This window comes from Heterodontus francisci, chromosome 9, assembly GCF_036365525.1.
Source record: "Heterodontus francisci isolate sHetFra1 chromosome 9, sHetFra1.hap1, whole genome shotgun sequence".
In the NCBI taxonomy this organism is placed as follows: Eukaryota; Metazoa; Chordata; class Chondrichthyes; order Heterodontiformes; family Heterodontidae; genus Heterodontus; species Heterodontus francisci.
In genome coordinates, this window is record NC_090379.1 from 85,996,036 (window position 1) to 86,140,214 (window position 144,179).

Here is a 144,179-nt window from a genome sequence, read left to right on the forward strand (position 1 = left end):
CAGCAAGTACAAACATGAAATAAACAGTGGGTAAGCAAACTGAGCAAACTAAGATGAAATGAAATAAACTTTTAAAAAAAATTACAGAAGTGACTGGTCTTTCAGGCTCACATTCTACATCAGATCAGCTTTTAAATTGTCAAGCTGGAACTGAGCCTAAGGAATCTCCAATAATAAAGTAATACTGAAGGACAGCTTTTGAAGGCTTTTATTTTGTAATGAAAGTACGCTACTGCTTTTCACAGCCCCCTGTAACTCAGGAGGAAAGGAAAGATTTCTAAATGTTAATGGAAATTTTGTAATGCTGCTCTGTTCTTTGTCTCATGCAGATTTCAATTCAATTCTTCGAAGATTACTTACAGGAATGAGATGAAGTAAAAGAAGCTTCTATTCTAATTTCTTGCCAAAGTATTCCAAGTATTGCTTCTTTTTTTACTGCCAAAAGATGCCAGTTCAAGCACAAGCTTAATTTGGAAGCTATTTTGAAGACTCTTAGCCAAACATTTCCTAATCACTGTCCTGGGTGGAGCATAGTCTTCATACTAATTCAATAATAATGTAAATTATTACCAGATTATCTCAGTTTCCTCCTAAATTAATAGCACTGGGAAATGTTTCCCCTCTTGTTTTTCTTTCATATTCATCAAGGTGAGGGAGGTCAACATTGTGGGGATTATTCTCAGTTATGGCACCCACTGTCAGCTCTTTCCACCCTATGGTGTATCCATGGCTCAGAAGTAGGCCCGCTACTCATCAATGTTTCAGTTGTATTTCCCACAGCAGTCATTCCTGTGGTCTACGTGAGACTGTTTTGTGCTAATTAGCACTGGATTATGGGCAAGTCTGCCCGCGGGTCCGGAAGGATAAGAACTGCAATAATGTCATTCTTCACAGATTGAGGGAGGCCCAGCAAGCTGTGTTTTGGAGGCATTTCCTGTCTTTTTCTTTTACTCCAGACGCAGGGTGCCCTCCAGTACTTCAAGCACTCAGCACAGATCGAAGACTGTATCTGGGCCCATATACTTCATCTGTTCACTGAGCCACGGTAAGCAGTTAAAAACAATTTAAGAACAGTTTCACCTGCAGGGATAAAGATTGACAGTGTTCGCCTTAAAATGATTCTTGGCAGTGCATGAGACATATAAATCACTTAACGGTGAACTAAGTTTTCATGTCATCAGTGAACGTTGAAATTAAAATGCAAATAAATATGTACACAATCAATCTTTCAAACTTTGTCAAATTTTTAATATCAAATTTCTATGTAATCACATCCTAAATTTTCAGTAAACATTATCTGAGCAACTCAACACCTAAAGGAAGAGAAGCAACCTTTAAACTTCTCGTTATATGTACTAGGCTGTCCTGCAAGTTCCTAACCAAGCTGTGAGACCAGCACTTGCAAATAAAGCTCTCCTCCAAGTTCTCCTATTGTGAAAGGATATTATGCAGAAGGGCTAGAGCGTAGTGGGAGAGGATAAGGGATCAGAGTAAAATGCCTTGCAGTGCTCAGGCATTAAAGTGTTATTCTCAATAGCTCTCTAATACTTTCTTGGTTATCACTGGCCGCAGGGTTTCTGCTCAGCTTTGGTACACAGCTTAATGGCTATTTCACACTTGGTTTTACTATTTTCTTAGCAACAAAAGGACCATAAGTTCCCTTTTCCTAAATAGTAGTTTCATCACTTCTCTAATAATCTGAAATGGTCAATATTTTACAATCTTAAATAGTGGCTTTGTTAAAGCTATTACACACATGTTATGAGTTGGTTTCATAGGAAACGCTTATCGAATGACTGCATGAAACGATATGCATTAAAGCACAGCCAGCTTCTTCTGCAATGAGTTTGTTTATAACTAAAGGAGCAATTTCCAAAAGGAAAACAGTTACAGACTTTTTTTTAATTAATTCATGCTGTAAAATACAAGTGCCTGAAATTACTTCATCAGCCATTTATTAATAGAGTAAAAAGCAATATTCAGCATGCTAAATGCAGTAACACTGGACAGATGTAGGGCCCTCAATATTCAAAAGCACAATACATTAAGAACAAAACTGACAATTTTTTTAACCATTTGTGAATTTTTGTTGTAATAATGCCACAAGCTAGGGCAAAAGTACAATTTGATGCGATTTATATCACTGCATCATGTTGCAAACAAGACATAGGAACATAGGAACAGAAGTAGCTCATTCAGCCCCTCCTGTTACCTGAAGTAAAGATTTCCTAAGTAATTTCCCATGGAGAGTACCCCTTTAACCAGCCTTATTTCAGGATAAAATAAACTGGAATCAATTATAACCATTAGTCGATGTGTTGCTGCTCAACCCTATTCTGACAATGTAGCCGTGGCATTGTCCATATAAGGACTTGTACATGCTGGCACCATTTTTGGTCTGCTACGTATGTTCTAGGAATTGTTCCATTAAAGAGATGATTTGCACTAATCTATCTGCTAGTAATCTATATTTATTACCTCTAGGCTCGATTATCCCAATGCTATCCTGGCTTCTCTCCCATCTCCCATCGTCCATAAACTTGGAATTCATCCAAAACCCTGCTTCCTATATCCCAGCTCTGACTAAGACCCACTAAAATTCTCATTCTTGTTTTCAAATCCCTCTATGGCCTCACCCTTCCGTATCCCTGTAATCTCCTCCAGCCCGACAACTCTTTGAGATCTCTGCATTCCTCCAATTCTGGACTTTTGCACAGCATCGATTTTAATTGCTCCATCACTGGCGGTCATGCCTTTCGGTGCCTGGGCCCTAAGCTCTGGAATTCCTTACCTATAACTCTCCACCTCTTTACCCCTCTCTTCATTAAAGTTGCTCCTTAAGACCGACTTCTTTGATATTTTCCCAAATATCTCCTTAATGTGACACAGTGTCAAATTTTGTTTAATTACACTCCTCCGAAGCATCTTGGGTTAAAGGTTATATGTAAAAGCAAGTTGCTGTTGCTAATGCACCACAGATAGAGGCTGTGCTTGGACAGCTTTGATAAACATCTCCTCAAGCAAGGCCGACTGGATAATTCATATATCAAAGTCACAGTTATTTCAGAGCTATCCCAGTTACTACATATCCTACTTCTATCAATTATAAGCAAGTTTTTAATGGAAACAGAATGATTTTACTGGCTATTTTTGAACTTAAGAGATCAGCTTGAAACCATTTTCCGATGCCACACCTAGGAAAATATGAAATTAAGTTCAAGGAATTTCCTCACAGAAATATTACAAAATAGAAAGTGCATCGCCCAAGCTGACAAAAGGGGTTGAGTTTCCAAATTTTCATGATACTATTACATGTTCACAAATTAGGATTTATGTGCCAAAGTCATTTTGTGCAGGCCACATTGTGAGCATTGTTTCAAATCTTCTTGTCAATAAAGAAACAATTTTACTTCTTTAGTTAGAAAATTGCATCTTTGATCATGAGGCACATTCATGAAAATGCCCTTGAATTTTGTGTGAAACACTTGCTGAATGCAAAAAGGTAATTTTAACCAATCATAGTGACTATCTCCAATAAGCTTTTTATGACATTGACCTTTGACCCATGCTTTGAACTTTTTAAACTAACTACAGTTACACAGGAAAACTAATACCTCAAATCCTTTCTAAATCGTATATCACCCTTTCAAGTGACTGTAATTTCAACAATAGAAAATTAGAAACACATGGTTCACCATTACAATACTGAAGGATAATGCTTATGTTTTTAATGGATCCCCAACATTAACTCTACTCCTTACAAAAACAAATAGTTATGTCAGAGAGTGCTTTTGCTATCAGCTTAATGTCGAATAAAATACTGCCCAATTTCCTTTTGCTTCAAATTTTAAACACAAATTGTAGACAGTCCTGCAGCAAAAACGCATTTAACTTAAAGTAAACGGACATTAAAGGATCAAGGGGCTGTACTGGGAAAGCAGTTTGTAAGTTGACAATCGCCAGAAATGGGCCAAGTTTTAGATCTCAGGAACCAACAAGACCTTTAACATTTTTTTTTCCAAAAATACACTTCATTCACAAAAATCTGTTTAAAAAATACATTACAAAACAGTTCAAAACAGCACCAAGTTGACATTTCAGAAAGTGCAAAGGAAATCAGTTTTATTCAATACAGGAATGAGTTGCCTCACAACCCTTCCATTCCATTTTACATGCCATATACATTTTACAGCAAACCCAAATTTGGTGTATACAGCCCAAAGGGTTTCCCATGGGTCCAACCCCTCGGTTCACTATGGTGGGAGGACCTTACACAGTGGTCTTTCCCCATTGAGCCTTTTGCGGCAGCTGCCTCAGGCTTTAGTGCGTCCCTCAGCACGTAATCCTGGATCTTGGAATGTGCCAGTCTGCAACACTCGATCGTGGACAACTCTTTGCGTTGGAAGACCAGCAAGTTTTGGACAGACCAAAGAGCATCATTCACTGAATTGATGATCCTCCAGCAGCAGTTGATGTTTATCTCAGTGTGCGTCTCTGGGAACAGCCCTTAGAGCAAAGACTCCTGTGATACAGAGCTGCTCAGGATGAACCTTGACAAAAACCACTGCAATGCTTTCCACACCTGCTTTGCAAAGACACATTCCAGAAGAAGGTGGGCAACAGTCTCTTCACCACAGCCACCTCGAGGGCTGCGTGCGGAGGTGGTGAGATACGGGGAGTACAGGAAAGATCTGACAGGGAGAGCCCTTCTCACCACCAGCCAAGCTACGTCTTGGTGCTTGTTTGAAAGTTTTGGTGATGAGGCATTCTGCCAAATGACTTTGGGAGTCTGCTCGGGGTACCATCCGAGAGGATCCACCATCTCCTTTTCCCGTAGGGCCTTGAGGACATTCTGTGCAGACCACTGCCTGATGGATTGGTGGTCAAAGGTGTTTTTCTGCACAAACTTTTCCACGAAGGATAGGTGGTACGGCATAGTCCGACTGGACAGAGTGTTCCGCGGCAATGTGACCAGACCCATCCTTCGCAACACTGGGGACAGATAGAACCTCAGCACGTAGTGACACTTGGTGTTTGCGTACTGGGGATCTACTCACAGCTTGATGCAGCCACACACGAGGGTGGTCATCAGGATGAGGGCAACACTGGGTACGTTTTTCCTGCCTTTATCCAGAGGTTTGAACATCGTGTCCCTCTGGACCCGGTCCATTTTGCATCTCCAGATAAAGCGGAAATTGACTCGGGTGACTGCCACGGCACATGAGTGGGGTATGGGCCAGACCTGCGCCACATACAGTAACAATGTGATCACCTCGCACCTGATGACCAGGTTCTTACCCACAATGGAGAGGGAATGCTGCTTCCGCATGCTCAGTTTATGGTGTACCCCGGCTACTCGCTCCTCCCAGGTTTTGGCGCACGACCCAGCCCTTCCGAACCATATCCCCAGCACCTTCAGGTAATCTGACTTGACGGTGAAGGGGACAAAGGATCGGTCAGCCCAGTTCCCACAGAACATGGCCTCGATCTTGCCGCAATTTACTTTGGCTCCTGATCAGTTCGATCTGGTTGCAGATGCTCATCAGTCTGCAAACAGACAGCGGATCCGAGCAGAAAACGCGACATCGTCCATGTACAGGGAGGCTTTGACCTGAGTGCCTCCGCTGCCTGGGATTGTCACCCCTCTTATGCCCGTATCCTTCCTAATGGACACAGCAAAGGATTCGATACAGCAAACAAACAAGACAGGGAAGAGAGGACAGCTCTGCTTGACTCCAGATTTGATTGGGAAACTTTCTGATTCCCACCCAATGATTGAGACTGTGCTACTGATGTTTGTGTAGAGCCGTTTGATCCAATTGCGGATTCCCTCCCCAAACCCCATTTTGGAAAGCACGTCCATCATGCATGTGTGTAATATCCTGTCAAAAGCCTTCTCCTGGTCGTAGCTTATGGGGCAGGTGTCCACACCTGGTCCCATACATAGGCGATCGTATCCCTGAGTAGCGCAAGGCGATCAGAGATCTTCCTGCCAGGTACAGTACCGGTCTGGTCAGTGTGACTTAACCAACTCCCGAGCAGACTTGACCCGACTGGCGATGACTTTGGACAGAATCTTGTAGTCTACATTAAGCAGTGAGATGGGGTGCCAATTTCTGATTACTGCCTTCTCCCCTTCCGCTTGTAGATGAGGGTGATGATGTCTTTCCTCATGGATTCTGACATGCTGCCAGCCAGAAGCTGTATACTTCCAGCAGGTCTGGGCCAGTCCAGTCCCACAGAGCCGAACACAACTCAACCGGTAAGCTGTCGCATCCGGGAGTTTACTCGTCTCGATGGACCTGACAGCCTTTGTCAGTTCATCCAGTGTTAGTGGTTTGTCCGTACTCTCCCTCATGCTATCATCTAAGACTTCCGTGATAGATGACAGGAAGGACTGGGAGGCCGTGCTGTCCAGGGGTTCACGTCGTACAGCCCAACATAAAAGGATTTGCTAATCCTTAGTATGTCAGACTGCGATGAGTGAATGAGCCATCCTCTTCCTTCAGGTTGCTGATCACAGAGCTCTCTCTCTGTACCTTTTGGAAGAAGAAATGTGAGCACATCTCATCCTGCTCAATGAAGCAGACTCTGGGCCGAAAGATGATCTTGGAGGCCTCTGTGGCAAAGAGCGAGGCCTGCTGGCTCTTCATCTCTTAGAGATCTTCCTTGACCTCGACCCCCATCGACTGCAGACGGAGCAGATTTTGCATTCTTTTCTGGAGTCGGGACATTTCCCTCTGTCTCTCTCTTGCCTTCTGAATACCTTTTAGGATAAGGAACCTCTTGATATTTGCCTTGATCGCTTCCCACCACTGCACCGGACTAAAAAAGGGGTTTCACGGTTCTCTAACCTTTGTAATCGCTTTTGAGTTCCTCAATGTTCTCTGGGGTTAGCAGTGTAACATTCAGCTTCCATGTCCCCCTGCCCACCTGCTGGTCGTCCTGTAAGTGACTGTCAGCCAGTAAGAGGTCAGAGAAGAACACCAGCTTAACATTGGTGGATCTAACCGTGACAGCATGGGACACAAACAGGAAGTCAATTCTGGAACGGGCAGACCTGTCCTGTCTTGACCACGTATATCTATGCTGCGCTCCATCTGCAGGTTTGCTGAACACATCGTGCAACTTGGCATCTTTTACTGTTTCCATTAGGAATCTGGATGTAGCGTCCAGTTTGCTGTCATCACTGCTGATCGTCCATCTGCATCAATGATGCAGTTGAAGTTACCACCTAGAATGACCGGCCTAGATGTTGCCAGCAGCAGAGGGAGAGGGGCGTACATGTTGGATTAACCGGAGCAGAACATTATTATACATTACATCTGCTACGAGGAGGCGACCGCCCAACACCTCCCCGCAGCAAAATACCCAGGCCGGAGGAACGGGAATCATTTCCCCCTGACCAGATCGATGGCCCGTGGGACCACCATTGCGACCATTGCCAAAAAGTGCTGAGGTGCGGGATTCCACACCCCTGCAGAAACAGCAGGTCAGCTTTGACCTTGGCGAGGTAGTCCAAGATTGAAACACACAGTGTAGTGGATTTAATGCTACGCACATTAATCGAAGCAATCTTTATACCCGTTTTAAAGTTGGGTGTCCTGGCTAGTCCCAGTTCTCGGGTATGTTCCTGCATTCCCATAGTGTACACAAGTTGTTTCAGATTTGTTGGGCTCAGAAACCCCTCCTGGTTACTCATTGGAGTGTCTTGGGGGGGATTTGTAGGCAGCAAGGCTTGGGCTGTCCTCTGCTGGTGGTGTCTTTCGCCTCTGGCCTCCTCGAAGACATCACTACTCCCAGCTTCCCGGAGCTGGAGTGCGCCAGACGCTTCGCTGCTCTCAGTCTCCTGGAGCTGGGGTGCGCTGGGCATCTCACTGGGTTTGGCGCTTTGGGGTTGGGGTGCACTGGGCCCATCACAGCATCCAGTGCCCTGGAGCTGGGGGGCTTGCTCTTCCAGCTCCTTTGAGTTCTGCCGTTTCTTTTCCAGGTGCCGTCTTTTCGGCCCTTCCTTGTCCACGAGGAGGAGCTGCTGTAGTCTGTCTCAAACAGTAGCCTCCTCTTGCCACTGGTTTGGGTGGTGACCAGTTCTTTTTTGGAGGGTTCATCTTTGTGGTTTTCCTTTTTACCACTTGCCACTGTCCAGTTTGTCCATCTGCTGCCTCCTCCTCCATTGATTCTGCCTGTAGAGGAGGAGTTTGCTGGCACAGGGTAGGTGTTGGGTCGCTGGTTGCAGCTGCCTCCTCTTTCTTCTCATTCTCAGATAGACTTTCCTCGCTGCGGAAACGGTTGCTTGTCTCCTTCCTAGCACCAGACACGTTTACCTTTCCTTCTCTGGCCTTTCCTTGGACCTTGCTGCCTGAGCATAACTGAGGCAGCATTTGGGGCAGGTTTTGTAGAGGTACCCTGCCCCACCGCACAGGCTGCAGCATTTACTCTGTTTGCAGTCCTTGGTCTGATGGCCTTCCTTCTTGTAGTTCTTGTAGACGACTGTGTTACAGTTGGCCGCCATATGACCACCTTTGCTGCAGGTGTGACAAACTCGGGGCTGCCCCACATAGACCAAGAAGCCTCGACTTCCCCTGATAGCAAAGCTGGAGGGGGGATAGATGATGGCTCCGTTAGCATCGACCTTCAAGGTCACCTTGACCTGCCGCTTGCTGGTCCAAATCCCAAACGGATGCTTGACATCATTGCTGCCGCCAGCCACCTCGACGTACCTGGCGAGGAAGATGAGTACATCCACGACAGGAACATGGGGGTTGTAGTGGTGGATTGTCACCACCCGGTCGCGTTGCAACGGCAGTGTGAAGAGTAGCTCCACTGAGAGGATCGACAGCAGAGCCTGGTTTTCCCTCTCCTTGAACACCTTCAGGAACTTGATGCAACCCGCCACATTCTTAAACGTCACGTCAAAATAGCCACTGCTGGGGAAGACCTGCAGGCAGAAGCTTGGAATCCACAGCAATCAATAAGGATTTTCTTAATGAAGAAGATGTGGTCAACCGGTGCACCTCCTTCATTATCCTTCACCATCACCCGAATGGTGTTAAGCAATCCCTGGCCTGAAGCTCTAGAATTGATTACAGCCATTTTACTCAAAACCTACCTAAAGGCCACTGATCATGGTCTCTCCCCTGCCTTTTAAAACAGGCTGGGAATTGAAATGAAACAACACACAATCGAGCGACTTCATGAATATACTAGTCAAGAGATAGCTGATGCAACAATCAGACAACACAATGGTTATGTGTCTATCCAGGTTTAAGTGAGTTATCTCAACCACTGAACTCATAGAGCCTGACTGTAAATAGCACTTACAAGCTAATGAGTTGTGGGTTCCAGTGTACCTGGTTGGACACTCACATCCTTTGGAAATGCTAATCCCAAAGGGCGAAATCATTCACCAACCTGATGATGCTGATAAGCTAGAATCTTTCCCATCGAAACTATTCATGAACACAAGATGTAGAATTGTTGCAAGATTTAAGAAGTGGTGCACAGTGGCGCAGTGGTTAGCACCGCAGCCTCACAGCTCCAGGGACCCGGGTTCGATTCCGGGTACTGCCTGTGTGGAGTTTGCAAGTTCTCCCTGTGTCTGCGTGGGTTTTCTCCGGGTGCTCCGGTTTCCTCCCACAAGCCAAAAGACTTGCAGGTTGGTAGGTAAATTGGCCATTATAAATTGTCACTAGTATAGGTAGGTGGTAGGGAAATATAGGGACAGGTGGGGATGTTTGGTAGGAATATGGGATTAGTGTAGGATTAGTATAAATGGGTGGTTGATGGTCGGCACAGACTCGGTGGGCCGAAGGGCCTGTTTCAGTGCTGTATCTCTAATCTAATCTAATCTAATCAAAAGTGGAAGGCAGAGGGATTTGCATCAATCATTATCACAGATGCGATTTTTGTATGATAAGAAATGTGTGTTCAGGAGCAAGAGCAGTGATTTGCGAGGTAACCGTGGGCAGGATTGATGATCCGCACAGATTGGAATGTACTCCTCTGAGTGATCGACTGAGTGCAGTTCGGAAATTATGGGACAGTGTTTGTATTGATGTAACTTGAAGGGAGCAGGGTACTGATGTTTGTAAGTTATCGGTGGTACAATAAACTATTAAAAGAATACCAAGTGTACTGAGTTGTGAACCTTGACCATTTTCCCCACCTGGACGAGTTCAGGTTGGACTTTAGGATTAAGAGTATAAGAGGGGAGGTGTGGGTTCACTTACCTACAGGATTTAATAGCATCTTGATCTGTATTTCATTGACTGAGCAGTGTTAGCAACTGAAGATGGTTGACACACAGCAGTCACTTGTCAGTGCGAGCTTTATTATTCATTATTATTCTACCAATTCTGTTTAAATTAAGAAATAAAAACAAAAAAAATGCTGGAAATACTCAGCAGGTCTGGCAGCATCTATGGAGAGAGAAGCAAGTTTAAATTAAGGTTGACTAATGAGTTACCAACTCATGACTGAAAAATATTTGTGTTTTTACTGTTTATTTCCTTTCAAATGAGTGACAGAGTTAAGTTGATATTTGCTAAGGACTTTCAGAAGCCTTTATTGGTACAAGAGTGTCCGAATGAATGATAGAAACTGCAAGCATGACAGGAGGTGTATGTTTTGAACACTGACGTAGAGCATTCGGGGTGTATTGGGTAAGGATGGCATGTTTTCAATTAATGGGATGTAATCTTCAAAAGTCAAATATCAGTTTCAATCACTGCATTGCCTTGCCCCTCTCTATCTCTGTAATCTCCTCCAGCCACAAAACCCTCCAAGAATTCTATGTTTTTTTTCTACTCAGCCCTTTGTGCATCCCCAATTTCTTTCACCCCACTATAGCATTAATTTCACTGAACTTATTTCACTCAGTATTCTGCATGGATAGTACAATCTCTGTAGTACAGATCAAAATGCACCTGACACTCTTCTTTAGAATGGGGATGGGCAGCATTACTCATGCTGAACTCCTGGTTTGAATTCAAAATTGAAAAAAATGATAAATACCTTTGTGATGAATAATAGATGGACAAAGCAGATGGGGAAATGCTGGTGAAACTTTATGGTTGTGACACAATCTCTGCTTGGTCAACAGGAAATTCCAAGTCACGGCCATTAAAAAATGGAATCTTCTGAGACCTTTGCAATTTTGATTCCATACATTCCATTCCTGTTTGAATTGATATGGAAAAACAATGACATGCGTGAAACAGTAGCAGCCACCATATATGGCAACCTCAGCTGCTGGCCAGCATCACCTCGGCCCCTCATCTGAAATAACATAGGCCAGAGGAGATGACATCATCTGTCTGGACATGGCTGAAAACGTTCAAGGCAGGTAGCCGTCAACAGCAACTTGTGTTAGCATTCGTTGGAATGCAGAGAATTTACGGGCATTTATTCAGGGAGGTAACGGAGCTACAAAGAAATGTTTGTTCCACTTGAGAGATCAAATGACTATTCTTGTATAATCCCCAGACCTAACTTCCTTCAGTGGCTGAAAAAAAACTGATCTAATCCAACTTTATTTTTCAGTAAGATGCTCACTGCCTGCTTTGTTGTACTACAAATATAGTGTGCCCTGAAGCAAAATCATAGAATACACAAGGTGTACCCCAGGACAAAAATGGTGCTCAAAATATGACAGTAAGAGGGAAAAAAGATTAACTTTTTGGAAAAATCAGAATTTTCCTCACCTTAATCACTGAAAAAGGCCAGAAATCAAACTGCAGAGACTGTACTTGTTAGATTTCAGTGTCGCCTTAAATTATGACATTGCGCAAAGTAACAGCCCTCATAAACCTCACTTAGATATGTTGCCAATGTTGTAATTGTTTACAGCAAGTTGACTTTTCATTGATTGCACAAGTACTTCAGGAATGCATAAAGCAAAATTTGTATTAGATTGAACTGTTGATTAAGAATAAGTTGGGATCACCATTTTCACAGTGCATGTCTTAACAACCCCTTGCCATTACAGTAACATGGAAGTGAAAAAAAACAATCATTTTCTTCTAATCATTAAATGAAGTTGTGTACATAATGCTACTAATTTAAGTCATTCAAGACTTGGCCATGACAATAGTAGGTAATAATAATAAGTAGATAGTATAATGTCCGTTACTTACTTACGATTTATTCTTCTATATGCTTATGAAGTATCAAAATATAAACTAGTATAAGAATGCTATTTATATGCATATTTAAACCTACTTACATTCAAAGAGTCGTCTGAAATGCTACATGATGCTGTGTACTGTAAAAGAACACATCAGGGGCAGGATTTTCACTATGGAGGTGGGAAATGGAAGTCGGGGCCGTTTTCGTGTCCCGAACCCACCCTCGGGGTAAAACAGTCATTGGCCCCGAGTTTCATGGGGGCCCCTTTAATAGGTATGGAGGTTTGGCAATTAGCGGCCGCAGGGCAGGGACGGAGATGGAACTGCTCAAGTCTGGGCCTGATTTAAACAGACCTTGGCAGCCTTTACTGTGGCTGTGATTTGAGTGCTTTAACTTCAGCTTGGAAGAAACTGCATTGTATGGAACTTGGAATGTCTCAGGAGAGCCAGAGTCCTGGTTGCCTTTCTTATGCTCAGGTTGTCCCCAATTGTGTAGGGCAGCCGTGCCCCCTCTTATACCCCTGCGATGCCGGGAGGGTGCCAACCACCTGCACTGCCCGAGCACTTACTGCCCACTCTCCCTGCCACCTGCATTGAGCTAATGGCACCAGTTCCCAATGGCCGGAGTCCCCCTCTGCGCCATTCACCCTTTCATGGGCAAAGCTGATGCCCTAGGGCGGCCATGACTGGCTCCCTACTGTGTATCCACCTCCATTTAGCTAGTCTGCTCCAGACAGCGCATGCAGCTCATGCGCTCCTGTGAAAATCACAAAATGCCCCTTAATGAGCTCTCAATGAGCTCTTTAACAAGGTTAATTAGTCTTCTAAATGGACTGGGCAGGATCTTGGGGCTGCCCTACCCCATCTGCAGCCCCCCACCTCCACCCCAGTGAAATTCACTGGCACTGGGAACTGTTGGGAAACTGGCATGTTGGCCAGCACTGCTATTTTTCATCCCCCTGTCCACCTCCGTTCCCCAAAAATTCAGCCCCAGGTCTTTACTGGTGCTCTATTGTTTTATGCTTTAGAGTAGCTGGGAACAGATATTGAAATCCCGAGCAATAATACCCAATGCAATGCTGGGACAGAGAGGCTATTTTGCTGTCGACAGCTCCCTGTCCTCTCAATGAAATTCACTCCTCATTCAGGGCATCTTTCAAGGGAAATGTCATGACTCCACTGCAGTGGGTCACACATGAAGGTCCATTTTAGACTTCTAGTGCCTGGTGTTAACAGGACAGTAAGGCCTCAATATAATGTCAGTAGCATGACCACTCCATTAACACCCACGAAAAGCCCAGCAACATTGTGAAGGGGTCCTAGCATTGGACGGCCAAAACACCTGCCTGAAACAAGTGGTAGGCCACTCTCCCCTGCAAATTGGGGTCTGAATGACATGATTTTTCATAGAGCTGGGAGAAGCCACTGTCAGCCTGGCCTTGCCCTGCCTCAGTATTGTGTCTCCCACATCCTCCTGACCCCCCAGCACTCGCCTGGGCCAGCTTCTACTGGCATTCCTGAGTCCAAAGTGTCGCGAGCTGCATCAGACCTCTGTCTGGTGTCCGCAGCCCACCTGGCAAATTCAAATGAGGCTGGTGCAGCAAAATTGTAGCCACCTCATCGGCTCCAGAACAAGCAATGGGTCAGCACCCAAAAATCAAAATTGATCTCAAGATGCTTGTCCCAGACTGCATCTGACGGCACTGTTAAAACAAGAAAAACATGCATGAGGGAGAACTCGAGAGATGCCAGAAGGTGATAAGTATCTTTATACCATTTAGAGTTCTGTGGCAATTCAGAGACTACGCATCCCCTTTACGTGTAAATACTTTTCTATTTGTTATTATTATCTGCAGACCTTCAGATCTTTGAAAGCCATAAACTATAAATAAGGCAAGTTCTTTGGTGTATCCTTTAAAGTGATTCTCTGGGCTGGATTTTGCCACAGAAATGGAGGTGGGTTAGAAGGCGGGAGAACTGGCAAATTTGTTCAGCAGCACAGCATGCCAGTTACCCAACCTGTTGCCGCCTCCATGTGATTTTTCCAGAAGTGGCTTCCTGGGGAGGACAGCCACCCATGTGGTAGTGGTGGTCAGGCAATTAGCCCAATTAATGGCCCACTTGGGGCAGGTTGAGAACGCCGCTGAGATTTTCCTGGCATCGCACCAGCCGCCTCTGCATCAGGAGCTGGCAGCAGTTTGCAGGCAGCTTCCCAGCAGCAAGCTTTAGGGCCATTGGGGCATTATCTCACTGGCCTCATGAAGGTGCCGCAAAAGTGCAAAGGCCGCAACCTCGGTTTCCCCTCCACACTTATGGCCGTAAGAGCTCTGGGCCCTCCATATTTCAACATATTAATAAGGCTTCCAAGGGTGCCTCCATTTTGGATGCCTCCCCTACCTGCTTCATGAGTGCCCAGCTCTGCTATTGGGGCTGTCACTGGAACGGTGTGGCGGGCCCTCCTATTGGGCCTACTGCCTCGGGAATCCATCCACCATCCTTAATTGGATGGCAAACGTAGAGGCAGCCTGATAATTGGCCACCTGCCAGGAGGCTCCCCCTGTCAGTGTACCTCTGACCTTTGCGGTTCAACATCCAGAACCGGTCCTGATGTTGACGTACTGACAATATCAGGAAAATTTAGCTCTCTGAATCCAGTGATGCAGTATAACTACCAAGTTTATGGCGTGAGGCATCATACAGATTAATAAAAAAGCCAACCTTATCCAAAATAAACATACTAGAGTTCTGAGACATCTTTAACCATGTGTCAAGTTTGTTTACTTTTTTAGGATTTATCAATATATAAATACAAGTGTATTAAGCAGTTTATTTTATTGTACTAGTACACTACCTTGCAACTGTCCTGTATGTTAGAGACAAAGAAGGATTAGGTTTCTTGGACAAAATACAACGATAGTTTCATTGAACAAATATTTTGCTATCAAATCCAAACCATCAAGGTCCCAATCCTCCTTTGTGCAGCTTTGGAAATCTGGACAAGTTTTTTTATTATACCACACAGAAGCTAAGCATCCCAGAGGGACCTGAGCACGAGATCCAAGAACTTTCAGATATGTACCAACCAGCTGTCATTTTAAGTACACAGGCTTGTCATCAGCTCTGAATTTTAAAGACCCTATGATGTGCATTTGAAACTCATCTCCTTTTCACTGGTGAGTTTCCTGAGCCCCGGGAAACCCGTGCTTGAGGTGTTAACTCAAAGAAATGTTAAAATGAATTGAAAACCACCTCAGTTTCATGCGTTTAATCAATTTAAATGCTGTGTTAATTGGTGACCCACCTGTGCTAATTATCACGTCGACTGTAGCGAGCAGTTTACTTCCACGCAGCCAAACATGCCTCAATTAAAACCCAGAAGTGGAGGTTTTAGAGTCGGTTTGCGGTTATGCTTCCATTTTCTCCAACTTTTACGACAGTCCCAAACCCAACCCACCCGTTTTTAGCTGGTAAAAGTCCCTCCTGAGCTGTCCCAGTGACTGAACAAATGTATCCAGTTAGTAGCTGAACCATAACCAGGAAGACACTTGGTTTGTTCCTCAGTCTGTACCAAAGTAATGAATCACATTTGGTGGAACATGATATATTTGTTTCTGGATGAGAATTCAAGATGTCCCCTTACTAGTGAGTGCTGCATTCATGTTGTAATTGGACAATAGGTTAGATTCAGACTGGACAGGTCAGTGGACCTACTATACCCAGTTTATATGCTAGCAAGAGCAACTGAATGCCACAATATGAAAAGTTGTTTAGAAGTTCAGTAAACCTTGTTTCCTTCTAATATTTGATTCTGAATTATGAAGAACTTATAAAATCTAAGAACATAATTGGTCTCTACATGCTTAGGTTTGGGAAGAGGAGAGCCAGGCTTTGTGCTCCTGATAACCCATGCGCGCATGTAACAGAAAAAAACATTAAGTGAGGCCTTCTAGAGTATTATGCCAGTATGTAATTTTATTCAGCAGCCCACATGTGCCTGAAGACATATTTCAAAATTTTTCCATTGCTATGTAAACACATAGTTTAATTTGCAATGTAAGCACGTAGTCCATTCTTGCTTTCTTCTTCCAGTGCTCTAACACTCCTAGCAACGTACAGAAATAGGTCGGCTTATATCTAATTGCTGAATGAGAAGTTTTCATTCAAGTGGAACGTTTGTCAATTTTTCCCTAAGGTGGAGCCATGACCACATTAAATGTTGCTGACCTAACAATGACTCCGGTCTAAGTCATGGCTTGCTATAGAAATCTTCCAGTCACATAAGCCTGCAGTGCTATACCATGATCACTTTGCTGTAACTGGCAATTAGTTTTCTTTTTAACTGCCAAAAACACATTCTGAAGCTTCACAAGTCCAAAGATTATTCCTCTCCCAATCCACACATCAAATTGATAAATGGACTTGCATATTAATTACATGCCATATTACAATACTATACCCCACTTATAGTGAATGGCTTTGCTAGGAGGTAAACAAAAATCTTTTCAGTGACATGAAAAAACATCAGTGAAGTAATTATATAAATATATTTACTTTTCACAACAGTCCCCGTCATGATTCTGAATTTTTTTGCATATTTAAGGAGGATTGAAAGTTTGAAAGATCTGATAACTCTTCTGTGATTTCCTCCAACTGCTTAGGGCCCATAGTCTGGTGAGTTATCACCTTGACTTCTGCTAATTCATTTATATATCAATTCCTTTTCTACTGCTATTTCAAACAATTGTTCCACATCCTGCTCTAGTACCCCTATATTCTCAATACCAACATCTTTTGCAAAAATGAACACTAAATATTTATTTAATGTCTCTGAATTATCTTCATCCTCCACAATTATATTCCCCTTTCATCATTGAGCTGTGCTATCCTCTCTTTAGCTATTCATACACGCATAAATGCTTATAAAAGCCCGAACTATTACTCTTTAAATTATCTGCTGGCCTTTGTTCAGATTTCCTTTAAGGCCAATGAATTTCCTTTTCATCTTCTCATTATGATTTCCATATTCCTCATGATTTTTTTTTGTAATGTTAGCCCCAATTTTAGCATCTGTCTCCCTTTTAAGTTTAGTATTTATTTCTCTATCGATGGAACTCCAGACTTTGATTCTATTCTTTTCTCCTGATAAAAATATATTTATTTTGTACCCTATCCATCTCATATTTGAAGATTTCCAACTGCTGCTCTGTTGCCCATTTGCCAACTTTTTTGCCCAGTTAATTTAGGCAAGATTCCTTCTTATCCTCTTGGCTTTGCTTTTTTCCAGTCTTGCACCCGTACCTTTGACTATATATTTTTTATCTTTACACTGAATCTAATTACAGAGCAGTTACTATTTCCCTCTTGTTCTCCTTTTCTCACATCACTTGGAGTACTGTTTAGCAGGTCTCTGGGCCTCACTCTTGCTCACAGCACCTTCCTTTCTGGGAGGGCCCCCTGTGTCGCCTGCTTTCCTTTCTCTCCCAGAACTGCTTAGCCTCCAATCACCTTCCCACCCTTTGTCCTTTTCGGATTTGTGGGGGTGACTAGGAAGCGTTCTCCCCTGGGAAATGGACTAATAATTAAGGTAAACTCATTGGTCAGGAAGGCTGCTTGCTGGGCTCTCTGGACCCGCTGCTCCCCTACATGGGTCTTTATGGAGAGTGGGAGAGAGTGTTTAAATTCCTCTAACAGAATTATGTCTCTGAGAGTCTCATAGCTGAGCTGTACTTTAAGAGCCCTCAGCCACTGGTCAAAAGCCAGCTGCTTACTTCTTTCAACTCCAGATAATGTTTGATTAGCTTGCTTCTTGAGGGTTCTAAACTTTTGGCGATAGGCTTCGGGTACCAATTCATATGCCCCGAGGATAGCATTTTCGGTCAGTTCATAATTTGATGAACTTTCATCTGGCAACAGGGAATAAACCTCATGGGCTTTTCCTGTTAGCTTGCTTTGTAGTAAACGAGACCAGGTTTCAGCTGGCCATTTCAACTACCTTGCCAGTTTCTCAAAGGACACTAAATATTTCTACATCCTTCCTCATTGAATTTTGGAATTATTGGAGCTAGTTTTAACAATTTTGTACTTAGCCCCGAATTATGCTCCTCCATATTGGCCAGGCTTTCACTGGGGTTACTGTCACCCCCTATTTAACTCAAACCGCTTCAGCTCTCTTTCTTCGTATTCTTTCTGGAATGTTCTTTCTCTTTCTCTCTTGTTCCTTCTCCTGTTGTTCTCTCTCTCTGTCCTCGCTTTCTTTCTCTTCCCATTCCTTCTGAAAGGCTCTCTCTTCCTCCCTCTCTCTTTCCTCAAATTCAAGTTTCCTGTGTTCCAATTGTATCTTTTCTAACATTACCCTGTCTGGGTCTGCTTCTAACCCTGTTTCTGCTTCTTCAGATTCAAGGGAAGGACAGTTGGCACTAGTCTTAGGAGTTCAGACTTCCTAGCCTTTCCACAAACAGTGATCCCACACTGCTCAGCCATTTTCCTCAACTCCACCATCGACAGTGCTTTTAACTTATCCCAAGTTACTTCACCCTGGCTTGGAGAGCTACTAGCTTCAGTTGCAGACATGTTAGTATTCAAGCACACACAACCACAAGAAAACCTGTATTGAAATCTTGCTCTTTTTTGATTGGGAACAATTTGGCTTCCCACTTCCAATTTCTCATTTGTCTGTGGGTCAATTCTGGACGCTAGCACCTAAATTTCTGTTACGAGCTGGTGAGAAAGGGAACTAGGGTTCCCTTTCAACCTTCACCTGGTCTTACGATAACAGGGTTAAATTTTAAACACACTGTGTTTTAAGCTCCCCCTTGGTGAATCCTTGTTCACCACTTTCCAATTATAAGGCAAAGAAATGAGCACAAACAGGCTTTCTTAGGTTTAAAGAAGAAAAGTTGAAATTTATTAAACTTAAGCTCGAGTTCAGTTAATGCCTACAGATACATGCCGCATGCTCATGCTAGCATGCATCCGCGATACACACATACAAATAGAGACAGAAAAGAGCACAAGAAAAATAAAGTGGAAAGGTTTGAGGCAATATCTGAAGAGGAGTTGTTATGGTTCTTCGAACTCACTGTATGCTTTTGGCCTCCTTATCTCGAGAGACAATGGGTAAGCGCCTGGAGGTGGTCAGTGGTTTGTGCAGCAGCGCCTGGAGTGGCTATAAAGGCCAATTCTAGAGTGACAGGCTCTTCCACAGGTGCTGCAGAAAGATTTGTTTGTCGGGGCTGTTACACAGTTGGCTCTCCCCTTGCGCCTCTGTCTTTTTTCCTGCCAATTACTAAGTCCCTTCGACTCGCCACACTTTAGCCCCGCCTTTATGGCTGCCCGCCAGCTCTGGCGAACGCCAGCAACTGACTCCCACGACTTATGATCAATGTCACAGGATTTCATGTCGCGTTTGCAGACACCTTTAAAGCGGAGACATGGACGGCCGGTGGGTCTGATACCAGTGGCGAGCTCACTGTACAATGTGTCTTTGGGGATCCTGCCATCTTCCATGCGGCTCACATGGCCAAGCCATCTCAAGCGCCGCTGACTCAGTAGTGTGTATAAGCTGGGGATGTTGGCCGCCTCGAGGACTTCTGTGTTGGAGATACGGTCCTGCCACCTGATGCCAAGTATTCTCCGGAGGCAGCGAAGATGGAATGAATTGAGACGTCGCTCTTGGCTGACATACGTTGTCCAGGCCTCGCTGCCATAGAGCAAGGTACTGAGGACACAGGCTTGATACACGCGGACCTTTGTGAGGCAATATCTGAAGAGGAGTTGTTATGGTCCTTGATTATAAGTAGATCTTGCTTTTCGTTGGGGCCCAGTATTCTTCCTAAACCTTGTTTGCTGTAGGAGACTTTTCCCTCTTGGGGTTCATGTGTCTTCAGTGCATTCAGAAGCTTGTGAGAAAGAGATGGGAGCAGACAGGAGAGAGATCTTCTCAGTCCAGGAACAAACAGACTTTCTGACCAAACTGTCCAAATTCAAAAAACTCAGGTTGCCCGGCAGATTAGTCATGTGACTAGCTGTTTTGACCATGTCCATTTGTGTATTCGGCCAACTAAGCAGTCAACCTGGAATGCGAGCTCCCCACTTTCAATGTCTGGTGATCAAAAGTCCATTGTGGGTTGAATGTGTCAGGGAATAGCTGCTTTGCCCTTCCAAACACTGCCTGTTAATATGCAAATGTATTTTCCAGCCACGGCTGATCTGTTTAACAAGTCCTTTCTTCACTCCAACAACGGCTAAAAATCAATGTTCATGACAAAATTTACGTGCCTCATTCTTGGCAGGTGGGGGCCTAGCATGACAGGAATACAAGGATTTGGGGGCAGGAAGGGAAGATATAATTAGAGTAGGAGGAGACCCATGTAAACTGAAAATACCAGCATCGACCAGTTGCGATGAAGAGACAGTTTCTGTACAGTGGATTCTATGTAATTACTTGTCCTACTTCATTTCCTAGAACTCAAGCAATGTTCCTTTCCTTGTTAGATTAGAAACATATGATCGAGGAAGGAATCTAAATACATAATAAAAATAATTCCCCAGTCTGACCATGTCCATTTGCTTTATTTTAGTCTAGTGCTGGATAGTTTCAGCACTGCTGTTCTTACCTATCTCCTTGAACTGTTTGCAGATCTTCCCCTCTCGTATTGGTAATATAATGCAATCTTACAAAATATAGAAATGTTTTAAAACTATGTTTTATGTATGTGAATAATGAACTTTTCCATGTAAACAGAATTCATAATGGGTTATTAAGGAACAGGGAATTTATTCTGTGAACAAGACCTCAATATTACATATAGTAATTTCATCGCTCCTGAGATATCAATCAGGATGTCCAAACTTTCGGAGTAAGATCTGTATTTGTTTTGTACTTAATGTCCACATGTTTATATAGTGTGGCTCCTGTTATCTACAAATACTGTACATTATCATTGTATGCATGTGTGTGTGTATTTTTAATGAAAACCCCTTAGTTTTAGGGTGCATACAAGCTTGTATCAGTTTGCATACCAGTGAATTCTATCATGGTGGCCAATATTCGATAATATCCATTCCTAAGTCCAACAGATAAGACAAATCAAATCCAGCTGCTGATTCAGAAATGTGAAACAGCACAAGGTCAGAGAGCGGAACCACAGCAACATTCTCATGCGAATAGGAGCAATCGTGATCTGGTCGTATTATGCCAAACAACGTTAAACATTTACTCAAGAATGGGTGGCAATAGTTGGCAGAAGAAAATGAAGGAATGGAGAATTAATATTCCTGTAAGCTGACAAAAATGATAACCCATTCACCATCTTGTAGGAAAGGAAAAACTAAGAGAGAGAGATGAGGACTGACTGGTTATTTTCTTCATTTATAAGTTGATTAAGTAAGTGCAATACCAGTTTAATCAAATATATAACACCATTTAGACGGAAGAAATTCAATATCGTGAGTCGTGAAAATTGTTTCTCAAACCTGGCCAGTCTTGTTCTTCTTCTTAGGCAGTCCGTCGGGATCGAGAATGATTTGCTTCCATTGCAGTTCAATGGGTTCTGAGATGGCTGGTAAGTGCAATGCATGATCTGCAGACTGCCACGAGGGGTAGGTGGTGCTTGAAGGGTCAGGTAGATGAGTAGTTTGGAGGTTTGTGCACTGCCTCCGCACCTCAACTTTGCCTTCGCATGTTCCTGATAAAGTCCCTCGAGGCATACGAAGCCTTCCCGAATGAGCTTTCTCAATCTAGGATGGTCATGAGCCAGGGACTCCCACGAGTCGACGGGGATGTTAGATCTCTTCAGGGATGCTTTCAGGACATCTCTAGATCATTTCTGCTGTCCTGCTGGGAGTCTCCTGATGCGATCAAATTCTGAGTAGAACAGCTGATTCAGGAATCTGGTGTCAGGTATATGAGCGACATGTCAAAGAACAAAGAAAATTACAGCACAGGAACAGGCCCTTCGGCCCTCCAAGCCTGCGCTGATCCAGATCCTAAATCTAAACCTGTCGCCTATTTTCTAAGGGTCTGTATCTCTTTGCTTCATGCCCATTCATGTATCTGTCTAGATACATCTTAAAAGACGCTATCGTGTTTGCATCTACCACCTCTGCTGGCAACGCGTTCCAGGCACCCACCACCCTCTGCGTAAAGAACTTTCCACGCATATCCCCCCTAAATTTTTCCCCTCTCACTTTGAACTCGTGACCCCTAGTAATTGAATCCCCCACTCTGGGAAAAAGCTTCTTGCTATCCACCCTGTCTAAACCCCTCATGATTTTATACACCTCAATCAGGTCCCCCCTCAACCTCCGTCTTTCTAATGAAAATAATCCTAATCTACTCAACCTCTCTTCATAGCTAGCACCCTCCATACCAGGCAACATCCTGGTGAACCTCCTCTGCACCCTCTCCAAAGCATCCACATCCTTTTGGTAATGTGGCGACCAGAACTGCACGCAGTATTCCAAATGTGGCCGAACCAAAGTCTTATACAACTGTAACATGACCTGCCAACTCTTGAACTCAATACCCCGTCCGATGAAGGAAAGCATGCCGTATGCCTTCTTGACCACTCTATTGACCTGCGTTGCCACCTTCAGGGAACAATGGACCTGAACACCCAAATCTCTCTGTACATCAATTTTCCCCAGGACTTTTCCATTTAATGAATAGTTCACTCTTGAATTGGATCTTCCAAAATGCATCACCTCGCATTTGCCCTGATTGAACTCCATCTGCCATTTCTCTGCCCAACTCTCCAATCTCTCTATATTCTGCTGTATTCTCTGACAGTCCCCTTCACTATCTGCTACTCCACCAATCTTAGTGTCGTCTGCAAACTTGCTAATCAGACCACCTATATTTTCCTCCAAATCATTTATGTATATCACAAACAACAGTGGTCCCAGCACGGATCCCTGTGGAACACTACTGGTCACACGTCTCCATTTTGAGAAACTACCTTCCACTGCTACTCTCTGTCTCCTGTTGCCCAGCCAGTTCTTTATCCATCTAGCTAGTACACCCTGGACCCCTTGCGACTTCACTTTCTCCATCAGACTACCATGGGGAACCTTATCAAATGCCTTACTGAAGTCCATGTATATGACATCTGCAGCCCTTCCCTCATCAATCAACTTCGTCACTTCCTCAAAGAATTCTATTAAATTGGTAAGACATGACCTTCCCTGTCCCACCAAGCGAAGCTGGTTTTGGGTGATTAATGCTCTGATACCGGGTTTGCTTTGGGAGAGTACACTGCTGTTGAACCACCTGTCTTGCAACCGGATTTGGAGGATCTTGTGTAGTCACCTCTGGTGGTACTTCTCCAGTGCTTTGAGGTGCCTGCTGTAGGTTGTCCAAGTCTCTGAAGCCTATAGGAGCACAGGGATCAGTGCTGCCCGGTAAACCATGATGTTAGTCTCGGGTTTGAGATCCTGATCCTCAAATGCTCTCTTCCTCAATCGGCCGAAGGCTGAGCTGACACATTGGAGGCAATGAGGAACCTCATCGTCTATGTCTGCCTTCGCCGAGAGGAGGCTCCCAAGATATCTAAAATGGTCCACATTTTCCAGGATCTCACCATTGATCTTGATTGACAGGGGAAGGTGTTGTGCTGTGGGAACTGGTTGAAAGAGGACCTTCATTTTCCAAGTGTTTAGTGAAAGATCCATTTTCTCATCTGCTTCTGAGCAGGAGTTGATCTGGATGATTTGGAGCTCAGTTTCAGAGTGAGCGCACACACAAACATTATCTGTATACTGAAGCTCGATGACTGAGGTTGTAGTGATTTTGGTTTTGGATTGAAGATGGCGTAAGTTGTAGATGTTCTCATCTGTTCTGTTGATTATTTCCACATCTTCCTGTAGCTGGAGGTGAGGTGTAGCATTTGTTATGACCAGGTGAGGAGGGGGTCTAGGGCTCCCCTCTCGGCCTTTTCCTGGCTTGGCCCTAACAGGGTTTAACTTTTAAAACACTGTTTTTGGTAGCTTCCCCTCAGTGAATCCTTGCTCACTGCCCTCTAATTGGAATTGTAAAGGAATCAAACAGGCTTTCTCAGATTTAAACAAGAAAGGTGTAAGTTTATTAACCTTAAAACTCTAACTCAGTTAAAACTACGAAAAATATGTGACACGACCACACTAGCATGCATACGTGATAAACACACACACACAAATAGATACAGAAGAGAAGAAAGAAGTAAAGGGGGAAGTTTTGAAGTAGTAGATGGAATTCAGTTACTGCTTTTGGGTTGGATGTAAAGTCTTTGATTGAAGTTAAGTCTTGCAGTTCTTGTTGGGGCCCAGGGCACACTCTCAAACATGTTTAGCTGGGACCAGAAGGCCACAGGGGGAGGTGTTGGTGGAATGCTGGCTCTTGCACAAATAATTACTCTCAATGTCTTTTGATCATCACTATTGACAAAATCCATCTGGCTAATTAAATCAGGGAGTACTTCCATTGTCTCTCTGTGCAACTGTCTCTCAGAATGCAAATGTGCAGCCATGCTTTCAGCCACTGCTCTGTGGTCTTTCTAAACAAGTTATTTTCAATGCTCCAGTAACAGTTCAAAATAGTGTTCCATATGATGAAATTAATATATTTCCATTTGCCAGGTGTGGTTTCCGTCACACATTGCAGTGCGGAAAATGGAGAAGAAGGTTGGTGCAATGACATAGCCTTGCTTGACCCTGGTCATGACGGAGATAGGGTCTGTGATGATTCTGTTGGTGAGGATCACTGTTTGCATGTCATCGTGAAGTAGATAGGGGATGGTGACAAACTTCTGAAGGCAGCCAAATTTGAGTAGGATGCTCCATAAGCCTTTGTGGTTCAAGGCTTTTGTGAGGTCGGCAAAGGCCATGCACAGCAGTTGGCATTGTTCCCTGCATTTTTCTTGGATTTGTCACGCAGTGAAGATCATGTCTGTGGTACTTCTCAATGGGCAAAAATTGCACTGCGACTCCGGATGGAGCTCTTCAGCCACTGGGGAGAGAGGATTGAGGAGGATCCTTGCAATGATCTTCCCTGTAGCAGCCAGCAGGGAAGATTCCTCTGTGGTTGCTGCAATCGGTCTTGTCTCCCTTTTTGAATCCAATCACGATCACAGCGTCCCTGAAGATCCCCGGGAAGCACTCCTCATCCCAGATGAGGGATATGAGGTTGTGTAGTTGTTCCAGGAGTTTATCTCCGCCATGCTTCAGGATTTCAACAGGGATTCCATGTGCTCCAGAGACCTTGTTGTTCCTCAGCTGTTGAATGGATTTTTTGACCTTGCTCCAGACTGGGGTAGCACTGAGACTGAGCCAGACAGGGATTTGAGGAATGGACTCGAGGACATTCAAGTTGAAGACAGAGTCTTGGTTGAGGAGTTCTTCGAAAAGTTCTCTCCGACAAGCACTGACTGCCACCCTGTCTTTGATGAGTTCTCCTCCATGCTTAGTCTCAGCTGGATGGGCCCTTGATTGATTGGACCACAGTTTGCCTTGACAGTGCATAGGAAATTGTGAATGCTGTTGGTACTGGATCTCTCATGCTCTTTCTACCCACTATTTGTTTTTTACGTCCGGATTTTATGCTGTACCACTACCTTTAGGAGCCTGTAGGATTGCTGCTTTACCTCAGACGTGTGGTGAAGTTTCCAGTCTGCGGTTACGCTCGATTAGGTCCTGTATTTCTTCGTCGTTCTCATCAAACCAGTCACGATGCTTCCTGGTGGAGAAGCCAAGGACCTCTTTGCAAGTGATTGTTATGGTGACCTTTAGGGTCAACCTGGCACTAATGGCACACAGTGGCTCCTGGTGATTGGGGGTTGAGAGGTTGGTGGTAAGGTGTAAGGCAGTGATGAAGGCACAAATCCCCCTGTCACGCGCCTTGATTGTGACCAGAAAAATTATGATTTGAAAAGTTTCAAATCAAAATTCCAGACCTCAGCAAACAACTCATGTCAACTATTAAAATCAGACTTAAAGACAAGAAATGCTGGAACCGCTGAGCGGGTCTGGCAGCATCTGTGGAAAGAGAAGCAGAGTTAACGTTTCGGGTCAGTGACCCTTCTTCGGAACTAGCAAATATTAGAAATGTCAAAGGTTATAAGCAAGTGAGCCGGGGGTGGGGCAAGAGATAACAAAGGAGAAGGTGTAGATTGGTCAAGGCCACGTAACTGACCAAGAGGTCATGGATCAAAGGCAAACAATATGTTAATGGTGTGTTGAAAGACAAAGCATTAGTACAGATAGGGTGTTAACGAACTGAAGATTGAACAGCAGCAAGTGCAAACATGAAAAAAAAACAGTGGGTAAGCAAACTGAACAAACTACAATTAAATGAAATAAACAAAAGAAAAAAATTGTAAAAAATGCAAAAAAATAAAAAATAAAAAATAACTAAAAATAAAAGTAAAATAGGGGGCCCGTCAGGCTCTGAAATTATTGAACTCAATGTTCAGTCCGGCAGGCTGTAGTGTGCCTAATCGGAAAATGAGATGCTGTTCCTCGAGCTTGCGTTGATGTTCACTGGAACACTGCAGCAATCCCAGGATAGAGATGTGAGCATGAGAGCAGGGGGGAGTGTTGAAATCGCAAGCAACCGGAAGCTCAGGGTCCTGCTTGCGGACTGAGCGGAGTTCTCCATTCAGAGATCCGGAGGCATAATACTGGTGGGGAGGGGGGAGAAGTGAAGTTTTCAGGGTGGGGGGGGGGGGGCAGCGGGGAAAACTGTTCCTATTGGTTGTGGGCATGGTGGGAAGGCGTTGAGGGTCAAAGTTTATGAAGTTTGGGGGGGGATGTTCGGGGATCACAAAAAATGTGTTTTTAGGGGCGAGAGGGCAATTTACATATTGATTACTCATTGGGGGGTTGAGAGAGGGGATTCAAAGTGCAACTGAATGTTTAATTTTGTTTTTTGGACAGCAGGACCTTTAAAAATGTAAATCTCAATGAAGGGCTTGAATCCCTTTAAAAATGGCGCCAGCGGCTGCACGGTGGCATCAGACACCATTGCCGGGGACGGTGCGCCCGCATCCTCTACGTCATCGGGGGCAGTTGTTCAATCCCCTCCATGTTAACGAGTCGGCGTGTGAAATATCAAGGAGGTTCCGTGGCGCACATCTTGCGCGTACGCCGTACCATTCTTGAAGCTCACCGCCGAGATCGGCTGTGAGCTTGAAAAATCCAGCCCAACCTCCAGTGCATTCCCTTCAGCAACCTTCTCTGTTACTCTATCAAAAATTTCAATTAGATTTGTCAAGCATGATCTGCCTTTTAAAAATCCCTGCTGGCTATCCTTAATTAACTCAAACTTCTCCAAGTGCCTGTTCATTCTTCCCTGATTATTGTTTAAAAATCTTCCCCACCACTGATATTAAACTAAGCTGGACTGTAGTTACTAGGAACGTCCTTATAACCTTTCTTGAATAATGGTGTCACATTTGCCACTCTCCAAACTTCTGGCACCTCCCCCATATCCAGGGAAGATTGGAAGATTATGGCAAGCCCTTCCGTTATCTCCACCCCGACTTCCTTTAGCAACCTGGGATGCAAGCCATCCGGACCAGGTGACTTATCTACCCTAAGAATCGCCAGCTTTTCCAGTACCTCCTCCCTCTCAATTTTTTACCCTATCCATTGCCTCTACTTTCTTCACTTCTACTGATATTTTGCCAGATTCCTCTTCCTTAATTATCACCGATACTAAGTACTCATTTAGTATTCTAGCCTTGGCCTCTGCCTCTAAGCAAATATGGATAACTCCATATTTATACTTGTGCACACAAGGAATAGAGATTAGGGTGGTGAGGTTATCTAGAAGAGAGTTCCATGAATATAAGAAAGAAAGGACTAGATTTTGTGCTGGAGGCGGGGCTTCCAGCGCCAGGCCGAAATTGTGGGGGGATCCCCGCCTCTGCCTTTTCGTTTCCCCCAGGAACGATCCTCTAGTCTTTTTGTTTCAAAGTTTAAGAGGCGGGATCCCCGTCACTTTCAAGACTTTAAAGAGATAGGGATCCCTTCTCCAAGAGCTGCCAGGCCAATCAGAGGGCTGGCAGCTCAGCAGTATCGGCAGCGCAACTGTGAGCAGTGGCCACTGCTGGTATTGCAAAAGCCTCAGACCCAGGCCCAGCAGTGGAACCCTGGAACAGAGGTAGGTGAGGCGGGGTCACCAAGGTCAGTCCAGAAGGCTCCAATGGGGGGTCATCGTTCAGTCCAGGGGGAGGGGACGCCCGGGGATAAAGTTGTTCCTAGTGGGGGGCCTCTGTGGGCCACAAATTGCCCACGGAGGAAGGACTCCCCCTCCCCACTCCCAAAGCCCACAGGGAGGGTGCTTTGTTTTACAAAGCATCCTCTCCGCATGGCAGAGGACCCTAATCGCTGGTAAGATCCCAGCGGTGGTGGGAAGAGGCCCTTAATTGGCCATTAATTGTCCTATCCTTCTCCCAGGAAGATCGCTGGGCGACAGGGAGGTGATAGGCCCTTCATCCCATTGTGCTCCCGCCATACGTCGTGATACTCCGTGCCCCCTTGCCTCCAATCCTGCATGGGGGGACCCCTAAAAGAAATTTCACCTCTAGCATTGCGCATGTATTTTGGACTGAGACAGAATACAGAGAAACAGTTACAAGACCTGAACAGTGAGTATCAGCAATGCTTGTGGTGCAGCTCCAATCACAATCTTGTAGAGGACTAACTATCCAGTAAAGTTTGTTCTGTGCCAGAAACTGTGAACTCTGTCAGCTAAAGTAAGTTAAATGTATGATCTTATAGACTCTAACCAAACCCGTTCAATTTCCCGAGGGAGATCACTGACTAGGAAGATAGGAAAAGGAGGAGGTCAGTCAGCCCCTCAAGCCTGTTTCACCATTCAATTAGATCATGGCTGATCTGTATCTTAATTCCATTTATCCATTTTGGTTCCATATCCTTTACCAGTCTTGCCGAACAGAAATCGATAAATTTTGAAACTTACAATTGACCCCCAGTCTCAACAGGTTTTTTTTAGGGAAAAAGTTACAGATTTCCACTACCCTTTGAGTGAAGGAATGCTTCCTGACATCACCCATGAATAGCTTAGCTCTAATTTTACAATTATGTCTCCTTGTTCTGGACTGTCTCACTAAAGGAAATAGTTTCGATCCTGTCAAATCCTTAAATCATGTCAATTAGATTGCCTGTTAATATTTTATATTCATGGAAATACCAGGCTAGTCTACGCAACCTGTCCTCATAACATAACTCATGTAGCCCTGGTATCATTCTGGTGAATCTGCACTGCACCACTTCGAAAGCGAATATATGCTTCCTGAGATGCGGTGCCCAGAGCTGAATGCAGTCCTCCAGATGTGATCTAACCGGACCTTCAAACAACTGCAGCATAACTTCCACCCCTTGTACTCCAACTCCCTTGGGATTAGCCTTTTCATTTATTTTTTGGATTCATCCACTTGTTTTTAGTTATGGGCCCCTAAACCTCTCTGCTCTTCCACAGTTTCTAGCTGCTCACCATACAGAAAGAATCTTTAGTATGTCCAAAGTGGATGACCTCACAATCCTCCACACTGAATGCCAACTGCCACATTTTCGCCCACTCACTACTTATTGTGCCACCCAACTTAGTGTCATCAGCAAACTTGGATATTCAGCTCTCGATTCCTTCATCTAAGTCATTGATAAATACAGTGAAAATCTGAGCCCCAGTAGCAATCTCTGCAGGACAACACTAATCACAATCTTCAACTGGAGTGCATACTGATTATCCCTACTCTCTGTCGCCTAACTCCTAACCAGCTCCTTATACATGACAAAATGTTGCCACCAATGCCATGCAGTTTCATTTTTGCTCATTCTCTTGTGGGTAACCTTATTAAATGTTTTCTGAAAAGCCATATAAATAATATCCATAGACACTCTCTTATCTATCACTTTGGTGACCTCAAAAAATCCAACTAGATAGCTAGACATGACTCACCCTTCAAAATTCATGCTGACACATTCTGCTCAGTTCACATTTGTCCAAGTGCTCTGTCACTCTGTTCCTAATGACAGATTCTAGCAACTTGCCCATGACAGACCAATAGGTCTTCAGTTTCTCTCCCATCCTTCCAAACCAAAGATTTACAGAAATAAGTGAGTTTTTGAGTATTATGACTAAAGCATCTGCAATTTCCACAACTACTTGTTGTAGAGGTTGAGTAGATTAGGATTATTTTCATTAGAAAGACGGAGGTTGAGGGGGGACCTGATTGAGGTGTACAAAATCATGAGAGCTATAGACAGGGTGGATAGCAAGAAGCTTTTTCCCAGCGTGGGGGATTAAATTACAAGGGGACATGAGTTCAAAGTGAAAGGGGAAAAGTTTAGGGGGGATATGCGTGGAAAGTTCTTTACGCAGAGGGTGGTGGGTGCATGGAACGCATTGCCAGTGGAGGTGGTAGACGCGGACACGATAGCGTCTTTTAAGATGTATCTAGACAGATACATGAATGGGCAGGAAGTAAAGAGATACAGACCCTCAGAAAATAGGCGACAGGTTTAGATAGAGGATTTGGATCGGCGCAGGCTTGGAGGGCCGAAGGGCCTGTTCCTGTGCTGTAATTTTCTTTGTTCTTTGTTCTTACTTCCTTTAATATCCTGGGGTGGAAACCAAAGTTATAAACTCCAAGATGAAAGTCCATGTATATTTTTCTGATGTTTGAAAATAATCCTGAAAGAGTCTCGCTTTATAATCCTCACCACCTTATTCAGACCATTTAATTCTACAGATGAATTCTTCAAGATCCCTTCAAGATAATAAGAAAGACAGTGGGCTGGATTTTGTGCTGGAGATGGGGCTCCCAGCACTGGGCCGAAAAGGCAGCGGGAGCCCCGCCTCTGCATTTTTGCAACACCCCGGAGCGATCCTCCAGTGTTTTTCAATTAAAGATTCACAAGCCAGAATCCCCATCCCTCTAAAGACGGGGATCCCACCTCCATGAGCTGCCAGCCAATCAGAGGGCCAGCAGCTCAGCAGTATCAACTGTACCACTGGGAGTGGTGGCCACTGCCGGTACTGCAGAAGCCTCAGACCCAGGCCCAGCACCAGAACCTCAGACAAGAGGTAGGTGAGGCAGGGTTGTTGGGGCCAGTTCGGAAGGCCCTGGCAAGGGGGGCATAGAGGGGTTGCCGTGGTCCAGGTGGAGGGGACTCCAGGGGGGGGGTTAAAGTTATTGCCCACAGTGGAGGGCGGCCCCCCAAATCCACAGGGAGGGACCCTCATGTTGCAAGGTGCTTTCTGTGCATGGTGGAGGCCACCACCCACCACCCCACCCCCCCCCTCCAACCACTGCTGGTAAGATCCCAACAGTGGCGGGACCAGGCCATTAATTGGATATTAATCGGGCTCTGGGAGGGAAGGCCGTCATTGGCCTATCCCGCTCACGGGAGGATCGCTTGGTGACGGGCTGGTGATGGGCGGTGACGGGCCCTCCACCCCGCTGCCCCCCCCAACACCCATCACGATACTCCGTGCTGCCCCTCCTCCTACCCGCACCTGGGGGGCCCATAAAATCAGCCAGTATTCTATATAAAGTGCAGGTATCCAAGGAGCAACCCATGGTACGAATCTGGCCCATGAGCTCCTTTCTTCTTTGCACACATGTGCAAAACACTGACTTTCAGTTGTAGCTCCTTCATTGTGCCTGGAGAACTGGAAAACTTTACTTACTGATTTGTGGATTTAGATCACTGCGGGAGTGTTTTTATTGTTCCAGTCAGTAATCACCCTTTACCAGTCCTCCCGGCCCCAGAAGCTTAAAGAGCTGAGACTGAACCTGCAAAGTTTTCAAATTTCAGGTGGCAGCAGACATAGGGACAGTGGTGGAGATAGGATGGGGAAAGGACTTGCAGTTTTGCGTAATCCCACACAGCCCAGTCACTGATCGTGGCACACATATCTGGTCCTGGTACCAAAAAGTTGTACATCCTGCCGTAAAGTACTTTCTTTAAAGTACTCTCTTTAGAACTCCAATAACATTATTAAATAAATATTAATGCAACTATTGTTAAGTGATTACTACTTAGGCTAGGAGTCTATTCTATATGTTCATTGTTCTGCAGGCTAGGGTGATTTTCTAACCTTTAACCTACCCTTCAAGATACACATCACCCTGGCTTGGAAATATATCCCCGTTCCTTCACTGTCCTTGGTTCAAAATCCTGAAGCTCCCTACCTAACAGCACTGTTGGTGTACCTACACCACATGGACTGCAGCAGTTCAAGAAGTCAATTGAGATAAGCAATTAAATCCTGGCCTTGCCAGTGATGCCTACATCCCATGAAAGAATAATACAGAAGTACAGCTCCAGAACCTATGAAGCTTCTAAAAATATAAACTAAAGCCTATCCCATTTCATTCACAATTCTAAAATGAATCTCACCCGGTTGAGGTTTGCTGTTTCTTCCCAACATGTGATTTATAAACCTCTACAAATTATTACGACCAGGTGATAAAGGTGTCTAGGGGTCTTTCTGAGCCTTCACTTGGTCTTACTGTAACAGGGTTTTATAAGGTCATAAGAACTAGGAGCAGGAGTAGGCAATTGAGCCCCTCGAGCCTGATATGATCATGGCTGATCTCATCTCAGCCTCAACTCCACTTTCCTGCCCGTCTCCATAATCCTTCAACCCATTACGAATTAAAAATCTGTCTGTCTCCTCCTTAAATTTACGGCATCCACCGCAGTCTGGGGTAGTGAATTCCACAGACTCACGGCTCTTTGAGAGAAGTAATTTCTCCTCATCTCTGTTTTAAATCTGCTACCCCTTATCCTAAAACTGTGACCTCTCGTTCTAGATTGCCCCACAAGAGGAAACATCCTCTCTACATCTACTTTGTCAATCCCCTTAATCATCTTATATACCTCAATTAGATCTCCTCTCATTCTTCTAAACTCGAGAGAGTAAAGGCCTAAACTGCTCAATCTCTCTTCATAAGACAAACCCCTTATCCCTGGAATCAATCTAATGAACCTCCTCTGAACTGCCTCCAATGCAACTACATCCCTCCTCAAGTAAGGGGACCAAAACTGTACGCAATACTCCAGGTGCGGTCTCACTAATGCCTTGTACAGTTGCAGCAACACTTCCCTACTTTTATACTCTATTCCTTTAGCAATAAATGCCAAAATTCTATTTGCCTTCCTTATTACCTGCTGTACCTGCATACTAGGTTTCTGCGATTCATGCACGAGGACACCCAGATCCCTCTGCATCGAAGCACTCTGAGGTTTCTCTCCATTTAGATAATAATTTGCCTTTCTATTCTTCCCACCAAAGTGGATAACCTCACACTTATCTGCCATCTGCCAAATTTTGGCCCATTCACCTAACCTATCCATATCCATTTGTAAATTTCTTATTTCTTTATTGTAACTTACTATCCCACCTATTTTAGTGTCATCTGCAAATTTGGCTATAGTACCTTCTAACCCTGCATCCAAGTCATTAATATATTTTTATTTTTTTATATTTAGAGATACAGCACTGAAACAGGCCCTTCGGCCCACCGAGTCTGAGCCGACCATCAACCACCCATTTATACTAATCCTACACTAATTCCATATTCCTACCACATCCCCACCTGTCCCTATATTTCCCTACCACTTACCTATACTAGGGGCAATTTATAATGGCCAATTTATCTATTAATCTGCAAGTCTTTGGCATGTGGGAGGAAACTGGAGCACCCGGAGGAAACCCACGCAGACACAGGGAGAACTTGCAAACTCCACACAGGCAGTACCCAAAATTGAACCCGGGTCGCTGGAGCTATGTGGCTGTGGTGCTAACCACTGCGCCACTGTGCCGCCCCAGTGTAAATAGCTGGGGCCCAAGGACCGAACCCTATGGCACCCCACTATTTACATCTTGCCAACCAGAAAAAGACCCATTTATCCCAACTCTCTGTTTTCTGTTGGTTAGCCAATCCTCTATCCAAGCTAATAAATTGCCCCTAACCCCATGTGATCTTATCTTGTGTATTAACCTTTTGTGCGGCACTTTATCAAAGGCCTTCTGGAAGTCCAGATATACTACATCTACAGGATCCCCATTATCCACTTTGCTTCTTACAGCTTCGATAAACTCTAGCAAGTTAGTCAAACATAATTTACCCTTCATAAAACCATACTGACTCTGATGGATTGTGTTTTGACTTTCTAAATATCCTGTTATTACTTCCTTAATAATAGATTCTAACAATTTCTCAATGACAGATGTTAGACTAACTTGGTCTGTAGTTTCCTACTTTCTGCCTCCCTCCCTTTTTGAATAAGTGCATTATATTAGCTTTTTTCCAATCCACTGGAACCTTTCCCGCACCTAGGGAATTTTGGAATATTATAACCAATGGATCCACCATCTCCGCTGCCACTTCCTTTAAGACCCTAGGAGGTAGGCCATCAGGCCCCGGGGACTTGTCTGCCTTCAGTCCCAATGGTTTGCTCAGTACCTTTTTCCTCGTGATGATGATTTTTCTAAGTGCCTCTCTATAACCTCTGCATTTCCTGTTACTATCGGGATGGTAATAATGTTCTCCACCATGAAAACTGAGGCAAAATACTGATTTAGTGTCTCCGCCATTTCTGTGAACCCCTCTATTAACTCCCCAGTCTCATCCTCCAAAGGACCAACATTCACTTTAGCTACTCTCTTGCCTTTTATATACTTATAGAAGATTTTGCTATCCATTTTTATATTTTGGGCTAGTTTTCTTTCTCTTTTTTCTTTGCTCTTTTTATTACATTTTTAGTAACCCTTTGTTGATCTTTAAAAGTTTCCCAATCTCCCAGCCTGCCACTGGCCTTTGCAATATAGTATGCCTTAGGTTTTGTCTTTATGTTATCCTTAACTTCCTTGCTTAACCATGGATGTTTTTGCCCCCTCTTAGAATCTTTCTTCCTCTCTGGAATATATTTTAGTTGGGAGGAATTGAAGATCTCCTAAAACATCTGCCACTGCTCATCAACTGTCCTACCTTTTAGTCTTCCTGCTCAGTCCACTAGGGCCAAATCTTTCTTCGTTACCCTTGTTTAACTCCAAAACGCTAGTGTGGGACTCCAGTTTCTTGCCCTCAAACTGAATTTGAAATTCTAGCATGCTATGATCACTCTTCCCTAGAGGATCCTTAACAATGAGATCATTAATTAATCCCACCTCATTGCACAATACCAAATCTAGAATAGCCTGCTCCCTGGTTGGTTCCACAACATATTGCTCCAAAAAACAATCTCTAATACCTTCAATGAACTCTTTCTCAAGGCTACCCTTGCCAATTTGATTAATCCAGTCTATATGCATATTAAAATCACCCATGATTATTGCTGTACCTTTCTTACAAGCCCCCAATATTTCCTGGTTTATACTGTGCCCCACTGCAGAACTACTGTTTGGGGACCTATAGATTACTCCCACCAGGGACTTCTTTCCCTTGCTATTTCTTATTTCTACCCAGACTGATTCCACGCCTTGATCTCCAGTGCTTATATCATTTATCATTACAGCACGGATCTCTTACTAATAAAGCTACACCACCTCCTTTTCCTTCCTGCCTATCCTTCTGAAAAACTGAGTACCCTTGGATATTCAATTCCCAAACCTGGTTTCCCTGCAACCACGTCTCAGTAATCGCCACTAAATCATACCCATTCATCTCTATTTGCGCTGTTAACTCCTTTTATTTTATTCCGAATGCTTTGTGCATTCAGATACAAAGCCTTTAAGTTTGCTCTATTATCAAATTTCCCTACCCTTGTACGATTCCTTGGTGCAATATGACGTTCACACGTTCTGTCCCTTCTTTTTATTTTTTGGTAACAATCAGCCTCATCACTAACCTGCACTCCTACCTTCTCCTTTCACTTCGACTTCTTAATTTTCCATGCAACTGAACCCTCCCCCCACCCCCACTCTTTAGTTTAAAGCCCTATCTGCAGCACTAGTTATGCGATTCGCCAGGACTCTGGTCCCAGAATGATTCAGGTGGAGCCCGTCCCATCGGAGCAGCTCTCTCCTTCCCCAGCACCGCTGCCATTGCCCCATGACTTTGAACCCATTTCTTCCACACCAATCTTTGAGCCACGCATTTACCTCTTTAATCTTACTGACCCTGTGCGAATTAGCTCGTGGCTTAGGTAGTAATCTGGAGATTATTACCTTTTTGGTTCTGATTTTTAATTTAGCCCCCAGCTGCTCATATTCCCTCAGCAGAACCTCTATCCTAGTTCTACCTATATCGTTGGTACCTACGTAGACCATGACAACTGGATCTTTCTCCTCCCACTGCAGCCCAGATGCGATATCCTGAACCCTGGCACCAGGTAGGCAACACAGCCTTCGGGACTCCTGCTCCTGGCCACAGAGAATAGCGTCTATGCCCCTAACTATACTATTTTAAAATGAGAGGTGCAAAAGATTACTGAAAATATGGCATTTCTAATACCAGTTTTTTCCAGTGCTAAAAACTGAATGATGATATATGTTTCAGTTCAAAAAATTAAGACTACATTTCTCTTTTTTCTTTTGTTTTAAACACGCTGTGTTTTGAGCTCCCCCTTGGTGAATCCTTATTCACCGCTTTCCAATTTTAAGGCACAGAAATGAGCAAAAACCGGCTTTCTTAGGGTTAAAGAAGAAAAGTGAAATTTATTAAAACTTAAACTTAAACTCTAATTCAGTTAACGCCTACGGATACACGCCGCGCCCAGGCTAGCATGCACATGTGATACGCAAATAGAGACAGAAAAGAGCAGAAGAAAAATAAAGTGGAGGTTTGAGGCAATCTCTGAAGAGGGGCTTTTGTTACTATGCTTCGACCTCACTGCAGTCCTTGTTTGTAGGTAGATCTTCCTTTTCGTTGGGGCCCACTATTCGTCTTAAACCTTGTTCACTGTGGGATACTTTTCTCCCTTGGGGTTCATATTTCTTCAATGGATTCCAAAGCTGGTGAGAGCAAGATGAGAGCAGACAGGAGAGAGATGTTCTCGATCCAGGAGTGAGGAGCTGTCTGAGTTCCAACACTGTTTCTCCAATTTAAAACTCCCGTAGTTGGCCAGCAGGTGACTGACTATTTTGACCAGGTCTCTTTTGTGTATTGGGGAGCAGGGACTGGTTCCTTTGTTCCAACACTGTCTGCTAGTCTGCAAAAAATGTCTTCCCAGCCAGGGGCTTGGCAACTCCTTGTGATATGCCTTCTTTTCTTCCGAGCCACAATTTTAAAATATAATGGCCATGTGGTGAAATATGTGTCCCTCCTTCTTGGCAGGTGGGGGCCTGCGTGACACCTCCACACCCAGGGGAATGAAATGCCATTTGAAAAAAATTTCATTAAAAGGTTTGAGATAAATATAAGATACAGAAAGAAAAACCATACATTCCTCTCATTCATTTCCATTCATTCATAATTCTTAAAGCTTATTAACATTGTCTTTCCTGGGTGCCAGTGCTGCTTTAATTTCCCTTTTTTGGCATCCCAGTAACCATGTGGGTTTTTGGGGAAGCTTTTCTTCAGTTTGCCCATTGCCATGACTACATAGGGTTTCGTTCCTGTTCAGGTCTTTTTTTTTCAGGAGAGTTAATAGTGGGAGGGTCTATCCTGAAATCTCTTTCAGTGCTTTGTTAAGTCATGCAAAGGCTTTTGACCTCAGGGGATGGGAGGTTCCCTTTTTTTTCTCTGACTGTGGGGGAGGATTCTTTGTTAATCTCCCCTTTGTTCTCTGGGACGTTCCTGCCTGCAGGTATGTGTGCAGACCTAACTGCATGCTCCTGTGACACTTTTACTAGGTGAGGCATCACCCTCATGGTTTCTGTGCCCCCTAGAGGTCTCTCTTTGTCTCTGCAGGTTCCTGTAATGCTGTTAGCAACTCTGGTGGGGTGCTTCTGGAGTCTACATTTACATAGGAGGATGTAGTTTCTAACTTTTCACAATTTTCAGGGTTGGCTGACCAGACAGTAGGGGTTTTCACCTGGGATTCCTCCTGGACTTCCCTTAACCTGCCCTCTTGGTCACTTTTTCCCCTTCTTTTTCTAAACTGTTGCCAGCCATGTGCCTGCCTGTCCCCATTTGTTCTCGGCGGGGGTCCATTATAGTTCACCAGCCCTCTGCTGGAGGGTCCTCCTCACACTTGTGCAGGACTTAGGGGTGCAGGTTCCACTGTAGGTTGGGGTTTCCCCTCAACCTGGCATGTGTGGCAACTCCTGCAGTACTCCATCACATCTTTGTGGAGCTTTGGCCAGTCAAACTGCTGTCTTATGTGGGCTTTGGTCTTTCATATGTACAGCCACTGTAGTCTCATGGGCTCTTAATATTTCTCCCCGGTACCTCTGTGGCACTAACTGGTGAACTACTGTTCACTCCTTGCCCTCAGGTCTGTGAGGACTCTCCATTTCCTCATCAGTACCTCATTCTTTAAAGAGTAGTAATCAGGGACTCCCTGTGCTTCACTTTCAGACTGGGCAGCCTGTGCTAACTCTTGCAATACTGGGTCGGCTCGCTGAGCCTCAGCTAGGGAAAATCCATTTAATTAATTCCCCGGGTCTCCTAACTTTCCCAAGAAAGTCTTGGACAGGCAGTTCTCATGGTCATCTGCCTGCAGTGCCAATTCAGTCTCCTCTGGGGGAGTTGGTTTGATCATGGTCTGATTCACTACACATTCAGAGACTCTGCAGTAGTCTCCGGCTACTGCCCTGTCTCTTTGACCTCCTGCAGTCTTTCTTTCACTAATGGGGGGGCCACCACCTTCACTCCCACCAGATCATTACCTAGGAGCAGGTCAACCCGTACACAGGCAAACTAAGGACAATCACTACGGTCACGGGTCCAGAAACTAGGTCGCACTCAGGTGCACCCGGTGTACAGGTATAGACATACACTGCCCTCCAATACCATTCACCACGATTTTGGTGTTCACTGCACTCAGGCCTTTTCCCCGTAAAAGGGATCTAGTGACCCCTGTGTCCCTGCGAATCACTATGGGCTTGCTTGCCCCACTCAAGGGGTATGGGTTTACTTCCCCTTTCAAACACGAAATCCTGATAACCTTCAGAAATCCAATTAACTTTTCCTGCACTGGCTTCCTGGGTTGCACTGTTATTGCAGTTAAAGCCACAGCTTGCTCTGTGCTTTCCATCAGGGTCCTGTCTTCACTGAGCATTTGTGCCCTGATTAACCCTACCAGTTTTCCCTTTAGTTTCCAGCAGTCAGCCTTTAAATGACCTGCCTTATTACAATGGAAGCACACAGGTCTCCGGGTCTTTCTCTTGCTCACAGCACCTTCCTTTTTGGCTGGAGGAGGGCCCCCTGTGTCTCCTGCTTTCCTTTCTCGCCAGGACTGCGTGGGTGGATATCACCTTCCCACCCTTTGTCCTTTTCGGATTTGTGGGGGTGATTAGGAAAGGATGTCCCCTGCGAAACCGACTTATAAATTAAAGCAAACTCATCGGCCAGAACGGCCGCTTGCCAGGCTCTCTGAACCCGCTGTCCCTCTACATGGGTCTTTATTGAGTATGGGAGAGCGTGTTTAAATTCCTCTAACAGAATTACTTCTCTGAGATTCTCATAGCTGAGCTGTATTTTAAGAGCCCTCAGCCACTGGTCAAAAGCCAGCTGCTTACTTCTTTCAAACTCCAGCTAAGTTTGATTAGCTTGCTTTTTGAGGGTTCTAGACTTTTGGCGGTAGGCTTCGGATACTAATTCATATGCCCCGAGGATAGCATTTTTGGTCAGTTCATAATTTGATGAACTCTCATCTGGCAACAGGGAATATACCTCATGGACTTTTCCAGTTAGCTTGCCTTGTATTAAAACAGACCAGGTCTCAGCTAGCCATTTTAGCTGTCTTGCCAATTTCTCAAAAGACACAAAAAACGCTTCCACATCTTCCTCATTGAATTTTGGAATTAGTTGGGTGAGTTTTAGCAATTTCGTACCCAGTCCTGAATTCTGCTCCTCCATATTGGCCATGCTTTCACTGGGGTTACTCTGTCGCCCCCTAGTTAACTCAAGCCACTTCAGCTCTCTTTCTTCAGATTCTTTCTGGAATACTCTTTCTCTCTCTCCTCTCTCTCTCTCTTGTTCCTTCTCCTGTCTTTCTCTCTCTCTCTCCTGCCTTTCATTTTCTTCACACTCCTTCTGTAAGGCTCTTTTTTTCTTCCTCTCTTACCTCAAATTCAAGTTTCCTCTGTTCCAATTGTATCTTTGCTAACACTACCCTGCCAGAGTCTTTTTCTAACCCTGTTTCTGCCTCTTCAGATACAAAGGAAATATGGTTGGCCACTCGCCTTAGGAGTTCAGACTTCCTAGCCTTGCCACATACAGTGATCCCACACTGCTCAGCCATTTCTCTCAACTCCTCCATAGACTGTGCTTTTAACTTACCCCAAGTTACTTCACCCTGGCTTGGAGTGCTATTTGCTTCAATTGCAGACATGTTATTATTCAAGTACACACAACCACAAGAAAACCTGTATTGGTGTTTGTGGGAGAAGTTTGCTGAGCTTTTGCTTCTATAACTGTTATTTGAGTACGTAGATTAATATAATCCTAGTGAATATACGTATACATATATTCTCTCATATATGAGTTGAAAGTATAGCTACATATTGGTACAAAATGGAATATTTGACCGAGGCATTGTGGGACAGATTAGTTAGCTCGCAGTTTGAGCCTGGTACAGCATAGCACAGACAACGAGAGGGGCCCCTCCTATCAGTGTAACTGCAGACTGCACGGCACCCTCAGAAATGCAGGTCCAATTATAAGTGACAGTTGGAAGACTCAAGGATAATTGATGGGGCCTGAGGTCATCAATTGGTGATCAGGGGCTTGCATGAGCTGATCACGTTGCCACATGATGCCTAATCAGTAATCTAATTGGTACTATGTGTAATGTATGTAATCAATAACCCTTCTGATTGGATTGTGTCCAGCCAGGATGGGCTGAGTAACTGTATATCCGTTGTGGATTTTCTTTGTTCTGGGGAGTAGCACTGGACCGCTTTTAGGTAAGGTGTGCACCCCATGATATCATGAATAAAGTGTTTATTCTCAAAGTCTGAGTCTGGAGAATTTGCTGAATAATTGGGCATAATCTGGATTTTTCTCCAACAGTGTTGCTCTTTTTTTTTGATTGGCAACAATCTGGCTTTCCACTTCCAATTTCTCTCGTTTGTCTGTGGGTAAAATTCTGGATGCAAGCACCCACGTTTCTGTTACGAACAGGTGATAAAGGTGTGCAGGGGTCTTTCTCAGCCTTCATCTGGTCTTATTGTAACAGGGGTTTGTTTTAAACACACTGTGTTTTGAGTTCCCCCTTAGTGAATCCTTGTTCACCGCTTTCCAATTATAAGGCAAAGAAATGAGCACAAACAGGCTTTCTTAGGTTTGAAGAAGAAAAGTGAAATTTATTAAAACTTAAACTCTAATTCAGTTAACGTCTACGGATACACGCCGTGCCCACGGTAGCATGCACACACAATACGTACATGCAAATAGAGACAGAAAAGAGCAGAAGAAAAATAAAGTAGAGAGGTTTGAGGCAATCTCTGAAGAGGGGTTTGGTTACTGTGCTTCGAGCTTGCTATAGTCCTTGCTTGTAGGTAGATCTTGCTTTTCATTGGGGCCCAGTATTCTTCTCAAACCTTGTTCAATGTAGGAGACTTTTCTCTCTTGGGGTTCATGTGTCTTCAATGGATTCCAAAGCTGGTGAGAGCGAGATGAAAGCAGATAGGAGAGAGATGTTCTCAATCCAGGAGTGAGGAGCTTTCTGAGTTCCAACACTGTTTTTCCAATTTAAAACTCCCGTAGTTGGCCAGCAGGTGGTCACGTGACCAACTGGTTTGACCAGGTCTCTTTTGTGTATTGGGGAGCAGGGACTGGTTCCTTTGTTCCAACACTGCCTGCTAGTATGCAAAAATGTCTTTCGAGTCAGGGCCTTGGCAACCCCTTGTAATCGACCTTCTTTTCTTCCCAGCCACAATTTTAAATGTCCATGTGGCAAAATATATGTGCCTCATTCTTGGCAGGACAAAATGTTAAATGATTCTTGGGCCGTTCTGACTGGATCTGGAATTTGTTGACTTTTTTTCAGTTAAATCTGACAAAAGTATCCATTTCACACATCTGCCCATTCCTGATCATCACCAATATTTCCACGCATTTACTCCTCAGGAACTATATGTTTTTTAACAAAACATTTACCATTTATATAGTTTTGTGTAGCTGCCATCCTTTTTGTTTTCAGCCATCTTACCTCTTCTTTAACTTATTTTAGTTATCCCTGCAGCTCACTTAATCATCTCAGATATGTTTATAATGTTGACATTTGAGCTCCTAAAATCATTATAATTGGTATATTTTTTGGCCTTAACCTTCATATCAAATCTGAATGTACAGTGATCAATGGAACACAAGTGTACACCTTCTTCAAGATTGCAAATTAATTTTATTGGACTGTCAAATGCTCTTGTACCCTGCATTGTGGAAAGAAGTACTCGATGACTATCAACTTGTTTCTGGTATAACCCGTATTACAATAACAAAAACAACATTATTCAGTTATCTCTGATATGTACACATTCCTCTTCAAGGATTACAATGTTTTGATTCCTTAGAGTTTCCCTTACTTAAACATTTTGTTGTCTCCCCTTTTGCATTTATCTGGCAGTTACTAGTAATTGTGCTTATCAGTTATAATTTCTACCTAATTACCTCTAACCTCTTACCCTTTTGCAGCAGCAAGCGCCAGAATGATAGTGGAACATGACTACAATGACGCACCTTAACTAGAATCACTGCTTATTAAAATTTTGGGATGCCATAGCTAAGGTTACCTTATGCTGCTCTCTAACACTGTAAAGGGCTCCAAACTAATTACACACATTTAATCATATCAGAAATGCATAACTGCAATATAAATATGTGCAGTTGTACAAAGAGGAGGCCCTTGCTGCAAAAATAGTAAAGGAGGAAGAGAAGACAAAGGGCAATGCAAACCTGTAGCCAAGTAGATTGGGGAGGCAATCATTGATTGATAACTTTGTTCAATAAATGCCAGCTCCAGCCACTGCACAAGCATTGCAGGCATTGAAACACTACATAGCATTCCTGTCAGCAACATTCTGCACTGTTCCATCCACTGTACCTTAACTGCCATCTTACACTGGCCCAGCATCAATTGTTACTTTAGCACCAACTCGCGGTAAACAAAGCTCGGCACAGGAAAATTAAAAAGCTCAAAATTTATTTGGTAATATTTACATATTGAAGTGTTTCTGCTGGCTAAATATCTGCCAATTCCTTAGTGAGTGGTGGGCTGGTTCGAATAAACATGCATTCATCCTGAGAGGAAGCAACTTCACTCTCTCCTTCTCCTGCCATACATGAGGTGCTACATCCCCTGCAGGTGGTTTGAATGAAGTGGACATTGGGATGCCAGTGAGCGATATGAAGCCTGTCATGCACCCCCTACCCACAGCTTGTCAAATTCAGCAGTGACCAACTTCTAGAAGTTGGAGGCCAAGGTTTCCAAAGCAACAACTTGTATTTAGACAGCTCCTTTAATGTATAAAATGTCCCAAGGTACTTCACAGAGAAATAACAAAGGGAACATACAGCTTGCCAGAGAAGAGTGATAGGAGAGATGACTGAGACACAAGTTGATAAGGTGAGCTTTAAGAAGGTTAGTATAGGAGACCAGTAAATTAGGGAGATAGAAGGATTTGGGAGTGAGTTCCAGAGAATAAGTTCAAGATGACAAAAGGCCCTATAACCAAGAGGGAGGGGCAAAAGGAGAGGAAAAGCACAGGAGGCCAGAGTGAGATTGTAAACGGTCTAGGAGAGGATCTAAAGCTAGAGGAGGCTACAGAGATGAGGTGGAGCAAGGCTGTAAGGGATGTGAAGCTCTTTCATTTACATATTACCTGTTAATTTGGAATCATTGTGCATTGCAACAAAACTTCATACAAATAAATCACATTTTTAAAAATATATTCTGCTCCTTGATGAATGCTCCTCAGCTGGATACAGCCTGAATTTATCACTTGAAATTTTATAGTTTTCTCAATATTTCAAATAATTTCTATAATGGGCTAGTTTAAATGTAACTTTAACCTTTGCATAGCTCAATGACTTCCTTTTTTCCCTCATGAGTTCATTTTTATGCAATAAGTTCTTTAATAATCCCAACAAAGATTTCTGATAATGCCAAAGCCCTCAAAATGATACAAGGGTTTTATTTTGTTGTGACAAATATTCCAGTATTCTGTTTCCTTCATTTTAGAATACTTCAGTTTTTATATCCTTGTTCACTGTGATGAATGTCCAGTCTGAAAATTTGGATGAAGGAACCTATAGGGTTTCTATAGCTCTAAAATAATCAAATAGGATGAAGCAAAACTTGTACAAGGATCCATTTGTAAATGGGTATTGTGACCTAGTTTAACAAGTATTTTGCTTCAGGTAGTTACTGTAGGTTGGCATTTTTGAGCTTGACTAACAGCTTATAGCCAGGGAGATGTATTCGTGAACTTGAGTATCAGACTTTATATAAAACGTTTTAATGTTTTTTTGAGTGTCACAAACAGCACATACGTACTGAATTCTTTCTTATAGAGTTAGGGGGTGGAATTTTCAGGGTCCCCTGAAGTCGGGAACTTCAGCCATGAACTTATGAATGGCGGAGCAGGCTCGAGGAGGGGTTGAGTGGCTTACTCCTGCTCCTAATTCGTATGTTTGTACGTATGTTCATATGGGAACTGAGGCACGGGGATCCCTGAAAATACCAAAGCTGGACATGCCAATTTCAAGACACGGTTCCCAGCGTCGACTATAGTCACCAGGGCGGGGGGAGCACGGGACAGCAATCCCACTCTCCTCCCAACTGAGTCCCCTTAAAGATGTTTAAAAGCTCATTAAGAGCTTGTCAAGGGTTTAGGTTTAAATTTTTAAAGGAGCGGACAGATTACCCATGTCTTCAGAAACTGACCAGCTGAAGGGAGTCAGGTAAAGATTGGGGAGCCAGCCATGGCTGCTCCAGGGCATCACCCCTGCCCCATAAATGGGTCAACAGGGCAAAGGAGGAATGGACACTTGGTAAAGTGGTGCCCTTGGCGCTGAACATGGACTAGGCTTTGAATGGGGTCGGCATCCCTCTGGCATCATGGCAGCACGGGAGCAGGGGGAAAAGCTGCTAAGGACTATTGGGTGGCCACCTGCCCAGAAGGAAAGCTCCAACTGGCAATTGGGGCATGACTGTCAGATTTTGGCCCTAGTGAAAATGAAAATGGTGGGCAACACCCTCCATAGGAAGAGCAGAATCCCATGCATCAGGTGGGCAAGGGAGAGGAAAGAAGGGCATGAAGGCAATGGAGGCCAAACCTTCAACACAGGATCGACTGCTGAAGACAGAGCTACCTGGAGATGACTGAGAACCAGTGCCACAGGAGCCTGCGACTCTCCAGGCAGATGGTCACAGAGATCAGTGCCCTCATCGCCAAAGATCTCACACCTCGCAGCACTGGTCACTATGCCCTGTCAGTCACTGTGGCCCTGAACTTCTTCACTTCTGGCTTCTTCCAAGGATCAGCTCCAGACCTTCGTGGCATCTCAAAAACAGCTGCACAGCACTACATCTCGCTGGCTACTGATACCCTGTTTGACGGTGCTGGACAGCACATTCATTCAGCGACAGACACGACCTCGAAGGGACAGAGGGCATTGGGTTTTGCCTCCATCACTGGATTCCTCCAGGGACAGGGCATCATTTATTGCACTCATCTGGCCATCAAGGCATCAGGTGACCAGCCAATGAGATCCATCAACAGGAAGGTCTTCCACTCCCTCAACGTCCAATTGGTCTGTGACCGCAACAGGAGCTTCCATCATATGTGTGCTTGCTTTCCTGGCAGCTGCCATGGCTCCTCCTTCATCCTCTGCCAGTCCACGCTGCCTCAGATCATCACTCCAACCCCCAAAGTGCGTGGATTGATCCCGAGGGACAAGGGATATCCCTTGAAGACATGGTTACTCACCCGTCTGCAGGAGCCCCAAACAGAGGCGATACAACTAAAGCCGCCTGCTCACTAGGACAACCATTGAGCAGGCTATCAAACTTCTGAAGATGCGATTCCAGTGTCTGGACTGTCATGTGGTGCCCTCCAATACCCTCCTGCAATGGTCTTGGTCATTGTGGTGTCTGCTGCGCTCTCCATAAGGTGGCCCTCTGGGGAGATGTGGACCTTGAGGATGGTGAGGAAGAAGACAGCTCATCCGGGGAAGAGTGGGAGGTAAGAGAGGAGGAGATAATGGAAGTGGTGGGAGATGATGCTGAACAGACAGGTGCCCCTGCTTCATGAGAAGATGGCCTCCTCCTGCCACCCTCTGGGAAAAGGACCTCCCTCTTCTCTCTCATGACCTCCAGCATTAGATCCAGGTCGGCATTGATGAAGCAAGGGTCTGCCCTTTTCCGGCTGCCAGACTTCCGGTTCCCATGCGAGATCTCGCTTCCCTCTGGTGCAGTGAAAAGTCTTTGGTACAAACTGCAGATCTCTCCCTCAGGACAACCAGCAGCCTTAGTGATGGCTGCCATGCAGTGTCTACATGAGCCCCACACTTGATTGGACTCAGCTCCATTTTCAATCCCACTGGCTCGAAATGGCAAGGATACCTGTCTCCACACCAATTTAGGGCTTCCCCATGTGAAAATTTGAACTTTAATCAGTTTCCCACCAGAGGTGGGTTTCTGACGCAATAACAAACCTGTCTTCTGTTTCCTGCCTCCGTGGCGAAAATTCAGCCAAGGAATTCAGACTACTCAGGTCATAGACTACCTGCAGAATGTGATGCACAACTGGCAGACAGGGTTTTACTGTCAAATGGGCATCATTGTTGCATTGAAATCAGCAAAAAAAAACTCCATAGACCATTCACCTTTACCAAAAAAGAGTACCGGCAAAATACCAGCTTAACCCTAACTTCATTCATACTGTAGCCAGTGCTAGCTCAAACCAGTAAGGTGTTTCTCCTTGAAGGAACTCACATCTCCTGTTTTTAGTGAACTTTGTAGATCAATGTCAGTCTGACGGCTGGATTATACAGCCATCTTCATGTTAATGCAAACTTCAAACCACTTCTCATTAATGCAAAAGTGGCAGCATAATTGTGCCCTACATTTTCTGCAGTGTTATTATATTACAAAAATGAAATGTGCAAGTAGCTGAGGTAAAAATAGAGATACTCTAATTTTCCATCTTCGAATAAGGAATCTCTTGAGTTGAAGTTTTTGGAAATGTGTGTAAAATATGACACGTGCCATAATTATATGTTGTTGCGATTTGCACTTTGCGAGGGGGCCTTTTACAGTCAGTGCCTTGTATGTAGTAAAAGATCCCAAAGTGCTTCATAGGATCAATTAAGAAATGAAATGAAATAAATAACTTGCATTGATATAGCATTTTCCATGTTCTTAGGATATCCCAACACACCTCACAGCTAACAAATTACTTCTTGAAATATAGTCACTGTCATTTTTAGCAAAGAGAACAGCTAATTTGTACACAGTAGGGTCTGACAGATACTGAATGAGATAAACATCCAGTTAATGGGTTTTTTGGTGGTATTGATTGAGGGATAAATATTGGCCACAGACTGGAAGAATTCGTCTGCTCCTCTTTGAATTATGTCATGCGATCTTTTACCTTGGTTTAATATATCTGAAAGACATCACCTCTGATGAAAGAGCATTTGCTCAATGTTGTGTGTAAACTGTGCTCAAGCTTTGGGGTGAGTCTTGAGCCCACAGCCTAATGCAGAGGTGAGAGTAATACCAGAGTGAGCCAAACTGACATTTAATCTCACCAATCGCTACTGGGCAGTTAAAGCTAGCCTGTCTGCTGTAAACAGTTACACTTACAACACTCACAGTGACAACAGAATGTTTTCTAAAGCATGTCTGCAGCTTAACTTAAATACAAAATTTGTAGTGGAATAACAAATTAAATTCTGGAACATTTTACAGAAAAATGGGCAATGCTCTGTTGCTCATGTTACTGTTCAAAGTTTTAAACTCGAATGACCACGCAGAACTGCATTCTTTACAAGTCTCTCATGGGGAAAAAAATCATAATTTTCGAGTGAGGAACCATTACTGTAAAATTCAGGAGACATCCTGAAATAAAACCATTTTTTTGGCTTGAATCCAGTCACTCTGTGCATTTTCTTCCAACATTCATTTCCATTCAGCTTTATTGGATGGGCTGATCACAAAGAACTTGACATGGATTAATGGCTTTGACACAACAGAACAACTGTCTTAGTTAATTGGTCTGATTTACTACAACTATCAGACAAGAAGAAATATTTCATTCTATTAAATGCCAATGATACATAAATAATCACCACCCTCAAAAATGCAGACCATTACTGTTTTGCTTCAATTATATGACTCAAGGATTTAGCACAGATTTTGTAAGAAATATGATTAGTTTTGGACAATTTGTACCAACTAATTGAATGAAACATAGATTTTTTAATATTCACTGTGGCAAAAATTATTTGAAAAATAAATTGTTCACCGATGACTTAATACCACACACTGAAGCTTCGTGAGACTTATTTACAATTATTTTGACCCATTTTGAATTAGTGTTAGCTTGACTCTGTAGTATAACTTTTGTCTCAGTTTGTGGGACTGTGCCCCACTTCAGCACATAATCTAGGTTGATATCGGGACTTAGAGGGTTAAATTATCAGGACAGGTTGCATGAATTTGGTTTGCATTCCTTTGAGTATAGATTACTGAAGGGTGATTTGATTAAGGGGAATCAAAAACGAGAGAAAACAATCTTTAATTAGCCCATTCAGGAACAAAATCAAGAAGCACTTTTTTACACAAAGGACAGTTGAAACTTGGAACTCTCTCCCTAAAAGGTTGTGAATGTTACGTAAATTGGAGCCTTCAACACTGAGATCAATAGCTTTTTGTTAGGCAAGGGTATCAAGGGATGTGAAGCAAAGGCTGGTAAATGGAGTTGAGGTACAGATCAGCCACGATCTAAATCGCTAGTGAACATGGGAACATATGAACAGGAGTAGGCCATTCAGCCCATCGAGCTTGCTCCGCAATTCAATTAGATCATGGCTGGTCATCTACCTCGACGCCACTTTCCTGCATTATCTCCATATCCCTTGATGTCATTTGTCTCCAGAAATCTAAAACCTCGGTTTTGAATATGCTCGCTGATTGAGCTTCCACAGCCCTCTAGGGTAGAGAATTTGAAAGATTCACCACCCTCTTGTAATGAGAAGCTTTTTATATTGTCTGATGCAACATAAATGAGATGTGTGGAGTTCAGGTTGTTGAAGATCTCAAACAGATTTATTAAACAGCGAACAATTATATACAGTACAGAGCTATCTCTTTACAGGACTTGCCTCTTGGTGTTACAGCAGCAGAGTGCATCCTGGTACTCAGCATTTTAGCATACCAAGATCTTAAAGGGGCATCACTCTTACTGGCAATCACACAACATCCCCCTTCTTTCCAAAAATAAGTCTCGTATGGTACAAGCAAAAATACATAAAATTAGATATCAAAATTAATTGCACAGGTATAGAGATTATGAACTTTACAAGGTACAGAATTTCAAAAGTTGTTGTTGTTTCTGAAGTTTCTCCTTCTCTGCATTCAGTTTCTGTTGCTCTGCCTTCACCCTGCTAACATACTCTGTTGCTTCTCTCAAGATGACCACTTTTGAGGCCTTGTCATTCTTGGAAAGCTCCAGCACCTCATCTCAAAGATCCAACAGACTGTGACTCACTCCTCCTGTGCCTTTTCAGGATATTATGCATCCTTCGCCTCTCCTTATCCTCTGCGTCTGAAGGCTTGGGGCTCAAGGTTGAGGACTTGTTGGGGAAGAGTACTTGGTCTCATGGAGGTACCTGTCTGTTCTGGCTCATTGTGATGCTGGCAGTTATCTAGAGAGCAGAAATGAAGGCGTGGGATAGCTGTGCTCTTTTTGGGTTTCCAGACTGCACTGTTTGATGCTGGTCAGAGTCTGCGAGCAGATTCCGGTCCTTGGAGAATTCCCCTTGGCAATGCTCTTGTGGATGATTATGATGTTGAAGTCCTTACACACGGGTAGTCCTGCCACTGCTGGTCTGCTCGTGTCTGCTAGGTAGAATGTTTGTGGTTTCCATGCCGACTTGCCACAGCTGCATAGCATTGTTGATGTGCCACTGCATGGGTTCGATGACCCATTGGATGCAGATAACTTGGCATTTGTCAGTTGTATCATTGATTTCCAATGACTCTGGTACATATCTTTGAGGGTTCGGACTGGTAGAATATTTGCACTAGCGCTGGTGTCAATCTTGACCTTGGGCTGAATTTTAATCGTACACCGCATTCCTTGGTGGCACACTTTCAACTCGGTGGCCTTCCAACATGGAAGGGCTGCCGAGGAGCCCCTACAATATTTTGCGCAGGGGCTCATTTAAATAGTGGGGGTGGAGCAGCCGCCTCGATGATGTGTAGGGGCAGCTGCTGCGTCCCCGGCAATGGCGTCCGGCGCCACCGCGCAGGCGGCGGCGCTATTTTCAAAAGGCTTCAAGCCCTTTAGTCATAATTTAATATTTAAAGGTCTAGGTCTCCAGGAAATAAACATAACATTTTATTTACATTTTAAATCCCGTCTTCCAGCCCGCAATGGGTAAATCATACATTAATTGACCTCTACTGCCATGATAAAATTTTATTTGTATCAAAAAACTTTCCCCCTCCGACATTTATTCTCTTTGACTCTCAACCGCTTCCCACCATCCCCACAGCTAATAATAAATGTTTTTCCCACTCCTCCACCCTTCTCTCCCTGAAAATGTTATTCCTCCCCCCTCCCCACCAGGTTCTCGCCTCGGAACTCCGTGCGGAGGCCAAACAGAGGCTGTTAAATCAGCGTGGGACGTCCACCACCTGCAGGTAAGTTTATTAGCATCTCATTTATGTTCATTTGAATATGCAGATGAAGGGCCCACCACCAGGCGGCGGAGGTGGGGGGGGGGCACTTCTGAAGTCCCCACGCCGCCGGTAATATGCGGTAAAGGCCTGCTCAGGTCAGGGGAAACAAACTCGACCCGAACCCAACAGGACCACATCGGACCATAGCCCAACCCGGCCTGAGTCCCTCCAATTTTTCCTGCGCCTGACCCGACCCTGACCTGATCCGACCACTGGAATGTTCCCTTTACCTACCTTGCAACTCCAAATCTGCAGGAATCTGCAGCATGAGCTTGATGACGTCATAGAGACGCTCACTCGCTCACTGCGCAGACTCAGAGTTTCCCTCCTTGACGAACCGGACTCCCAGCTCAGGTAGGTTTTCTTACTTTTAACACTTACCAGCAGAGCAAAATGAAATTCTTATTTTGTGTGTCTGACCTGGGCCTGGCCCAACCCGGACCCGGCCCAACCCTACCCGAGCCCAAAAACCGGACCCGGAAGTGCGACCCGATCTGAACCCGACACATGTTGTCGGGTCCCGTTGGGTTTGAGTCAGGTAGCAGGCCTTTAATATGTGGTGGGCCCTTCCCGACGTCGTGGGCCGAGGCGGGCCTCTCCCCGCAACATTTTACTGGCCCCCGCGCCACAACCTACGGCGTCGAGGGGCCGGTAAAATTCAGATCCTTGTGTGTATGTTTGCCAGCTTTCTTTGGGCATGTGATGTTGATAGTGGCAAAAGTTTCCAGTTGTTGGACTTCAACAATGTGATATGTTAGGTTCACAATGTGAAACGCCTGTTTGTCTACCGTCTGACGACTGCTTCTCTCTGCGTCTTGTCTCAGGTCTGTTTTGCCTGTGACTTCATGTATTGGCTTGCGTTTATACAGGTCTCTGGTGCTGCTGCAATGTTTTCTGTTTGCATGTGTCCTGTCATGACTTCTGGCACCGTATCTGGAGCTGGATTTTCTGCATAGGCGGGCCCAGTGTCCTTTTGTACCACACGCCTTGCACAGGTCACGAAATGCAGGACAGCTTTGCTGCGAATGGGACCAGCCACATTCACCACACTGCTTGCTTGCACTTTTGACCGGGTTATGCTGCCGATACTATTGGTTGCACTTACTGCTGGTAGGTGCTATTGTCCAGCTACAATGGCCTTCGTATTTCCTGCCATCTTCCTGCAGTGTGTCAATGCTGTGATCTTTTTATCCCCCAAGAGGTCCTTCTCTAATGCTTCAGTGAGTGTTGATACAATCACCAGTTCCACTATTCAGTCTGACAGCTCAACTTCTGAAAAATTGCATTTGTGGCCTTACTATGGCACCTACTGACAAACTGGTCTTTTGATTCCTGTGGCTATTGCCTGTGGGATATCAATTCCAGGTGGTGAACTCTAAAATTCACTCTTATTCTAAGCTGATCTTCTAGCACTTTCCATATTTTGGTGGGATCTTTCTGGTCCTGTTCAAATAATCCAGAGATATTGATTCTGTGCAATCCCTCATTTCCTATTGCTATCATTATTTTTACAGCCTGTTTTTCTGGTTCTGTAATTACTTGGTCTGTAAAGCATAATTGCATTCTCTGTTGGAACGGTTTGAACTCGGATAGAATATCTAAGGCTTTCTAGTTCATGCTGGGAAAATTGGTATCCATGTTCCTGCTTTTTTTTGTTTTAAAACTTGCTTTAATTCCTGGTTCTGTGACTCTGTATTGTTTTCCCTTTAAAAAAATTCTCTGCTCCTTAGACTGGCTGGTTTGATTGACAAAAGCAGCTTGTCTGTTTATCTAGCTTCCAGCACTCTAGACTGTCTGTTTATACAGTTGCGCAATAGGCATTTCAAGTGCTTTCTTTTACTAGGGTTTGTTTATACAGCCGTTCAAGAGGCAATTCTCCATGTTTGAGTGGTTTTCTGAATTGTTTTAAAGTTAGGCTGAGTGAGTGAAAGCTCTTCATGTTTGAGTGGTTTGATGATGTTTCTTTTTATATCTTTTGTTGCGAGCTGCGTAAATGGAGGATTCCTGGGCTTTTCGCTGTTGGGCGTCTTTTGTAATGGCAATGACCTGATCAGCCTGGGGGAGCTTTTGAAAACAATCAATCAGCCTGAGAGAAGGGATTGGGTTTTCCCTGTTTTTTCTTTTACTGAGCCTTTAAAAAATCAACTTTGCAAGCACCTCAAAGCTTTTTGTCAACAGGGATTCCTGTACCGATGGCAGACTGACTCACCCGATCACAGTGATTAATTTCTAGCCTATCTTTCAGCGCTCTGTCTTCTACAGCATGAGGTGAGTATTTTTTCTTCTTCTTTACACTGTTTGGGCCAGATCTCAAACAGATATATTAAACAGCTAACTATTATATACAGTACAGAACTATCTATTTACAGGACTTGTCTCTTGGTGTTATAGTAGCAGAATGAGACTGGCATGTAGTCACATGACTGCATCCTGGTATTCAACTCATTAGCATACTAAAATCTTAAAGGAGAATCACTCTTAAAGGTAGTTACACACCACCTCTGAGTGAAGAAATTCCTCCTTATCTCAGTCTTAAATGGCCTACCCCTTATTCTGAGATTATGTCTTCTGGTTCTAGGCTCACCAGCCAGGGGACACATCCTATCTACATCTACCCTGTCACACCCTGTAAGAATTGTATAAGACCCAGTGGGATCACCTCTCATTCTTTGAAACTCTAGAGCATACAGGCCCTATTTCCTCAATCTCTCCTCATAAGATTATCCTGCCTTCCCAGGGATTAGTCTGGTGAACCTCCGTTGCACACCCTCTATGGCAATAATATCCTTCCTTAAGTAAGGAGACCAAAACTGTACACAATTCTCCAGGTGCGGTCTCACCAAGGCTTTATGCATTTGCAGCATGACTTCTTTACTACTGTACTCAAAACCCCTTACCATGAAGGCCAACATGCCATTTGCCTTCCTAATTGCTTGCTGTACCTGCATGCTAGCTTTTAGTGACTCATGAACAAGGACACCAAAGTCCCTTTGGACACCAACACTTCCCAACCTCTCACCATTTAAGAAATATTCTGCCTTTCTGTTTTTTCTACCAAAGTGGATCACTTCATACTTATGCACATTATATTCCATCTGCCATGTTCTTGCCCATTCTCTTAGCCTGTCCAAGTCCCCTTGAAGCCTCCTTGCATCTTCCACACAACTTACATTCCCACCTAGTTTTGTGTCATCAGCAAATTTGGAAATATTACATTCAGTCCCCATTTCCAAATCATTTATATAGATTGTGAACAGCTGTGGCTCTAGCACTGATCCTTGCGGTATGCCACTAGTAACAGCCTGCTATCCTGAGAATGACCTGTTTATTCCAACTCTCTGTTTTCTGTCTGTTAACCATTCTCAATCGATTGCAGTATATTACCCCCAATCCCATGTGCTCTAATTTGGTTTACTAACCTCCTGTGTGGGACCTTATCAAAAGCCTTCTGAAAATCCAAATACACCACATTCAATGGTTCTCCTTTATCTATGCTATAACTAACATCCTCAAAACATTCTAACACATTTGTCAAACATGATTTCCCTTTCATAAATCCATGCTAACTCTGCCCAGCTTTACCATTATTTTCTAAGTGTCCAGTTATCACATCATTTGTAATAGATTCTAACATTTTCCCTATTACTGACTTCAACTAACTGGTCTGGAGTTCCCTATTCTCCTGCTCCCACCCTTCTTAAATAGTGCTACTTATCAGTCTGCAGGAACCTTTCCAGAATCTACAGAATTTTGAAAGATAACCACCAATGCATTCACTATCTCTATAGCCACCTCCTTCCACATTCTGGGATGTAGTTTATCTGGTCCAGGGGATTTCGCAACCTTCAAGCCACTTAACTTTTGAAGTACTACCTCTTTAGTAATACTAATTTCTTTCAGTTCCTCAGTTTCACAAGTCCCTTGGTTCCCTCGTATTTCTGGGAGATTTTCTGTAGCTTCTACCATGAAGATAAATACAAAGTAATTGTTTAGTTTCTCTGCCAGATCCCTGTTCTCTACTATAAACTCTCCTGTCTCTACCTGTACTGGGTTCACATTTGTCCTAGCTAATCTTTTCATTTTCACATACCTAAAGAAGCTTTTACAGTCCACCTGTATGGTTCTCGCTAGCAGAAACAGCAGGTAAAGCAAGCTCAACAAGCTGTTTGTTCCTATGTCACTTCAGTGCAGTACTGAAGGAGCACTGCATTGTTAGAGGTGCCATATTTCAGAGGAGATGGCAAGCAAAGATCCTGTCTGTCTCTTATGTTGGAAATAAAAACTCCAATGGCACTATTTGAAAAGAGTACGACGTTCTCCTGGCCAATACTCATTCCTCAACAAATAGCGCCAAAACACGTTAACTAGTCTAAAATAAAAGCAAAATACTGCAGATGCTGGAAATCTGAAATAAAAACAAGAAATGCTGGAAATACTCAGCAGGTCTAGCAGCATCTGTGGAGAGAGAAGCAGAGTTAACGTTTCGGGTCAGTGACCATTCTTCAGAACTAGCAAATACTAGAAATGTAAAAGGTTAGAAGCAAGTAAAGCGGGGGTGGGGCAAGAGATAACAAAGGAGAAGGTATAAATAGGGCAAGGTCACAGAATAGCTGACCAGAAGATCATGGAGCAAAGGCAAACAATATGTTAATGGTGTGTTGAAAGACAAAGCATTAGTACAGATAGGGTGTTAACAGACTGAAAATTGAACAGCCGCAAGTACAAACATGAAAAAACAGTGGGTAGCAAACTGAACAAACTAAGATGAAATAAAATAAAATAAACACAAAAAAAAATTTTTTTTAAAGGAAAAAGAAAAAAATAACTGAAAATAAAAGTAAAATGGAGCCCGTCATGCTCTGAAATGATTGAACTCAATGTTCAGTCTAGCAGGCTGTAGTGTGCCTAATCGGTAAATGAGATGCTGTTCCTCGAGCTTGCATTGATGTTCGCTGGAACACTGCAGCAATCCCAGGACAGAGATATGAGCATGAGAGCAGGGGGGAGTGTTGAAATGGCAAGCAACCGGAAGCTCAGGGTCCTGCTTGCAGACTGAGCGGGGGTGTTCCACAAAGAGGTCACCCAGTCTGCGTTTGGTCTCCCCGGTGTAGAGAAGACCACATTGTGAGCAGCGAATACAGTATACTACATTGAAAGAAGTACAAGTAAATCGCTGCTTCACCTGAAAGGAGTATTTGGGGCCAGGGATAGTGAGGAGAGAGGAGGTAAATGGGCAGGTATTACACCTCCTGCGATTGCAGGGGAAGGTGCCATGGGAAGGGGACGAGGTGGTGGGAGTAATGGAGGAGTGGACAAGGGTGTCACGGAGGGAACGATCCCTTGGGAATGCTGACGGGGAAGGGAGGGGAAGATACGTTTGGTAGTGGCATCACGCTGGACGTGGCGGAAATGGCGGAGGATGATCCTTTGGATATGGAGGCTGATGGGGTGGAAAGTGAGGACAAGGGAACCCTGTCACGGTTTTGGGAAGGAGGGGAAGGGGTGAGGCTAGAGGTGCGGGAAATGGGCCAGACACAGTTGAGGGCCCTGTCAACCACAGTGGGGGGGAATCCTCGGTTGAGGAAAAAGGAAGACATATCAGAAGCGCTGTCATGGAAGGTTGCATCATCAGAGCAGATGCGTCGGAGACAGAGAAACTGGGAGAATGGAATGGAGTCCTTACAGGAGGCAGGGTGTGAAGAAGTGTAGTCAAGGTAGCTGTGGGAGTCAGTGTGCTTATAATGGATATTAGTAAACAGCCTATCACCAGAGATTGAGATAGAGAAGTCGAGGAAGGGACCATGTAAAGGTGAGAGAAGGGTGGAAATTAGAAGCAAAATTGATAAACTTTTCCAGTTCGGGGCGGGAGCAGGAAACGGCACGGATACAGTCATCGATGTACCAGAAAATGAGTTGGGGGAGGGGGCCTGAGTAGGACTGGAACAAAGAATGTTCGACATATCCCACAAAAAGACAGGCATAACTAGGACCCACGCGGGTACCCATAGCAACACCTTTTACTTGAAGGAAGTGAGTGGAGTTGAAGGAGAAGTTGTTCAATGTGAGAACAAGTTCAGCCAGGCGGAGGAGGGTGGTGGTGGATGGGGACTGGTTGGGCCTCTGTTCAAGGAAGAAGCGGACAGCCCTCAAACCGTCCTGGTGGGGGATGTTAACTAGTCATTCATTTCATTTTTGGGGCCTTGCAGACTGCAAATTAGCTTCCACATTTACCTACTGAAAAATTTTGACTACAGCTCAAAAATGATTAATTGGATTGTAAAGTGTTTTTGGATATCCTGATGATGTGAAAGGTACTTCATCAATATAAATCCTTACATCAGTGATATTAGCAGATAATGCTTAACTTTTGCATAAGATTCCTCTACAAGTTTAATATGTGGTTCAGGTCTCTGCTAAAATAGTGAATATAGGAATGCTGTACAGATGCATTCAAATTGGTCTGATGCTATCATTGACAGCTTATGGGTTATACCTGTAAATACATTTACTTATATTTAACAGCACATTTGTGCTGCAGCTATAGCACTGTTGCAAAGCAGTTTCACTAAGTCAGTCCTGATCTGACTTGGAAGAGAAACAGAGTGGGATTTCAATTCCAGGGCCGGAACCCCGATGTTGCGATGACCTCTGGATCCCAACCCTGCATCATTGACTGAAAAGCGCTTTGAAACATCCGGTGGTCGTGAAAGGCGCTATACAAATACAAGTCTTTTTTTTTCATTGTTCCAGTGCCAGCCATTTTGGGGGAGGCAGGTTTGGGGCCCTGCAAGGCTGCCCGCCCCCATGAGGCAAGCAGCCAATTAGGCTCGTTACAAGCCTTGTTAATGGTAGGTAATGGAGGCCAGCTGGGATTTTCCAGTCGGATTTCAGTTTCCTCACGCAATGGTGGCAGTTCAACCACCTGGAGGCGAGCAGCCAGCAGCAGGACAGGGTACCAGAACTCCAGGCAGGCCCACTGGCCCTCCTTGCCTGCCTGGGTGCAGGCGCAACCAAAGGCCCCCCTGTAGAGGGATTCCCTTCCACCATAGTGGCCTGGCTGTTTTTTCTATTTTTTAAATTAAATCCTTAAAGTTGCTGAGAGGGCACCTTCATGTTGATGCGTCCTCTCAGTAATTTACCATTTATTGCAGGTGGCGGCTTCTCTGAAGCTGGGAGGACTCTGATTGGTCCTCCAGCTTCGAGAGCCTGCCCACTGCCCTTAATTGAACAAGGAACCTGTCATCCTTGCCAATTAAGGGGGAGCCCGAGTCAAAATCCCAAAGAGTGACTGGTTTCACTCCCAGGAGATGGGTTTGGGACCCGGAAACAGTCCCGACTCCTGTTTCCTGCCCCCAAAGTGAAAATTCAGTCCCTTGTGTTTGACACTGCATGGAATATAGCAAGGGAAATTACTCAATCTATCTGAACATGTAAATGTTAGCCACTGGTATGTAGCTCCAGGATGTGTGTGAAGATGGATACGCAAAACTCTGTCTTGGGCAGCAGAACTGCAGTTGGAGACAGACTGGTAGCAGTGGATTAAATCCACCTTCAGTAAGTAAGCAACTGCAAATCACACTGATGGGTAGCTTTTGGTTGTCTTCTTTAATACTTATCCCAAATAGCAATTAAAGGGGATAATCTGAACTTTGGGTGGTAGTATAAAATGAACAACTACAAATTAGCCACCCATTATACACCACACTCGATTTTTCTCCCTATTGAAGTCAACCTGAAGGGAAAATCAGGCAACGTGCATAATGGATAGCTAATTTGATATCACTCATTTTACACTATTGTCCAAAGTTCAAATTATCCCTAGCATTTTGTCATTCCTCACATATCTTTTGGTCACATGAAACAAAATTTAGCATGTCTGAATGTGCTGTTCTTCTGGTAAAAGCTACAAATATATTTGTTCAGCAACCCATTGTGCCATTGGAACAGGTCGAAAGAATTTCAAACAAAAATAAGCAACTTTAAATTTCGTCACAAAATGATAAATTGTCCCATCATTCCAAGAAATCCAGGTCACAATTTTCCAACCTCAGGCGCCACCTTCAATGATTCAAGAGGCACATAGAATGTATACACAGCCAGAAAACTTTCAATCCACACAGAGTCTTTCCTACATTCTGAGCCAACTTACAAAAACATCATCAAACCACTGACCCTCACACTGATGGTGCACTCTCTTAACTTCTTCCATTAATTCACTAATGCTTTTCAGTTTTGCCGAGCAGGAGGGAGTCTTTAAAAACATCAGTTATCACTAAAAAAAATTCTGCAAATTCCACTTCCATCTATCCAATCCAGAAAGAGTTTTCACATTGCTTTTTAAAATCACAGCAGACTTCTTAATTCTTAAAACAAGGGTTCAATGTTATGTTCATCAAGAGGTCGGATAGGAGTCCTTTAAAGGGAGTGAAACAAATTTCCCAATGTCTTCATCGTTTGTTAGCATGAACTACCTCTATGTCAAATACAACATGGTAAAACATGGAATAAAACTTAATCCAAGTTAAATCAACAATACACTTAAAATTATTGTGTGCAAATATATGAACATATGAACACAATGCATTTCTGTATAATCTTTCTGGCTAGTAGCAGAAAGATAATAATCTAGGTGGATACTTCAGTGCAGTGGTAAGAGAGTGTTGCATTGTTTTTTCAATGAGATGTTAAACCAAGGTCCCATCCTCTCTCTTAGGTGGATGTAAAACATCCCATGGCACAATTCAAAGAAGAGCAAGGAAGTTCTCCTGGTGTCTTGGCCAACATTTATCCCTCAAACAACATCACCAAAAAAATAGATTATTTGGTACTTTTTTTCTTATTTTCTGTTTATGGGACCTTTCGGTGAGCAAATTGGTGCTGTATTTGTTTACATTCCAACAGTAAGATTAGAGATACAGCACTGAAACAGGCCCTTCGGCCCACTGAGTCTGTGCCGAACATCAACCAGCCATTTATACTAATCCTACACTAATCCCATATTCCTACCAAACATCCCCACCTGTCCCTACATTTCCCTACCACCTACCTATACTAGTGACAATTTATAATGGCCAATTTACCTATCAACCTGCAAGTCTTTTGGCTTGTGGGAGGAAATCGGAGCACCCGGAGAAAACCCACGCAGACACAGGGAGAACTTGCAAACTCCACACAGGCAGTACCCAGAATTGAACCCGGGTCCCTGGAGCTGTGAGGCTGCGGTGCTAACCATTGCGCCACTATGCCGCCCCTATGCACATCAAAAGTAATTTATTGACTTGGAAGTGCTTTGGGATATCCTGAAATCATGAAATCTTCTAGATAAATGCAAGTTTTTTTATTTATTAATGGGGGCATTAACTAGTTGAGGTTAACCTTTATTAACTGCTTATTTGATCCATGCCTGCCCTTTGAATGCTGGTCAGCTGAGTGAAATGACTTTCCATGTATTTATTTATTGGGGAACATGCATTTGGATATGTATTTTAAACTCTGAGTGGATACAATTCATTTTCTGATAAATATAACATGAGCCTAGGATAAATCAGAATGCCAAAGGAAAGTTTTGGAGATTTTCAAGTTTTACTAGATAATGTTAGTGTATGCAACCAGCCCAAAGAAGAAAAAAATTGCTATGTATAATTTAACGAAAAATTTTCATACAAATGTAAGCATTGGAAATCAAGTTGTGTGATTGCTAATGTAATTGCATGGCTTGTTATAATTAACAGTCACAAAGAGAATTGGGAAAGTTATTTCAATATATACTGTTCCACATTGAAGTACTAAGAAAATGGATTCAAATGGATAGATGTGTTCCTTGCTTTCCATTGTACTAATGACCTTGAGCTTCATAAGATGTTGGGTGGAATGCTGTTGTAATGTACATTTTGTTGTAGGGGAGTAACACATATGTTTGTGAAACTTTTAAGATTTCTGTGAAAGCACTTCCAATTTTATATCCTTTGCTTGAAAAAAACATTTGTAAAATTTCTGGATTTCCACATACATATGTGCACATCCAATAGCAACTGAAAGACAATTGGAACCAGAGACTCTGATGATTTTCTCAGGCCTGGTTTCATTAGGATGGATTTGTATGCCAGTTCCACTGAACCAGATGTCTGCCTGGAAAACATACATCTTCCAAACTGTTCTGAACACTTAAACTGTGCCAGAACTCTGAACTGACCAAGATAAATCTTATACATATTTGCAATGGTCGAAGGGGATAAATAGGTTTCATTTCCCTCTGGGGCCCTCCTTTTTCTCTGACATCAATCATGCATGCATACCTGGGAACATTTAAGTAGTTTCTCCTGACGGTTCCCCCTACCTCTTGTAGCTGCACGGCAGTTTCCCCCTTCCTGACTATTGCCTATGTAAGGTGAAATAAAAAGAAAAGTACAGCAATTTCATAATCTCAATAAAAACCTAACAGTCATTTTGATACAACCTATGAGGCATCCATGTTCATATTGTTTGATTGATCTGCGATTCACTTTCTTGAGCAATGTAGGAGACTATCCTTCTCTGGCAATGATTTCCCTGGGAAAGCCTACTCAGGGCACAATGGCACTGATAATCTAGATAGATTCTCATTCCAATTTTTTTTATGATGCTGGGTAGTGGGGGGCGGGGCGGGGCGGGGCGGGGTGGTGAGCTTACATCTTCAGTTGTTTCATCAATGATCTTCCTTCCATCATAAGGTCAGAAGTGGTGGTGTTGGTTGACGATTGCACAGTGTTCAGCACCATTCGCGACTCCTCAGAAGCAGTCTGTGTAGAAATGCAGCAAGACCTGGATAATATCCAGGCTTGGGCTGATATGTGGTAAGTAATATTCGCGCCACACAAGTACTAGGCAATGACCATCTCTAACAAGAGCGAATATCTATGGATCTTCTTGATGAGAAAAGCAGAAGAAGCTTGAAAGAAACAGAGCCAAAGACAGTGGGCAGGATTTTCCTTCCTGGGGTGAGCAAAAGTCCTTGGGACCGTTTCTCGGTCCCGAACCTGCCCCAGGGCAAACAGTCACTGGCCCCGATTTTGATAGGGACGCCCCCTTAATTGGCTTGGAGACAAGTTTGGCAGCCAATTAGTGGCTACAGGGGTGGGAACAGGAACGGAGGCAGGACTGTGCAAGAGTGGGATGGTTTAAACAGATCACGGCATCCATTACTGTGGTTGCCATTTCATTGTGTTACCTGCCATTGGAAAGTTGTCTCAGGAGAGACAGAGGACTGGAACCTAGGGCAGGGCAGGATGCGGACTTGGAGGTTGGCCTCGAGGCTGTAAGAGAGAGGAGGGATGTTCTCTTCCCAGAGGGTGGCAGGAGGTGGCCACTCACCCAGACCAAGCAGGTCTGGATGGAGGTAACTGACACAGTCAGCACATGGAGTGTGGTGTACAGAAATTGGTTCCAGTGCAGGAAGAATTTCAATGAGCTGATATGCTCTGGAAAGATGCATGCAATACTAAACCTTCAGGACAGGCCTCTGGGTATTCACCCACCAGCAGACAAAACAACCAAGGAGCCTGAGGGCACATGCTGCTCCTGAACATGGAGGACTCAGGGCACTCACTGGCCCCTCAGAAAGGCTCAGAGCCATAGTGCTGCTGGGGACTTGCCAGCACTGAAACAAGCAGGTTCTAATGAATAGGAGTAGCTGGCATTGACCATAGAGTCCAGCAATGCTTTATCAAGTTCTCTTTTCTCCTTGCCGGAGAAATGGGTTCATAATGCTCGCGCGAGGACCCAGACAGGAGGAGGAGTTCCATACCTGCATGTTATCACCACCATGGAGGAGAGAGCTATGGGCATCACCAGGGTTGCTGATGAAAAGCAAGTCAGGCAAGGTGAAATAAGCATCCATGTGGAGATTGTGATTAAAGAGTGCAAAGTGTTCATTAAGGGAATGCATTGCAAGCAACAGATAGGGCTAGGTGATCCCACAAACAACAGATCATATTTAAGCTTTGCAGTCCTGTCACATCCTGTCGTGAATGGTGATAGACAATTAAACTAACAGGAGGAGGCAGCTCCACAAATATCCCCGTCCTCAACAATGGGTGAGCCCAGCATATCAGTGCAAAAGATAAGGCTGAAGCATTTGCAACAATCTTCAGCCAGAAGTGCCAAGTAGATGATCCATCTCCTCCTCCTCCTCCTGAGGTCCCAGCATCATAGATGCCAATCTTCAGCCAATCTGATTCTCTCCACATGATATCAAGAAATGGCTGAAGGCACTGGATACTACAAAGGCTATGGGCCCTGACAATATTCAGGCAATAGTACTGAAGACTTGTGCTCCAGAACTAGCCATACATCTAGCCAAGTTGTTCCAGTATAGCACAACACTGGCATCCACCTGGCAATGTGCAAAATTGCCCAGGTATGTCCTGTACACAAAAAGCAGGACAAATCCAATCCTGACAATTATCGCCCTATCAGTCTACTCTCAATCATCAGTAAACTGTTGGAAGGTGTCATCTATAATGCTATCAAGTGGCACTTGCTCAGCAATAACCTGCTCACTGATGCTCAGTTTGGGTTCCACCAGGGCCACTCAGCTCCTGACCGCATTACAGTCTTTGTCCAAACATGGACAAAAGTGCTCAACTCCAGAGGTGAGGTGAGAGTGACTGTCCTTGACATCAAGTCATCATTTGACCAAGTATGGCATCAAGAAGCCCTAGCAAAACTGGAGTCAATTGGAATCAGGGGAACAGTCTCCGCTGCTTGGAGTCACACCTAGCACAAAGGAAGATGGCTATAGTTTGTTGCAGGTCAGTCATCTCAGTCCCAGGACATCACTGCAGAATATCAATGTCCTTCCCTCCATCATAAGGTCAGAAGTGGGGAAGTTCGCTGATGATTGTGCAATGTTCAGTACCATTCACAACTCCTCAGATACTGAAGCAGTTCATGTCCAGATGCAACAAGACCTGGACAACATTCAGGCTTGGACTGATAAGTGGTAAGTAACATTCACGCCACACAAGTGCCAGGCAATGACCATCTCAAACAAGAGAGAATCTAACCATCTCCCCTTTTGTTCAATGGCATTACCATCGCTGAATCCCCCACTACAAGCAGAATTTAGGGAGTTAGGAGCCAAGTTAAAAAGTAGGACCTCAGAGGTAGTAATCTCAGGATTGCTACCAGTGCCACGTGCTAGTCAGAGTAGAAATACAAGAATAGTCAGAATGAATGCGTGGCTTGAGAGATGGTGCAGGAGGGAGGGGTTCAGATTTTTGGGACATTGGGACCGGTTCTGGCGGAGGTGGGACTATTAGAAATTGGATGGTCTACACCTGGGCCGGACTGGAACCAATGTCCTTGGGGGTGCTTTTACTAACGGTGTTGGGGAGGGTTTAAACTAATGTGGCAGGGGGATGGGAACCAAATGAGGAGGTCAGTGGACAGTAAGGAGGTAGTAACTAAAGCCTGTAAGGAATTAAATAATGAAGTCAGCGTGACTAAGGGGAAGAGTAGGCAGGGAGCAGATGATGAATGCAAAGGGACTGGTGGTCTGAGTTGCATTTGTTTTAATGCAAGAAGTGTAGTATGTAAGGCAGATGACTTAGGGCTTGGATTAGTACCTGGGAGTATGATGTTATTGCTATTACTGAGACTTGGTTGAGGGAAGGGCATGATTGGCAACTAAATATCCCAGGATATCGATGCTTCAGGCGGGATAGAGAGGGAGGTAAAAGGGGTGGAGGAGTTGCATTACTGGTCAAAGAGGATATCACAGCTGTGCTGAAGGAGGGCACTATGGAGGAATCGAGCAGTGAAGCAATATGGGCAGAACTCAGAAATAGGAAGGGTGCGGTAACAATGTTGGGGCTGTACTACAGGCCTCCCAACAGCGAGCATGAGGTAGAGGTACAAATATGTAAACAGATTATGGAAAGATGTAGGAGCAACAGGGTGGTGGTGATAGGAGATTTTAATTTTCCCAACATTGACTGGGATTCACTTAGTGTTAGAGGTCTAGATGGAGCAGAATTTGTAAGGAGCATCCAGGAGGGTTTTCCAGAGCAGTATGTAAATAGTCCAACTCGGGAAGGGGCCATACTGGACCTGGTTTTGGGGAATGAGCCCAGCCAGGTGGTTGAAGTTTCAGTAGGGGACTACTTTGGGAATAGTGATCACAATTCCGTATGTTTTAGAATACTCATGGACAAAGACGAGAGTCGTCCTAAAGGAAGAGTTCTAAATTGGGGGAAGGCCAACTATACCAAAATTCGGCAGGAGCTGGGGAATGTAGATTGGGAGCCGCTTTTTGAAGATAAATCCACATTTGATATGTGGGAGGCTTTTAAAGAGAGGTTGATTAGCGTGCAGGAGGGACATGTTCCTGTGAAAATGAGGGATAGAAATGGCAAGATTAGGGAACCATGGATGACAGGTGAAATTGTGAAACTAGCTAAGAGGAAAAAGGAAGCATACATAAGGTCTAGGCGGCTGAAGAAAGACGAAGCTTTGGAAGAATATCGGGAATGTAGGACCAATCTGAAACGAGGAATTAAGAGGGCTAAAAGGGGTCATGAAATATCTTTAGCAGACAGGGTTAAGGAAAATCCCAAAGCCTTTTATTCATATATAAGGAGCAAGAGGGTAACTAGAGAAAGGATTGGCCCACTCAAGGACAAAGGAGGAAAATTATGCGTGGAGTCAGAGAAAATGGGTGAGATTCTAAACGAGTACTTTGCATCGGTATTCACCGAGGAGCGGGACATGACGGATGTTGAGGTTAGGGATAGATGTTTGATTACTCTAGGTCAAGTCGGCATAAGGAGGGAGGAAGTGTTGGGTATTCTAAAAGGCATTAAGGCGGACAAGTCCCCAGGTCCGGATGGGATCTATCCCAGGTTACTGAGGGAAGCGAGAGAGGAAATAGCTGGGGCCTTAACAGATATCTTTGCAGCATCCTTAAACACGGGTGAGGTCCCGGAGGACTGGAGAATTGCTAATGTTGTCCCCTTGTTTAAGAAGGGTAGCAGGGATAATCCTGGTAATTATAGACCGGTGAGCCTGACGTCAGTGGTAGGGAAGCTGCTGGACAAGATACTGAGGGATAGGATCTATTCCTATTTGGAAGAAAATGGGCTTATCAGTGATAGGCAACATGGTTTTGTGCAGGGAAAGTCATGTCTTACCAACTTAATAGAATTCTTTGAGGAAGTGACAAAGTTGATTGATGAGGGAAGGGCTGTAGATGTCATATACATGGACTTCAGTAAGGCGTTTGGTAAGGTTCCCCATGGTAGGTTGATGGAGAAAGTGAAGTCGCATGGGGTCCAGGGTGTACTAACTAGATGGATAAAGAACTGGCTGGGCAACAGGAGACAGAGAGTAGCAATGGAAGGGAGTTTCTCAAAATGGAGACGTGTGACCAGTAGTGTTCCACAGGGATCCGTGCTGGGACCACTGTTGTTTGTGATATACATAAATGATTTGGAGGAAAGTATAGGTGGTCTGATTAGCAAGTTTGCAGACGACACTAAGATTGGTGGAGTAGCAGATAGTGAAGGGGACTGTCAGAGAATACAGCAGAATATAGATAGATTGGAGAGTTGGGCAGAGAAATGGCAGATGGAGTTCAATCCGGGCAAACGCGAGGTGATGCATTTTGGAAGATCCAATTCAAGAGTGGACTATACAATAAATGGAAAAGTCCTGGGGAAAATTGATGTACAGAGAGATTTGGGTGTTCAGGTCCATTGTTCCCTGAAGGTGGCAACGCAGGTCAATAGAGTGGTCAAGAAGGCATACGGCATGCTTTCCTTCATCGGACGGGGTATTGAGTACAAGAGTTGGCAGGTCATGTTACAGTTATATAAGACTTTGGTTCGGCCACATTTGGAATACTGCTTGCAGTTCTGGTCACCACATTTCCAAAAGGATGTGGATGCTTTGGAGAGGGTGCAGAGGAGGTTCACCAGGATGTTGCCTGGAATGGAGGGCGCTAGCTATGAAGAGAGGTTGAGTAGATTAGGATTATTTTCATTAGAAAGACGGAGGTTGAGGGGGGACCTGATTGAGGTGTACAAAATCATGAGAGGTATAGACAGGGTGGATAGCAAGAAGCTTTTTCCCAGAGTGGGGGATTCAATTACTAGGGGTCACGAGTTCAAAGTGAGAGGGGAAAAGTTTAGGGGGGATATGCGTGGAAAGTTCTTTACGCAGAGGGTGGTGGGTGCCTGGAACGCGTTGCCAGCGGAGGTGGTAGACGCGGCACGATAGCGTCTTTTAAGATGTATCTAGACAGATACATGAATGGGCAGGAAGCAAAGAGATACAGACCCTTAGAAAATAGGCGACAGGTTTAGATAGAGGGTCTGGATCGGCACAGGCTTGGAGGGCCTGCGCTGTAATTTTCTTTGTTCTTTGTTCTTTGTTCTATCAACATGTTGAGGGTTACCATTGACCAGAAACTGAATTGGACCAGCCACCTAAATACTGTGGCTACAAGAGCAGGTCAGAGGCTAGGAATTCTGCGGTGAGTAACCCACCTCCAGACTCCCCAATGCCTGTCCACCATCTACAAGTCACAAGTCAGGAGTGAGATAGAATACTCTCCACTTGCCTGGCTGAGTGCAGCTCAAACAACACTCAAGAAACTTGACACCATCCAGGAGAAAGCAGTCTGCCAGATCGGCACCCCATCCACCATCTACAACGTTCACTCCCTTTACCACCAACCTACAGTGGCAGCAATGTGTACCATCTACAAGATGCACTGCAGCAACTCACCAAGGCTCCTTTTACAGCACCTTCCAAACCCGTGACCTCTACCATCTAGAAGGACAAGGGCTGTAGATGCATGGGAAAACCACCACCTGCAAGTTCCCCTTCAAGCCTCACACCATCCTGAATTGGAACTACATCACAGTTCCTTCGCTGCCACTGGGCTAATATCCTGGAACTCCCTTCCTAACAGCAACACGTTAGGGTTACATTATTAGTGTACTGCACCCCAAGAACTGCAGCAGTTCAAGAAGGCAGCTCACCATCACCTTCCCAAGGGCAATTAGGGATGGGAAATAAATGCTGGCCTTGCCAGCGATGCTCACATCCCACAAACAAATAAAAAACCTCCAGCCCATTCGAAAGCATACAGAAGACTGAGTTGCATTTGGGAAGCCTCAGCACAGGCACATGCTTCTGCTCTCCAAGGCTAGCCCTTATGATATCATGTGTCTCCCACAGGTGCAGACTTCGAGGCAATAAGACCGACTCTCTCACCATCAGCGAGCCAAGCACAGCCACAGCAGAGCTCAGACCCAGTACTGTCACACCTTACAGGTGCACCCTCCCCCGGCGCCAATACAGGCATCTAGGTGGGTGCTCGTATGCTGATAATGTGGCACTGGGTGAGAGGCATGACACTAGTGTGCAGGAGGAGGTGCCAGATGTTGTTTTTCAAAAAAACAATATGGTGATAGATAGTACTGGAGCCAATCTTTACTCAGTCTAACATTTATTTACAAAATGAGACATTACAAGACTATACTTCCTAACTCAACCACAGTTTCACTAAGTGAAACCCCAATTAATGCCCTCCACCTGCCCATAATTAAACACAACTGATATACAATTAACAGATTTCCTTCTTCCTATTTAAATAAAACTCAAGTTAATCTGTACAAATAAAATTTCAAAACAAATCAAAAAACTTCCATATTCTGTACAGAGCAATTTCTTCATACGAGCATGTCTTTCTGTAAAACAATCAGGCAGTTGATGACTTATACCAACCCATTTAATTTTAGAGAATTCCTTTATCTCCAGAATTTGTTTCAAGCCAGCAAGGCCAATCTTTTTCACTCATACATTTTGTACAGTGTACATTATCCCACAAGGAACGATTATCTACATAAAATTCAATGGGTACACTATCTTCAGTCGGTTCCTTAAATCGAATCTTACTTAAAACTTTTGACGAATAGAATCCCATATGCACTGCTTCAACGAGAGCCAGTGGTTCAGCAGCTAAAGTACTTTTAACAACACGTTTTATTTTCTTGGCTAGCAAAGCTAAAGGACAACATTTTCCATTGCCACCCATCAGAAAAGAAATATTGTGAAACCAGCTGCACTCAAATACTCACCTGGAAGATTAGCATGTGAAGCATCACTAAAAATGACCAGTTGCATGTTCTTTGGGTCACCTAAGGATGGGAACTTAAGTATGCATTTCTCCAGATTTAATTTTTTCAATGTTCCATTTGTTCTTTAAACATTCTGGTCTTTAGGGTAGTTCATCGTAGTACTTAACTTCAACATATCAAACTAACATTCGATCTAATCTGACTGCACAACCAGTTCAACTGACCAATCAAGCTTCACAACTGCTCTGTCTCTTCTTTCGATATAACATCATCTTTCTGTGATGACTGAGCACGATTAACTGGGATAGGATTAACCCTCTCTTTCCACTTATTCCAGATCTACTTTGCTTAATATCTAAACCAATATATTTTAAAGCCCCACAAGCCTGACTCCCAATCTTAAATTCTACTCTAATCTTATTAATAACATATTTCTCCAGTACCATCCCACAAAAAAATCAACATGCATCATGAAGATTCCTGAAAATTTCCCTTTACAATACCAATAAAATATTGCAGGTTCTGCTTTTTAGTTGAACACACCCTATTTTCAGCAAAACAGATCTCACCAAAGCATACCACACCCTAGAAGCATCCATCAGGCCCTGGACATATTTGTTCTGTTTCCATAGCTTCCGTTCTGCCTGTGCTGCCTCTTTGGGCGGTTTCAGAAAGACTTCTCTCTGAAACGCATCATCCTGCAGAATTGTGGCTTTTATGTCAATGGATCTACACTCCCATGATTATATGGTCGAAAGAGCCAAAAAGGTTTTTAAGATTTACTTTTCCAGTTGTGGGAGTGTCCACTCTAACATCTGTATTACCCAGTCGCTCTTCAAAACCCCTCGCAACTAGTCTCGCATTCGCCTTATATGTCCAATCTTCAAGGACTTTTTCAATACAAATCCATCTATGTGACATGGCTGGTTGTCCACTATCTGGTACCTCAGAATAAATGGCAAACTCTCTCAAACTCTCTCACACCTTTCGTTTTGCCTCTTATTAGTTTATCCTCAAGTTTATGGGCAGCCACCAAAACTTCACAGTCCTGAGGACTTCTGCTTCTAGTTCCAAGACTGTTGTGTAATCATTTTATTTTGTTGTGTAATCTATTCAACAACGGTGTCTACTTGATGTCTGTTGAGTTTAGATTAGATTAGATTAGATTAGAGATACAGCACTGAAACAGGCCCTTCGGCCCACCGAGTCTGTGCCGAACATCAACCACCCATTTATACCAATCCTACACTAATCCCATATTCCTACCAAACATCCCCACCTGTCCCTATATTTCCCTACCACCTACCTATACTAGTGACAATTTATACTGGCCAATTTACCTATCAACCTGTAAGTCTTTTTTGGCTTGTGGGAGGAAACCGGAGCACCCGGAGAAAACCCACGCAGACACAGGGAGAACTTGCAAACTCCACACAGGCAGTACCCGGAATCGAACCCGGGTGCCTGGAGCTGTGAGGCTGCGGTGCTAACCACTGCACCACTGTGCCGCCCTATGAGACTGCTCATACTGCTGTGAGATCTCTCTCTTGCACTATTGGAGGCTCTTTCTCTGGTATATGATCATTTTCTGATGCAACAGTCACTTCCGGAGCCACTATTAGAACTTTCATGCACTTTCTTACTCTCCACTCTTTCACCCCATTCTGCCAGTATTTGGATCTCACTTCTTGGTCATCAGTAGATTTTCCTGCACGTCCCACAATTGTTGCATCCCCCCATTCATTAGAACCCTCTGGGATAAATGTCACCCGAGTACCCACTCTGGGCAATTGGCCTTTGGATGCGATAGCTCTGTCCTGTGCATCATGATTACTCATATTACCACTATCCTGCACTTGATCTACCATATTCTGTTCTTCAGGACGTTCATCACAAAACACATGAGCATTTGAGGTACAAGGTGCCTCCTTTACTTCGATCAGCTGCTCAGAGTGTGAGATTTTGTAATTAGTCCTGATTAATCTTGAGGAATGAAACTTAACAGTTTGATTGCTATGTTTGATAACAATATGTCGCATTTCCCGGAGGCAGTGTGCGGTCATGGGCTGAGAGTGGAGGAGTCCATCCTGCTCATGCGTGCTATCATAGGCCAGGGCTTTGAGCACGTGAGCTCCTCCATTGACAGAGTGACCACACTTATAATGAGCCATATGTGGCAGCACTTGGATTGCATGCAGGAACTGTGCACTGATGTTCAAAGGATGCATGCTGCACTATATAGCCTTGAACGGTCAGTGGCACTGATGGCGCATGGATATCTGGAGCGGATGCCAATTGCATCCCAGCTGGTGGCCCCCTCCAGTTACCTGGAGGGCCAGCCAAGGGCTTAGACTGTCACCGAGGAGAATGATGGTACCATCCTCTGACTGAGGGAGGATCTGTGCAGCAGGGCCCCATGACACAGGAGCAGCAGCCTCTAGAGGTGGGCCCAGTGGCATCTCCATGATGAGGACGATCACCATGTACATCTCAGCCAAAAGCTGAGACAAGTAAGGAGGCTGCCTCCACCTCTGCCAAGGCCACAAGGGAAGCACCACATAGAGGTGATCAAGAGCAGAGGCCATCACACAGGCAGAGCATTGCGTGGTCATTGGGGTTTGCCACACTTGTAAATGTGCACCTTGTTACTTTTGGAACACACTGTAAATATTGACATATGAAGCCAGATGTGTGAGCTTCCTTTTATTAATGGTGGTACAAGAAAAGAGGGATGAAGTGATGAAAAGGAGCCAGGGTCTGTGAACATTGGCAGTGAAACCTCTGGGCAAATATGAATCCTTCATTGGTGTTAAGAGTTTAGCTGGTCCAGGCTGCGTCGTCAATGGAAGTGTTCTCACAAGCAGCTCAAAATGAGTTCTTTACTATGTCATTCCTCCTGAATAAGAGGGTTTCAGCTGAAACGTGCCTGGATCAGATGATCCCTGACCTTGATGGCATCCTGACAAGACCCTTGAGCCCCATGTCAGCCCCGGCCAACTCCCTGTGCAGCTGGGTTACCTCTGTGATCTGCATCTTCCTCCTCCTCCTCCTCTTTCATGTCCTGCTCCTCCTCTTCCTCCAATGAGGCTGGATGACTGAAGGACTTCACCTTCAATTTTGCAAGGCAGCATAAGAATTCTACTTAAATGAAGATAGAAGGTACTTCACTTGAGAGAAGTGTTCAAAAAATGGACAGTTTAATGAAAAATGTAAAGAAAATCTACCTTATCCTATTGCAATAGTAACAAAAGAGTTCTAAGGTTTGTAGACTAAAGATAATGAAACTCTGTCTGTTCCCATTTCCTTTCTGTATATTGAGGCCACAAGTGCAGGCTGAGTGTCAGATATATTTGACAGGCAATCACCTCTGACACAGAACTTATTATGTTCCTGAACTTCCCTAATAGAGGACCTCCTGACAACAACAAGACTTCTTCAAACTGTTTAATGTAAAACAGCAACTACCAAAGGCTTTATCCAGAAGATTTGTTGAATTCAAGATGCAGTGGGACACTAATGTCTGTCATTATCAAAGAAAACAATTCTAAAATAGTTACATGTTATATATAAAATGAGTTGAAAGCTCTCAGACATTATACTTGATCATTAAGAGCTTGTGGCTGGACCTAGTCCCAAGAGAAGTGGTAAAGGTCCCCATCACTCTTAATTCTCACAAATGAGCTACATTCTTGGCTTCTTTGTGTCATGTCAGTAAGCTTAAATTCACACCATAAAGAGGCTGGTGCCTGGTACAAAGAAATGTGCTTTTTCAAACATAAAGGTAGGCACATCATTGGGGGCCTGGCAGAGGTACTGCTTGGCACTACTGAGAATATACATTACACCTGGTTCTCTTAGAAAAGTCACCATTAAAAAAAAAGGATAAGTGAAACAGAAGAGACAGTGAATGAGACTTACTACATACTTAATGAATCATCATTTCTTGATAAGTCCTGTACATGTCCTGCCTCTGGAAGAAACACATCATGTTTCATGAAGAAGTAGTTATTATTTTGGGTGTCACGCTCAAAGTGTTTTATGGCTTTCAAAAAGCAAAGTCTTGTAAGATTTTTGCTTATCTTATGAAAGACCACTCCAGCCTGAAAAAATTGCCTTTGTCAAACGCTTCATTATACATGTTATTGATACGCATCGACTCACAGCATCATCACGGTCATCAACATCTATTACTTTATCTCACTTTGCACCTACTGTAGTGGTGATGAGATAAGTTGCATTTGTTCCAAGACCAGGTAGAGAACTAATTATGATCTAGTTGAATACCGAAACAGTTTTGTGTGGACGACTCCTATTCTGATCCCCCTAAGGATAATATCACAGCACAAACACTCCACAATAGGTTAATACTGCCATTAAAATAGAGAATTAAAAAATGGGTTCTGGCATCAAACTGAGTACAAAGATCAAGTGGAACGCCTGTAAAACATACACTTAATCACCTTGAATTTCCACTTAATATAGTCAAATATTCTGAATTGTTCTCCAGTGATGAGCTTTCGTGTTTCACCACAATTTTTCCACTGTGCTAAACCACCAGCATTATGCATGTTCAGTTTTATTTCTGGGTTTGGCATTACAGCTGGAAGAGGGTCTTCAGCAAAAGGGAAAATGGACTATGGGCAGTTTTACTGAGAAATGTCACAAGGGGGTATAAATTCACCGTGGGTAGTGCAAAACAGGTGACAATAAATTGGCAATTCGTTTAACACTCCAACTGATATTCTTTCCCATTGGAGTCATTTTACCAGGTCATTCAACATCTTACTGATTATATTAAACAGCTCCAGCAAAACACAAAAATCTATTGGACGGAATTTTATGTTGGGTGGGAGGCCCCGCCCACAGTCCAAAAGCCAGGGACGAGCCAGCCTCCGCCAGGCCTGGGGAGCTACGCCAGGATTTTACACACTCCAGGCCCTTAATTGGACTTGGGCAGGACTTCCATCTTTCTGAGGCAGGTAATCCCAACTCCGAGAGCTGCTGGCCAATCAGCGGGCCGGCAGCTCTCAGTCCCAGCAGCGCCACCAGGGGCAGTGGCTACGGTTGGGACTGCACCCAGCCAACGGCAGGATCGTGGACGTTGGCCCTGGCAGAGAGTTAGGTTTTGGGGCCTCGCCAGGGACAATTGGCCGGGCCACAGCGAAACAAAGAGGGATCGGTTTGGGGCAGGGGGAGAACTTTATTTCAGTGGTGGCGTTTGGGGCTTTACGCCGTGGGGCACAGGGTGCCCGATCACGTGGGCCCCCCACCAGCCCGCAAGGGGGCCACCAGGTTTACTGTTGGGCCTAAGGCGCTTCCCAGCTGCTGGCAGAATACCAGTGGTGGCGGGAGGCGGCCCTTAAGTGGCAGTTAAATGGCCACTTAAGGGCCTTGATTTGCCTGGAGCGGGTGGGCTGTTTCTCAACGCCACCGCCCACTGCTGGTAAAATTGCATAGCAGACACTTGATGGATCCAGTATGAGGCCTAAACCATTCAGACTTCAACAGAATATAGTTGACAAGCTACCGAGTGCCGAATGAGCAATATTGGGCAGTTTATTGAGTCGGGTAGTAAATCCAGCATTCCTGCTCCTCCAAGTATGTTGCATATTGCTTTTGGTGTGGCCTCCTATAACTTATAATGGCCAATTTACCTACCAACCTGCAAGTCTTTTGCCTTGTGGGAGGAAACCGGAGCACCCGGAGAAAACCCACGCCGACACAGGGAGAACTTGCAAACTCCACACAGGCAGTACCCAGAATTGAACCCGGGTCGCTGGAGCTGTGAGGCTGCGGTGCTAACCACTGCACCACTGTGCCACCCAAAAAATTGTGATTATTCTGCCCATTTGCACTTGTAAATTGCAAATACGGAGCTGAATTTTCCCTGTGGTTTTCTGAACCTCACCATGAGTCTGAAATGTGGGCCAGAAGCCCACACTAAGTGGGCTGGATTTTATGCTCTCCTCTGCAGTGAGTATGATAGCGGGGAGAGCATTTCATCAGGAGGGATGGTGGTGAGTGGTGACCCCGCCACCTTCCCGCCTCCACCACAATTAAGTCGATGGCGGGAAGACCCGTAGATGGCCTTCCTGCCCCGCCGCCAATTGAGGCCCTTAAGTGGGCAATGAATGCTCAATTAAGTATCTCATCCCACCGCTGCCAGTATTAGCCCTGCGGCGGGTGGGCCAGTCACCTCACGAGGAGCATGACAAGCAAATCCATGCAGTTATACCTCATCATACCTCGCACATCACAATACAGGACATCACTGCAGGAGTTCCTCAGGGTAGTGTCCTAGGCTCAACCATTTTCAGCTGCTTCATCAATGACCTTCCTTCAATCATAAGGTCAGAAGTGGGGATGTTCGCTGATTATTGCACAATGTTCAGCACCATTCGTGAGTGCTCAGATACTGAAGCAGCCTGTGTCCATATGCAGCAAGACCTGGACGACATCCAGGCTTGGGCCTGATGAGTGGCAAGTTACATTTGCGCCACACAAGTCCCAGGTAATGACTATCTCCAACAAGAGAGAATCCAACCATTTCCCCTTGTCATTCAATGGCATTACCATCGCTGAATCCCCCATCATCAACATCCTGAGCGGTTACCATTGACTAGGAATTAAACTGGACCAGCCATATAAGTATCATGGCTACAAGAGCAGGTCAGAGGCTGGAATTCTGCAGTGAGTAACTCACCTCCCGATTCCCCAAAGTCTGTCCACCATCCACAAGGCACAAGTCAGGAATGTAATGTAATACTTGCCACTTGCCTGGATGGGTGCAGCTCCAACAGCACTCAAGAAGCTTGACACCATCCAGGACAAAGCAGCCCATTTGATTGGCATCCCATCCACCACCTTAAACATTCACTCCCGCCACCACAAATGCACAGTGGCAGCAGTGTGTACCAGCTACAAGATGCACATCAGAAACTCACCAAGGCTCCTTTTACAGCACCTTCCAAACCTGCGGCCTCTATCACCTAGAATGACAAGGGCAGCAGATGCATGGGACCACCACCACCTGCAAGCTCCCCTCCAACACACACACCATCCTGACTTGGAACTATATTGCCATTCCTTCACTGTTGCTGGGTCAAAATCCTGGAACTCAATTCTTAACAGCACTGTGGGTGCATCTACACCACATGGACTGCAGTGGTTCAAGAAGGCATCTCACCACCACCTTCTCAAGGGCAATTAGGGATGAGTAATAATGCTGACCTAGCCAGCGATGCCCACATCCTGTGAACAAATAAAAAAAACTTTGAGAGTGAGTCGTGGAAGATTTTTGATGGATAGAGATATCCAAAACTTATTCTATGCATCTGCGAACGTGTCCCAAATGAAATTGGCTCTTAGCCATCTTACAGCAGTAAGCACTCACCAACTGCACCTGGTCTTCATTGACTAGTTCAACATTATCTTCAGCTTCCCTGGCATCCAATTGGACATCTACCTCAGTGCATTATTGACTGAAAAGTTACAAAGTGAGTAAAACGCCAGCACAATTCACAAAACAGTGATAAGTACATACTGCAAGGCACCCCAGACCTATCTAGGACCCTGAAACTTCCTTTCAGCATTCCAGCTGAGGAAGGGGACAGAGCAAAGGGGCAACATCATTGCATAAAGGGCTGCATTTAGTTACAGGGATGTACAGACCATTCAGTGAGAATGAGTGAGATTCCTCCCTGAGAGATAATCCACTCAATATCCCCTAGTCTCTCTGAGATGCTGCCCTGCATAGTTTGCAATCCAGTTGATATTGACTTTTCCAGACAGTCCCACAAAATTGCATTCCTTCATTCAGTGTCACCACATTGAATTGACTTTTTTCCTGGCTTGTTCAATTTGTAGCCTTGTCTTCATTATGTGCGTCACTGTCATGTTCCTTTGCATTTCTGGTGGTCCTATTAAGTGGTGTTCTAGACATGGTTGTAGTGGATATCCCTTGTCACTGAGCAGCCATTCTGTCCCTTTCCCTCACTATTGAAATAGTGCTGAGACACTGGACTGGTAGCTCCCAGCATATTGTAAATTCATGTGCAAGAAGCTTTGCCTATTGTCAAAAATGACTTGCATATTTAGGGAATAGAAGTTTTTCTGTTTCACATAAATAAGATGGGTTTATCTCTGGTGCTTGAAATGCCACATGCATGCAATTAATAGGCCCCCACAACCCTGGGGAATCTGGTGATTCTGCCAATATTTAATAGCCCTGTCAGTCAGCTATCTGGGAGCACTGTCAAGATGTATAAACTGAGCTACCCTGACAAAGAGGGCATTGGTAACTTGTCTTATAGAGGAAATGGGCAGACCAGCCAAAAGTGGCTTCCTGGAACGAGCTTGGGGTGTGAAAACAGAGAGCTGTACTTGCTTTCTCTGCCACAGTCAGAGCTGGTCTCACTGTTGGCCTGTTTCTTTTTATTCATTCACAGGGATATGAGTTTTGCTGGCAGGGCCAACATTTGTTGCCCATCCCTAATTGCCCTTGAGAAGCTGGTGATGAGTCGCTTTTGTAAACCGCTGCAAACTTTGTGATGAAGATCCTCCCACAATGCTGTTAGGAAGGGAGTTCCAGGATTTTGACTTCACAACGATGAAGGAGCGGCAATATATTTCCAAGTTAGAATGGTGTGTGACTTGGAGGGGAAACTGGAGGTGATGATATTCCTATGTGCCTGCTGCCTTTGTCCTTCTTGGTGGTAAAGGTCACAGGTTTGGAAGGTGCTGTTGAAGGAGCCTGGTTGAGTTGCTGCAGTGAATCTTGTGTATGGTACACACTGCTGCCACTGTGCGCCTGTGGTGGAGGGAGTGAATATTTAAGGTGGTGGATGGGGTGCCAATCAAGCAGCCTGCTTTGTCCTGGATGACTTCGAGCTTGTTGAATGTATTTGAAGCTACATTCATCCAGGCACGTGGAGAATATTGCATCACACTTCTGACTCATGCTTTGCAAATGATGGGAAAGCTTTAAGGAGTCATGACATGATTCATTTGCCACAAATTGCACAACCTCTGACCTGCTCTTGTAGCCACAGTATTTATATGGCTGGCCAAGTTAAGTTTCTGGCTAATAGTGACCCCCAGGATGTTGATGGTGGGGAATTCAACAAGGTTTAGACTCTCCCTTGTTGGATATGGTCATTGCTTAACACTTGCATTGTGCAAATGTTAATTGTTACTTATCAGTCCAAGTCTGAAAACTATCCACATCTTCCTGCATGCAGGCGTGGACTGCTTCATGATCCGAGGACTTGTGAATGGAACTGAACATTGTGCAATCATCAGCTTACATCTCCACTTCTGATCTTATGATGGAGGGAAGATCATTGATGAAGCAGCTGAAGATGGTTGGGCCTAGGACACTGCCCTGAGGAACTCCTGCAGCGATGTCCTGGGGCTGAGATGATTAGTCTCCGACAACAATAATCAGCTTGCTTAGTGCTAGGTATGACTCCAGCTAGTGGAGAGTTTTGCCCAATTCCCATTGACTTTAACTATACTGGGGCTCCTTGATGTTGCACTCGATCAAATGTTGCCATGATGTCAAGGGCAGTCACTTTCACCTCACCTCTGGAATTCAATTTTTTTGTCCATGTTTGGGCCAAGGCTGCAATGAGGTCTAAAGCTGAGTGGTTCTGGTGGAACCCAAACTCAGCATCGATAAGCAGGTTATGGGTAAGTGCTGCTTGATAGGACTTTTGATAACCCCTTCCATCACTTTGCTGATGATTGTGAGTAGGCTGATGAGGTAGTAATTGGCAGGATTAGATTTGCCCTGCTCTTTGTGGACAGGACATATCTGGGCAATTTTCCATGTTGGTTTGGTTAGAGGTGTGGCTAGTTCTGGAGCACAAGACTTCAGCATAATAGCTGGGATGTTGTCGGCGCATATAGTCTTTTCTTTACATAGTATGCTCAGCCATTTCTGGCTGACAGGTGGAGTGAATCAAATTAGCTGAAGACTGCTTTCTGTGATGCTGGGGACCACAGGAGGAGGTTGAGATGGATCATCCACTCGACGCTTCTGGTTGAAGATGGTTGCAAATGCCTTGTTTTTTACACTTATGTGATAGGCTCTGCCATCATTGAGGATGGGGATGCTCATCGAGTTCCTCCTCCTGTTAGTTGTTTAATTGTCCACCACCATTAACGACTGTGGGCTGAATTTACTCGAGCCAGCGGAGATCCCGGCACCAGGCCGAAAAGGTGAAGGGAACCCCACCTCAGTGCTTCGGAGCTCCCCCCCACAAACCCGTGCGATTCAACAGCGCTCGGGAAATTAACAGCCCGGCACTCCTGCACTGGGATCCCTGTCCCTTTAAAGAAGGGGATGCCACATTCAAAAACTGCTGGCCAATCAGAGAGCCAGAAGCTCAGGAGCTTCTGCAGCTCCACTGGGAGCGGTGGCCATGGCTGGTACTACAGGAGGCCTGGGACCACGTCTAGTTTTGGAGCCGTGGACCAAAGGTAAGTGAGGCGGGGTCGCCAGGCACAGACCAGCAAGCCCTGGCGATGGTGGGCGATGAGGTCAGGGGGTGTGTTACCAGAGGGGCAGCTCCACTACTGACCCTTTCCCTGTCAAAACAGGCACCAAATAGGAGTGCATCATTGCACCAATGCTATTCTCAATCTTTTTTGCAGCAACACTGCAGTTTACTACTGACAGTTTCCCCTCCCCCACTCTCCGGTGTGGTAATAACTTATCGCACTGATGGTAAACTCTTCAACTTCAACCGGTTGAAGGCCAGAACCAAGACAACTACAACAGATATTCAGCGAAGCCTATGAGAGCATGGGACTTGCCCTGAACACCAGAAAGACCAAAGTCCTCTACCAACACACACCAAACGTACCAAATCCAATGCCTTCAATTGAGTTTCATGGTAAATTACATACTTGTGTTTTCAAGAATCGTGATATCAGATCCAACACTGAACATAAAGTCTCGGGCAGCAATTCTCCACCTTCTCTACAGTACTGAAGCTCAGACAACTTATAGGCTCCATATCAAAGCCTTAGAACAACTTCATCATCAACTCTATCTTAAAAGGATCTGGTGAATCAAGTGGGAGGACAAAAGAATGAAAATGAGATATGCAAACTGAAGATGAAATGATAATCACACATCAGCTGAGATGGACAGTATATGTCGTCAGAATACCCGACTCAAGACTGCCCAAACAGGTGCTCTACTCAGAGCTATGCCAGGGAGCCCATTTACATGGGGCCAAAAGAAACATTTCAAAGACAATCTCAAAGCCTCCATGGTCTGCTCTATTAACATCAACACACAGGAAGCTGATGCCCAATCACGACCAAAATGGTGATCCATCATCAGAAATGCGGTCAAGATCTTCCAATCAACAAGACCAACCACTGAGAGAGATTGGCAAGAGAGATGGAAAGATCTGCCACCACCTCTACTGGCTGACACACAACCAATGTCCTTACTATGAGAGAGCCTGCAAGGCTAAGATAGGACTCATAAGCCATCTGCAAACCCACAGCCAAGACTGACATCTCACTTCCACAAGAAAGAATCATCCTCGACAGGAGAGATTGCTGATGAATGAATGAATACTCGATGAAAGGTATCCTCAGTTTGAAGATGGGAGTTTGTCTCCACAAGGACTGTGTGATGGTCAATCCTATCAATACTGTCATGGACAAATGCATCTGTGATAGGTAGCTTGGTGAGGATGAGACCAAATAGGTTTTCCCTCATGTTGGTTCTTTCCCTCAAGGACATAGAGAACCACACGGGTTTTTAAGACTATCTGGTAGTTTTGTCGTCACCATTACTGATACTAGCTTTTTAATCATAGATTTATTTAATTAATTGAATTTAAGTTACCCAGCTGCCCTGGTGGGATTGGAACTCATGTGTACAGATAATTAGTCCAGGCCTCTGGATTACTAGTCCAGATCTATTACAGATTTGGCTGCAGCAGAGAACAGAACTCTTCCAAAGGTGCCTGACCGAAGCATAGCCTGCTGAGACATAGCTCCGGAGAATGGTGCCCTCCGGAGAAGGGCGGCACAGTGGCGCAGTGGTTAGCACCGCAGCCTCACAGCTCCAGCGACCCGGGTTCAATTCTGGGTACTGCCTGTGTGGAGTTTGCAAGTTCTCCCTGTGTCTGCGTGGGTTTTCTCCGGGTGCTCCGGTTTCCTCCCACAGCCAAAAGACTTGCAGGTTGGTAGGTAAATTGGCTGTTATAAATTACCCCTAGTATAGGTAGGTGGTAGGGAAATATAGGGACAGGTGGGGATGTGGTAGGAATATGGGATTAATGTAGGATTAGTATAAATGGGTGGTTGGTGGTTGGCACAGACTCGGTGGGCCGAAGGGCCTGTTTCAGTGCTGTATCTCTAAAAGTGTACTTGCTGGATGGGTAGTGCTAGGGTGGTCTGGCTCTCCTCTGATACTATATTGTTGTGACCAGGTGAGAAAGAGGTCTAGGGTTCCCTTTCAGCCTTCACCTGGTCCTACTGTAACAGAATTTAATTTTAAACGCACCGTGTTTTTAGTTCCCCCTTGGTTCACCAGGGCGGCACAGTCGTGCAGTGGTTAGCCTCACAGCTCCAATGACCCGGGTTTGGTTCTGGGTACTGCCTGTGTGGAGTTTGCAAGTTCTCCCTGTGATCACGTGGGTTTCCGCTGGGTGCTTTGGTTTCCTCCCACAGCCAAAGACTTGCAGGTTGATAGGTAAATTGACCATTGTAAATTGCCCTTAGTGTAGGTCAGTGGTAGGAGAATTGTGGGGATGTGGTACGGAATATGGGATTAATGTAGGATTAGTATAAATGGGTGGCTGATGGTCGGCACACACTCGGTGGGCCGAATGGCCTGTTTCAATGCTCTTTCTGTCTATGACTCTACCACTTTCCAATTATAAGGCAAAGAAACCAGCACAACCAGGCTTTCTTAGGTTTAAAGAAGAAAAGTTGAAATTTATTAAACTTAAACTCTAATTCGGTTAACGGCTATGGATACACGACATGCCCATGCTAGCGTGCATATGCAATACAAGCATGCAAATAGAGACAGAAAAGAACAGAAGAAAAATAAAGTGGAAAATTTTGAGGCAATATCCAAAGAGTTTTTGTTATGGTTCTTCGAGCTCACTGTAGAGTCCTTGATTGCTTTTCATTGGGGCCCAGTATTCATCTTAAACCTTGTTCGCTATAAGAGACTTGTCTCTCTTGGGGGTCATGTGTCTTCAGTGGATTTGGAGTTCCGTGAGAAAGAGATGGGAGCAGGCAGACAGGAGAGGCTGTGGCGAGCCAACCAGGAGAGATCTTCTCAGTCCAGAAGCATTCTGCTTTCTGCCCAAACTGTTAGTACAAGTTAAAAAAACTCAAGTTGCCCAGCAGGTTAGTCATGTGACTAGCTGGTTTGACCACGCCCGATTGTGCATTCGGCCATCTTAGCAGTCAACCTGGAATGCGAGCTCCCCCACCTTCAAAGTCTGGTGATCAAAAGTCCATTGTGGGTTGAACGTGTTAGGGAATGGACCATTGTCCTTTCCAAATACTGCCTGTTAATATGAAAATGTCTTTCTGCAATTATTTTTAAAGCAAGTCCTTTCTTCACTTCAACAACTGTTTGAAATTTAATGTCCATGTGATGAAATGATATGCTTCATGCTTGGCAGGTGGGGGCCTGCATGTCAATTTGATTAACCTGGCATCCCTTAAAGCCACCAAATGCTCCTCTTTCTTCTGCACATATATCATATAAAGTGAGCAGCCTTCAGATACAGTAATTCTGTGCTCAGTAATTCTCTTTAGTTAAATGTTCTGAGGGTATTGCAGAATGAAAGTGAAGGATTTCTGAGCACAACAGTGAAAGTTAATTTTTTGGTGAATCCCAAGACATCACCAAAAGTTTTCACAAGCGATTTTGCTTCAACAATATGCCTGAATCCAAGTACTTCTGCCTTAATGAACAGGCCTGGCAAACTGTGCCTTTTAAATAGTGGCACTCATTCTTAAAGTGAATGTCACAGAATTTACAGCAGGTGATGTCATCCTGTCCTAACTCTATCATTTCCATGTGGCTGCTCCTGTGAGAGTGAACATTTATTTTGTATTTGTTCCTGAGATGTGGCTAATGCTGGCAAAGCCACATTTCAGGCTGGATTTTGTGCAGGAGGCAGTGCTCCTGGCACTGGGCCGAAAAGGTGGGGGAACCCCGCCTCTACCTTTTTTCAGACCCCCGGGGAAATCCTCTGGTTTTTTGCTATCAATGTTTAAGGAGGTGGGATACCTGTCCCTTTAAAGACATAAAAGGGATGTGGGTCCCGCCCCCAAGAGCTGCTGGCCAATCACAGGGCCGACAGCTCAGCAGTATCGGCAGTGCCACGGGGAGCAGTGGCCACTGCCAGCACTGCAGAGGCCTCAGACCCAGGCCCAGTGCTGGAACCCTGCAGAAGATGTAAGTGAGGCGCGTTCACTGGGGCCGGGGGGCTGGGCGGGTGGGCATTCGGTCGAAGAGAAGGTGCCCCGGGGAGTACACTTGTTCCCGATGGAGGTCCTCAATGGGACACAAATTGCCCACAAAGGAAGGTGACCCCCCCCCAAGCCCACAGGGAGGGCCCCTCATTTTCCAAGGCATCCCCCCTGCCGCCGATAAGATCCCAGTGGTGGAGGCAAGAGGCCCTTATTTGGCCTCTGGGCAGGAGTGTCTTCATCGGCCTATCCTGCCCCCAGGAGAATAAGAATTGGTTTCCTGGCATCGGGTTCCATGAGGGGTGTTTCTGTTCTGATTCACCAGACCCACCAGCCTCGAAACCCACCATCAGGGTGAGCACAAAATCTGTCCCTTCTTTCCTCAAGAACATGGAAGTGGATCTGCTCCATAAACTGTGACATTTCTTATGGATATGGTGATCTCACAATTGTGCAGTATACGGAATTGAAGGATTCTGATCCAGCAACCATGAAGAGAGGGCAATATTTGTTCAGATCAGGATACTGTGGAACTTGGAAGTAATGGTGCTTCTACATAAATACTGCTCTTGTTCTTCTAGGTGGTAGAGGCTGCTGAGGTCTTGGTGAGTTGCTTCTTCAGTGTGTTGTAATTCACTGGCCTACATCGGGCTTGACCCAAATTCCTTACCTCACAAAGGTGCAACTCTTAACTTACACCCTTCCCTTGACAAAGAAATTTAGAACCCAAATGTCCAGCAAGCATTTTGACAACAGAAGACATCACAACTAAGAGCAATCTGGGACCAATATGATCAGAAGCAGGAGCCCCAGCCAATTTTCATTATTGTCCCTAATCCAGGGTAAGTGGTCAATTTTATTGTCTTTCCTGTCACGTCAATTGAGAGCAGCTAACTCAGCACAGGTTAGGGATCAAAACAGGCACCTTCCTGACCCTTATGATCCAGTTGCACAACAGTTGGTACACTCACTTACTGAATTATTAATTCAATGGACCTGAGTTTCAAATGTCTGTGGGGACAAGGTTGGGAGCGGGCATGCTTTGAAAATAGCGCTCCCGGGAGGTGTGTCAGTCTTCCGACTCCTCCAGAATGTGCTGCTATTTTTAAAGTGAGGGTTGGGGGAGCAAGCCGGTAATCCACTCATCTCTACATCCTTAAAGAGGGTAGCTGGGAGGACCAAGAGCAGATTTTCAATGTAAAGACCAGGAAAAGCAAATGGTCTGGTGCTCAGCTGTCAGGAGCAATGTGGAGAGCCATTATATGATGTGGCCGATGTATAAGAGTAATGGAAAAATAGTGCAATTCAAACTAAGTGAGGCCAGTACTTTCTGATTGATCGTTTGGCCACTTGTTTGACGCCGATGGCCCTCTGATCTCCTGCCTGCTCCATTCTGCAAGGTCACGGCAAGCCCTGTCATGCTAGCCGTCTGCCTTTGAGCATTGCAATATGGAGTTGTTTCTCACCTCTATTAGTGTCCAGGCCACTAATTGGGTGCTGGGCTTGCCTCGGGCCCAATACATGGCTTTCCATTCCAAAATAGCATCATGTCAGCCATGCAGATGCAGTGCTGGGTTGGAACTTGGAAATGATCTGGGCATTGGGTTCCAGACCCTGGATTGAAAATCAAGCCCAATATGTATTCTGTCCATCTATCTAAAAATTAACTATAGCTTTGACAAGGACATTTGATCTTCTGGATAGTTTGGAACAATATTTTAAGAAAATTAGAGCATAAGAAATAGGAGCAGGAGTAGGCCATACGGTTCCTCAAGCCTGCTCTGCCAATAAGATCATGACTGATATTTACCTCATCCCATCCTATCCCCATATGCCTTGATTCCCTACTGTGTTTATTGCAAAAGGAAAGCTTGTATTTCTCTTTAACTGGGTATAAAACATTTGCTAATCATGACCAAAAAGCATGCAGCTTTAAAAGAAAAAGTGAATATCATACAAGAGAACTCCTTGGCAAAGTCATGCTGTAAATTTAGTTTTAATTAGGTTGCTTTTCCTATTTCTTTTAATTATGGAAGTAATTTTTTGTGAATTCTTCAGAATAAAATGCATTTTGATAGATCAGGATATTTCATCTCCCGAAGGGAATACTGAAAGAAGTAAAGGGATGAGTATTCGAAATATTCTGGCTCAGATTACACTCCAGCATTGGTTAAATACCTGCAATTTTTACATTTCCTCTGAGGCTAACTCTTTTTAAAGGACTCTGAGTACAGGATGGTTGCATTTATTGTTGTGAGGTTATCATAATGATCAAATTTTGTTGAATTATTTGGACAGAAATGCATTTATTGATGGACATTAAGTCGATGCAGTGTTGTTCCTTTGGTCAATGCTGTGGTGTAAATGATATAAAGACTAGGTTGGAGACAGGACCAAAGAAATGAAGAGGCCAATTATAATATCATATTGGTGTCATGTTTCGTTTTTAACATCAGCCAGTCACAAACCAATGACGTAAGTGGACAAATTCATCCTAAAAGAATTTCTTATGTCCAACTGAGCTTTCTTAATGGAATGAAAAACTCTTCAGCAAAGTCTTTTAAAAATTTTATATAGGGGTGGATAAACACAAACCCCCCCCCCTCCACCCATCACCACCACCACCCCTGCCCCCACGCCCCCGCCCCCCACCCTCCCCCACCAAAAGTGCATGAGATTCCTCGGGTTCTCTGAAATTGGAGGGGGATTCCGTTCGGGGAGGGTATTCTTCCAATTTCCAATATGGCCAATCAGCACCTTTAAAACCACACATAGCGATTAATGCTCTGATTCTTCTAGCAAATAATATCAGATGTTTTTTGTTCCAACTGCTAAAGCAAATACTTAGCTATCTGTTTGCCTGTGATCATTAAGGCAGAATTGACTACAGGGACCTGGATCTCCTCCGCTACCATCCTATTGCCTGTTAGGAAACAGCAGGCATCATGCTGTTCTGATGAAATATGATCTCACTGTACCATGGCACTGAATCATTAACTGCCATATTGGATATTGATAATAAATAATTCTACCCAAACAGATTTTGACAGATATGTGCTAGCACCCTGCTGCTGAAAGGCTTTAAGTAAGCTTTACTCTGGCTAGCAATACTTCCTAGAATGTAAAACTTGGAATTTAGCTCTCAATATTTCTTGTGCTGTATTCTACTAGTCAAATAAATGGGGCCAAAGAAGGATACTCCTGTTCCTGTCCAAAATTATACACTTTTAAAAAAATCCACACATTAATGACCAAAGAAATTGTTCTCGATTTTCTCAGGAGCTTCTACTGACTTCAGAAAATCTTTGTTATTCAGTGAGTTACACATCCTCTAAGCTGCCAAATGCTAAGCATTCTCACTCAATCAGATAACCATACCTTTATGTGGAGTAACAATTTCAAAACCAGCTTGTAATATGGTACATTTCCTTATTAATTGAGTTCGACACCCCATTGCTGCCAGTTTGATTAGGGAAGAGCTATTTTCATTTCTCCTGTTTATTGCCTCATTGTGATTGTGAACTTGGAAAAATAAAGTATTTGTAAGCATTTCTAACTCAGAACTTTTACCAAGTGTAATAAAAACACATGGAAAACACCCTAATGGGACATGTGAGCACATGAAGAGAGTGTACTCTTTGTGGTGTTCAGGACACACACATCACTGTTAATGTCAATTAGGTCAAATTTCCAAACATTGGGGTGGAAACTTGTCTGCCTATTTTTGGGTTTTGAGTTCATTTGGGCACAACATTCAAAACCTTATCTCTGAATCAAAACCAACTTCACCCAATCAAGTGTCACCCACTCAGTGTAAAATCTGAACAGGATAACTGATGTGACCAAATCCATCCTTGACACATTTTAAAGCTTGAAGATCCAGCAGTGCAGGGTGAGTGATCTGGTCTGCAGCATTAGCAGCAGACTATACCTGGACCCAGGGCTCAGTGAGGATGAGTCAGAATTTGGGAACTCCTTAAGGTCCCTGGCTTCAGGAAAAAATGTCATAATGTTTTTATTGTTTGAGGAGAGAGATGAAGCAAGAAATCTATGGATTACTGTTATTACAATTTCAGGCACGAGTGAGAACAAATGATAAGTTTTCCCTGAAACTTTTCCATAAAAATAATACCCTATTAATCAGACTTGTTGTGGAAGCCAGTTTTGGTCATCTCTGAAATCTCAAATAAATGAGCTTCACTTACATCCAGCAGAGAGCAGTCTGCACTGTGCCTGTGACAACAATCCACCAGATCATAACCACAAACCAACAAACCCTGACTTCTTGGGCACTCAACCAAGCATGTGCAACAACCCTTACATGCAGCAAATCCACAGAATTGTATTATGTTATGTATAATTATGTGGATTAGGTGGATTTTTATTCTACAGCCATTAATGCCACCAATAACTGCGGCAGTGACCGGATTAACATTGTTTTCCACATGAATCTCCACAGTGCTGTTGATTTTTATCAATGGATTCACGCAAGGGGTTTGTGATTTGTGATCCTCCTCACATGCTCACTCAGTTCCCATCAACCTAGATTGCAGCTCTTAAAGCAACCTTTTGGTAAAGGAATAACAGAGGTAATTTTGACGGAGTAATAATGTACAGTGGATGATAATAAACCAGCAGCTTGTTTTACATGCTCTTGATTTTTATTTCCATTGACTTTAATTGGGGAAAATGTAAAATGAGTTGCCGATTCATTATCACCCATCCTACACTATTGCACAAAATCAAAATTAGCCAACATGTTCCAACCTTAGAGATTTTAAATGTAAAATTGCTTCATTTTCTGTCATGCTGTCATTTTTCTCTTCATCCCTTCAATTTTATTCCACAGTTGAAAAAGTCCAGGGAGGATTTTAATTTCTACCGAAGGTTCCTTCCCTCAGGGAATGATGCCTATAACAGTGACAGCACAGATATCAATCTGTATGGTCCTCTGCTGGTAACCCTCCTGCTCGGAGATTCTATTCCTGCTCCATCCTCTAACTTACAGAGGCTGATCTCACAATCTAACAACCTTCCTGATGAAAGGCTCACACCATTACATTAACTCATCTCTCTGCAGGTGCTGACTGAACTAATGATTGCTTTTAGTACTCAATGACTGCGGAAATAGGTTCAAAAGCCCAAGGCCTCTAACACTGATTTGGTGTACAATCTGCCATTTTGGACCACGCAGGTCCCATTACTGCTGTTACAACCAGGTGAGAAAGGTATTTAGGGTTCCCTCTTAGCCGTCACCTGGTCTTACCATAACAAGGTTTAATTTTTAAACACACCATTTCTTTAGCGCACCCCTTCCCCTTAGTGAATCCTTGTTCACTAACTTCCAATCATAAGGCAAAGAAACTAGCCAAACAGATTTTCTTAGGTTTAAAGAAAAAAGGTTCAACTTTATTAAAGTTAAACTCTAATTCGGTTAACACCTACGGATACACGATGCACCTACGCTAGCAAGCATATGCAATGCACACATGCAGATAGAGACAGAAAAGAGCAGAAGAAATAAGGTGTAAAAGTTTAAGGCAATATCTGAAGATGGTTTTGGTTACTGTTCTTCGAGCTCGCTGTAGAGTCCTTGATTGTAGGTAGGTCTTGCTTTTCTTTGGGGGCCCAGTATTCTTCTTAAATCTTGCTCGATGTAGGAGACTTTTCTCTCTTGAAGTTCATGTGTCCTCAGTGGGTCCAAAGGCTTGTGAGAAAGATATGGAAGCAGACAGGAGAGGTCTTCTCACTCCAGGAGCAAACAGTCTTTTTTCAAAAACACTGTGGCTAGTTCAAAAAACCCCGGAACAGCCAGTTAGTCATGTGACCAGCTGGTTTAATCAGTCCTGGATTTTGGAGATTGTATCACCTTAGCAGTCTCTGGAATGCTCTTCCTTACACCTTCAATATCTGGTGATCAAAATCCATTGTGGGTTGAATGTGTCAGGGAATGGTCCTTTTGTCTCTACAAGCACTCTGTTAGTATGCAAATGTTTGTTTCTGCTAAGTGTCTGGCAGCCCTTGTAACAGGCCTTCTCTTCTTCCCAGCAAGTTTAAAAATCAATGTTCATATGACAAAATTAATATGCCTTATTCTTGGCGGGTGGGGTCCTGCGTGACAATGCCCTCCCTTAAACACTCCAAGTTGCACATGCGTTCAGTTACACAATAGACCACCCCCCACCAGTGGCGTTATTTAAAGGTCTAAACATCCAATTTCCAGGTGAGGTGCGTTTGACTTACTTTTGCTTGTGCAGAGTTAGTGGAAGGACTGTGTTGTGTTATTAGGGAAGCTTTGAAAACTTTCTGCATTTGCAAGGGAGTGGTGATGGATCCTGACAGAGAGGTCAGAGGAGCTAGGAGGCCTGTTAGCAGAAAGCCTGTTTTAGTAATGAGGACTATAGTTGCAGTATCCCTTAGGCTGCAGCATGACTTGGAAATAGAGTACAGGCAGCAGAGAAGAGAGCAGAGGGAGGAGGAGGGTCTCAACAGAAGGCCCTACCCATCAAAGGTCTGTAGGGAGCATTTCTCCTCGCTCCACCTAAGGCAGCAGCAGTGTCTGGGGCACCTGCATTTCACCAAGGAGATAGTCACTGAACTGTGCCACATCTTGTAATTCAACCTGCAGTTGCACAGCAGAGCGAGGATAACACTGCCAGTGGCTGTCAAGGTCACCGTGGCCCTAAATCTCTACATCAGAGGATCCTTCCAGGCAGGACAAAGTGACACTAGCAAAACCTAACAGTTCGCCATCCATCGCTGCACCAGGGAGGTAACAGAGGCCCTGTATAGGAGAGGGAGCTTTATAGCCTTCTCACTGACCAGAGAGAAGCAGGAGGAGAGGGCACATGTGGGTTTGCCAGGCTAGCGGGATTCCGAATAGTGCAGGGTGCAAACGACTGTATGAACATTGCTCTAATATTAACGAGCTGATGTATTGGAAATGGAAAGACTACCACTCTATCAATGTCCAGTTTGTGTGTGACCATGCCCAGAGGATTCTCTTGACACCTTCATCCTGTGACAGTCAGCCACACCTGCCATCTTTGGGCCACCATAATGAACCAGAGGCTGGCTGCTGGGTGACGAAGGATATCTGCTCTACACCTGGCTCCTGACTCTCCTCCGCACTCGAGACCACACGAGGGCAGCGCGCCTATAGTGAGAGTCATGCAGCCACCAGGAATATCATGGAGCAAATAATCAACATTCTGAAGCAAAGGTTTCGCTGTTTGGAGCACTCAGGGGGAGCTCTGTAGTGCTCAACTGAGTGTGTATCCAAGTGTGTGGTGCTCTGCTGCAGCCTCCAGAACCTCACTATCACGAGGGCACAGCCCTTGTCACCTGGCCTTTGGAGGCCACCATGGAAGGGAAAGGAGGAGGATCAAGAGAAGGAAGAAGAGAAGCAAGGGAGGAGACGTTCCAGACCCCTTCGCTCCGGATGGTATGTCCATGAGCGGATACTCAGACTCTGGTTCTCCTGAAATCTCATCCCAACATTACAGTTGCACCACAATTCTCCATCTTTCAATCCATCTGCTATGTACCATCACAGTGCCCTCAGCCAAACTCCTGAAATAAAAGTCACCAACAAAAAAAACTCCATAACAACTTTATTCAACAAAACTTTCAATAATACCTACAAAACTGAACTATTCACCCTTGTGCCTTCCCTTAGTGCCTGCCTTATGGGTGCCTTTGCCTGGCTTAGTGCTCCTACGCTAGTTACACCAGTGGCTGCAGCATGACTGATAGGAAGCAGTTGACTTTCACTGGGAGACACTGCAGATGGTCTTGAAGCCCTCGAGCAGCTGTGGGCCTTGAGGACCCAGCTTTGGACTGGACCACATCGGCATGGGTGGTAACAGTTTGGGCTGGCTGGCTGAGAGGCAACAATAAGAGCACTGCCGGACTGGCAGTTGTGGGAGCACAACTACAGAACAAGAAGTCCGTGGACCACGGTGCAAGGGGAATAATCTATTGGAGGATGGAAGGTTAGACTGCTGTGAGAGTCTGCAAGTCCCTTTGAGTGCTGGTATCTGCAGCTATGATGGCAACAGTCTGACCCCGTATGGCAACAAATAGGACAGACATGACCTCAGTCTGAACTTCCACTGCAGCGCTGAGATGTTGGGTGGCTTCTGCCTGAGCTGCAATGAAAGCTGTAACATTGACCACCAGACACAGCATCATCACTGGGTCCACAAATGCAGTCATGTAGTTGACTACCACTTCAACACTTCAGAAAATGGGCCCCAAGTTCTGCATGAAGCCCTGTGCCAAGTTGGAGCCAGAATCCTTAACAGCAACAACAGGCTTTGTGGCAGGCCTGCCAATGTACAAGCTTTTCTGTGTGCAGGCCCATCAGCATTCTTCTGTACACCGCTCCATCTCAGTCCGCTGCAGCAGAACCCAGCTACAATCTCGGCCTACGGTAGGCTGGCACTCAGACTATCCTTTCCCCTGGCCTTGCTGCAGCCCACTCGTGCTGATCCCAACTCTATACTAGAGTTCATGCTGTGCCAGTATTTGAGCTATTGGCTGCAAATGTCAGATTAAGTGACAAAGCTTCTTCATCAGGAGCCCGGAGTATCTGTCACCTTTCATCATGAGGCTGCAGTGGCTGGCCAGGATGCAGTTCTTGGGTATCTGAAAGTATAAATGCAGAAGAGGAGTGTTTGGGTAAGGGAAAGGGGTTGGGGGGAAACCAAGAGGTCCATGGTCACACCACCTCCAGCCTGCATTTCATGACAGATAGCAGGATGAGGATGAGGTGGAATTTGAGATGGGGCATACGGAAGGGACGTACCATCATCCTGAATGCTCTCAGCAAAGCTGGATAGAATGGGCTCTGTTACAACTGGTCGTATGATGCAGAGTACTGTCTCCTTCAGAGGACTCAGAACATGCAGTTCTGTACTGTTCCCTGCAGTTATGGCCCATCTTGTGCAGGAGAAAGGGAAGGATGTCAGTGAGTGTGTTGCAATGTGTTTGCGTAATGTGTCTGCCATAGCTGAATAGCTGGAGGTATGTGGAAGCAGAGAGAGATGGATGTGAGGCTGGCAGCATTGGTAAGCGTGTGAGGGTGTGAGGTGGATTCTCTGAATGTTAATTATGTTTGCTGAGTGCTGGGGCTATTGTGCATTTACAGCATGAGAGGTTAGTGGTACGGTAGATGTCCTTTGAAGATGCATTCACTGATCTTGACCTTTTCCTGTATTGCTGCCAGGGGGCTGGATTTTCAATCTGGGGTCAGGAACTTTACATCTGGATCACTTCCAGGTCCCAACCCCGCACTGCGTCAGTGTCACTGATGTGATGCTATTTTGATTTGTAAATGTCCCAATTGGGCTGGAGGAGTGTGTAGCGTCCAGTTAGTGGTGCTGGGTGCTGCCTGGAGGCAGGAACTGGCTCTGGAATAGATTCTCAAAGGCAGACAGCAGCCATGATTGAGCTTGCCATTGCCTAGTGGAATAGAGCAGGCTGGAGAGCAGAGGGCCATCAGCCTCACCATCCAAACAAGTGGCCAAACGCTCAGTCATCTGCTAATCCACTCTTCCCAAGCAGTGGCAAATTTGTGTCATCGAATTAGCACCTCAGTTTGACTTTCCCTTTTGTTTCAAGACTTTATATCAGCAACAACAATAAATAATGGCTCCCCCGCTGTGCTCCTGACAGCTGTGCACTAACGTGCCCCAGATGCTTCATTCCTCTCATTCTCACCTTTGAAAATTTTATTCAGTCCCTCTCCAGCCCGTTAACAAGCTCTTCAGTGAGCTTAACCATCAGTTAACTGGAGGCATGCAGGTTGCTGGCTCCCCCCACCAGCCCTCCCTTTGAAAATTACAGCATGTCATGGAGGCATTGGAAGACTGACATGACATCCGAGAGCACTATTTTTGAAGCGCACCTGCACCCGACCTCGAACCCCTCCCCCGCCCCACCCCCCACAGGCAATTGAAAATCTAGCCCAGGGAATTGACCTCCCTGGCCACCTGCTCCTACTCTCTTCTTAGGGTGTGCCTTGAGGGCCTCTGGGCCCTCAGTGGAAACATGGCATATCTCCTCCTTGCACCTCCATCACTATGGCCTCCGACACCAAATCCAAAAAGCTGGGAGCCCTCTCGCTGGCCTGTGGCTTCATTTGCTGTCATTTACCTTACACCCAAATCTTCCTGAACCTGTTGCAGCAGCTCCTTTTTTTTCCTGTTGCAAGAGTGCAGCTCCCCTTTAAGAGGGGCACACTGCCTTTAAGAGGTGCAGGCTAACTGTACATTATGCTAACTACGTATGCTACTGAGCCCCCTGTTGAGCGTGCAGCCAGATAGCAATGTGTTTTGTGCTGGGCTGCACATTACAATCGTCAAAATGAGCAGGCAGCACAAAGTTTGCATGCTGTCTGCCTCAACAGGATGAGGTATGGGATAAATGCGCATCACAATCCCCACACCTGAAAATGGGGCTATTGAATTTTGCCCCTATGGTTTTGCTTAGATTTTCAGCAGCAAGACTGCAGTTTTTTTTAGTTTGCTGTTTTTTTCTGATTCGTGTCTGTTTAGCTGGAATGAAATTGATTGAAAACTGTGATCAGTTTTTCGACTAAAATGTGCTAATAAATATTTATGAGTAACTAAAATATGCTCAAATTTACACCTTGACAGCACATATAGAAATCACCTCGCAAAGCATTCATGGAAAGAAATATCACCAGAGAAGTTCAGATCAAGGAGGAGATAGTTGGCTCAGAAGTATTTTTTGTTCTAACATAACAAGATTAATATTAGGATAAACATGTTAATAAGTATGAATTGAAATTGAATTAATACGTGTCAGAACCAGCCAAGAAGTGTTTTGAATCTGAATTTACTGTTTCATGCATTGCCACTATTAATAAATCTATTATATGTTTATGTAGAGTAAAAACACAAAGGAAAAGTTCAGGAGTTCACCTGAATTTCCAGCTCTTGTGAGCATGCACTAGATATAAGCAGTTAATATAACTGTTGCTATATTAATTGCAGCAGTCATCCGCCAGCAATCTCAAACGCTGAGCACATAGAATAAAACAGGCAAGATAATGATCAGTTCTGGTTAAGGGTCACACCTGAGAGTGTATTTCAATCTTTTTATCTCTACTTTACAGTCACAATATGCTAATTCAGTTTGTTCAATGAACGCTTGATTCGTAGACTTTTCCTTCTCATTACACTTGCTGAAAGTCCAAATATTATGACTGTGTAGTTCTTGTAAAGTTTAAGCACAAAAATACTTTTGATTGGATATCATAGAAGGTTTACATCCTCACTTATGAACAGGCATATGAATCCAGCTCACACCTTTGGGATACAAGTCTCCTTTTTAAGTAAATAGTTTCCATATGCAGTGTGTTTAACCAGTCTGAGTTAGTTCTAGTGAGTATGAGTCTCCAGCACAAAACTGCCCACATTTCAACTGCTAATTGGAAGCCTCACTGAGAAAGGTCACAAGGTGAGTGCTGCAGCAACACTACGCCGAGTTGACAGAGGTTGCTTTGCTGAGGTGCACTGTTGGGGAAGTGGACAAAGGACAGAGTGGAGCCTTATCCTCAATCTCTGGTTACATTTGAAAGGGTGAGTGATTGATACTGCTCCACAAGTGAGATGTGGAAAAATATTCCATCCTGTAATATAGGCATTGTTGGCTTTGGAAAACACAGAAACAAATCCCATTATAAAATGTAATAACAGACAAAAGTGTTAGTTTACTAAAATTTTGCTGCACTTGAGGGATTGTTGAAAAAATGGGCTTGACTCAGACCTCCAGTCTGTTCTCTCTGATATCTCCTCGGGGAATGAATGCTGTCAGACTCAGATCACTTCCAAATAAACACAAACCTGCAAAGTCCACAAATCATAAATGGTGGAGACTGGTTTACTGTTAAAAAAAATGTTGTCACAAATACCAGTAATTTAATTTCCCAAAATAAATCCATCATCCTTGATTCAATCCTTGTTCTCTCTACATATATATAAAAACAGAGTAGTTTAGCACATTCTAAATATGCAGTATTTCAATAAGTATGTTTCGTCATTTTCTGGCATTTTCGGTGTATATTGGGCCAAGGTTTGCTGGAAAAAATAATGGTGTGTGAATAATGCACACCATTATTAATGTGAAATCAGCCAGCAACTTTGAACAAAAACTTGCATTTATCTAGCATCTTAAACATAGTAAAACGTCGTAAGGGGATTCACAGAAACATTATCAAACAAAATTTGACACCAAGCCACATAAGGAGATATTAGGGCAGATGGCAAAAAGCTTGGTCAAATAGGTAGGTTTTAAGGATTGTCTTAAAGGAAGAGAGAGAGGTAGAGAGGCAGAGAGGGTTAGGGAGGGAATTATAGAGGTCTGGGCCTTGGCAACTGAAGACACGGCTGCCAATGGTGGAGTGATTAAAATCAGAGTTGCTTATGGTGAGGAAGAGATACCATGTGAATTGTAAATAACCACAAGTTCCTGGATGGCTTTCCGCTGTTCTGCCATAGTCTTTGCAAAAATGGTATCACATCCTTAACCTCCCTGTGAGTTTCATGCAGTTGTTGCATTTGTACATTAATTGCCCATTAAACACACCACAGAATATTAAGTCTAGTAATTAATGTTGAAGTACTCTGTTGATGTCATGATAATTGCAAATGACTCCCACCTCCCATCTTCCTCGCTAAATAAATTTGAGCTCATTTAAAACTCTGCTGCCTTTATCTTAACTTGCACTAAATACTGTTCACCATCACCCCTGTGACCTACATTGACTCTTAGTTCAGAATTGAATCAATTTTAAAATTCTCACTCTTGACCGCCAATCAAACTCTCTTGCCCAGAAAATGAGCATTTACAAGTGTGGAGTCTCACTTCTTCTGGTAGTGAATTGTTGTTGGAGAGTATAAAAATGTCATTTTTAAATTTTATTTTTACTTTTCCTTTCTGTCTCATCTTTCTCTCTCTCTTAATCCAATCTTTCTTTCCTTCTCTTTATTTCTGTTTATCTACCAGATTTGACATTAAGTTCCTCCACCCTAATTCACTGTTTTTCTCAGTACTTCCTCAGTTTATTTCTCAATCCTTAAACCTCATTGATTAAGGCATTTGACTGATGGTCCCATTGTTCATTCAGGTCTCGGATGCCCCGTTGCAGTTGCTGCAATGTTATCAGCTCGCACTTTCAGCAACTTTGTGAGCAAAATAATTTTGAACTGAAGGGTGTAGGACTATGTCTAACTAATTGGGCACACCACGAGATGCCACACTCCAGCAGATTTTGGCTCTATATTACAATTTTCTGTTTGGCCTCAACCTCCCTCTTTTTAACCAGATATTTGATAGAATAATAGCAATGCTGTCTCCATCTGTATATACCTTAGTGATGCAAAGTAGCACCAGAGACGTTCACCCACCTGTTTATATGGAAGCCTTTCCAATCACTGTGTACCGTTATCCAGCAGAAATCATAAAATGCAAATTTTTTCTTAGAACGTATTTATCAGTTAAGCTTTCAATTTGGACTTATCATTCTCCCCCTCATAGGGCTGGATTTTACCATCCCCCTGATGTCGGGGGTTGTGGCAGGGGGCCTAGAAAATGCCTCCGGGAGAGACCCACAATGGGCCTCGACACCAGGAAGGCCCCGCCCAATATTACCAGAAGCAGTGATGCCTCGTGGCGGTTGCCCCGCTGCTCAGTGATGGGACCTTCCTTAAAATATGTTAATTTATGAAAATCAAGGAATAATTACTTACCTCGTCACGCCAGCCGTCCTGCTTCCATGTTCCTGTTGGTGGCCAGCATTCCCACACCATCCGATCTCCGAACATAGATCCGATGCAGGACACTGGTGGGGCGGGGGGAAGAGGTAGGTTTTCATGGTGAGAGGGGGAGGGTTGAAAACCATTGTGATTGGTGGAGGGGATGATGGGAAGGGATTGAAGGTGAACGTTAATAAAGTTCGGTGGGGGGGGTGGGAATCGGGATTGAAAGGTAAGGTTTTTTGTGGAGAAAGGGCAATAAATAAATTGTTTTGTCATGGGGGGGGGTGGTGGGAGAGAGTCTTCGATCTTCTATTAAATTTTTTAATTTAAATCTAACCTGCATTTCACTTTAAAAATTGAAATTACATGTAAGGGCTTGAAGCCCTTTAAAAATGGCGCTGGTGCCTGTGCAGTGGTGCCAGACGCCATTGCCGGGGACTGAGCACCCATCCCCTCCATGGGATTGGGGGGGGGGGGGGGGCCGTCCGCCACATCCATTTAAATGAGCCGCCGCGCTAAATATTGCGGCGACTCCGCGGCGCACATCTCGTGCATGCGCTGTTACAACTTAGAGTGCGGTGGCGAGCTGGAAAAAATCAGCCCATAATATCCCACTGAAACAGTAGCAAGTTCTCTGCTCTTCATCTGATCATTGCAAGTGTGTGCAGTAAGCACCATTGCATGAGCCCCAGAATGCAGCATCATTGCAGTACTGAGAACATACACCTTCTTACAGATCTATCAAATTAAATGGTTTAAATACATTATTTGTACATTTATAAATATCAGAGCTTTAAAAGAAACAGCTAATTCTGAATATATCTAAACAGGTGCCCACTGACATTCATGAAACACTAACTAAACTCTCATTTCCTTAAACTCTCTGACATCAACAAGTTAGATTATTCCCCAAGAATTTTTTTTGTTGATTAAAAAGATTTATGGGAGGTGTAAAGCTGCAAACATTTTTACAGAGAAATGAAAGAGAATTTGACAGGAAAGCCAATGTCAATCTATACAACAGAGTCCCTGGGGAAACAATGGAAGCACAAGATTATTGATTCATTCAAATGCAAGTTAGATAGATTTGAGCTAGAAAATAATATTTTGCATGAGCCATTTGAGATATAGCATGTGTTGAGTGTAGCATGTTTGGATGGAACAGATGACTTTGATCTATGGTTCCCAAAGTTTTCAACTACTCGGGATTTCTTTATATCTTTTCTGGGGCTAGGTAGACTAATGGTTAGAGATTGATTGCTATGATTATTGCTATTATTATTGTATCAAGCAACTACCAGGATGATAGAAGGCAAACTGTATGGACTGTGGTTGTTCTTTGTGCAGCAATCTCCATGTTGTTAAGTTTCAAGGTGCTAACTTTTAGATATATCACTGGTCCCCTGCACCTTGAAGTTGGTTGCTTCCATCACAAAATTGTATGAAATTTAACCTCAGTTTTCATGAATAGTTGCCAATATTGTAACACAGACCAAAAGTAAGGACAATTGAAGGAAATGAAGTATGCTATGGCTCACTAGGCAAAACATATAAAAACTGCAAGAGAAGATGGTCTGGGTCCGTAACCACTTACCCTTACCCTATCCACTGGGTGACCTTGGGTGGTAGTGCACAAATGCACAGTAGTGAATCAGCAGCTCGTTTTGAACTCCAACCAATTTCCTTTGCCATTTTCCCTGCTGATTTGCTATCACCCGTTTCCAACTACAGCCCAATATGAACATACATACCCTTATGTCTATGTGCACTTCTTGTCTATAAAGCCTGACTTTCTATTGTCACATTTTTTGTTGCTGGTATTTTACCATTATGAATTTTTGTATCCATATTTACAGGGAAGAAGCCAACCAAATTCAACGGGATCGGGATAGGTTGGACAATGAACTGCTGAGTAATAACTGACATTTAATGTAGACAGATGCAAGGTAATGAAACTAAAGGAGGGAAATAAGTAAGTGGGAATATTGATGTACTGCACAATACAGGAGAGGGTTTTATGGATAGCTCACTGAAACCAACTGTGCAGTGTGCAGCAGAAATAAGAGAAACAAATTGGATCTTGGGATGTACAGTCAAAGGAATGGGAGCACAAAGCCCAGGAGGTGATAATAAATCTGTACAAGGCACTGGAACAGCCAAACTTGTCGAACAGTATATATTTCAGTTCACCATCGTATAGCAAGCATTGAGGCAGTGCAGAAAAGGACGATCAAACAGATACAAATTCTGGAACTGGGCAGCACAGTGGCACAGTGGTTAGCACCGCAGCCTCACAGCTCCAGGGACCCGCGTTTGATTCTGGGTACTGCCTGTGCGGAGTTTGCAAGTTCTCCCTGTGTCTGCGTGGGTTTTCACCGGGTGCTCCGATTTCCTCCCACATCCAAAGACTTGCAGGTGATAGGTAAATTAGCTGTTGTAAATTGCCCCTTGTGTAGGGAGGTGATAGGGAATATGGGATTACTGTAGGGTTAGTATAAATGGGTGGTTCTTGGTCGGCACAGACTCAGTGGGCCGAAGGGCCTGTTTCAGTGCTGTATCTCTAAATAAAATAAAAATAAAGGGCTGAAACTTAGAAAAGGGAAAGTGCACAGACAGTTCGGATTTAACGACTCTGCACAGTAGGTGTTCAACTTGTGGATGGAGGCATTTAGAATGGAAACATTTAAGGGAGATTTGCATTGATACTCTAGAAAGTGGGTAATTGGGACTGATGGATGGATTGCAGTATCTTTTTCATTTCTAGATTTTCCTGTTTCTATGCTCCAAAGGGCAAAAAAAAAATTGCATCACTCCATACTTGCTAATTATCCTGATTTAAATCAAGGCATCCAGACTTTGTAATTAAAGTTTAATCTTGTCCTGACAGCAGATGGACATTCCTAAATTTTCAAATCTCTTCCACATCTAAAGGGATCGGCAAACATTTTAGTTGTGTGAGGTTGCACTGTAACTCAAGACAAAGTACTGTCCGATGTTCCTTCACTGACCTCTTTTTTTGGGATTCAAATGATTTTCACAACTTATTTCTTCTCTTCATTTTTTTTGCAGTGGACGTCAGCTGAATTTTTGCTGCAATCTCATCTGGAAATTAAGGTCACCGAAGACACAAAGAAGTCAGAGAACTTTAACTGAACAGACACGTACACCAGAATGCAAACAGTTCAGTTTTGCTGAGTGGCTGCCAATTGAGTGGGTGGTGGTAAGGATGATTGAACGGCTTTCTGAGCGTGTGCGCAGTTTGTGAAGAGAGCATTTGTTCACTTCTACATTTGATTCAGCTTTGGTTGTAAACTGAATTTTGAAAGCAAAGTTTAAAATAATTTCTGTGACCTGAAGTGCAATTCCGCTCAGTGATCTGACTTTGACATTTAGCCAGGCCACCAATTCTAACCTCCTCCATAAAATCTTCAGCAAAACCCTCACTCACCACGTAGGAGAATTGTTGATCTCCCACTGGATTTAAATAAAGAGAGCCAGTGATTCTGTATGAAAAACATACTCAATCCTAGTGATCTACTGTGAAAAATATGCAGACATAATTATTCCACCATGAAAGAGATGCAGATACCTAGTGTTTCATCATGAAGGAGACAAAACTCTCAGGACCAAAATTGGATAGCCCCCGAAAACAGTTCTTTATTCGCAAGAGGCCAGAAGGCCCTCCAGGCACATCGTCAAAGGCAGTAGGAGCAGCTAGCTATGGAGGTCAATGACAGGAGTTAAGCCCAAGGACCTGGATGCTGTGCTACAAGAAGCTCAATGACCTCACACAAGTGGTCAAGGCCAGTGAATACATCTTCAAATCTCTTATCTAACCCAATTACACCACTGGCCTCAGCTATTGCTCAATGCACTACACCCTCAAAACTCAACTACCAACAATCTCTATCAATCAAGCCTCATACCTAACATTCATAGCTTCACCTCACTTATCACTGCTGCAAGCCTTGCCCCCACATCTCACAGCTTGCACACACTGCCAGCTATTAAACCATGACAGCCACATCACCCAAACAGATTTCACCACAATCACTGACACACTTCCCTCTCTTTTGTAGGACAAGGTGGCAATCTGAGGCAACAGAAACTAACTGAAAGGGGACAGGTGCATTTGCATGTCCCAACCCCCGTGGAGGAGACAGTGCTGGCCATTATTGGGCAGATCAATGCAGAGGCTGTGGCCAGCAGCAGGGCTGAAACCTAATCCTCCTTCTCTCATCCCACAATCTCTTCTGATTTACCACCTGCAGATGGTGTAAGCATACATCTCTTACTTTCCTCCTCTCTCCTCACCACAAACTTACCCTTGTATCATTTTCCTTTCAGATACCTAAGAGTGCAATCTGACCAGGCAGTGAAGGAACACCAAGAAGAGATTCATGATAAAGACTCAGCACACTCACAGCCACCAGCTCAAAGACTGACATTCTGTACATCCTAGTGGATAGGTTAAAGGCAGGATCTACACGTTGTGAGACATGGGACATGAGTGCAGTGCAGCCAGGGCAAGGTACTAACTCACTGGAGAGCGAGGTTGCACGTGGGTTCTGCTACAGAGGACTCAGATGATCACTTCAATGGGGCAGGCTACAGAAGAAGCCTGATGGGTATGCACAGCGAAATGCTTGGTGCATTGGGAAGCTTGCCAAAAAGCGAGCATTCAACATCAAAGAGCATGGAGCAGTGCAGCACCAACTTGGTACAGGGCTTGGCACAAAACTTGGAGTCCAACTTTTCCAGCATGAAAGTGGTGGCCAACTCCATTCAACCCTTGTCGACCCAACCATGATGCAGCATCTGATTGCTGATATTCAACTTCATTGCTGTACAAGTCTCCCAACATTTGAGTGCTGCAGTGGAAGCTCAGACTGCTGCCATGAAAGCTCTGGCTACCGCCATCATGGCCATGGATTACAGTGTTCAAAGAGGCTTGCAGGATCATAGAGTCATAGAGTTATACAGGCCCTTCGACCCATCGTATCTATGCTGGCCATCAAGCACCTATCTATTCTAATCCCATTTTCCAGCACTTGGCCCATAGCCTTGTATGCTATGGCATTCATTCCAGCAATCTGTTCTCCAAAGTTATGAGTCTTGTTGTCAGCGAATAGCCTTTGGCTCCCATTCACCACCCTCTGGTTTGTTATGGTGACTCAAATTCAACTGGCACAGCGGACTGCCACAGAACATAGGCATCATGACTGTTGCCAGGATACTGGGCATTGACCTGCATGATTCTCTGTGTGTGATCACACAAGCTGGATGTTGAGGGAGTGGAATACTTCGGTTGCGGTACATCTTAGAGTTGACACCACCACCCACAAAGTGACATCCAAGAAGTAAATGGCACCCTGCACCATGGAGAATCCAGAAATTCTAGCGAAGCCACAAGATTGCTCCGCCTTCTGCTCTCTGGCAGGAGAGAATGAAAGGTACTCAGCTCTCTTCCAGTACAGAGCTTCAGTGACCTCCCTTATGCAACAGTGGATGGTGAACTGGGGGATGTTGCAAATATCACTGGAAGGAGTCTGACACATAAATGTTCATGGCCATGGTCACCTTTGCAGGTACTGGCAATACCATCCTTGCCCTGCTTTGAGGTGGCAGGCATGGTTGCACGAGTTTATAGATTTAAGTGAGAACGTTCTTGGTGAAGCACAGACACCTGGCACACTGTTCCTTCCAAAGGTTCAGGTAAGAGAATTGGTGTCTGAATACCCTGGGAGGTTATGGCCTCTTCCTGAGACCCTTCTCCTCCTCTCTCTTCTAGAAACCTGTCCTGCTTTGGGTGGACTCTACTCATTTCTCCAAGTCCTGCTGTATTCCAAAAAGAATTCCTACTAGTGTGGCCATGTCTGGGAGAAACTGGTATGTGTAGAAGCCTTGAACTAAAAAGTCCTTCAGCACCTTCACAACACTCCGTGTGGACAAGAGTTGTCCAATATACGGCCCATAGGTCAGGATCCAGCAGGCAAAGGTTTCCATTGAGCCCGCAGGTGTAAACTGTACCCGGCCGTTTTTCACCCTTGCCAGGGATCCATAACTGTTAATTTCAGAAATGAGAAATTTCCCATTGGCTTCTTCTTTCTGACCAGACTAGCTTTAAAAAAAAAAATTGCGCAGTCCCTTTCACAGATGAATTGGAATTTCTAAGCTCAGATCTTTATTTAATGCTCACTAATACTCCTTTCCGTATTCACAGCTGACAGGTGCTGAGAGCGGGAACAGCGGCTTCTGAAATTCAGACAGATTCGGGTTTTCTGGCCGGCTTTTTAAAAAAAAAATCGGAAACTGCTGGACATTGAATACTTGTGCAAGTAAAAAAAAAAAGCCAGGTATCTCACTAAATCAGTGTCCAACATAATGATGAGAAAGTAAGTCAATAAATTAGTCTTCTCATTTAAAGCTTCTTCACAAAAATGTACACTTACCTGAAGACCGGAGCGACGGCAGACGGCCCTGGGAGGAATCGCATCATGAGCGGGACCTGAAAAGGAGAGAGCGGGGCTCGAGGTCCTTACTTACCTGACGATCGGAGCGGCGGCAGGCGGCTCTCTCTCTCTCTCTCTGTGCCGGCGTGCGCTGAGATTCAAAAGAGGAAAATCAGACTGACAGTGACCTCACGGGAAATCTGTAAGGTGATTGGTTGGGTAAGTAACAGCTGTTAGTACCTTTAAATAGCCAGAACAAGGGGAAAGTTCTATTTTTTTGAAAAAAACTTCAAAACCTACCGGAGAAATGATAAGGTTAGTACCATTAAAGTGTGTTTTTTTTTAGTGTAATCAATTAAGGACTTTAGATTGTAGTGAGTAGTGTTTGGAGTAGAACAAGGCCCCTAGTGTAATTAGTGTTTTTTAAATTAAAGGGAGTAACTAAGTATTCTAAAGGTGAGTCATGGCAGGAGAGCTCACACCTGTGATATGCTCCTCCTGCGCTATGTGGGAAATCAGGGATGCTTCAAGTATCCCTGACAAGCAAGTGTTCAGGAAGTGTATCCATCTGCAGCTACTGGCTACCCGCATTATGGAGCTGGAGCTGCGGGTGGATTCACTGTGCAGCATCCGCGATGTTGAGATCGTCGTGGTTATCACGTTTAGTGAGGTGGTCACACCGCAGGCAAATGCTGCAAAGGCAGAAAGGGAATGGGTGACCAGCAGGCAGAGAAGAGGAAGGCAGGTAGGGCAGGAGTCCCCTGGGGCCATCCCCCTCTCTAACAGATATAACGCTTTGGATATTGTTGAGGGAGATGGCTCAGGGAAAAGCAGCAAGAACCAAGTTCTTGGCACCATGGTTGGCTCTGCGGCACAGGAAGAGAGGAAGAAGAGTGGCAGGGCTATAGAAATAGGGGATTCAATCATAAGGGGAACAGAGAGGCATTCCTGTTGCTACAAAAGAAATTCCAGTATGGTATGTTGCCTCCCTGGTGCTAGGGTCAAGGATGTCTCTGAGTGGTCGGAGGGCATTCTGAGGGGGGAGAGCAAGCAGCCAGTTGTCGCGGTACATATCGGTACCAACGACATAGGTAAAAAAAAGGGATGAGGTCCTACAAGCTGAATATTGGGAGTTAGGATGAAAATTAAAAAGTAGGACTTCAAAGGTAGCAATCTCAGGATTACTACCAGTGCTATGTGCCAGTGAGTGCAGAAATAGCAGGATATATCAGATGAATATGTGGCTGGAGAAATGGTGTGGGGGGGAAGAATTCAGATTCCTGGGATATTGGGACTGGTTCTGGGGAAGGTGGGACCAGTACAAGCTGGACGGGTTGCATCTGGGCAGGACCGGGACCAATTTCCTCAGGGTTGGGGGGTTTTTGCTAGTGCTGTCGGGGAGGGTTTAAACTAGAATGGCAGGGGGATGGGAATCTGAGCAGGGAGACAGAGGAGGGGGAAAAAAGGATAGAAATGAAAGACAGAAAGGTAAGAAGCAAAAGTGGAAGGCAGAGAAAACAAGGGCAAGAAACAAATGGGGCCTTGGTGCAAAATAAAGCTAAGATGATTATCAATATTAAAAAGATAAGTCTAAAGGCATTGCGTCTTAATGCGCGGAGGTATATTGTAGATGAATTAACAGTGCAAATAGATATAAACAGTTATGATATAGTAGCGATTACGGAGACATGGCTGCAAGGATGGGAACTGAACGTCCAGGGGTATTCAATATTTAGGAAGGACAGGCAAAAAAGGAAAGGAGGAGAGGTAGCATTGTTAGTAAAGGAGAAAATCAATGCAATAGTGAGGAAGGATATTGGCTCGGAAAATCATGATGTGCAATCTGTATGGGTGGAGCTAAGAAACACTAAGGGGCAGAAAATGTTGGTGGAGGTTGTCTATAGGCCCCCAAACAGTAGTGGAGATGTAAGGGATGGCATTAAACAGGAAATTAGAGATGAATGCAATAAGGGTACAGCTGTAATCATGGGTGAGTTTAATCTACATATAGATTGGTCAAACCAAATTAGCAATAATACTGTGGAGGAGGATTTCTTGGAGTGTGTATTTGACTTTTTTTAGACCAATACATTGAGGAACCAACTAGAGAACAGGCTATCCTAGACTGGGTATTGTGCAATGAGAAAGGATTAATTAACAATCTTGTTGTGCGGGGTCCCTTGGGGAGGAGCAACCATAACATGATAGAATTCTTCATTAAGATGGAGAGTGAGGTAGTTGAATCCGAAACTAGGGTCCTGAATCTAAATAAAGGAAACTACGAAGGTATGAAGCGTGAGTTGGCTATGGTAGATTGGGGAACTTTACTAAAAGGGTTGATGGTGGATAGGCAATGGATAATATTTAAAGAACGTGTGCATGAATTACAGCAATTGTTCATTCCAGTCTGGCGCAAAAATGAAACCGGTAAGATGGCTCAACCATGGTTTACAAAAGAAATTAAGGATTGTAGTAAATCCAAAGAGGAGGCATATAAAATTGCCAGAAAAAGCAGCAAGTCTGAGGATTGGGAGCAGTTTAGAATTCAGCAAAGGAGGACAAAGAGGTTGATTAAGCAGGGGAAAATAGAGTATGAGAGTAAACTTGCGGGGAACATAAAAACTGGCTGTAAAAGTTTCTATAAATATGTGAAGAGAAAAAGATTAGTGAAGACAAATATAAGTCCCTTACAGTCAGAAACAGGGGAAATTATAATGGGGAACAAAGAAATGGCAGTTAGCACTGCAGCCTCACAGCTCCAGCGACCCGGGTTCAATTCTGGGTTCTGCCTGTGTGGAGTTTGCAAGTTCTCCCTGTGTCTGCGTGGGTTTCCTCCGGGTGCTCTGGTTTCCTCCCACAAGCCAAAAGACTTGCAGGTTGGTAGGTAAATTGGCCATTATAAATTGCCTCTAGTATAGGTAGGTTGTAGGGAAATTTAGGGACAGGTGGGGATGTGGTAGGAATATGGGATTAGTGTAGGATTAGTATAAATGGGTGTTTGATGGTCGGCACAGACTCGGTGGGCCGAAGGGCCTGTTTCAGTGCTGTATCTCTAAACATAAACTAATACTTTGGTTCTGTCTTTACAAAGGAGGACACAAATAACCTCCTAGAAATGTTAGAGAACCAAAGGTCTAATGAGAGGGAGGAACTGAAGGAAATCAGTATTAGTAAAAAAAATAGTGCTAGGGAAATTAATGGGGTTAAAGGCTGACAAATCCCTAGGGCCTGATAATCTACATCCCAGAGTACTAAAGGAAGTGGCCCTGGAAATAATGGATGCATTAGTGTCATCTTCCAAAATTCTATTGACTCTGGAGCAGTTCCTACAGATTGGAGGGTGGCAAATGTAACCCCGCTATATAAAAAAGGAGGGAGAGAAAAAACAGGGAACTACAGACCAGTTAGCCATACAACAGTAGTAGGGAAAATGCTAGAGTCTATTATAAAGGATGTGATAGCAGAACACCTAGAAAGGATAAATGGGATTGGACAAAGTCAGCATGGGTTTACAAAAGAGAAATCATGCATAACAAATCTACTGGAGTTTTTTGAGGATGTAACTAGTAGAATAAATAAGGGAGAACCAGTGGATGTGGTGTATTTGGATTTTCAGAAGGCTTTTGACAAGGTCCCACTTAAGAGGTTAGTGTGCAAAATTAAAGCACATGGGATTGGGGGTAATATATTGGCATGGATTGAGAATTGGTTGACAGAGAGGAAACAGAGATTAGGAATAAATGGGTCTTTTTCTGGGTGACAGGCAGTGACTAGTGGGGTACCGCAGGGATCAGTGCTTGGGCCCCAGCTATTCACAATATATATTCATGACTTGGGTGAGAGAACTAAATGTAACATTTCCAAGTTTGCAGACGACACAAAGCTGGGGGGTAATGTGAGCTGTGAGGAGGATGCAAAGAGGCTCCAATGTGATTTGGACAAGTTGGGTGAGTGAACAAATGCATGGCAGATGCAGTGTAACATGGATCAATGTAAGGTTATCCACTTTGGGTGTAAAAACAGAAAGGCAGATTATTATCTGAATGGTGAAAGATTGGGAAAGGGGTGTCCTTGTACACCAGTTGCTGAAAGCAAGCATTCAGGTGCAGCATAAAATTAGGTAGGCGAATGGTATGTTGGCCTTCGTTGCAAGAGTATTTGAATACAGGAGCAAGAATGTCTTACTGCATTTCTACAGGGCCTTGGTGAGACCACGTCTGGAGTATTGTGTGCAGTTTTGGTCTTCTTATCTGAGGAAGGATGTTCTTGCCTTGGAGGGAGTGCAAAGAAGATTTACTAGGCTGATTCCTGGGATGACGATTGATGTATGAGGAGAGATTGGGTCGACTAGGCCTATATTCACTAGAGTTTAGAAGAATGAGAGGAGATCTCATAGAAACCTGTAAAATTCTAACAGGACTAGACAGGCTCGATGCAGGGAGGATATTCCCCATGGCTGGAGAGTCCAGAACCAGGGGTCACAGTCTCAGGATACGGGGTATGCCATTTAGAACTGAGATGAGGAGAAAGTTCGTCCCTCAGAACTGGTGAACCTGTGGAATTTTCTACCACAGAAGGCAGTGGAGGCCAAGTCATTAAATATATTCAAGGAGGAGGTAGATATATTTCTTAATGCCAAAGGGATCAAGGGATATAGGGAGAAAGTGGGAACAGGGTACTGAATTAGACGATCAGCCATGATCTTTTTTGAATGGCGGAGCAGGCCTGAAGGGCTGAATGGTCTACAGCTGCTCCTATTTTCTATGTTTCTTTTTGTTGTTGTTTTGATTAACAGTAAGATAAATTTTTAATGCCTTTATATTTCTGAAATTGTCTCACCGGCCCCCTATGTAAGACAAAAATTGCAATGTGGCCCCTCCCCCCACCCCACGCGAAAAGGTTGGGCAACCCTCCTGTAGACCTTTGCAACTTGAAAACAACAATGGAAAGTACAAACCCTTGTAGAATCGTAGCAATAGCCAAAAGAAATCAACCAGCCACTAACTTGTAAGCAGTTGATGGTCTCTTTAAATGCTGCAGTCTAGGCCTTGGAGGGGTGGGAGGGGTTGTTGCTTTCCTTCCTGCTGCTTAAAGTATGTTCAGCTGTGTGAGGTTAAGAGAAGGTGTTAACTGGAGCACTGAGCTTCAAAATAGCACCGCTGGCATTAAATCAGTGTTGCACGTGATCAGTGTCAATTTTCTGGCTGTGCATACCTCCAGTAGACATTATCTGCGTACACTAATACCCTCACCAAGGTAACATCTAGCGTCGATCATGGCAGAAATATGTGCGCGCACATCAGACACCATTTTGGTCCCTAAACGACACCAGTAGTGCCCAAATAATGGAAGCTACTAAGCCCAATTTTGTACCCAACCATGAAATATTTAGCTACACAATGGCCCACCATGGAAGACACACACACACACCCAATAACGCAGCCTGGAAGAGACAGGGGAATACTTGGAGAAAAAAGATCTTCATGCATGATTGCCATCAAATGGCCAACATTTCCACTCTTGTGTTGGGGCAGTGTTTAGCTGGAAGAGTTCTGAAAGTGTAATTTATTCCACTGGTTGTCACTTGCTACTGGTAAACCCTGATTTTCCCCAAGAGTATTTAGTGGGAGGAAAGCTAATGTGTAATTTATTAAATATAAGGCATGATTTTATCACCAGGAACAACCAACTGCAGCCAAAAGTCTGCATTCCAATTTGATTTTATTACAGCTAATGAATTTTACCAAATAATTCAACCGAGACAAGAAGAAAAATAAGTTATTTTAAAAGCGGAATCTGAGCAAAAATGTTTAACTGAACAGCTGGTCATGACATTAACATATTTATCCAATACAGCTGGAATACTGTATGCAAATTGCAGCCAATTACATCAAACAGAATATTTTGGTGTCACATAAAACAAACTCCCCTGTTCTGTCTTTGGATGTATGCTTTCTAGCTTCAGGTTAAAAAGGAAAAAAAACTGCTGTTTTGTCCAAGGACATTTTTCACTACATTCAGACACTTTGGATCATAGAAATCTTTTAAAAAATAATGATGCCGACATCCATACTCTTCCTCACATTTGTTGCTTTTGGAACTTCCAACCAAGGCTGCAGCAGCCAGAATTTTAAAAAAATGTTATGTGTGTTTAAAAACAGGAGAACACCAGAAATATTTTTGAAGAGACGTGTTTATGAAATGCAGCAGAAACAGTTTATAAAATAAGGATCCATTCAGTTTATCGGCCTTTAGTGCAAAAATGTACAATCTTGGGAACCTTGAGGAACAGTTGGCTCCAATTAGCCTATCAATACAGATAGAAACCAGCTCGCAAATAAAATTTATTGACAAATTCAACTCAAAAGTGACTTTTATTTTCATTTAATGTATTGAATGGAATTTATACCTATATAATGAATATATTCTCATGTGGCTTTGCTCAGGAGGAAGTTTTAAAGAACTTAATCAAGAACATAAATAATACTGTGCCCCTAACCCATCTCATTTCTTCCTCTCTATATTGTGTTGTGATTGGTCAATTGAAAGCAGAAAACAACCAATTAGTGAGCACCGAAACAGGCACTGTCAAGAGAAGATAATAATGCATGTACATACAGATAAAGAAAGTATCCTGTTCACAGCATAGGTACAACCATAAATACAGCCAAGGTTTTGTAAAATTATAAGCTGCATTATGCTTGCAAGACTCTAACAAGTATTATTGCAAAATAATATTTCACTTTGCCACAAATATTAATACATAGCCTATCAGAACAAATATTCCATACCACATACATTTAGCCGTGGATATCAATTACCGCTAAATGCTTTAAATTGCAACATATCACAGCTGCAAAGACAAGAGTAAATAAGATCTGGAATGCACTATCTGAAAGTAGGTTTGAATCAGGTTCTATAGCAACTTTCAAAGGTAAATTTGGTATGCAGTTGAAGAGGACTTAATTGCATGCTTATGCGGAAAAAGCTGTGGAGTTGGACCAATTGGATAGCTCTTTCGAAGAGTGGGCACAGGCATGATGGGCCAAATGTCTTCCTTCGGTGCTGTAAGATTTTGTGGAGACAAAATTGGCCTCCCTAGCACCTGTAGCTTTGGCTCCCATACCCAGGGATGGCGATGGCAGTGTCTGGGTCATTGTCTGTAAGGTATGATTCCATGAGTATGACTATGTCAGGCTGTTGCTTGACTAATCTGTGGGACAGCTCTCCCAATTTTGGCACAAGCCCCCAGATGTTAGTAAGGAGGACATCGCAGGGTCAACAGGGCTGGGTTTGCCATTGTCGTTTCCAGTGCCTCGGTCGATGCCAGGTGGTCCATCCGGTTTCACTCCTTTTCAACTTTTCTCTAGCAGTTTGGTACAACTGAGTGGCTTGATAGGCCATTTCAGAGGGTATTTAAGAGTCAACCACATTGCTGTGGTTCTGGAGTCATATGTAGGCCAGACCAGGTAAGGACGGCAGATTTCCTTCCCCAAAGGCTATTAGTGAACCAGATGAATTTTTATGGCAATCAACAATGGTTTCATGCTCACCATTACTGAGACTAGCTTTTTTAATTCCAGATTTATTAATTGAATTTAAATTCCACCAGCTGCCATGGTGGGATTTGGACCCATGTCCTCAGAGCATTAGCCTGGGCCTCTGGATTGCTAGTCCAGCGACATTACCACTACGCCACCACCTCCCCACAAAAGGGGCGGCACAGTGGCGCAGTGGTTAGCACCGCAGCCTCACAGCTCGAGGAACCCGGGTTCGATTCCGGGTACTGCCTGTGTGGAGTTTGCAAGTTCTCCCTGTGTCTGCGTGGGTTTTCTCCGGGTGCTCCGGTTTCCTCCCACAAGCCAAAAGACTTGCAGGTTGATAGGTAAATTGGCCATTATAAATTGTCACTAGTATAGGTAGGTGGTAGGGAAATATAGGGACAGGTGGGGATGTTTGGTAGGAATATGGGATTAGTGTAGGATTAGTATAAATGGGTGGTTGATGTTCGGCACAGACTCGGTGGGCCGAAGGGCCTGTTTCAGTGCTGTATCTCTAATCTAAAAAAATCTAATCTAAAAACCCATCTGGTTAACAGCAGCAGCAGAATTGTATTCAACCACAATCTCTAACCTCATAGGCCAGCATATCCCTCATTCTACCATTACCACTAAGCCAGGGGATCAACACTGGTTCAATGCACAGTGTAAGAGAGAATGCCAAAAGCAGTCCAGGCATACTTAAAAATGAGATGCCAACCTGGTGAAGCTACAGGCATACTAAACAGCGGAGGCAGCACGTGAGTTAAGGGATCCCACAAGCAATGGATCACATCTAATTTCTGCAGTCCTACCACATCCAGTCATGAATGGTGGTGAGCAATTAAAAAACTAACCAGAGGTGGTGGCTCCACAAACATCCCCACTCTCAATAATGGGGAAGCCCAGCACAGCAGTGCAAAAGACAAGGCTGAAGCATTTGCATCCATCTTCAACCAGAAGTGCCAGGTGGATGATCCATCTCGGCCTCCTTCTGAGGTCCCCAGCATCACAGATATCAGTCTTCAGTCAATTCGATTCACTCCACATGATATCAATAAATGACTGAAGGCACTGGATACTACAAAAGCTATGGTCCCTGATAACATCCTGGCAGTAGTACTGAAGACTTGTGCTCCAGAACTAGCTGCGTTCCTAGCCAAACTATTCCAGTATAGCCACAACATTGGCATCTACCTGAAAATGTGGACAATTGCCCAATATATCCTGTCCATAAAAAGCAGGAAAAATCCAATCCAGCAATTACCGCCCCATCAGTCTACTCATGTTCATCAGTAAAGTGATGGAAGGGGTCGTCAACAGTGGTATCAAGCGGCACTTACTCAGCAATAACCTGTTCACCGATGCTCAGTTTGGGCAGCATTTGACTGAGCATGGCATCAAGGAGCCCAAGCAAAATTGAAGTTAATGGGAATTAAGGGGAATAATCTCCACTGTTGGAGTCACACCTAGAACAAAGGAAGATGGTTGTGGTCATTGGAGGCCAATCATTTCAGCCCCAGCACATGGCTGCAGGAGTTTGTCAAGTAGTGTCCTCAGCCCAACCATCTTCAGCTACTTCTTTAATGACATACCCTTCATCATAAGGCCAGAATATTCACTGATGATCGCACAGTGTTCATTATCATTTGCGACTCCTCAGATACTGAAGCACTCTGTTCCCACGTGCAGCAAGACTTGGACCACATTCGGACTTGGGCTGATAAGTGGCAAGTAACATTTGCACCATACAAGTGCCAGGCACTGACCATCTCCAACAAGAGAGAATCTAGTCATCTGTCTTGACATTCAACAGCATTATCGTTGCTGAATTCCCACCATCAACATCCTGGGGGCTATAATTGACCAGAAACTTAAGTGGACCAGCCATATAAATACTGTGGCTACAAGATCAGGTTAGAGGCTGGGAATTTTGCAGCAACTGCCATTTCCTGGCTCCAGAGGGAAAATCAGGCCCCCTGTGTCTGGTGGAAAATTTCCCAGTCATGATGAGGTTTCACTCACTGCCATTTCTGTCTCAGCCTTCTGGATTGACATAAAAGGCAATGGTTTAGTTGCAGTCATTCTTGCAGTCCTGCTTCATGAGGAAGGATAAGATTTTTGGTAATTGAGTAGGGGGAGGGGGATTAAGACTGTGCTATTTCTCTGATGCTGTATGGGAAAAGATGGGTTGCTGTTTGCTCTGTATAGTCTATTGGTGGCGAGCATATTCGTAACTTCAGACAGTGGCTGTGAACTGATTGGCAGGAGATGGGATGGACAGAGTAGGATTTTTACATCTGAGGTCCAGATGTGCAGTGATGAATATGCATCAGTTCTGCCCAGCTACACACTACCAGAATTTATACATATCCCTCAGTGGCACAGGAATATTTGCATACAGCCATTTAACCTTGTGAATTTTAAACCTTCAAAGTACAATCCTGAAGACAATTATCAACAAGGCTTTCATCAGCCAACTTTAGGGAATAGTATATCACAGTTGTACATTTGCAGTTCAAATATCTCTTTTGCAAATAAAGCTGATAGGAAGAAACCCTATCAGAAAATGAGATCGAGATGCCCATTACACAGAAGAGGTCCCATCCTTAAATCAGCATTCCTATGTTTAGATGAAGAGCTGAGTTTGTGCAATTCCTGTTGACCAAATCCATTAACTAGATGCAATGCTGTATTATGTATGTATATTTTAGATGGTATATCCATGTATTCACCAAATGTGTATTTTATCTCACATTTGTTACTGAAGAATTGTGTCGTGAGATGTGCTTTTAAAATAACAAACTTCCCTGTCTTACTTCTAAATGGTGATTTGATGAACAAATTCTTGTGAAGATTTTTTTTTTGAACAGTGTCCAGATCAGATAGGGGTAAGCACTATGTTGGATAATTTTAGCTTTGGCGGAAGAAAGGGGTACCAACATATATGCTTTTAAACCAACCTCTCACGAACTGAGCTCCTCATTGACACCAGATGACTGAGAATCTGTGCATCCTCCCTGTGCAAAATATTAAGTCTCCTAAGGGTCTGGCATTGGATTCAAGTAAACAATTTTCCTCACTGCTTGGAGATTTTACAAATCTATTAAAGTTTTGAAATTAACAGGAGTAAACACTTTGTTTTCTCCTTTGCACTTCATTATCATTGGCTTTTTAACGAGGCAGGGTTTCAAGAAAAAAAACGTCATTCTGCTTTCAAAGCCTAGATCAGCCAGAGTGAATGTCAAATTCAGCGCCAAAAATAGTGAGTCATAACAGATTTTGTAATGGGTTTGAAGTCTTTAAGGAAATTTTTTTGTAAGCAGATCGCATCTTTGAAGTGCTGAAAAATGAATGCGGCACATCCCTGGCACCGTTCTCAATATTGTAAACAGATAGACTTGGCAATATCATTATTCCCAAGGATGATGCCTGTTCACTGCGTCATTCAGTCTTGGCTCCAACAAAGTCAGTCAATTTATGAGGTCAATGTTCCTTTCCATGAGAGGAGGGAAATTCCACCATATATACTGGCATACATTACTTTGGATCACAGTGAGGAAGTACACAGATCATTGCAATAACAACCAATTCATAATCATATCATTCAAGTGCATGTAGTTCTTCTTGGAAAGTAAAATATGTTGGTATGGCTGATTGATATGAGAAGGGTTCACCGTGGCAACAGCAGCAGAGATCCTGTAGGTCCAGGAAGGTTCAACAGCAGTTGGTTGTAGCAGCGCACCAATGCTACATTAGAACAAAAAGACAGTACTGCAAGCATATGGGGACAGATGTAAACATTTAGAATGACTGTTATCTCACCCAAGTGGAGATTAGAAAAGCAGATATATTCTTTCATGCCGTGATTCAACACCATGTAAATGAACTTAGACCAAGGCCCTAAGAACTCTGGAATTCCTCCCATAAACCTCTGCCTCCCTACCCCTCTTTCCTCCTTAAGATGCTCCTTAAAATCTACATCTTTTACCAAACTTTTGGTCATCTTCCCATATATCTCCTTATGTAGCATGCTGTCAAATTTTGCTTGATTTCTCCTGGAACCCACATGGAACATTTTACTGTGTCAAAGGCACTTTATAAATACAGATTGTTATTGTTGAAATGAAAATAACCGAATTCAGCTAACAAAACACATTTCAAGTTTGAGAGAAATGAAAGGGGCTGAAGAAAAGTGATTGTGAGAAGTATAGGATTCAGCAACATTAAGAAGTGCAGATAAGAATTGGGAGCCTTTGTTCCCATGGTTTTGTGTCAAAGCCAGTCATGTGATACCTGCTGAGTCAGCAGATAATGAAACTGTACAAGTAGGTGGGTTTCAAGAAAGATATAAAGCTACAACGAAATCCTCTATCAGAAGAATTCAACGTCAGGAACAAATCCAACTTGTGGGCACATAGCTCCAATGATTCTCCTGCAGGATAAATATATAACCATATCACTTGCTTGTATTACTCAAGTTTGCTGTCCAATAAAATTTACATAAGATTGATCTGACCTGGTTTTGAGCCTTTATTCATGGAGTGCAGATTGCTCCAGGTAGCAGTGACAACCGGGGGAAAGGACCCTTAGCAGTGAAAACTTGACTGCTCGGTTAGAAGGTTTACTAGACTAATACCTGGAATGAGCGGGTTGTCTTATCAGGAAAGGTTGGACAGGCTAGGCTTGTATCCGCGGGAGTTTGTAAGAGTAAGAGGCGACTTGATTGAAACATATAAGATTCTGAGGGGTCTTGACAGGGTGGATGTGGAAAAGATGTTTTTCCTTGTGGGAGAATCTAGAACTAGGCGTCACTGTTTAAAAATAAGGGGTTGCCCATTTAAGACAGAGATGAGAAACTTTTTCTCAAAGGGTCGTGAGTCTTTGAAACTCTCTTCCTCAAAAAGCGGTGAAAGCAAAGTTCTTGAATACTTTTAAGGCAGAGGAGATAGATTCTTGATAAGCAAAGGGGTGAAAGGTTATTGGGGATAGGCGGGAATGTGGAGTTCAGGTTACAGTCAGATCAGCCATGATCTTTTTGAATGTTTTTGAACTCGAGGGGTCGAGTGGCCTACTCCTGCTCCTAATTCGTATGCTCGAATGTATGTTTGTATGCTCAGTTCCACTGACCACCTCCAGGCGCTTACCCATTGTCTCTCGAGACAAGGAGGCCAAAGATTGATGCTAGATTGATGCTCAGTTCAGAACTGGGCATGCCCTGACTGAATCGACCCATGCGTCAGTAGATTTGGCAAAATATAGGATTAAGTAAAATTGAAAAGTTAGGACAATATGCAGATAAGTACTCGGCTGATATTGTAGTGGATTGCTAAAACTCAGAGATTTGATTGGGAAAGCCAACCCATTGAGTGAGTTTTTGCACATGGTTTAGATTGACTGCTCTGCTTTTGTAATGGCATGTAGAGAAATGATTATGAGGAAAGAGAAGTTACAATTTTGTAGGGGTTGTCCGGTGTTACGAAGCCAGTCACCAATACAAATAAATCTTGAAAACAACGATGTAAGAACAAAGAAAAAAGAACAGTACAGCACAGGGACAGGCCATTCGGCCCTCCAAGCCTGCGCCGATCTTGATGCCTGCCTAAACTAAAACCTTCTGCACTTCCGGGGACCGTATCCCTCTATTCCCATCCTATTCGTGTATTTGTCAAGATGCCTCTTAAACGTCGCTATCGTACCTGTCTCCACCACCTCCCCCGGCAGCAAATTCCAGGCACTCACCACCCTCTGTGTAAAGAACGTGCCTCGCACATCCCCTCTAAACTTTGCCCCTCTCACCTTAAACCTATGTCCCCCAGTAACTGACTCTTCCACCCTGGGAAAAAGCTTCTGACTATCCACTCTGTCCATGCCGCTCATAACTTTGTAAACCTCTATCATGTCGCCCCTCCACCTCCATTGTCCCAGTGAAAACAATCCGAGTTTATCCAACCTCTCCTCATAGCTAATGCCCTCCAGACCAGGCAACATCCTGGTAAACCTCTTCTGTACCCTCTCCAAAGCCTCCACGTCCTTCTGATAGTGTGGCGACCAGAATTGCACGCAATATTCTAAGTGTGGCCTAACTAAGGTTCTGTACAGCTGCAGCATGACTTGCCAATTTTTATACTCTATGCCCCGACCAATGAAGGCAAGCATGCCGTATGCCTTCTTGACTACCTTATCCACCTGCGTTGCCACTTTCAGTGACCTGTGGACCTGTACGCCCACATCTCTCTGCCTGTCAATACTCCTAAGGGTTCTGCCATTTACTGTATACCTCCCACCTGCATTAGACCTTCCAAAATGCATTACCTCACATTTGTCCAGATTAAACTCCATCTGCCATTTCTCCGCCCAAGTCTCCAACCGATCTATATCCTGCTGTATCCTCTGACAATCCTCATCATTATCCGCAACTCCACCAACCTTTGTGTCGTCCGCAAACTTACTAATCAGACCAGCTACATTTTCCTCAAAATCATTTATATATACTACAAACAGCAAAGGTCCCAGCACTGATCCCTGCGGAACACCACTAGCAACATCCCTCCATTCAGAAAAGCACCCTTCCACTGCTACCCTCTGTCTTCTATGACTGAGCCAGTTCTGTATCCATCTTGCCAGCTCACCTCTGATCCCGTGTGACTTCACCTTTTGTACCAGTCTGCCATGAGGGACCTTGTCAAAGGCTTTACTGAAGTCCATATGGATAACATCCACTGCCCTTCCTTCATCAATCATCTTTGTCACTTCCTCAAAAAACTCAATCAAATTAGTGAGACACGACCTCCCCTTCACAAAACCATGCTGTCTCTTGCTAATAAGTTCGTTTGTTTCCAAATGGGAGTAAATCCTGTCCCGAAGAATCCTCTCCAATAATTTCCCTACCACTGACGTAAGGCACTTGAGCCTAAATGAGGAGCTTGGTATCGGGAAGGTGGGCCCTCTGAGAGCTATCTCCCTGCTCTTGCTGCTGACCCCCTTACACCCCCACTCCCTTGCAACTCCACACCACAAGATCCCTCCTGCCCTGACCTACCTGTGGCCTGGGCCCAGCGCTGCTCCTGGGCCGTGGGTGGGTGCTCCACCAGTCCGTGGTGGTGCTACTCAGTTATAAAGCTGCCAGACTCTGATTTGCTGGCAGCTCTCAGAGGGTGGGACATCAGTTGCTGGGGTCCATGATCTTGTGGAAGACCTGCTGCTGTCCACTTAAGTGCCTAATTGTCACTTGATTCGGCGGGCCTCCCAGAAAAGTGGTAACGCGGGGCTCTCAGCGGCGCTTTGCTGGAGGTCAAGACCCCTGTCACCCGGATAAAATCCTAGCCCATAAATATGAAACCCCTAACATGTCATTCGATTGCCTCGAGTACGGATGAATCTGTTAGTGAAAAGACAGGTGTCAATCTTTACATTCTCAATATTTAAAAACACAAGATCAAAGTCTGAAACAATGGAAGGTCTTTTGGCCCAACGAGCCATTCCTCTACATGAACCAAGTATATGTTTCTCTATCATGCACTCGAGCCAATTCACTCAATCTCCTCAAAGAAGTGACCTCAGATAAAAATTCATCCAGAAAGATGAACTCTGGCATCCTTCCTTGACAAAGAAATGAATCTAAGCAAAGTCCCAGGATATTCCACTAGCTTTACAGCCCACTTTACAAACCTCATCTGTTACATTCAACATATGAAATTTCCATGGCCTACAACCTCCTTTGGATCATTGTTTTTCTTCGTTTATTTGATTATCTGTCAGCCCTCATAATCATTAATTCCATCCTTCTACTTATATTCAGCCAGTTTTTAAAAAAGAGTTGAGGGACATTGAATTAATTTCTTTTGATAGTGGTGTATCTCCATCACTCTATTCCCAAAAATTCTTCTGGAGTCTTGTATCACAGAAAACTGGTTAATTTTATGCACATGTCCATTCATTCTGCACACTTAGTCCAAGTCAATTGGCCTGCCTATGTTCTGCATAGCTTGTGCCCCCCCCGACCCCCTCACCAGTTAAGTGCTATGGACCATGTCTTTTCTCATTATCTTTTCTTCAATGAAAACCACTTCAGTTTGGTGAGACTCTCATCATAATTTACAAACCTGAGTCCTTGAATAATCTGCATCACTCGTTGAATGTTCCAGTGCAATGATGTCCTTTGAAGGCATAATATCCAAAATTATTCATGACATTCAAAATGAATAGATACTTCACATGCAGCAGACATAGAGAAATGTTTAAATTGGTTGTAATATTTACAAGCTGTAAGAAAATCTTGTTGGAATGGGAGAAAATATTTTCAATTTTGCTGCATTTTGAATTTCAAAGGAATTGATTTGTAGTGCAGCCTCATTCTGTGATTAGTCCTGACAAAAAGATGTGCTTCAGTATTATCTAAAGGTATTTCTTAATTAAGCCAAACTCACACTTCAAGCAGTCTTCTGGATCAAACACCACTAATTCCACATTGTCGAGGGACACTGAATAAACCACCTACTCTCTTAATTTTCTCTGTATCCCCAATGCAGTCATCCGTATTAACAATTAAAATTCCACTTTTCCATAGTGAATGCATGCAATTAACTACTGCATTAAATTCACTAGCAAATAAAAGTTTACTCCTGAGGAATGTTGGTGTTTTTTCAGTTGATTAAATTAGTTTTTCTTTAAGTTATTTAGTTTCTGATATACTGTAGCTTACACCAAGTTTATAAAAGTTGAATGGCTAATTGATTTTGCAGGCACTTACACAATCTTAAGAGTGAAAATGGCAGATACCTGCATGGCTCTCCATTCGATGTGGATTTTTATATACAAGAAAAGTTACACAAATCAAAAGGCACATGATTTGTGGTTAGCTGTTGAGTTGTCTAAAAATTCTATCACTGGGAGAATTGCATTTTGCTCAGCTTATGTCGTCCTGATCAGATGAAGTGATCTTGCACATCTTTGTTTACCTTTGAAGATACTTTGATTTTTTAAAATTAAATTGTAAAGGACTTATTGCACAGAATACGACATTAGAATCAATCTCATAAATCAGATTGTATTCAATGTCACCAAAATGGTGTGCAGAATCATCGTATAAAAAGGCCTTGAGTACCAGTTTCTCAAGGTTTCAATTTATCCTATTCTCCAGTCATGTATTTCATTCTGATTGTTATTTCAATATTATAGAGTCATAGAATCACACAGCACAGAAGGAGGCCATTCGCCCATCATGCCTATGCTGGCACTCTGATAAAGTTACCAATTAGTCCCACTCCCCTGCTGTTTCCCCATTGTGCAATACTTCAGGATGAGTGTCTTTGCCTCTCTTGACATTGCCTCTGCCATTGTGATTAGAATTGATCAACAAGGCAAAGAAGAAACAAGGAGGTGAAAGTTGTCAAAATACAAGAATGACCTAAGCAAATAGAAATACAGTCATATGTAATGTCTGCGTGTGTCTTTTGTAGAGAAATGTTTACAGACCAATGACAGAGGATACAAGTTGCAATGGTTACATGTTTTACTTCTTGTTCTTCTGTACATTGTAATTGCTTCATCCAGTTCTCTCCAGTTTCTGTATAAGGAAAGCTAGTAGATTACAGATACCAAGTAGACAGGACTGATCCCAGAGCACTCTTAAAGCAACATTTCTATTATGTTAGGCATCATCGCCTCGACAGTACACCTCCCCAACCTCACCCCGGATGGGCAGGGGAGGTTTGGGTGGCGGGACGGGATTAAAAGGTGGAATTCATGGAACCTGATCCCAACATGCAGTGCACATGGTCTTCTACAGTGCAATAGGGAGCCCAATTTAAAATTACCTGTTGCTTCATGGCTTCCCGGGTCAGGGAACTCAGTAGTGATATGGAGGCAAGATTGCTTGGCGCTTTATTAGGGTGGTTAAAGGTCAGGAGACCCAATCTCAATAAAGTTTCAGTGCTCGCAACTGCTTTTATCAATAGGCAGCTGGTGTACCACCACATCTCTTGCCTCTGAGTCAAAAGGTTATGGGTTCAAGTCCCACTTCAGCACAAAAATCAAGGCTGACATTCTATTGCTATACTGAGGGAATGCTGCTTTGCCAGCAGTGCTGTGTAATTAAACTGAAGCCCCATCTGCCCTCTCAGGTGCATGTAAAAGATCCCATGGCACTGTTTTGAAGAAGTGCAGGGGAGTTATCCCCGATATCCTGGCCAATATTTATCCCTCAATCAACAGCACAAAGACAGATTATCTAGTCATTATCACTCTGTTGTTTGTCAGATCTTGCTGTGTGCAAATTGGTGCTTTCTACATTACAACAGTGACTGCACCTCAGAAGAGGAATGTTGGTGCTTTTGCAGTCGAATAAATTAGTTTTTCTTTAAGTTACTTAGTTTTTGATATACTAAAGCTTACACCGAGTTTATAGAAGTTGAATGGCTAATTGATTTTGTGGTCTTGAAAGCTGCTATATAAATGCAAGTCTTTCTTTACTTTTACAATCATGCTGTTCTGCACCAGATTCTCTGGGAGCTGTCATGAAGATTTCATAATGCAACAGACCAACATCTCCAACATGTTCAAGCCTGGAATCAGCCTTAAAGGGTGGTTGCTATATGACAAAAGATTGACTTGACTAATGACACCTTGGAGGAACCCCACTGATGATAACCAAGAGCACTACAACACAAGCCATATGAAAATGAGATGTGTCATCGAGCAAGACATCAGCATGCTGAAGTTGTGTTTCAGGTGCCTGAGCAGGTTTGAAGGCAGCCTTCATCAGCGAGGGTCTCCAGCATAATCGTGCTGTGCTGTATTCTGTACAACATGGTGCAGGAATGAGGATTTGATGCGCAGGGGGAAGAAGCTGGTCAGGAACTTTCTTCTGATAAGGATTCCAATGTTGGGACCAGCTGGTCTACTTGCTGTTCAAAAAGTCAAGGATGCTCGAATAGATCAAAATATCCATTAGTCACTTATACTGGACCAAAGTCACTATAACATCTCCCACCAACCTTCCCCTCACCTTACACAAAGAGTCCTGGAACCATTATTCCATTGGTTCCACATCCACCAATTGGTGCCAGTCAATGTATGTCTCTATGTTCTTTGAAAAGCAGAATTGGAACTTACCATTCAAGAAAGGCAAACTCGAGGAAGTGATACGAAGTAATAAATTTAATATGTACTAACAAATTAGCGGTATTAACAAATATCAAAAAATACCCATGTGCATACCCTTTTCCAGTCTCTGACACTTCTTGTGATACAATCCCTGTGGCTTCAGCACAGGTAAACATAGAAACATAGAAAATAGGAGGAGTAGTAGGCCATTCGGCCCTCCAAGCCTGCTCCGCCATTCATTATGATCATGGCTGATCATCCAACTCAGTAACCTGTTCCCGCTTTCACCCCATACCCTTTGATCCCTTTAGACCCAAGAGCTATATCTAACTCCTTCTTGAAAACATACAATGTTTTGGCCTCAACTGCTTTCTGTGGTAGCGAATTCCACAGGCTCACCGCTCTCTGGGTGAAGAAATTTCTCCTCATCTCAGTCCTTAAAGGCTTACCCCGTATCCTGAGACTATGACCCCTGGTTCTGGACTCCACCACCATCAGGAACATCCTTCCTGCATCTATCCTGTCAAGTGCTGTTAGAATTTTATAGGTTTCTATGAGATCCCCCCTCACTCTTCTGAACTCCAGCGAATATAATCCTAACCGACTCAATCTCTCCTCATACATCAGTCCAGCCATCCCAGGAATCAGTCTGGTAAACCTTAGCTGCACTTCCTCGATAGCAAGAGCATCCTTCCTCAGATAAGGAGACCAAAACTGCACACAATATTCCAGGTGTGGCGTCACCAGGGCCCTGTATAATTGCGGCAACACATCCCTGCTCCTGTACTTGAATCCTCGCTCTATGAAGGCCAACATACCATTTGCCTGTTGCACCTGCATGCTTACCTTCAGCATACAAGTGTGCAAGTGTATAAGAACACCCAGGTTTTGCTGCATATTCCCCTCTCTCAGTTTATAGCTGTTCAGATAATAATCTGCCTTCCTGCTTTTGCTACCAAAGTGGATAACCTCACATTTATCCACATTATACTGCATCTGCCATGCAATAGCCCACTCACTCAACTTGTCCAAATCACTCTGAAGCCGCTCTGCATCCTCCTCACAACTCACCCTCACACCCAGTTTTGTGTCATCTGTAAATTTGGAGATATTACATTTAGTTCCCTCATCTAAATCATTAATATATATTGTGAATAGCTGGGGTCCTAGCACCATTCCCTGAGGTACCCCACTAGTCACTGCCTGCCATTCGGAAAAAGACCCGTTTATCCCTGCTCTTTGTTTCCTATCTGCCAACCAATTTTCTATCCAACGCAATACACTACCCCCAATCCCATGCACTTTAATTGTACACTTTAACCTCTTACGTGGGACTTTGTCGAAAGCCTTCTGAAAGTCCAAATAAACCACATCCACTGGCTCCCCCTCATCAACTCTACTAGTTACATCCTCAAAGAATTCTAGTAGATTTGTCAAGCATGATTTCCCTTTCGTAAATCCATGCTGACTCTGCCCGATTCTACCACTGTTCTCTAAGTGCTCTGCTATAAAATCTTTGATTGTGGACTCTAGAATTTTCCCCACTACTGACATCAGGCTGACTGGTCTATAATTCCCTGCTTTCTCTCTACCTCCCTTTTTAAATAGTGGGGTTACATTAGCTACCCTCCAATCTGTAGGAATTGTTCCAGAATCTATAGAATCTTGGAAGATGACCACCACTATTTCTAGGGCCACTTCCTTAAGTACTCTGGGATGCATACCATCAGGTCCTGGGGATTTATTGGCCTTCGCTCCCATCAATTTCCCCAACACCATTTCTCTACTAATACTGATTTCCTTCAGTTTCTCTCTCTCACTAAACCTTGTGTTCCCCAACATTTCTGATATTTGTGTCCTCCTTTGTGAAGACAGAACCAAAGTATGCATTTAGTTGGTCAGCCATTTCTTTGTTCCCCATAATAAATTCCCCTGTTTCTTTTAGTTTTTTAGTTTTAGTTTTAGTTTTAGAGATACAGTACTGAAACAGGCCCTTCGGCCCACCGAGTCTGTGCCGACCATCAACCACCCATTTATATTAATCCTACTCTAATTCCATATTCCTACCACATCCCCACCTGTCCCTATCACCTACCTATACTTGGGGCAATTTATAATGGCCAATTGACCTATCAACCTGCAAGTCTTTGGCATGTGGGAGGAAACCGAGCACCCGGAGGAAACCCATGCAGACACAGGGAGAACTTGCAAACTCCACACAGGCAGTACCCAGAATTGAACCCAGGTCGCTGGAGCTGTGAGGCTGCGGTGCTGACCACTGCGCCACTGTGCCGCTTAAAAGACTGCAAGGGACCTACATTTGTCTTCTCTATTCTTTTTCTCTTCCAATACCTATCGAAACTTTTACAGTCAGTTTTTATGTTCCCCACAAGCTTTCTCTCATACTCTATTTTCCCCTTCTTGATCAATCCCTTGGTCCTCCTTTGCTGAATTCTAAACTCTCCCAATCCTCAGGTCTGTTTTTTCTGGCAGATTTATATGCCTCTTCCTTGGCTCTAATGCTATCTCTAATTTCCCTTGTAAACCCTGGTTTGGCTACCTACCCCGTTTTACTTTTGCGCCAGACAGGGATAAACAATTGTTGAAGTTCATCCATGCGCTCTTTAAATGTTTGCCATAGCCTATCCACCATCATCCCTTTAAGTAACATTTCCCAATCTGTCATAGCCAACTCGCGCCTCATACCTTCGTAGTTTCCTTTACTAAGATTCAGGACCCTCGTCTCAAAATCAATTACGTCACTCTCCATCTTGATGAAGAATTTTATCACAGGTAGTGGCTGGCAGCTCTGATCCATGCTCTAATTTCTGAGGTGCTTGTGGCCAACAATCTCTGGGTTTTGGAGCCTATGAGGGGCTCGCTAATAACTGTCAAACCTGTGCAGGGGTAGATTGGGCCAGAGGGAGAGGAGACAGTATCTCAGGTACTGGCTGAGGGGGCAACAGCTATGTGCGGAGTGCAGCTTTCATCTCCTTTATCATCCTGCTTCTCTTCGGTCAGTGGAATATTGTTCCTGCGACTCTGTAGAAGAGCAGTTTGGATTAAGTGAACTCAAGATGACTGTCTTGTAGAAGTATGAGTCTGAGAGTTTAATGCTGTAACCCCGCTACAACACACTACCAGTCTCACCATCACTGATGCTCAAGGAGGCAGATATGCCAACAGTCTTCAAACTTTCTCCTCTGCTGGGTAAAGCTCCATGATCTGTGGGGGTCCATCTCCAGTTCCCATCCTCTCCCTTGCATTCTGCACTCTCTTCTCCTGCAAGAGCAATGAGTAAGTGTAAGGCATGTGTGCATTGGATTGATGCAGTACATTCACTGAGGGCAACAACAGGCAGATGCATCATGAGTGGCACTGAAATGCACTTCAGGAACTTGTTGCCAGTGCCATTTGAGAGGATGGGTGAGTACCAGAGAATCTGACTGAGGTGTTATCAGGCATCTTGAGGATTGGAGTGACAGGTACTGGTGGGTAGAGGATGGTGGGGGGGCGGCGGTGGTGGGGGGGTGGGTAAGGATGTGCATTGAAATGGAATGGTGGGTGCTTCTGAAAGTGAAGTGGGTGTGTCGAGTGATGTGAATGGAGTATGTTTGACAAAACAGACTGAGCAGGGGCACACTACAGGATGTAGGTAATTGTGTGACTTGCTCACCTTTCTTAACTTGGTTACATCATTGACATGTTTCCTGCACTGGTTCCTGTACTTATTGTCATGCATCTGCTGCTCACTTCGAGGGTCCAATCCAGCCACAGCTTCTTAGTTGCAGGCACGCTTTTTTTTCTCTGATTTTTGCAAAAGAGACCTTCCCTCTTAGTCCTTACTGCACCCAGCAAACCATCAAGAGATGGCTCTATGTATCTGGAAGCAGCCTTTGTCTCTTTGCAGACATTTCCCTCAGTTTTCTCCTTCAAACAGCTCAACATCAATCTCCAGATATCTTCCTCCACTGCATTGGTGAACTGTGCCCGTAAATAGTTGAGGTGAAATCGCAACATGTGGGTCCTTGTCGTGCCCACTCACACGCATTGTCAAAATGCAAACCCAGAAGTAAAATGATAATGAGGCATTCCCTGTTGAAACCAGACATTCCTACATGCCCCATGATGTTGGGCGTTCATCGTCCACTATTAGTTCTCGCCCCTGCACCATTACCCCATTAATATCAGGGCTTATAATACACAGAATCTGTGATGGAAAATTGAGGATGGCCTAACCTTTGGAAAGAAACGATCTTTTGTTTCACTTTAAATCCAACAAAGTCTGTCCTTGGTATTCCAGTACGTTTCGTAGAATGTTTTGGCAAAGCTCCAAATCCAAGCGCCCATTGGTTCTCCAGATAATTATTTCACTCATAGGTAAATATCAGATGAATTATATATTGTAAAATTGCTAGAAAATTAGCTCTTGCTCAAGAAAAGGGAACAGGTATGTACAGGATCAAAAGGATACTGAACAGACCAAACTCAACAACAATGAGTCAGCAGCATGATTCATTGCTATGATCGTCTGGAATCTGTAGTCCAGGTGATACCAGTTCAGGTGCATTCGCCTGCTAGTTTTTCATCTGTCAACACTCTTTAGAAATTTTGAGAAAGAATGTCCACGGCATTTCATTATATCCTCTGAACCGTCCATTTAATAAAATAAAGTTGGAACTCTTTGATTGTATGTCTAAATTGAATACTTCTTAGCCTGAACTTTATGATCCCGCCGCAGTGCGTAAAACGGTGGCGGTCCTGCTTGTCATGTGAGCGGCCATGCTGTTGCGATTATGCAGCAGGCAGCCATTTTGCATAATGGATGAGGCTCTCCCCCCACGATCACATGGGCGGCAATGAAAACACCACAGCGTCACCTGATGTCAGAGCAGGCGCTGGTGCCATCTTTAAAAGCCTGCCAGCTCTGCATTCACTTTCTCTGTAGATTCTACAGAAACTTATTGAAGCAAAACTTCTGTACATTTCCAAAGATTTCTACCTCAGCAAGCATCCCCCCCAGGCATATCATGTCAGAGGTTTGAGCAAAGGTGGCCCCACATTTCAGTGATGCCTCCCTGCTGATTTTCCTCCAGGCTGCAAGGAAAGGTGGGAGGTCCTCTTCCCCAGCGATGGCAAGATGAAGACCTCCCACCTGACCTAGCTGGCCAAGGCAGAGATCACAGACGAGGTCAGCAGCCATGGGGCCACTTGCGAAACTGGCTGCAGTGTAGGAAGAGGGTTAATAATCTCCTGCGTTTAGCAAAGGTAAGTGGTACATTCCAAAATTGCTTGGTGTGATCTGGGTGTCACTACACGGTATGCCACATGGGTGCCGCTGCCATTTCATAACAAGGGAAGTTAGAGCAGATTCAAGATAGATGACTAGCTGCGTATGTGAAACAAGTCTCCCTCGTTTATACTCCAGTCCAAGTAAATCCCATGTTATGTTGAATCAGTATGAGAGACAAACCATCCCCCAGGTGTTGATGAGGGGCCCGTGTCAGTAGAACCGTAATGGGGAGATGTTTGGCAATGTTCAATAGCTACATCCTTGCTCTTTCAGGAGAAAAGGGCCCATAACAGGAGGGAGGCGACAATGATCGGTGGCGGAGTGCTGGGCATGCATCCTCTGAGTCAGGCTGAAGAGGCACTGGACTAGTCAGGAGCTAAGAGGACATGCCATCTCTGATGTGGAGTTTGGGATCCCAGCGCAAAACAGTGATTATTGCCGATCAGATAAAAATGCAATAATAATGGTGAAGTAGCTCTGGCATGCAGTCCTTAATGGGATCTGTGTAGCCAAACCCACAGATTTTGTTTTCATTGTATCTTGCAGGTCACCGTTCGCAGGTGACCGTAGCCCGAGAGACTGCTGACAACCTTCGGGGACAAGGAGCACTCAGAGGATGCATGATTCCATAACTCTCCTGCACTTTCCACCAGTGCAGATATTTTCACCTCAGTGGGAATCCGCTCGGTTTTAGAATCAGAGTCACAAGCTGGTGAGAGAACAACACCGTGCGCCCGGGCAGCTGAGACTGAGGCCGAGACAGTCGGAGGACTGTGGGTGGCCGGGCCCATGCTGAGCCCCAGGCTGCTGATGAGTTTCTGGTGTTGACAGCACAGGGCATGCTGGAGTTGCAGGGAGAAGTAAGGCAATATCTAGCGGAGATGACAAAGGCCATGCATAGCCTTGAGCAAATGGTGGGGAAGTCCATTCATACCATGACTACTGCCATGTCCCAGGAATAGGAGGGCATGGATTCATCCATTGAGAGGTTGGCGACCCTCTTGGAGAGCCACATCAACAGATGCAGCATGACCTGCAAACCCTTGCTTTGGCCATGAGTTCAGATCAGCAGTGCCAAGGCCAGAGAAGGATCAGGAGCCTGGAGATTTTTCTCACTCCTAGTCCTTCTCTGCTGAGCAGGGAGGTCCAAGTCAGCCTTAAGAGGAGGGAGGAGGAGAGGATGCACTCCACATCTGGGGTCTCCCCTCAGGGCATTGAGTGTGGGCACTGGCTCCTCAGCCCTTATGCCAGTGAGTCCAGCTCCAGCAGCCATGACACCTGAGGACAGTCCTGCACCTGTGCAGGAAGCCTTCAGGCAGCCTGGGCCCTCCAGGCCTCAGGCACCCAGAGGACAACCGCTGAAGTCATCATAGGCCAAGGGCATCCTGATCAGCAGCCTGCCTCCAGTCCAACTGCTACTGCAGGGGTTACTTTGCGAAGGAGCACCCACAAGTGTATAAAAAAAAACACCTAGACATGAGTATTTACAGGTGACACAACTATGTCACGTTGACTTTAATTAAATGCTCTTTTGCGCCAATCATTAGCTTTTATTGTCTGTAAATCAGCTTCCAACATGCCTTAATTGTGACTCTCTGAATTTGAACATAATCCTTAGAGCAGTGACAATGTGACAACAGACATCATTATCATGGCAATGAGAGTGAAGTAACCCACGAATGCTCTCCCACTAGCTCACCTTATAGGTGACCTTCATTCAGGTGAAACAGATGGTACAGAGGAGGAAGACGACATGCATGATGGTCAGTATATATTGCATTGTTATTAAGTAGAGATCAGGGTTGATGAAATTAGGTCATTATGAGGTGATCCCTTGCCTCCCTTGCGCGTTGCTCACCATGTCTGCCCTCCATTGCCATATTGTGCTCTTTCATAGCTGCTTGGCCCTGTTTCCCCTCCACGTCCTCTTCATCAGAGGATATTTATTGCTTACACGTGTCGTCCTCATGCAAGGTCTCTCCCCTTTGAAGTACAAGATTATGTAGAGTGCATCAGACCACCATGATACACGCAAACCTGTCTGGTGCATACTACAGGGCTCCCCCAGATCTATCGAGGCAGCGGAACCTCATCTTCAGCAGCCAAATCGCCTGCTCGATGGTCACTTGGGTGAAGCTGTAACAAGCAGCACAGTGGCGCAGTGGTTAGCACCACAGCTCCAGCGACCCAAGTTCGGTTCTGGGTAATGCCTGTGTGGAGTTTGCAAATTCCCCCTGTGACTGCATAGGTTTCCACTGGATGCTCCAGTTTCCTCCCACAGCCAAAGACTTGCAGGTTGATAGGTAAATTGGCCATTGTAAATTGCCCCTCGTGTAGGTAGAAGAATGGTGGGAATGTGGTAGGGAATATGGGATTCATGTAGGATTAGTATAAATGAGTTGTTGTTGGTTGGCACAGACTCGGTGGGCTGAAGGGCCTGTTTCAGTGCTGTATCTCTCTATGACTCTAAGCGTTGTACCTCTCCTCCACATCATTGTCAGTGTTCCTGACTGGCATCAGAAGCCATGTCATTAAGGGGAAGCCCTTGTCCCCGAGAATCCACCCCTGAAGGCAAACAGAAGGAGTGAAAAGTTGTGGAATATGGGACTATTGAAGCGTGTAAACTGTTACGACCAGGTGAGAAAAGTGTCTAGAGTTCCCCTTCAGCCTTCACTTGGTCTTACCGTAACAGGGTTTAATTTTAAACACACTGTTTTTAGCTCCCCCTTGGTGAATCCTTGTTCAGCATTTTCCAATTATAAGGCAAAGAGACCAGCACGAACAGGCTTTCTTAGGTTTAAAGAAGAAAAGTTTAAATTTCTTAAACTTAAACTCTAATTTGGTTGACGCCGATGGATACACGACACGCCCACGCTCGCACGCATACGCGATACACACATGCAAATAGAGACTGAAAAGAACAGAAGAAAAATAAAGTGGAAATGTTTGAGGCAACATCTGAAGAGTTTTTGTTATGGTTCTTCGAGCTCACTGTAGAGTCCTTGATTGTAGGTAGATCTTGCTTTTCCTTGGGGCCAAGTATTATTTTTAAACCTTGTTCGCTGTAGGAAACTATTCTCTCATGGGGTTCGTGTGTCTTCAGTGGATTCGGATGCTTGTGAGAAAGAGTTGGGAGCAGACAGGAGAGATCTTCTCAGTCCAGGAGCAAACAGACACTGTTGGTCCAATTCAGAAAAACCCAGGTTGCCAAGCAGGTTAGTCATGTGACTAACTGGTCTGACCACATCTTGGATCATATCACCTTAGCAGTTTCTGGAATGCTCCTCTTACACACAATACTTGGTGATCAAGGTCCATTGTGGGTTGAATGTGTCAGGGAATGGTCCTTTGTCCTTCCAATCACCGTTTGTTAATGTGCAAATGTCTTTTCCAGCCACGGCTGATCTGTTTAACAAGTCCTTTCTTCACTCCAGTAACAGTTGAAAATCAATGTTCATGACAAAATTAATGTGCCTCATTCTTGGCAGGTAGGGGTCTAGCATGACCAAACATTGTGGCTGCTTCCCAGATAGCAGGCACACACTTATAGAAAACACTTTTGGTGGTTGCAGACCAGTTGAACATTGATTGAATGGAAGCCCCTCATTTTGATGAAGGCGGGTGGTTGCTCCATTGGAGCCTTGATGACCACATACATACAATCAATTACACGTTGCAGTAATCCAGCTATTGCCCCAAATCCGTTGGCCCTCTTGGCCTGACTGTCCGGTAGCGCACATAATTGCTGGCCCTCTTGAACAGGGCATTGGTCAGCGATGCGCTGTGGCCTGGGAGACCCCACACATGTCCCCAGTGGATCTGTGGAATGATACCGATGCATAAAAGTTGTTTGCCGCAGTTATCTTTAGGGCTGCAGGCATAGGGTGGCCACCAAGTCCCATTGGTCGCAATTCGTCATGCAGAAGGCTGCATAGGTCTGTGACAGGCTCCCTGTACAGCTGTAGCCTTCGCTGACAGTGTTGCTCGGACATCTGCAGGTAGGTTATGAAAGTCCTTTAGATTCTCTGGCGTACTTGGGTCCTTCTTGGCCTGGCCGGCTGCTGCTGTTCGCATCTTGGAGCTTCTGGCTGAATCACAGCTGCCTCTTGGGCTCGCCTCCACCGGAGGCACCTCAACATGCCAAGGGGATCCAGAAACACAGGGTGAATGAGACGCACGGCAACTTCCCTGTGCCTTTCAGCTCCCTTCGGATGCAGAGAGTGAGCCTGGCTAGTCAAATATGTTTGTCAATTTTTGCTCGCCTGGATGCCTGGACTTGCTCTAGAATAAAGGTAACTGGTGGTCTAACGTCTTTTCCAGAAGCGTGGGGCTTCACAACCATAACAGCATCATTAGGATACCTCTAATGCCCTCTCGGCACACGCAACCTACACGCTTGCAGAGATCCCCATTCAAACACAAGCCCCTTGCTGAATTCTCCTCATTCACACACAACTCCTTTGCAGAAATCTCCCCATTCACGCAAACGCCCCTTGCAGAGCTCTCCCCATTTGTGCAAACGCCCCTTGCAGAGCACTCCCCATTCACGCACAACCCCTTTGCAGAAATCCCCCCATTCACACATAAGCTCCTTGCAGAGTTCCCCTGACAAAAATAACCCCATTGGGTACTCAGTATAGAAGCAATGGCCGCTGTAACCCCCACTTCCCCTATGCTACAATGGTTAGATTACTTTCCCTTTCACAGCACCGAGGCCAGCTTTTCAGAGTCGCGAAACTGAAGGCACGATTGCCACAAATCATCCATAAAATTGCTTGAGATTCATTGGATCACAGTGAGTTAGATTAAAATTTATTTAAAACAGCATTTCAAGCATTTAAGTTATGATACCGTCGCATTGGGGCATCAGTACTGCCTTTGACAGAATCGGCACACTGCACTATGCCGCTGAGTTTTGTGGCTGACTGCTCCATGGAAATTCTCTGCTCCCCCCCCACTCCCAACACCACCAAGCCACCGAACCTGCTTCAGACCAGAGAATAAAGTTCAGCCCCTTGTGTACAATCAAAAGCTGCTGAAGTTGCTGAAAACCTTGAATATCTGCATTTGTTCCGCCAAATATAGAGCTGGTTAAAGGTCTATAGAGGTGGCTAAGTGTCAATGGGACTGCTTAACAGTCTATGGAGATGGCTAATAGTCTACAGTGCTGGTTAACAGGCTACAAGACCACTTAACAGCTGAAACTGAAGTCATCTTCCCAATGCTGCTCTGCTTATTGAGTAAAAAGACACTATTTCAATGACTGGGAATAGCCATGCTCATGTTCCCTGCTCACTGAGATGGAGATCTTTGGGTCCTGACACCCATTCTAAAGGGTATTCAGCTGAGAAACAGTGACTGTCTCCATATTTGAATACCAGCCAAAGTTGGGATTTAAGTTCAAGTTCGCTGATTGGAAATGGAGTAATTTACTGCAACATTTACTTGGTTACCAACTCTCAACTCATTTACAACTAAAATACCAACAATAACTTACACCTTTGTAGTGTCTTTAATGTAGATAACATCCTGACATGTTTCACAGAAAAGAAAATGTCACCAAGTGATAGTAATACAGATACCATTTTATGTCATTTTAAATAAATTATTCTCCTCACTTTAGATTCCCTGTACTACCCCTGACCGATCAAGAGGGTGGTAAGAAACCTACTTCAAGCCACTGCAAGATCTACCCTTAAGCTGCATGCTCTCCATCTGATTCCTCTCCAGCTCCACTGTGGGAAAGCATCTGACCCTCCCAGTGGACAGCAGGGATGAGATCACCATCGCATGATGAATGCTCTAATCATTCTGTTGTACAGCCATGGACACATTTGCTACGTCTACTTATTATCCATTTCAACAGCAGATGCAGTGCCCATTTAGCTTTTCATCCCAAGGAAATATTTCAAAGAGACTAGGAAATATTTCGGAACATATAACAGCAGTAGGTCATTTAGTCACAGAGTCATAGAGTTTTACATCACAGAAAACAAGCCCTTCGGCCCAACGCGCCTGCGCGACCATCAAGCACCCATCCAATCTAATCCCATTTTCCCGCACTTGGCCCGTAGCCTTGTATGCTATGGCGTTTCAAGTGCTCATCTAAATACTTCTTAAATGTTGTGAGGGTTCCTGCCTCTACCACCCCTTCAGGCAGTCTGTTCCAGATTCCAACCACCCTCTTATTGCACCATTCAATGAAATCATCAATCACTGAGGAAACAAAGTATTCTCCCAGTCTTTGTTAAAGATGAATTTTACTCCCAGATATATTCTTGAATCTTGGCTAGTGAATTAGACCTCTTAATTCCAGGGTGAAACTAGAGTTGAAGATAACAGTACATTCGTGCAAAATGGTTACTCTAGAGCTGTTCCCCTTCTAATCCAGAAGCCTAATATAACCAAGTAAATTTATTCACACCAAAGAAGCAGTAGATCCACAGCAAGCCACACACTTAGAAATATAAGTTACATCTTTTAAATCTAAAAACACAGAGTTGCTTGAAACTGGCAGCAAATCATCCAACGACACTGATTTTGCTTGACACTTATTTCTCGAAAGATTTTACCAAGTGTTTGTTTGGGAGGCAACTTAGCAGAGACAGGTAACTCAGTTGCCAGTCATAAAATGTTGGAAGCTCTTTTAATAGTTTTGGAAACCCATGGGCATGTTTAAGAAACATGACTACTGCAATCTGTGACAAGGCTTAAAGAAAGAAACATACCAAATGAATTTTACAGATGAGGTAACATGAGGTAACAGAGGTTTTCAGAGGTACATTAAGCATGAGCACAAACGTACGCAACATCTTTTATCCATGGTTAATTTTATTACTGATAGCGAACCTCAAAACTTGTCAATAATCTGGGGGTAGTGAAGGTGGTGGCGTTGGTGGTTTCCTGGCAGTATTGCTGAAGGAAACCTTAGCAGAGATCCTGATTTGGAACTATATCGCCGTTCCTTCACTGTCACTGGGTCAAAATCCTGGAACTCCCTTTCTAACAGCACTGTGGGTGTACCTACCTCACATGGACTGCAGCGGTTCAAGAAGGCAGCTCATCACCACCTTCTCAAGGGCAATTAGGGATGGGCAATAAATGCTGGCCTAGCCCACATTCCATGAATGAATAAAAAAAAAGATCAAACAACTGAAAGACGAGACAGAAAATACTTTGGCCCCGATCTTTACTGGGGCAGGATTTGTGGTCAGGCAACCCAGAAGAATTTCCCGAACATTGTAGAGTTAACTCCATACTGTGCATTCTTTTTATTTCAATGTCTGCCTAATAGGTTTACGCCAGGTTGCTGGATATTTTTATATATATCTGTTTAATCTCAGCACAATGCAGATATCACACTTGTATTAAATCACTAACTAGTTTATTTACAGCACTTTAAAGTATTTCAGCTCTTACTAGATCTCAGTACGACGCTTTCTCATTACAGTCATTGTTTATTCGAACATTCAAACTCTGTGTCCTTTAGATTCAGTTTCAACTTCTTTTGCTCCACCCATAGGCTTAAGCAATCAAGCCCAGTGAACATAAATCAGTGCACAGACTAATACAATCAAACCTAGATCAATCTAACACTACATTTTCCCCCTTTTGACTAAAGACATTATTTTTGAATTAAAATATTCTAAGTATCAAACATATACACATCAATTTATTTCTTAGTGTTCAACTTATCCGTTTTCTCTAAATGCAGAAATAGTTTTTCAGATAGGAAGGTCTCTTAGGTCTGCGATTAGACTTACAAATTTGAGGCCATGGATCTGTTTAATCAGCTTGATGAGGTGGATAATCAATACCACTCATAGGAAAAGGAAATGTATCCTCATAACCACTATCCTCAAACTATCCTGATCTGCTCCCTAGCAAACATCTTGCATTCCACTTGGTGTTGTTATCTAACAGAGGACCTAATACTGATGAAGAAAGTTTGTGATCATAATTTGGCTGTTTGATTCAAACCCAATCTCCAATTTTAAATTGTGGTTGCCTTGCGTCTGTACATTTGTCAAAGTATGCTTTTGCTTTACCTTGTTGTTTCGCGATTTCATCTGCTTTCGCTCTGACATTCTCATTAATTGGTAGCGATGGCTTAAGAATGATAAGTGGCATGCGAAAGTTATGACTGATCATAAGTTCAGCTGGTGTCTTTCCGGTCAGAGAGTGTGTAGGCTTTACTCCAGCTGCTGTCACTCTGTGACCAAGACAGTCAACCTCGGGTGCTGCAAATGTGCATTTGTCTTTGTTGAGCATCAAATTGTGTTTTGTGAGTCGGGTGAGCACTGCTGATAATGGTTGATCATGTTCAGCTTTGCCCCTTCCATGGACAACAATGTCATCAAGAAGGTTAAATATTCCCATAACATCCAATTTTCTGGAATGCACTAGGTGCTGCATTTAGTCCATATGGCATTCTGTGGTACTGAAACACACCTTCATGGGTAACAAAAGCTGTAAGATATTGGCTTTGTTCGCTCGAGGTATCTGAAGATAACGTTGCCACATATCAAGCTTTGTAAAGACTGTGGAGTCATGAAATGATGCTGACAGTTCTTGAATTGGAGGAAGTCATTACTTGTCTGGTATGATAGCTTTGTTGACTGCCTTTGGATCAATGTATAGTCTAAGTTCACCATTTCTTCATCATGCAAGGACTAGATTTGATATCCATGGCAATGAGTTGATTTGCTCAATGATACCATCTGCTTCTAGTTGTTTCAGCTCCTGTGACACTTCAGCATGGATTGCAAACAGCAACTGTCTTAAATTTTGTGAAACTGGTCGAATTGATGTGTCAACACGAGGAGCATGACAGTACCCTTTGATCTCCTCAAATCCAGTAAATAAGGAAGGATACTGGCGCGTATAATATGCATCATCAATCCCGTTAAATATGCTCTGGTAGGGTGAGCAAGTTTGAATCCATGCCTATCGAAACAGTTTACCCCCATAACGCTTTGGCCTTTAGCTACATAGAATGTGAACCTGTCTAGGGTGACGTTTTTGTAGCACACTGGAACTGTGATCGTCCCCGAAACTGGAACGATCATGTCGTCATAAACGTGATGAGTGTCTGTTCCAGGAGTGAGAGAATTGCAAAAAATAACAATGGTAGAGTTTGCCACTCAAAATAGATACTTTTGCGCCAATAAGAAGTGACACTGAGATGCCTGCAATCTCAACTGAGCGCTCCTTAAAGTGACCTGGTGCTTTGCTTTTTGTGATGGTAAATACATGTCGGACCTAACTCTCAGAAAGACACTCCCGCACGTGTTGAACCGATGAAATCTTTTTCTTCGATGACCTGCTCATCTTTGCAAAATGGTTCCACTTTAAACACGTGTTGCACTTTGTTCCTCAAGATGGACATGGCATTGTGACTCAATGAGCATTTTCTCAATTTGGGCACAGTTTTGTAGGTAACTGACTGTGATGAGGCACATTTTGATGAGGTTGCTGAGGCCTGCTTGTCCTTAACCCTTACACTGAAGCTGGTTGGGCAAGCTGTGTCTGCAACCCTGAGTCTAAGGGTGCATGTGTGTGTAACCTCTCCAAATCTAACATGTCAGATTCAATATGGACTGCCAAGGTTATGGCTTTTTCCAAAGTTAAATCATCATCCTCTATGAGGAGATGTTCCCTAATTCGTGGAATTTAAGACTTTTCAATTAACTGGTTGCAAATTAGTTTGTTTTTAGAATTTAGAATTTAGAACTTTACAGTGCAGTACAGGCCCTTCGGCCCTCGATGTTGCGCCGACCTGTGAAACCATCTGACCTACATTATTCCATTTTCATCCATATATCTATCCAATCACCACTTAAATGCCCTTAAAGTTGGCGAGTCTACTACTGTTGCAGGCAGGGCGTTCCACGCCCCTACTACTCTCTGAGTAAAGAAACTACCTCTAACATCTGTCCTATATCTATCACCCCTCAACTTAAAGCTATGTCCCCTCGTGTTTGCCATCACCATCCGAGGAAAAATCCACCCTATCTAACCCTCTGATTATCTTATATGTCTCTATTAAGTCACCTCTCCTCCTCCTTCTCTCCAACGAAAACAACCTCAAGTCCCTCAGCCTTTCCTCGTAAGACCTTCCCTCCATACCAGGCAACATCCTAGGAAATCTCCTCTGCACCCTTTCCAAAGCTTCCACAGCCTTCCTATAATGCGGTGACCAGAACTGCACGCAATACTCCAGGTGCGGTCTCACCAGAGTTTTGTACAGCTGCAGCATGATCTCGTGGCTCCGGAACTCGACCCCCCTACTAATAAAAGCTAACACACCATATGCCTTCTTAACAGCCCTATTAACCTGGGTAGCAACTTTCAGGGATTTATGTACCTGGACACCAAGATCTCTCTGTTCATCTACACTACCAAGAATCTTCCCATTAGCCCAGTACTCTGCATTCCTGTTACTCCTTCCAAAGTGAATCACCTCACATTTTTCCGCATTAAACTCCATTTGCCATCTCTCAGCCCAGCTCTGCAGCCTATCTATATCCCTCTGTACCCTACAACATCCTTCGGCACTATCAACAACTCCACCGACCTTCGTGTCATCCGCAAATTTACTAACCCACCCTTCTACACCCTCTTCCAGGTCATTTATAAAAATGACAAACAGCAGTGGCCCCAAAACAGATCCTTGCAGTACACCACTAGTAACTAAACTCCAGGATGAACATTTGCCATCAACCACCACCCTCTGTCTTCTTTCAGCTAGCCAATTTCTGATCCAAAGCTCTAAATCACCTTCAACCCCATACTTCCGTATTTTCTGCAATAGCCTACCGTGGGGAACCTTATCAAACGCCTTACTGAAATCCATATACGCCACATCCACTGCTTTACCCTCATCCACCTGTTTGGTCACCTTCTCGAAAAACTCAATAAGGTTTGTGAGGCACGACCTACCCTTCACAAAACAGTGCTGACTATCGCTAATGAACTTATTCTTTTCAAGATGATTATAAATCCTGTCTCTTATAACCTTTTCCAACATTTTACCCACAACCGAAGTAAGGCTCACAGGTCTATAATTACCAGGGCTGTCTCTACTCCCCTTCTTGAACAAGGGGACAACATTTGCTATCCTCCAGTCTTCCGGCACTATTCCTGTCGACAATGACGACATAAAGATCAAGGACAAAGGCTCTGCAATCTCCTACCTAGCTTCCCAGAGAATCCTAGGATAAATCCCATCTGGCCCAGGGGACTTATCTATTTTCACACTTTCCAAAATTGCTAACACCTCCTCCTTGTGAACCTCAATCCCATCTAGCCTAGTAGTCTGAATCTCAGTATTCTCCTCGACAACATTTTCTTTCTCTACTGTAAATACTGACGAAAAATATTCATTTAACGCTTCCCCTATCTCCTCTGATTCCACACACAACTTCCCACTACTATCCTTGATTGGCCCTAATCTAACTCTAGTCATTCTTTTATTCCTGATATACCTATAGAAAGCCTTAGGGTTTTCCCTGATCCTATCCGCCAATGACTTCTCGTGTCCTCTCCTTGCTCTTCTTAGCTCTCCCTTTAGATCCTTCCTGGCTAGCTTGTAACTCTCAAGCGCCCTAACTGAGCCTTCACGTCTCATCCTAACATAAGCCTTCTTCTTCCTCTTGACAAGCGCTTCAACTTCTTTAGTAAACCACGGCTCCCTCGCTCGACAACTTCCTCCCTGCCTGACAGGTACATACTTATCAAGGACACGCAGTAGCTGCTCCTTGAATAAGCTCCACATTTCGATTGTTCCCATCCCCTGCAGTTTCCTTCCCCATCCTACGCATCCTATATCTTGCCTAATCGCATCATAATTTCCTTTCCCCCAGCTATAATTCTTGCCCTGCAGTATATACCTGTCCCTGCCCATCGCTAAGGTAAACCTAACCGAATTGTGATCACTATCACCAAAGTGCTCACCTACATCTAAATCTAACACCTGGCCGGGTTCATTACCCAGTACCAAATCCAATGTGGCATCGCCCCTGGTTGGCATGTCTACATACTGCGTCAGAAAACCCTCCTGCACACACTGGTTAGTGTTTTGGTTGTTGGTTAGTTTGCCAAATTTACATGTAGCCGTCAATTGCTGCAGTGCTGTCACCTATTATTTAATGGGCTCAACATGTCCCTGGGATCTCTGGTGGAATGCATGTCGCTATCATCACAATTTTCTTTGGCCCGAAGTATTTTTCCAGAGCACTTGCCACCGTAACAAACATATATGCATCGTCTGTGAGCTGCTCGAATGTACGCTGTCCTTCTGTTCCAAGACAATGTGCAAGTATCGCTTTTTTACGGTTTACTGCTATATTTGGACTGTCCATCCCCGTGGCGAGCAAGTATGTCTTGAACCCCATAATCCATCACTCCCAGCACAAGGGAGGATTTCCCGCCATTGAAAGAAATGGTTCTGGAGTGGATAACATTAAATCTTGTTGAATCATCCTCATAGTCACATTTTTGTTATGTTTATGCCAGGTTGCTGGATATTTTTATATATATATCTGATTTTTATCAGTGCAATGCAGATATCACACTTGTATTAAATCACCAACTAGTTTATTTACAGCATTTTAAAGTATCTCAGCTATTACTAGATCTCAGTACAATGCTTTCTCAGAACAGTCTCTGTTTAGCAGAACATTCAAGCTCTGTATCCTTTAGTTTCAGTTTCAACTTCTTCAGCTCCACCCATAGGATTAGGCTATCAAGCACAGTGAACACAGATCAGTGGACAGCCAAATACAATCAAATCCAGATCAATCAAACACTACACTGCCCAGAGGCCAAACTAATAAACAGACTCAGTCCGCAAGCAGGACCCTGAGCTTCCGGTTGCTTGCCATTTCAACACTCCCCCCTGCTCTCATCCTCACATCTCTGTCCTGGGATTGCTGCAGTGTTCCAGTGAACATCAACGCAAGCTCGAGGAACAGCATCTCATCTACCGATTAGGCACACTACAGCCTGCCGGACTGAACATTGAGTTCAATAATTTCAGAGCATGACAGCCCCCCACTTTACTTTCATTTTTAGTCATTTTTAGTTATTTTTTCTTCCTTTTTTTTGCATTCCTTTTTAAATTTTTTGCATTTATTTCATTTCATCTTAGTTTGTTCAGTTTGCTTACCCACTGTTTTTTTCAGGTTGTTTTTCTTCAGGTTTGCACTTGCTGATGTTCTATATTCAGTATATTCACACCTAATCTGTACTAATGCTTTGTCTTTCAAAACACCATTAACATATTGTTTGCCTTTGCTCCGTGACCTTTTGGTCAGCTATGTGGCCTGGTCCAATCTGCACCTTCTCCTTTGTTATCTCTTGCCCAACCCCCACCTCACTTGTTTATAATCTGTGACTTTTCTAATATTTGTCAGTTCCGAAGAAGGGTCACTGACCCGAAACGTTAACTCTGCTTCTCTTTCCACAGATGCTGCCAGACCTGCTGAGTGAATCCAGCATTTCTTGTTTTTGTTTCAGATTTCCAGCATCCGCAGTATTTTGCTTTTATAATAAACAGACTTGTCTCCCTGTTGGGCGAGGAATGCTTCAGAAGAGGGTCCAATCCAGAGGCAATTATGCTTTTGCAGTAGAGGGATGGAGGTGGATACTGTGTGTTCTGTAGGGTCGGGGGTTGATCACAGGAGTGGGAGACTGCCTAAGGGGTTCCAATCATGGGGGTGGGATCACGGTTCAAGAATGCAGAGGGGATCAGATTGTGGGGGCAGAGGAAAAAGCCGTTTGGGGGCTTGGAGTGACGCCTATCACGTGACTCGTACATCATCGCTTGTACAGTGGGAAGGGTCTCTCTCACTATCTTCAGTATTAACCCTTTACATCCTCATACTACATTTATGACACAGGTTCAAGTCCCACTCCAGGCCTAGACCATAAAAGATTGAGCCAGATTTTAGTGCAGATTGACAGGCTGGCAGGCTGCCGGACCAGAAAGAAAGTGGTAGGCCCACAGCTGTTAAGTTCAAATGGCTCAGAAAATTTGAAGAAGGGAACTATGTGAACATATTATAATCACAGAACCACCTTTCCCGAGTGAGTTACTCGGATGCCCCAAACCTGCCGCAGTCAAACCGGAAGTAGAAGCATTCATGGCAGGTTTGGGTCCGGTTTACATATTTACCGACTTAACTGCCCACTTCTGACTCTCTCATAGCTGTTCTGTGGGGGTTAAAATTCCACGGCCCCCCCACCCCGCTCACACATTGTCCTTCAGATGAGATATTGCTACCTGCCTGTTTTTGTAATTCAGGTGAACACTAAATATCCCGTAGCACGACTTAAAGTTCTCCTGGTCCCCTTATCCTCATTCCTCCCTCAACAAATGACATCCATACAACATTAATTGGTCATTCATCTTATTCCAGCTTGTGGAATCCAGTTGTGGGTAAGCACCGGACAAAGTGCCAAAATGATTTACAAGGATGATACTAGAACTGAGAGGGTACAACTCTCAGCAAAGAGTGAACAGGCCTTTCCTACAGAAAACAGAAGAATGAGAGGTAAGTTGATAGAGGTCTTTGAAATTATAAAGGGGTTTGAAGGGTAGCGCAGTGGTTAGCACCACAGTCTCACAGCTCCAGCAATGTGGGTTCAGTTCTGGGTACTGCCTGTGCAGAATTTGCAAGTTCTCCCTGTGACTGCGTGGGTTTCTGCTGGGTGCTCTGGTTTCCTCCCACAGCCAAAGGCTTGCAGGTTGATAGGTAAATTGGCCATTGTAAATTGCCCCTAGTGTAGGTAGGTGGTAGGAAAATGGTGGGGATGGGGTAGGGAATATGGGATTAATGTAGGATTAGTATAAATGGATGGTTGTTAGTCAGCACAGACTTGATGGGCCAAAGGGTCAGTTTCAGTGCTGTACCTCTCTATGATAAAGTAGACATAGAGAAGATGGGTGAATTTTAGCCCCCAAGTATGGGTGGTTTTGGAGATGGTGGGAAGTTAAAACAATTGATATTTGGATCTGACTGAAACCCAGCCCCAACACCAGCACTCCTAGGTTTAACAGAAGCACATTTGGATGCCTGTGAGGGTAATAATTAGTGCAAATAGAACAGGTGCCTGTTGTTGCAGTTAACGTTCTTAGGAAACATTGGGGGAAATTTTGGGAGTAATGGGTGGGTTTGGGTCAAGTGAAAAGTTTAAATTAAAAAAATTTCAAACCTGAGTCCAAGCCTCAAACCCTTCTACTTCTGATTTTAATGGGAGTGAATCAACAAAAGTACTAATTTTTCCAAACCTGGTAAGGTCATTTAACCACTTTTAACATTACATTCAAGACTAGGACACAATGCTTCTGCTGCCCAGTAACCTCCAACCATGTCGTCTTGACAAGAACAGCAGGTTTCTTCTGTAGGTAGGTGAACCCACACCTCCCCTCTTATACTCCTAACTCCAAGGTTCGGCCTGAACCCATCGGGTGGAGAAAATGGTCAAGGCGCAAACCGTTCTTTTAATAGTTTATTTCAACATCGATAAACTTACAAAGATCATGCTCACCATTCCCTTCTGAGCTGCACTCACGCTGTTAATTCTCAAATTACCACTTCTGTACTGCTGTCTGCTGTAAATACTACTGCTAAAGCACATGGGGTTTATTAAATTACTAAAAAGAAAGAAAATACTTTGATTCATGAATAGTCCATTAACATATTGAGGTGGTTTCTATGGGCAATATCCTAGTGATCATATCAGGTAGATTTTGTTCTAATTTCCAAGGAATGTGGGATGCAGTGTCTCCATAAGGTTAATTAACCTGTAAATATCATTTACAGTTCTATAGTTTGGCCACTGGGATCGAGATAAATCCTTTAACTGGACAGACATATACCCAATGTGTGGTGTGATGGCTTTGTTAGCTGTCTCTTTACTAGTATATTGAAAAAGTCACTCATTGGGCTGGATTTTGTGCAGGAGGTGGGGCTCCCGGCACCCGGCCAAAAAGGCAGGGGAACCCCGCTTCTGCCTTTTTGTGCCCCCCACCCCCCCCACCCACCCCACCACCGGAACAATCCTCCGGTCTTTTTAAAACAAAGAATCATGAGCTGGGTCCCCGTCCTCCAAAGACGGGGATTCCACTTCCATGAGCTGCCGGCCAATCAGAGGGCTGGCAACTCAGCGCCACCGGGAGCGGTGGCCACTGCCAGTACTACAGAGGCCTCGGACCCAGGCCCAGAGCTGGAACCCCGAAGAAGAGGTAGGTGAGGC